Consider the following 127177-nt stretch of genomic DNA (forward strand, 5'->3'; position numbering starts at 1 on the left):
ATTTAAAAGCATCTCTATTTTGTTCTGGTGTCAGAAAATGGTCAAGGCAATGACAAAGATTCATGTTATTGGGATTAATTCACGTTCGGGACGATTTTAATCCTTGTGAAAAAGTAGCCTATAAAAACGTGAATTAATCCCAATAACATTGTCATTGCCTTGACCATTTTCTGACACCAGAACAAAATAGAGATGCTTTTAAATAATTTGATAAAAGAAAGCTTTTTAATAATTCAATAAAAGAATGCCAACTTTAACGGTAAAATCACTTAGCACAGACTGTATCACTATTTTCAAATTTACAAAGACTATTTAAAAATAAAACCCAAGAAAAAAACTATTTACAAATAAAAACAAAGAAAAAAATATATTTACAAATAAAAAACAAGAATCTATATAGGCCATTGCTTGTCGCACTTAAACTATTATTCAACACACAAACAGTGTGCAGTTGCAAAGAAGAATAGATGCGTGAGATTATATTCATAATAAGAAAACAATTTATTTCCTTGCAGCAAGAGTATCAGGCAACGCGTTATACTCGCACTATGAGCCGCGACTGACTGGATGAGCGTCGACCAAGCGTCTGTAAGCTGCCAGTCGGATCACGGCCATTTGACTGGTTATATTGGAATAACAGTCCCCAAAACATCAATCATACACAAGAATAGATGCGTAACATTATATTCATAATAAGAAAACAATTTATTTCCATGCAGCGAGATTGTCAGGCAACGCGTTATACTCGCACTATCAGCCGCGACTGACTGGATGAGCGTCGAGCAAGCGTCTGTAAGCTGCCAGTCGGATCACGGCCATTTGACTGGTTATATTGGGATAACAGTCCCCAAAACATCAATCATACAAAAGAATAAAGGCATGACATTATATTCATAATAAGAAAACAATTTATTTCCTTGTAGCGAGAGTGTCAGGCAACGCGTTACTCGCACTATGAGCCGCGACTGACTGGATGAGCGTCGAGCAAGCGTCTGTAAGCTGCCAGTCGGATCACGCCCATTTGACTGGTTATATTGGGATAACAGTCCCCAAAACATCAATCATACACAAGAATAAAGGCATGACATTATATTCATAATAAGAAAACAATTTACTTCCATGCAGCGAGAGTGTCAGGCAACGCATTATACTCGCACTATCAGCCGCGACTGACTGGATGAGCGTCGAGCAAGCGTCTGTAAGCTGCCAGTCGGATCACGGCCATTTGACTGGTTATATTGGGATAACAGTCCTCAAAACAGCAATCATACTAAAGAACATAATCATATCAACAGATTCCTAATAAATGAGCTAGAAAGAGAGGAACACAAAACCTCAAAAATCAATGGTTTCTGAAACTTGCCAAAGGCAGACTGCCAGACAACTAGCCAGCCACTGGCAGGTCACGTGACATGCCAGTCTCAGACTGGCAGCTGCCAGCCAGCCACTGACAGGTCACGTAAACTTGACGTATAATTCGTCTTGTGTATAAGTCGATCTTTGGTCTCATTAATCTATTGTTTGTTCCTTGGCAAAAAATCGTTTTGGCTGAGGGCAAAGTGAAGTTTCATAACTTTATATATTTAGGCTATTTAACTTTAACTTTGTAGCCTATTAGAGAGCTTATTTATGTTTGAATTGTTTGCCTTATTTATCATTGTAGATATTATTGATCATTAAAACTTAACAAAAAGAGACAGGGTTGTGTAATTTTATTTTATATACTTTAAAATATATATATTTTTATATTTATTTTAACATTCTCTTCACTATGTACAATAAAATAAAATGACACAACCCTGTCTCTGTTAAATGTCAATAAAAATAAATAATGTTTCATATTTTTAAAATGAAAACAAAAAGATCATGTTCATGTTGTTATAAATATATGCAGTGAAGATAATACGCGTTGCCTGAACCACATGGTCATTAGGCTACTATGTTTAAGATTTTTAAATTAAAAGAGGCAGGGTGGTGTTTTATAACATATTTCGTTTTATTGTTGACGAAAAGAGGCAGAGTTGTAGCATATTTCGTTTTATTCTTGCCTAAAATATACATAAAGATAACCGGAGTAGCCAGAGCGTGCTGAGTGACGCGATCAAGAACGCACTGTTCCATTTGCAGAATAACTGGACTCGCGTCCTCTCGTCCTCGGGAGTTCGTTCTCCTGAGTCGAACTTGGCAAGTCCGAACTACCAAGGACGCAAGTCCGAAGTTTGCTTACTTGGTATTGAGAAACGGCCCTCAAGAACTACGTGGGGCGAATTCCAATCGGAATGCCCTAGGGTCATTCCTGGGATTCGGTAATATTTCAGTCCCCAGACTTTTTAAAGTGGTGGTTAACCAAAATTAAATATTAAAAGCTTTTCACAATACTTTGGTATGTCCATTAGGCTATAATGAATAAAAAAATACATTTAGCCTAAATAAATTTGTATCATAAATAATGTCTTATTATTTATATTGTACACTAAGCATTGTGTCATGCCCCTGAGGCACTTCAACTAAATTTGTACTTAGAATATATTTTAAAAAATATTGTAACCACACTGTAAGTATGTATTTGTGTTACTTTCTTGTGAAAAATATTTTTCTAAAAAAAATGCAAGATATTTTATTTAAAGGGTAACTAAACCCTAAAACTTTACATCTGAGGTGTTTAAAGACTCCATTTGTTCATTGTTTATTTTTACACGACAATGTATAAAAGGCTCAATTACCTTGTATCTTACGTTATGGCCCGGTAGAAACAGTTTTTGTAAAAATAGGCTAACGATTGCGTCATAACCACGTGACTCTGTCGCACAGTAGAGAAATTACCGTATCGACAGGAGGAGAAGCTTGCGGGCAATCGGGGGGACGTGGAGGCACAAAGTCAAGGGAGAAGCCCATAGAGAGTCATAAAGTTGATCCTGCTGCTAGCTCATGGTCATGGACAGCTCCTACTCACGCTCTCCATCTCTGCAAGATTTGGAAGGGAATGATTCAGATTCCTCTTGGCACAGCTACTAGAAGACGTACAACTGTCAGACAGGTTGCTCACGTCACATCTACGTCGTCAAGCTCAATTTGTGCCTGCGCAGTACGCTCAGCCATCAGGAAGTGAGTGCTTCTAATTGACTTCACTTTTCTCCGTTGAAGTCGGGTACTCTGTTAAAGTTTAAAACTATTGGATCTGCCCAGAGTCACTCTGGATCTGCCATAACCAATCGCTGACGTTTGGTCGTGACGTATGATGACTCAAACTAGCGCACGACATCAACGTCATCGTTCTCAGCCACTCCCTCTGTTCGCTGATTGGACCGGTAAAAAATTGACCGTAAAACCAAAGAATACACCACAATCCCAGACGTAGTACTGAAGGGAAATGAAAATTGAGCGGAAGTACGTAGGAGAGTGGATCCAGGCTACTGTAAGACTGGGGCTTTATTAGTGCTGTTCATTGATTTGAGTAAATTGTTTGACATTTGAGTATAAAGTGTTTCAATTCTACAATATATAGTGTAAAAACTTCAGAAGTTGTGGTGCCGCGTGATGTAAGCAGGTACCAGCTCACCACGCCCTTGGTAAAGGCTCAGCCCCTGGTATAAAAACATCTTGTTCCGTCAAAACCACTGTAGCGAGTCAGGAGTTGGAATTGACCCTTCACAGGGAGTTTGATTGACAGGCGATCTGACCAATCATAATCCGCCATCAGCCATTTTTGTCTGACAGAAAAGTCAGGAGAGTTAGTAGATTAACGTTGGAAAATTTGAACTTGAAAAGCGGAGTGTAGTGACGCAGTGCCAAACGCTGCTCCTCCTGCATGAACTCCACCACCGGAACAATTTATGTTCCTTCCTATTAGGCTAAAGGTAGTCCTCTGGGGGCGACAAACCCGCCAGCGCGTTTTGCTGGATTTCTTTTACCATAGCAACAAAACAGACTTAAAATACTCCGTCATTAATGGTCATACAGACTTAAAGGGGTGGTTGATTATGATTTCACTTTTCTAACTTTAGTTAATGTGTAATGTTGCTGTTTGAGCATAAACAACATCTGCAAAGTTACAAAGCTCAAAGTTCAAAGCAAAGGGAGATATTTTCTTTTAAAGAAATCACTTTTTAAGGACTACAACAAACGGCTGGTAGGGACTACTACATGACATTCCTCCCGGGTTAGTGACATCACTAACCCTAAAATTTACATAAACCCCGCCCCTGGGAACTAGATTTATAGATTATCATGACAGAATATGCTAATCAATGACCAAGATAACTACACATAAATTACATAAATTCATCAACTAACCATTCAGAAATGTTGTCTACATGTTGTCACTTCTTCTTTAGTCTCTCCATGCTGATCTGACTCCGGTTTTAACATAAAAGGCTAAAAGTTTTTGAAATATTCAGTGTGTCTTGAGTCTGTGTGAGGTAATTGAAGCTGCAAACACACAAGAAGCTCTGTGCCGGAAGCAGCGGCTCATTTGCATTTAAAGCGACACAAAAACGGTGCGTTTCTGCACCCCCTTAAAAAGTAACAATTTTAACATGCTATATAAAAATATATGTGGGGTATTTTGAGCTAAAACTTCACATACACACTCTGGGGACATCAAATACTTATTTTACATCTTGTGAAAAGGGCATTATACCACCCCTTTAAAAAATGTGAAAAAATAAACTGTAAAATGTCTACTTTTTTATGTGTCCACTTACAATCGAAACAAAACATTGTGCTTTTGTAAAATAAAGAAAATAAACCGGGTATGCTTTCTGCCTCTCCGTCTCCATGAACTTTTTTCCTGGAGCACGTCTCTAAACTTAAACAAAACTCAGCAAATACTAGTCACATAGGTATAAGCAATGTATCTTTATAAACATTTTCGTCTCTGCTATTAAGTTATCTAATTCAAAATTAAAACAAATATTCTCTGTTTTTGTAATCTGTAAAGATAGAGATGTCAGTCGTTCTCATGGCAACTCATTATCTGCTAATGTGAACATGCCTACAGAGAAGAGAGCGTGAGCTATTGAAACGCGGGTTTCAGGTGCATCACATAAAATTAAGATGGAAAAATTTTGTGCAAAAAAACTCAACCCCATCACACTCAACCCTATCACATATCTGTATATTTCTCATTGTTTTGGGGTTGAAAACTTGTGACAGGGTTGTTGAGTTTTTCACTTCGTTTATAAATAATTAATAAAAAAGTAAATAAAATAGTCATGGTTTCAGTGAAGATATACTTACCAAAATCATGACAACTCATATTTTTGTTATGTCACAAATGGCTGCCACAACAGCAGCAGAAAGACAGTGTTGTGCATGCAAATATGTTGACCAGATAGAAGGGCACAGTATGAAAAAGAGAAAAAATGTCAACATATATAATATAGGCAATGCCTCCCTTCAAATCTGTTACAGTCTTCAACCCCATCACACTATTCTCAACCTTGTCACATTCATATTTTTGGAAAAAAATAGGGAAGACAATTAAAAATGAAAGCATTTCTTGCTGATTACCACCTGACATGTTAAGGACTAACAAAATAAAATTGTGGTCACACATTATGGTAAACGTAGAAAAGCTAAGCTAATGTTTTCAGATCATCCGTTTCTGCAGTCAGAATGGACTATTTGCTGAGAAATATAAACTTCGGATTATTCATAGCTATGACACAGCTATTGTTATTTCTTCATGAATATACTGAGATAATTTCTTATGTATTTTTTTGCCACTTTTGGATATTTTTTGAAGTAAATATAATGAATTCATAGAATGAATGTGTGGAAATCATAATTATCAGAGGCAATTAAATGACAAATGCTGCTGTACTACCATTACTAACATTACTAAAATTGCAAGAGATTGTTATTTATTTGTTTGTTGTTGTTGTTGTTTTTTACAATTACTAGATGTCAACAGTTTCTATGGTACAAGAATGCGCACTCTTCAGGCCCTTGTACCAGAAAACCCCCAAGACTCCCATAGTTTGAACCAGGTCAACAAGCCTGCATCCAAAGTTGGTCGACCATCATCCAGCTCTCCACCACCACCAAAGAAACACTACACCCCAAGACCCAAGGTCTCACGTTCAGGAAGCACTCATGCTGTTGCACCATTTCACATGTAAGAGATGTTACTGAAATGTTTTACAATCCCTAGTGTTTTATATTGTTTGAAGGATTGTATTTTTTTTTTTTAACTTTCTTTATGCATTCAAAAACTAAAAAAAATAATGTCTTTGGTTTTGTTACTTTTAGTTTCTTTGTGTTATTTATTTTTGGTTATTGTTAAAAAACAAGAAAACATAATTTCCTGTGTTAAAATGAAAACCTGAAATATTTAATGGCATACTTCAATAAATACAAGATTCAATATACAAAAATATTTTATTTTGATTATGTTTTAAAATAAATTAGTATTATAGTTCATATTTTCTGATTTTCATAGTATGTGTATGAATTCCGGTACCTTTACCATAAAGTGACATATCAACCATTTGGTAGAGGCCGATATTTAAAAAATGATGGGACGTGTTGAAAAAAAAATACATCGTGTTGAAAAATTGTTTTATTATGGTAACTAGTGACATAAGGAAATCAGAAGTGCAAACAAATTTTTTCAAATGCATTTTTATTGGTGGGGCAGTTAAAGGGTTAAACCAATTCCATTTTGTATATTATGGGGTTGAGGGAAAAAAGTGCTTTACAAATGACAATATTGTCACCACAAGTAGGCTACCTGACTGAAAATGATTTTGGATGCTCGAAAATTTTAAATTAACCTAACTGACAGTACCTAACAGTAATGCACTTTGCCACAACTCAAACTTCGCACTCCAACACCAAATTAAAAAAAATACTGCATCGTACTGTAATTTAATACAGCCCACAATGCATAGCAAACAGTCAAAAAAAAACTATTACTTAAATACAGTAGAGTAGGCTACTGTTAAAATTGGCTGTGAATTAACAGCAATTTCTTAAATGGCAAAATATTGCCCAGAATGCAATTTTAATGGAAAACAGTATTTTACTGTCAGATTTTGACGTTTTTTAACAGCAATTTTTTTACAGTTCAGACATACGAGAGAAACAGGCATAGAAGAATAAGGCTACATGGGTATATGAAGGTGGTCTTCATCCCAAATTTCTCTGTTCCCTCACCCCATCATGCCTATATGTTTCTGCTTCCTCTCACCCCCTCATGCCTTTATGTTTCTCTGGGGTGGTACAGTAAGATTGAGTTTATAAACACCAAGCGACTTTCAACTTCCTTGTAGGGTAGAAAAACCTATCATATGCTCAGTGAACATTGCATTGCACACATACCTCTAAGCAAAATATATAACTCTCCCAGCTCCCCTCCCTGTGTCTAAAATATGATCCTTAAACACACGTGCCCATGCAATCTATAGTCTAACTAATGCATTTTAAACTTCATAAGATAATACAACTGATCATGAATACTAATAAAAGAATAATAATACAGATACATAAAATGAAATAATGAAATTATATTAAATGATGAAATTTTAGTCTTCAGTATGTACTCTTTTTTTTGTGAAGGAAAAGTAGGTACTTTTGAGTGTGTAGCAGGCAAGCTTTGGGACGTACTACCATGTCATAAATGTGCATAGTTGGATAGTTATGTGCATTCTGTCACCGTAACCCGACCTGTCAATCATCCTCAGTACATATGAAATTGCATAGAGAGTACATTTGAATTTGAACTTACTTCGCAAGTCGCAACCATTAAAAAGTATGTTTTATATACAGTAGTATGCATATGGGTAGTATGAATGAAATTCAGACATACTATATCCGCCATGTTGTTACGGTCACATGACCTACCAGTGTCAATTGCATCACTTCACTAACATTCCCAAATCCTCTCCAGTGGCCTCATGGAATAGTAAAGTGTCCATCGAATGTGTACTCAGCCAGAATCTTGAAAGGGGGTAGTAGGTCATCTAGATAATTTACGCCTATTGTTTTTTTAATTCTATGTATTCGAACATATTACTCATTTGGCATACTGTTTTTTGCATACTAGTAGGGAAGTGTGGCAAGGTGGTGTGGTTCAGCGAAGTCTGCGGCGGAAAAACGAGCCAGGAGACAAGTGGTGAGTAAAGTACTGTAGGTTAAGTTCATGATAATACCTTTCTCTGATTCTAGGAATTGGTGTGGTGAGATGGGATATAAGCCGCTGGCCAACTGGGGATAGACCCACTTTCCTGTGTGCGTGTCAGAGCTCTTAACGGCAGCTGCAGTGACGTGATGAATTTACCAGTCAGCGATTGGCTCTTTTATTTAGAAAGTGGGACTTATTCTGCCATATTGCAGTGTATTCCTGCAATACCGGAGGCTTCAGTTTCAGGACCTCAGTCCTATGACCACATTTCTAGGACCTTTTTTTTTTTTTGTATGTACCAGCAGATTTTACTATTTTTAGAGCTTGTCTGCTGTGTGACTGACGTGTGCAGTATATGGTAAAATTGTTTGCACTACAAACTAGTGTGTTTAGTAGTACATTGATGAATTAAAACAACATGAAAACAAATACCAGTTTACAACATCAATAACCAAAATGGACTGTATTTTGCACAGCTAAAATGGTATTTGCATCTGTTTGTTTGAGGCTTAATTCAGGTCTCCTCTGTTGGAGTAGAATTGGCTAGGTGGCGCTGTCACAAAAAAAATCCTAATAAACTGGTCCTGAAACTGCAGCCTCCGGTAATTAACGTGGCTCTCTCCTTCATCCACATGATCCAAATATTTATCGGTTCACTCTCACTTGATCCTTTAATTGTTGGTGCATGCTATAATACATATTGCAATTTGTAAACATCTCTCTGGTGTAGTTCATTCTGATTCATTCAAATGTTTATATAGTTAATATTATATATTATAATATTGTATAAAATATTACATGCAATTAGTGCATTAGTTAACATGAAATAATGAACAATATAACAGCATGTATATTGTTTAATGTTAATTTCTACATACATTCTTAACATGAGCCGCGTTTCCCCAGGAACTAGGGACTTTGGGGTGGTACTCGGTGTGTTTCCACCTCAGGAACCAGGGTCAAAAGGAAGTTGCAGGTATTTCCCCCTCCGAAAGTCCCTGGTTGCGAGGTAGTACTTTTTCAAAGTTCAGGAACTTTCAGTGGTTGGGTAAAGGGAAGTACCTTGGAAAAAAGTTCCCGGGACAAATTGTTCCGGATGCACTACCAGCCAATAAATACACATCAGATGACTACACAGATGACTAAAAGTGTGTTTAGTACTTGAATCAATATGCTACAAAAGGCTGTACTACACTGTGAATACAGTCACCCTTAATGTGTACTGTTAGGACTAATGCTCAGCATCAGACAGGGTTTGAAGGTAGTGACTTGGGGCCTCATTTCTAAAATGTTGCGTAGAAACCGTCCTACATTTGATCTAAGATCCTTTCTCAAATGTGCGAGTATGTAATTTATACCAAATACTTTAACTTTAATGCTATGTAATAATGCTAACAGGGCTTTATTATTATCATTATTGCTGTTTAGATTTCCAAAAACCTGCAGTAATCCAACTCTGCCACAAGGAAAAGTGTGTACGCCTGCTTAGAACCCAATGTGGTGCTAAACACTTTGGTGCAAAAAGTCGAAGCCCATTTTAATAAATCTGAACATTGTGGATTTTAGTGTACAGCTCTGTGCGCACTGTGCACGTTTTATAAATAACGCCCTTGATGTCCACATGACACTAATGCAGTGCAGATAAAACAAAAACAGTGTGAAGATGAAAACAAGGCTTTATTTCCTGGTAAGAAACTGTCCTTTAGCACAGGGCATTGAACCTGGTGGAACTTTTAGGTAAAATCTCCCATGTACACTTGCCCTATACAAACAAAGACTGACTGTTTATTGTGAGAAAGAAATTGTAATACAGCCCCTCCTCTCTTATTAAAACATTCTCATTTCCTCTCAGTGGATATGATGGTCATATGAGAAGTTTTCATGTTACATTTTGGTAGTATACTGTAGTATACAGTAGATGTGTAGCCAGGAATGCACAACATAATTATTCTTACTACTTTCAGGCTTTGCAAGCCATTGGGTGCTGCTTTCAACATACTTTGCAACCAGAAATTTGAGTGTTATTAATTATCTAGGTCAACTTTTCATATTCTGGAATAAAAGTATTTTGTGTAATGACCTATATAGTCCAAAACAATCAATCTGTGTAGCAAAACTCTGATCTGCAGTTTGCTCTTAATAATCATCTATCTTGTAATCGTAGTTGTAGTCCAGTGCATCTGTCAACTCAATCTCTTCTGGTGGGGTTGTGTTCTCTTCAAAGGTTTCCCCAAGGGACCAGGAGTCATACCATGGGGTTGTACTCTCTGTGGTAGATGGAAGTGAAGTTGTGGTGGTCATGGTTGTGGTAGGGGGTGTCGTTTTGCTGTCCAGAAGTCTTTGCTGCCGTAGGCGGCGGATTCTCATTAGTCGTAATCGACGGAGACGAGCCCTGTTCATGTCCCCACCGTTACTGACAGGAATTTGGTTACTGAATTTAGAATTTGGGATTTGGTTACTGCCGTGTGAAAAGTGCTGCCCACCGCCCCTGTTGCCACTGCTCAGCAACCGGATGGGCCTATTGCCGTGGAGAGCCATGATCTGTTTGATGCGGTCCCAGTTAGACTTGTTGAGGTCAAAGTTGCACAGGGTAGCACCTGGGTCAAACCCCACCACACATAGACGGGTGAAGGAAGAGTAGCCTTCTGCTCTGGCAGTTACACGGTACTCACCAGGGTTTAGAAGTCGCCAGTAATCTCCAGATTCACCTAAGAGTAGAAGTCTTTTTCATTGATACCCTTTAGTACAAGAAACAGTACAATTTCCAGAACTACAGAAAATATCTCACCTGTCCTGACATCATGGTTGACTCCCTCCACAGAGACAGTGGCGTTGGGAATAGGGTTTCCCTCTTTATCCCTCACAACTCCCTTAATGCCACGATGCACCTGGGAAAGAGACCATGGTTAATGTAAGGTTGCGCAGGGCAGTGTTGTAGTACTCGAGTTTGGAAAAGACAGCACTCAGACTAAAGTCTCAAGTCAGAGTCCAAGACCACATTTTAAGCATTTGGACTCGACCTGGATTCAAATGAGATTGTCTTGACTAGTAATAGAAAATATGGTCCTGGACTCGGTCTTAAGACTGACTCAAGTACTACAACACTGGTGCAGAGTTCTCGAAGTCCTACCTACAAGGTTCCCTTTCGAGGGAACTTGACGCTGCATCATGGCATTGACACTATGGGATCGCCTTCAGCATGTGCTGGTGTCTGAATCATGTGTGAAATCACTGCAATCCTATTGGCCGACGGAGGTCAGGTGAGGAAGTATAGCGTGTCATCAAGACCATAAAAGGACACCTATGTCACGAAATCCCCAGCTCTTTATCTTTAGAAGCAGCATGTCTGTTTCAGTACGTTTGTCAAAATTGTAAGTCCTGTTCGACTGATTTTGTTTAGATACTAATAGTACTAAAACAATACAAGCAAGCAATTTAGGAGATGTGTGTCAATGTGCCCACTTTCTTATGGGTGATGACTCACAGGATCTCTGTTTGTTTAGGAGTGGAGCACGCACAGTCAGTTCTCGAGGGGGCACAATTATAAAGCTCTACTCCTGACTGGCTCTATTATCGAGGGATGAGGGTCAGACATCTGCTCGCCACTGATTCAAGACCTGCAGCGAGGCAGCCTTTGAACATGAGGATTGCAGGTTGAGTTGGTATTTGACACAGATGTTTCCCTTTCTCTTTCTCCCGCCCCTGTGTCCCATTTTGGATCTAGAAGCTTGCTCTGCTCCTGATGCTCTCAGGAGATTTTTTGCCAACCCTGACACTGGTATTTCTGGGGGTAGCAGTATCCAGCTGGCTTTTTCAACATATCTTTGTGGAGCGATGTGGTGTGGTGTCCGCTTCCTCTTACAGAGAGTATTAGGACATTATAGGTTGTCGGCAAAGCAGCTGGTCTTCTCTGCACACATTCATAGGGTCAACAGTTTGGATATGGATTCAACACAAGGATCTCAGGTCCTTCTGGGTTAATTGTTCTTCAGTGGCCATAAGGTGTGTATCTATGCATACTCTCACAACCTTGCTGGCATTTTTCACTTAGCCTCTGAGGCGCATGGTCTTCTAAGATACTCATATAAGAGGTTTGTGTTGCGGCAGGCTGTTCCTTTCCGCACACATTCATAAGGATTACAGTTTGGACATGGATTCGTCAACAGGATCTCAAGTCCTTCTGGGTCAATTCATTCAGTCGGCCACAGGGTTTGTGCATCTGCATACATCACAACCTTGTTGGTCAGTCATTTGTTCAGTATGGCAGCATGGGTATTAACATTCCCATAGCTTCAACACCACAACGCAGCTTTGAGTTCCCTCAAAAGAGAACACCTCTGGGTTACATATGTAACCGGTTCCTCACAAGATGCTGCGTCGCTTTGCCATACTTCCCACATGCCTTTGCAGCTTCTACAGACAATTAGAATCTGGTGATTTTGTGAATTAGGTGCCCTTTTATAGACTTGATAAAGCGCTACGCTTTGTCACCTGACCTTCATCGGCCAATAGGATTGATGTGATTCAGAAACCGGTGCATGCTGAATAGCATATAGGGCATGACGCAACATCTCGTACATACGTAAAAGAGATGGGCTTCTCTGTTTTTAAACAATTGTTATGGTCCATTCTCATGATGTGAATGTGAACAGCTCACCTGAGCCATGAAGGTCAGCAGGGCCTCTCTGTTATGCTCCCATTCTCTTAAAAGTTCACTCTGATGAGGGAACTTATCACATCCCAAGAAAATTGACAGTTCAAAACAGTTAGTGTGAAGGTAGCTGAAGTCATTCATACCTACAAGAGAAGAAGGGACAGGAATAGGTATCAAAAATAAATTAGTCACTAAAAGCCCTGATATACTCACAGCAAAGCTATTTTTTGTTCTTCGCTTATGTTTGCACATGCTCTTCAGTTCGGCTCTCCATTCAGTTCACATTACGTTTATTTATATACCACTTTATACAACAGATTGCTTTAAATCAAGCAGCTTTACAATATTAAAGATGTGACAGAGTGACAGTGACAAAGTCGATTAGAATTACAAATACATTTTCTACTATAAAGCCGCTCTCCAGTGTGTTCATGTTTTTACTTGTGGATGTCGAACTTGACGTACTAAACAGAAGAAATGAACCAGAGAAGATTTATACGCCAAAGGTAGAGCTCAACGCACACTAGGGCTGCACAGTTAATCGCAATGAAACCGCACGCGATTTGGCTAAGGCTTCGATTATTTTATGCGCAGCTTGTCAGTGCAGTGCGGCTGATCGGTAGTAAATTCTGCTCCATCTGAATGCCAGAGAGTGCTCTCACACAGACACGCCAAATATGCCCCGCCGCAGAAGTACAATAACACACGTCATTCCAGGATATCCCTATTGGGCATCATACTATCTGTAGCTGAATATACAGAAGATTGAAACGCTTTGATTAAAACGAATAAACACACAACTACCTTATTCTGTGTAAGAAGACACATCATCTCACAGAACTGAGATTGGTGAGTTTCTGGAGAAAGAAAGTGAGTTTGAAGTAAAAGCATGTTATTAAATGTCTTTTGTTGGACAAGAATGTTCATAAATGCTTCTCATGTTTGGAAAGATGTTTGACCCTTGTTTCTTATTCAAAAGTGACTCAAACTCACAGTGCTTTCAGATCACAGCGTTTACAGAGCCATACATCAATGACAAGCTGCGCATAAAACAATAATCACAGCCTTTGCGATTTCAAAATCGTGAAAAGCCAAATCGGTTTGAGTGCGATTACATGTAAATTGCGATTAATCGTGCAGCCCTAACGCACACCTACATATTATGTAATTGCCACGGACCAATGGCAGTAGGAAGGTGTTTACCAGTCGGAGTGAACTTTAATTTAGCTTTGCCCTGATTTTGTTCAAAATGGCGTCACACTAGTTCGTTCTTATATATAAGTTTATCAGTGCCTTAACGTGTCAAAGCGATTTGATCTGAAAGATCCTTCTAAATCAGGGGTGTCTGGCACCTTCCTGGAGAATTTAGCTTCAACACTAATTAAAGCTCCAGTCGGCAAGTCTGGCAGATTGAGTGGATTTAGGAAAATTTTGAATGTTTACAACTCTCATGCCCCTCCCCCACTATCAACGGATACCCTCCCACCGCCGTGACCGAGTTCATGCTCGTCAGTGCGTGTGCACCAGATTTTCAGTGAACTCAGAAGCTTACTTGATTTTCCGCCATCACTCTTCGTTACTGCGCGAACTTCCGCAAACTGCATGTGATTGTAACCAGAGCTCTGATTGTAACGTGCGCGAGGGGTGGCGTGTGCCCGATCTGTGATTGACAGTCAGATCTCACACCCCCCTGCGCTGATTGGACATGATGAACCGGGAGCTGTGGATTTTTGCAAAACAAATAACACGCTCCAGGTGGAGTTAGAAGCTCGGGTTTTTTTCTAAAACCACTTTATTTATGTTGTTCTGTCAGATTATAGTGTCGATTTCACTGAATATGATCAAAAAAATGTTGCCGACGGCAGCTTTAAACACGCCTGAACCAGCTAATCAAGGTCTTCCGGATTTTTAGAAACTTCCAGGCATGAGCAGGCTGAAGCAAACCTTTGCAGTAATATGGCCCTCCAGGAGCAGGATTGGACAGCCCTGTTCTAAATTATCGTTTCACACAAATTCCTAATGCTTACTTCCAGGGATGGGCTTCCACTTGGCACGGTTGACAATTCCCAGCCCACCTGTTGGGTCATCACTATGGCATCCTCCCTGATAGGTTTGAGTCATGGTCCGGTGAGTAGAGGCATAAGAAATGGCCAACCAGCGAAACAAAGACTGGTCCTCAACCACTCTGATCTCTTCCCCTGGTTCACCCTCTCCATATCCCTCTGGGTATCCTTCTTGATAGCCCTCATGATACCCTTCAGAGTGACCCTCATGATGATACCTTTGATTCTCATCATGGTATCCTTGGGTCTCATCGTGATACCCTTGGTTCTCCTCATGGTATCCTTGGTTCTGATGGTGGTACCCATAACTTTCTTGATGGTATCCATAGTTTTCTTGATGATATGCATGGTTTTCTTGGGGGCCACTGTAGGTCTCCTGATGGTATCCAATGTGAAGGTAAGGGTTGGGCTCTTCTTCCTCTTCCTCGTACTGTCGCTTCCGTCTGTTTGCTCTGGAGTTGAGTTTTTTCTCCATATCCTCAGACTCCTTGGTGAGGCGGTGCATGTCGAAGGGGTATGTCACCAGTCTCTCGCCACCCTGCAGGTTGGCACCAAGCACAAATGGATGACTCTCCATCCAGGAGATAAGGGCAAGAGTCTCCACTGCAACCTGAAAGGAAGAACATAAAGGAAAAAAAAGGTTAGTACGGGTCCTCTAGTCTAATCTAATTTGTCAAGCTCAAGACTAGAGTATGTGAGTGGTGCTTTGATTCATTAAATGAACACATTTAACATAGCATTATTTCCTTACTGAATCATTGCTTGACAGAATACCCTCAGGTATGGGTACATGGTGATTTGGTGTCAATTTGGGCACCATGCCCTTATCCTCTGCATCCCAAAGAATGTTATTTATGTCTGGAAAGTTCTGGAAGATGTCACGGCCATCTTCAGTCCAGTGTCCTAATGTCCAGCTGCCCAACTCTGAGCCCTGTGAAACAAAAATATGTTACTTACATACTTTAGTGAGATTAAAATGTCACAACACCATTTATATTTGTACATTTGGCAGATTGTTTATCCACATTGATTTGTCTTATTAGTCAGTTTGTATGTTCCCAGGGAATTTAACCTGTCTGGTTGATAAAGTTGATGTTTCCAAGTCCAAACTCTAAGATCAGATCATATCCCAAAAACAAACAAAAAATGCTGCTAATATGCACGCACATGCTGTAGTGCTACTAAAAAATCTTAATCCTATGGATTATCTCCATTACAAAATCTCAGATGGCTAGACTGTAGCTATTCATTTTTTACCTGAATCTGTTTAAAAGCAGTAATTCTTTTTTTAATTCCTGCCAAGTGATGCAGAAATTACATCTTTTAACTTTTTATACATTTTTAAACGCACCTTCTCAAAAGCTCTCACGTGGCCATCAGGATTAATTGATGGCACCAGATGAATTCGTGTCTCATCCACAAGGTGGCGCACTCGAGGGTTGCCATCTTTATACTCTCTACACAGGTACTGCATGAGCATCAGAAGGAGCTCTCGTCCCAAAGCTTCATTACCATGATAACCTGCTGTGTACCTGAACTCTGGCTCTCCTGAGGAAAGATAAATGGATAATGAACACACTCACATTGTTTGTTTCTCCTCCTCGTTTATGTTAAAATTTATTTAATGACCAGTACCTGTAATATAACCAAAATGGAATAATAATACTGTTTCTTCCATACCTACTCTGATATCCCTCACCTGTTTCGTGCATCCCAGGGTTATCAGTAATTTCCATGGCATAAATTTCCAGCCCTTTAAAGCTCTTGCCCAAACTGTAGAATCTGGTGATGTTGGGACACTCCTCAGAAACGGATTTCATGAGCTGTGACAATAGGAAAAGTAACATTTTTAAGCAATTACCGCACATTTAGTCATTTGTTGAAATCCATAAGCCTACTAAACTTCTGTGTGTAATTCATCCCACATGGTTTGTGCTACAAATATGTGCTACACCTTGAATCTTAGCTTAGAAAGCCACCCACAACATCCTATCATAAAGACGAGTTTTACATTTTCGTAAATTGTAGTTTATTCTTATATCTTTTTTGCCATTCATGAACTTTTAAGACTCCAAGCATTTGGCGCTCTCCCATCACCTTCTCCATGTCTAGGTAGTTGTGATGGGTGTAGTCCAGGTCATCTCGATGCATCACTTCATTCTGACTCTGGTGCTGGCTGAGAGGATCTGAGTAAAGAACAAATGCACAATGTTGACTAATATAGTTAAACTGTTGATGCTAAAAATGTGCCCGAAGCCGAATACCTTATTCGGAAAGGCACGGATGATGGCTTCAAAGGGAATAATGATTAATTTTGCCTAATAATAGAAAAAATATTTGGCTGACACAGTCACTCCTTGCTGAATAACATGTGTGCCAGGGGATAGCACGAAATTATACTTAAACAAATCACAAATCAAATAGCCATGTTGCTGTCTCTATGCATCTCCCAGAAATCAGAGCTTGGCAAGAGAAATATCAACTAAAATACTACATCATACACATGTTCTACTATTTGATATGTACATTTAAATGATTTAAACCTTGTATGATATGATACACGAATGAATGAAATAAGCATAGCTTGATCGCAATCGCAATTTTCAACACTGAACATTTTCTTTCAACTTCTATGTTCACTAATCAGCTAGAGTCCGACTCCTCTTATTTGAGGTGATTGTCAAGTGGCAACTTTCCGGTCTCTCTCTTGAATCCAACACGGAAGTGACTTAAACTGCAATTTATCAACTGGCCGCTAGAGACAGGCTCCAAAAGAGAGTCAATCCCACCCCCCATGTTAATATGCCCAACTTTACAGCAGAATTTTTTTTACAGCCTGGTACAAAAAGTGGTTTTGGTCTATAGCTAATTTTGCCCTTCATGACAACTGTGAGAATTTTTATAGAACGCATCTGTTATGTATCTGTTTAATGATATTAAACCTTAAAGCTCTGCATAATTGGGGGCGTGGCCACTTGAGTGACAGGTGGATTGCCACTGCTGTCACTACTAGCCGTTTGTCTGCTGTCTGTTAGCCGTCACATCACCTCAGCTAATCCCGCCTCTTTGCCCATTTTCGGTTATTCCGGAGTGACGCGCGGTGACGTGCTGCCAAGATGGCAACGGCCGGCTCTGCCCACTTTGGGCTTCAAAAATGGTCTTCAGAAACCTACGGGTGATGTCACGGACACAGCGTCCATATTTTTTTATAGTCTTTGTTTATACACAAAGTTCCTATGGAAAATAAAAAATAATTTTTTTATCAGCTCTAACAATTAGAAGATATTAACATAAATGTTATAATCATAATAAAAACATATTATTTTGAGTTATACAAGGCATATTTGTTCAATAATAACTACGAAGGAAACAGATATACATTTAAAACCATAGACAGTCTTCTCAAGTAATTGTATAAATTGTATATCCAACTCACGTCCGGTTTTATCCGAATAGAGATATGGATAATTGTGAGACTGTTACAGATGCAAACACTGGCTCTGCTGAACACATTCCTAGTCAGCACGCAATGCACAAAAAAAGCAACATCTTTGTTTGAATTTGATGCTTCCCATCAATGCCTGTGTTGAGTCTAATCAAAGGTCCTGACTCTCTCACCTGGTACTGGGCAGCCCAAAACCTCCATTCTCATACACATCGTACCATTCCAGCTCTGTGGCAAGATGCGGATGTAACGTGCCACTACCGGCTCCATAAACTGAGACAAAACTGGGGTACTTTTATCTGAGTTGCCAAAGAATAACTGAGAGAAGGGAGAAAAAAAAGTGACTCAATGACTAAATACTTTTAGTTGAATAGGTTTTTTAATTACATATTGTATAATATCAAGTGCTGCACTTTAAGCCTGGCCTATAATAGCATGGGTATAGAACCATATTAGTGTATTTGCAGACTTTGGTATGATGCTTTACTGTAAAACCATTCATAATCATAATTGATGTACAAAGTCATATACTTGTACATTAATTCAACTTAGTATATTTTAATTTTAAAGCAACTATGAAATATTTAGCTGACCTTCAGCTTTGGTTGAATTTAAATTAATATGTATTGTTTAAAAAGTAGTTTGAGATCAAATAATAACTGGGTCTTCTTGAAATATCAGGGTCACGGACCCCCAGTTGAAAAACCCTGTCTAGTTAACGAGTTATGACCTCTAAGCAACACAGAAAGATTTGGATACCAAAAGAAGAAGAGAAAATTACGGCAGTCTGGCAACTTACCCATTCAGCATATCCGTCATGAAGGACAGTCCATTCTCTGCTGTCGTTACTAAATGCCACATAATAGGAAGAAACATAGTCGCTCCTGAAACAATAAAACAAAAACAAGGACTGTAGATGTATACTGTTTAGATAGTTTGGTAGTTCCTAAACACAATTAACCACATGGCTCCTAAGTTTTTAATATCTGTCTTACTCTAGGGGGTCATCTCGTCCTTGGGTGATAACACCAGTGAACTCTGTTAGTGTACGTGCGTCCAGTTCAATCCAGTGGATCTTCTCTTCAGGGTTAGAACACCATGCCCCACCATTCATATCATCTTCATCACCAGACGCCTGTTACATGAACCAATATGCTCACATTGACAACACATCTATTTCTATATACATATATTTCTTATACATTTCAGTGTTCCGTATATACATTAGAGTATCTGTGCATATGTTTATACCTGAATATTAAGACGAGCTCTGTGTGAGCCATAGCGATGTTGAAAAACAGAGGAAGTCAGCAGCTGGTCATTGTCTATGCGATGAGACTCCATACCCAGAGGAGGACAAACTGATACAGCAAGACAGCATACCAGAGAAAAATAAATAAATATGGATGAATGTGTTCTTGTCCTAACACATGATTTGAATAAAAGCATCTGCTAAATGAATAAATGTAAATGTGATTGACACAATATGTTCTAGTCCAGATTGAAATCAGTTTATCTTAAGCACTGTGCTAAACTTTCCTGATGGCACCTCATTATTTTATTTCAATTTATGTCCTTTAATTTATACTTGTTCTTTTCTTTGTGTTCTAAAATGTGTTCTAAGTAAATTTCAATTCATTTATATATATATCATTATTATTTTATGTATTACTTTATTCATTTAAAATGTTTTATAATTGTAAAATTGACCTTTTGATGTCAATATTAATATGTACATATATTATACTCAATATTAGTTTGAACTATCAAGGTAAATGGAAACTATATAGACAAAACTATGCAGATAGACAATAAACTCAAAGATATAACTCAAAGATATAATGAAACAACAATACTTATTTATCTTTTTTTTTATTCAAAACTATACGTTTTTAATATAATAAGTGCTCTGCCACTTATTGTCTTCCTTTAGAGTAATGTGCATTAAGATGAAGGACTACATCTATGCATCTGCGCAGGGAGGACTTTTGGAATTTTCTTTGAAAAGAACCAGCTGTTGAAATAAGGCAGGATCTGGCTGGATTCAGCATCTGTAATGACTTAAAAACAGCTGAAGAATTCCAAAAGTGTTTTAAGGTATACACTTGAACTTAATGAATGTTTCATCAAGATCTCACTATTTCAATTATATTTATGTTGACATTATGTCTAAGTCACTGAACTGAATGCCAAAATGCTGCTTTTGTTTGGTAAGATCTGCGGCCAGAACTGAGAGCTGGGAATGCTCTTACATAAGTTTGTTGCATGTCAGTATTTTATTATTTATTCACAGTCATTTTGTCCTAAGTGTATTTTTTGTCTTATGTTATCTATTAAGTGATGAAGTTAATGGCGAGCATCCCATATGGCTATATGCCCAAACCGAGTCCTACCACCCACTTTTAGGCTCTCTGTACACGCGTGGTGGAGGTTTCTGAATCCTGCGTTCTCTCTCCTCCTCTTCTTCATGCCTCTTCTCTTCTCTTTCTGAGACGACAAATTATTGGGAAAAAAACAAAGTTCATTATTAATGCTATGGATTTATGAGCAAAACATGAAGATAAAGCTGGTAGTTAACTGCTGGTAGTCAGTGTTGTTACTGTTATCTAAATAAAACTATTAAAAATCTTTTTTGGTTTAATTAATGAGAAATTAGCATTTTGCTAAATATGTACACTGTGTTACATATTCACTATATTTTTACTTAACCTGTTAGTGAGGTCTTCATTATTTAATGTATGTTTGAATAAATCTGTTTTGAAAACAGAATACCACAGATTGTAAGTTAAAGGTTTATATTTGACCAACAAACTAGAGTAGAAACAATTCTGCTATTAAAATGTTTAAATAAAAACTGCCTCATGTGCAATTTAAATGTTTGTAAAGTTAGTTTTAGCTTCTTTTTGAGTGTTGATTATTAAATAAGTTTGATTATTTAATTGTTTATTTATTTATTTTCGGGTTCAGTTTTCAGCCATGTGCATTCTGAATTTTCAATAGTCTCTATACATTGGAATGGGATAGGAGAAAATATATTTTTTTTTAACAAGAAAATAAAACCCTTTAGCTTTTACAAAAAAAAACTGAATGAACCTGAGTGAACATGGCACAAAATATCTTGATAAAGTTTTGATTAACAGTTCACAATCCTCTGGAATGGTCTGGATCTCCATTTCCAAGAAACATTCATCTTTACAATCAAGAGATGGGAGGATGTAGAGTAATACAGATCTGTGCCCCGTTAATCTGAAGATTATAGTTCTTAACAAGCTCAAAGACCTGCCATAGTAACATAATCTGAAGCAAAACCAGTTAAGCCCTGATCTAGAACATCGGTACACACTCACACTCCGAACGTTCTTATCTAGTTACTTATTAGAAACATACATTTTTTTAAATAAAAAATCAAGTATGGTCAAGTATAAATTGAAAACCCTGATATAATACCGCATTGGAAAATCTCAAGGGAACCAGTGCCAAATTAGTCTTCCATGTTTTGAAATCATCATTGCACCCCTTTATAACTATACTGTGGCATAGACAGTGTGTAGTATCATTATTTTACATCAGGTTTAAATATATTGCAGATGATTTCTGATTTCAGATAATGTTAGAAGAGCTTAACTTTTGTTGAACCTGGAACGTTTCTCTCAAGATCTCCCAAACTCTCTGTCTCAGCTCGCTTACTTATTTTGGTTAATATTCAACAATATTCTGCATATAAAAATCATTTTAATTCCTGGTCCAGTCAGTGCGAAGGATTTTGTTCAGTCTGCTGGGAACTAGAACTGAACATCAGAGTTCATTGGAACAGGGTCAGAGTTCACAGGTGTTAATGAATGCTTGTCATTCGGTAATTTCCCACAATTGTCAAAGTCAATAATCATGTGTAAGCAGAATGTATACGGTAGCTGGAAAACAAAACAGAGGTGATTGTCATGCTAACTGTGTTATTTAAATAACTAGAAACAGAATTTGGAAACGGATAGTTAGGAAGGCCTGTTGAAGACTGAGACAGTGTTGGCCAAACACGTTGATGTTTTTGATCAATAAAACATTTTTTCCAGCTCAAGACAAACCAAACAAATGGAATGAACAAAGATTTAAAAAAAAAAAAAATTAAATATGTGATCTTACTCATGTATTGTATGTCCAAATATCTGATTGAAACCAACCAATAGACCAATACTACACTGAAATAAACAACACTAACTACACTATTGTTGTGTTAAACTGAATAGCACACACTAAGTAGTTATGGTTTTCTAAATTGTATTTTTGTTCAGAATATCAGGCTACTGTGTTCTAGAGCCTACATCCGAATCATGTTCAGTACAACTGCACTCTTAAATATAAAGGTTTAGTTGAGAGCACAGCAAAAAGATATAAACTCTCTTTATATGAGGATAAAACACTGTACCTCTTTCCTCTTGTTCTTTTCTCTCTCTTTCCCTCTCCTCTTCCAGTTTCGTTTCTGATGACAAATCAGAAAGCAAGGGTGTAAGTGAGAGCACAACATAACAGAGTCAGTGTCACACATTAAAACAAAAGAGGACAAACCAAATACTAAATTCAAAACATGTAAGAAAATATTGTCTGAAAGTCAGATTTCCAACTTAAGTGAATTAGATATAAACTGAATCAGATAATCAAATCAAAATAGTTCCTGCCACATTTTCCTTAAGGCTACAATCTTTTGCACGAAATTCTGTTTTTATACCCTAATAATAACAGACACTGTCTGTTTTTTTTTAACTCCTGGACAGAGTTTTGTTTCCTAATAAAAATTCCCCTTATCTAAAATAAGGGCTCCATGCACGCACATCCTGATTTCACTGAGTTAGACGCGTTCCTGGGTCAACATATTTTGTTGATCCTGGAAAAACATTCCTGCCCAAAAATGTAATCCTAACCATATCCCTACCCCTAAACCTAACCCTTTCCTATAAGTTATCCCTAAAATCTGAGGGAAATGATAGGTGAATAACACTGATGTAGAAGCACCTAAACCTGGTTGTAAGCCTAAACTTGACATAAACTGTGTCCCTCAAATCTGATTGGTTGATTGGAAATGTTGTTACAGGATCAATAAAGGTGTTGATCCAGGAACATGCTGCACTTGGTAAAATCCGGCTCTGCCTCCATGCATGCACCCCATATCATATTGCCTCTTAAAACCTGCTAACAAGGTAAACTGTACCGTACATAAGGGTTTTTATGCATATACGTTTTTTTTGTTTCTTTGTTTCTTGAGTAAGATTTAGTTGGGGAGGAGACGCAGGACATTATAGTATTCTGGTTGGAAAAAACATTTCCACTGACATTTTCATTTAGCGGCAACATGATTTAAAATGATCAGCTTCATCTTAAGCGGCACCTCTGTGTCTCTGCAAGTGTTTATTTAAGGTCAGAAATGACAGGTCACACTTTCTGTACTCTCATTAAGACAAGAGGGAGGCCAACACCTCTCATGCATGTCTCACTGTATGTTTGTTTTCCTTTCAAAATGGAGTATCAAAGTAGTAGGTACTGTACCATGTCCATATTCATATTCTTCATACCAGTTGTTTTCAAATGGAGGGACGGTGGGCTCTTCTGTGACAAAAGAAAAGAAATGTAGGTTAAGTTTGCAAGATTTACTGAGAGTACAGTAGAGAAACTTTAATGACTCTTTAAACTAAATAAAGAGTACAGTAGAGAAACTTTAGCAATGTTTGCTAATTGCCTGTCGCTTTTGGTTTGCTGTCTTTTGTAAGACATTGCGGATTTTTAATAGTGTAAAAACAAGATCTTTCATGAGATGGGTGTATATTGTGGTAAGAGTTTTATTTGATTCACACATAAATTTATAGGGTGCTTAAATTCACTCCTTTGTAATAACAACTGCCAATTAAACCTACTTTTTTTGTCTGTTTTTATTATGTTTTGGAGCTATAGTTACAATTACAAAATGTGAACTTAATGTCATTTTAAGACATAGTAAGAAGTACCATTCTGCAAATAATAGTTAAACAGAGAAGTGGCCATGAACATTGCATAAATCATAGTTTATAATGTCATGTTATTTTGAGGAGGGCACAGCATTTAGAAGGAATGATCGGTTTACCTGTGGTAGTGTACTGCCAGTCACTGTCGGTAGAGCTGATCTCTTTGCCATCAGGGAAAGGCAGGTTTTCTGCCACCTCATCTGTTGCCAAAGAAAATACATTTTTATAACTTTATTAAAGTGTGTCCTAACTGAACAATTGGTCATTTGTGACTCTTGCTAACTAGCTTCAGGTCTTAATTCATGTGAAAACATTCATTTTTGGAAGACTCACATCTGGCATCCCAATAATCATCCTCATTAGTTGGACGGCCAGCAATCACAGAAGTTGTGGGTGTGGGCTCATCCACCTTCCAAAAGTCATCGTCTTCAAATAAGTTAAAGGAAATGTTGATCATAATAATGTACAAAGTGGTGTTTATTTACACAGACATGAGTGATATTATGCTCACATGAGTCAGGATAAGGTTGGGAATACTCATCCGTGTCAGGAGGAAAATCTGTTGGGAAATCTGTGGTTTTCTCTGTCGGAGGGTATGTAGGTTTTGCCGCTGTTGTTGTCTCCGCAGGAAATTCTATGTATACAAACAGTCTTTGTGAGTGCAAGTCAATTCCAGCCATATTCCAGATCATGGAATAAAATCATTCTACATGATCTTATTCCAGACACAGCATGTTCTCCAAAGTTGTTTGACAATGATATATGTTTCTGTAGAAGCCACAAGTCACTTTATTTAATTAATTTTTTTGTAAATCATGTTTCATAGGTGATTTCTAGGTGAAGTACTACACTACCCATAATTCCTAAAGAGAGATCCACCAAACAGAGAAGTTGCTGTTACCATGCAACCATAAATTGTGACAAAAGAGTTCATCAGGAACTACTCCTGTGAATCATTGCGAATGAGTCTCACAATATAAATAACAGTATATAACAATATAACAGTTTTATATAGCATAGCTAATTTGTTTATTTGATTATGTCATTCATAATGTTTCATGGTATCAGCAGTTAATTCATTTGTAAAAGAATTTAAGTACTCAGTCTTGTACTTTTGTCTTTGACTCTGATTTTCTTATACCATTTTGCTTCAGATCAAATGTGTAATGTTGTTATTCATCTCTGAACTGGTTGGTTTGGTTGAGGAATCTTTATGAAGAATGTTTTAAAATCCCCAAGGAGTGGAGTGGAAAATGAGTGGAGGCAATACTTCTACAGAACCAAGGCAGTCAATGTCCTGCTCCAATTACACCAAAATGCACTGATCTTATAGAGTGAGTAATTTAATAAGAAGGGCTTTACTAACCTTCATCCCAGTATTGGTCAGGTTCAGGGTCATAAAAATCCTCATCGTACTCAATGGGCACAGTGGTTGTGGGTGCCACAGTGGTGGTGGTGGTGGTGGTGATGGTGGTGGTCTCCTCCCTATTCTTCTTGCCTTTCTTCTTCCCACCCTTCTCTCCTTTGGCTTTCTTCTCGCCCTTGGGTTTCTTGGTGGGTTTGGGCTCTTTCTGTCGTTTTCCTCTTCCCTCCCTCTCAGTTTCTCTACGCATTCTCTTTACTTAAAGGACACAGAGAGAAGGAAAGAGAAGGAAAGAAACCAACTTGGCAAAAGTAACCATCTTAAATTTTGGAGTTTAGAAAACTGTAGTTTATAGCTCAATCATATACTATAGCCACACATGTTGAAGTTGAAGGTTACTTTGTGGTTAGTCTCAGACTGTCTGATGCATGTCGAACACAGAACTGTAATTTTCTGAAAACAGCAAGCTAATCTGATTGGCTGCACTTATGCAATTTCCATTCCAGGATGTGCAGGTCGTGTTTACAAAGTACTGCTCTGATACAATAGGCTCTTTTGGTTGTCACATGCCGGTCAATGGTCTGTCTATGTAGCCAGTTCTTGTCTAAAATAAGTTGCAAAGTGGATCATACTTATGCCGATTCAAAAGTTTCTGCAAGAAAACAAAAAGTTAATTTACATTGTTTAATTCACTTGTATTATTTCATCATAAATTGCTTAAAAGTAAAAACATTTCACAAGTTTATCATAGTCTTATTTTGAAGCAATAATTTACAACAGAAAATTCAATAACAATCATGTCTTTAAGACCATGGTATGAGGTTTTATCTGAGGTGTTGTACCTTCATGGCGTGTTCACAGCAAAACCAGAGAAAAAACATTTTAGGATAACCAAAGAACATTTCAGTGAACACTTCTTAAAAGTAAATTTTTTCTTAATGTGAAGACATATTAATAATATGAAAAACCACTGTAAGGAGCCTTTTGTGCAATTGAAATGTTCCATGCAAGTAATGGTTCTTCATGGATGAAGAACCTTTATTTTTTATGAATGTAGAGATATTTCACAGCTGAGACAAAAAAAAAGTAACATCATCATCCACGAAAACAGTCTGTCATAACCAATATCCTGTTAAGCTTAACTTATTTGAGCTGCTTGATCAAATGGAAAAGCACACTTTTTGCACACAAGTTTGGGGAAACCAATAAGCCAATTCTTGCTTTTCTAAAAGTCTAGTTTTCTGCACTGCAACACTGACTCCCTCAGTCAACCCACGCTTCTTGGACACATGTAACAGGAACGTACAAAGAAAAAGGAATGCATCTGTCTACCAGGATGTCTGGCTACACTTTGATATTTCTCTCCAAATTTCCAACACATTGTTCTGGATGACTGACTAATTCAAGTATGATTCAAACAGCGCTTCTAGTTACTTCTGCCCCAGATCTTGAAAGAGGAAAATAAGTTCTCTAAAAATACAATAAATATTAAAGTGACTTAATAACATACACAATAAAAAAATCTTTGAGCAAAAATAAATGTGTGTTTAATATAGTAAAATGGTGGAAGTTAGCTAAATGCTAATCCCTTACAAAACATTTAAGAAAAAAAACATATTCAAAGTGGTATACGGTATACTGACAAAACACTGAACCCAGAATGTTAAATGAATCAGAAATGCGCAGGATGGACTGTCATAATAATTGTGATAATGTTGACTGATAATATTAAGGTAAATACTTACAAAGGATGTCCAGCTTGACCATGGCTTGTGATTCCTTGTCTCTGTTTCTGGCCACACATTTGTACATCCCAGCATTGTTCAAATTGGCATTGAGAACAATGAGAGAGGATAAGGAATTGCCATGACTGCGCACCTCGAGGTTGTCATCATGTTTTGTAAGAATCTTCTCACCATTAGGAGAAAACCAGTAAATCTCCTCTGCATCCCCAACAACTAGGAAATAACATAGAGAAATGACTGAATTAATACTATAGCTTTAGCATATGAGTTAGTTCAACAACAAATGCATACCCAGCCACTGCCTTATGTTTTTATTATTTATTAAATACTCTTGCAATATATTCTAAGCCATATGATAGCTCTGTGTGAAGAACAGACCGAAATTGATATAATTCAATAAAAAAACTCTTCGCACTCTCAAATCAAATATGGTGCCATTAATGTCAATGAAATTTAACCTCAAATGCAGCATTTCTGTAACAAATTAGATTTTTGCTGTCCAGTTGAGAAATGTATTTGGCTAGTTTATTTAGTGAATGACGATTTGCATTTGACATCTGTCCCTCACACAAAGCTATATGACTTCAAAAGACTTGTTGCTCTTAGACCACTTTCATATATATATATATTTGTCAGTTTGTAATTTGACAGATCCAATCCGCTTTTAATTTCATTGTAATGAAAAGAGTAGCAATAATGTTCTTCAAAAATTCATCTTTTGTTATCCACAAAAGAAAACCATACGAGTTTGGAATGACACGAGGGTGGATAAATTATGACAAAATTATTATTTTATGTTTAAACTGGCCTCTCACCTTTGCACAGCAATCGTTTGTACTGTCCAACTTCAATCTTTGCATAGGGTGGGATTATCTTCACTTGTGGAACATCTAGAAAAACAAAAATTATTCTTGGCTCTTCATTTCCATATTGTCAACTCATCTTTAATTGAAGCTACACTCTAACACACACACACACACACACACACACACCCAGACAGCCCAATTTTAGAGTTCATAGCCTCATATGTTGACACAGACGTTTTGGCCCTTGAAATTCATCCTGTCCTGTGTCCCAAGGGCAGTTTCATCCCTGCTGGGAAAGTTTTAAGCAACATTCTTGCCTGTTGCTGTGAAGTCATTACCCACAGAGCTAGTCCACAACGCCAGTTCTTGGGAGTCTCTGAGTAATCTGGCAAAAGTTTACTTAGCTGTTGATCAACACTAGCTTGCAATGAAGGGGGTTTCAGCACAGGCCCTTTTTGCCATTTTTACTGCCAGAGAGAACACAAAATTATTATTATTAATTATTATGAGAAAAGCAGGAACAGGATTGTTCAGTTGGAGTCAAACTCTTATTGTCAACGTGAACACTGTGGCAACAGAGCATTTGCACTACGTACTACTACGCCAGTTTAGAGACAAATGACCGCTTTTGATGGGTTTCACCATTTCTTCCCATATGCGTAATTGTAAAACTCTTTTTATACTGTTCATAAATTTCCAAAAACATTACTAGTAGTATTTTTCCAAGTGTTTCATGAAGAACAGTTTGCTCATTCAACTTCAGATGGGTTCCTAAATATCTGATTTTACAGATTGTATCAAGTATCATTTGATCCTTTTCAGTCTGACAGTCTAAGAGTACTAAATCATCTAACAGACAGGAGCACCAGGGTAAAGCCTGGGCTGGTGTGTTTGAAGTCAGTTCTACCAGAGCATCTTCAGAATGAACAACCACAGCTAGGCCAAAACTGAGCCAAGAAGCCAAAGGTCTTGAAGTCGATGTGAAACCCTCATTTTGCTTGGTTAATGTGACATATTTCCAAATAAAACAAGATTCAACAAGTAAAAATGTAGGGCAGCACTTAATTTTGTTCACTCGTTTGTGAAAAGTTGGCATTAAATACCAAGCCTGCTAAAATAATGCCTAAAATAGCAATTGGTTGACAACATCAAATAGCCTGTAAGCCTATAGTGACATCAGCGGAAAAGGAAAGTCGTTTCAGAGAAAAGATAAGTTATTACATTTTGATTAAACTCTTCATCTTTGAAATTACATGCATCAATGAATCATTCACAACAAGGCAAGGAACTTTCATGTTGACTTTAAGCCCTAAAAAGTAACCAAAAGGCTCCTACTCTCCCACCATGGCAGCAACCTTTATAAAAATCTTGTGAGAGGCTACTCTAGGGAGTGACCAATAACACTACAGACATTCCCACCTAAGACATGTAAATACATAGATTCCTATTGGGTTCTTCTCATTACTCTTTGTAATTTCACCGATCTTTCCAGTTTGTAAAAGTGAGTCTGCGTTCCTGCATTTAATGGAAATGCTGTGTTATTGAATACCAGAAGCCTGCCAGTAACCATATTTTCCAAACCTCAGCAACAGTGCTGCTATTAACTCTTAAATTAACTCTTTAATCCGAGTTGCAAGAATAATGAAGCCTTCACATTCTTTTGAAACACAAGGATGAAAGTCTTTCTTCAACGTATAGAGCGCTAGTTGATCTTCTCCATTTGTCACATCACGTCAGGTAAATATTCAGCTCAGCATTTTCCTTCCTCGGTGAGTTCTCTTCTTAGACGTGGCTTCTTCAAGCGCAGGTGCAAGTATTGCTGTTGTCACCAAGAGCTTTGGTCACCTAACTGCAAAAACTCTGGCATCCTTCAAAAAGAATCCCTGTCTTTCGTAAAGTACCACTCAAAATGTGCTGTAAACTATGTGCAAAATATAACCTGTCAAAGTAAATGCAGTGTGCTGTTGGAAAACTGAATACTAATTAGCAAGTGCTTTCTTTCCAAATCACCCAAAATTTGTACTTGGTTAAAGGTTATTTTCGTTTCTTATACATTTGGGATCCTAGAGACCCCCAATGGCCCCACTAACAGATATTATTGAAGCTTTCAGGGATTATTACCAAAAGTCAAGATCAACCTGATACTTTTTATAGAACATAAGGATTAAACAGAACTTTAGACAAAAGTCTTGTGTCATTTGTACCTGCTCCAGATGTTGCCTTTCTGCCCTCCACATGTTGCTCTGTGTGGCTGATCTCTGACTCGCTTTGTTCTGTCAGTCCATTTACAGTCCAGAAGTAAACCAGCAGGGACAGATAGAGAACTGATAGTGGCGCCTGGTCCCTTAGTCCCGGCATGGTGCCTTATTCACGGCTGCAAACAGAAGAAGAGATCCTCGGACAGTTTTTAGGAAGAGATAAGTGAGTGCTGGAGAGGGAGAAAGAGAATGTGAGAGAGCGAGACAGAGAGGGGTGTGAGGCGAAGGGGAGGGGGGAGAGACACATGAGGAGCTACAGAGGAGTGTAAAAACAGACTTAAAGAGAGGGGGTAGGAAGGAAAGAAAGAAAGTAACAAAGAAAGAAAGAGAAACAAAAGAAACAAAACTGTTTAAGATCCCTTTTTCTGAGGGTGTATTTCTGTAGTTCTAGGTAAAGAGAAATGTATGCAGTCAGCTGTATAGAGTCGTTCAATGAAGACGAATTAAGAGATCCAATAGGTGTGGCAAGATCCAAATGCCATATATAGACATTTAAAGACAAGTTGTAGCCAGAGTCTGGAATTACATTATGGCATGTAATATTAAGTGATGGGTTTTCAATGTTATGTTAAAGAAATAGTGTTCAAGCCATTAGACATTTAGATTGATTGCTTCGTCAGAGCTGTAGTTTTGTGGGCAATGCTATGACATATGGAACAGCTGCGCTTTGGTTGACCTAAGTTCAAGTCCCATCAAGGTCCTCTCTTGTTCACCTCAATTCTTCCCAATGCTTCTGGTCTCTTTATGTATTGTATTGTGAAAATCACTATACAAATAAACTGAACACAGTCTGCCAAACATGCAATTGGCCTAGCCAATTTTGGTACGTTAGGGCAATCAATCCATCAGAGAAATGTTGAAAATGCGAAAAGAGTCACAGTGCTAGCTTATACTTTTACACTTACCTTACTGATAGTTTACTTCTAGTTGTCTCTGCATTCTAAGTAGGGACAGAAGAAAGTATGTTAACATAAATAAAAATACACCCACAGCAGCTTTTAAAACACAGTTTTGAGTAGGTGCCATTCAACACTCTCTCAAAATCATAGTAAAGGGGTAAATTGTTTCAGATTTCAGACTTACACTTGGCGCCAAATAAAAGAGGAATGAGATTTTTTTGTTTTTAAATAATATTTAAAATTTGTTGACCCAGTTTTTCCAGTTTGGTTGTTGTTACTGCACCAAATGTTCCAACAAAACAAACAAATGTCATAAAAATGCTCTAGATACAGTAGAATGAATCCTTTACCTACAGCTTTTACTTATCATTTATGAGAAGACTTGCTTTTACAGTGTTGGGGCTATAGTAATGCATTACAAGTAACATGAATTACATAATTAGATTACTTTAAAGTAAGGAAACGCATTACTTTTAAATTTACAAGAAAATATCTTTCTTTTTCAAATAAGTAACGCAAGTTACTTTATTTTCCCATTTATTGAGTGGCCCCCCCCTGTCCCGATGTTAAGAGAAATCGGGAGTAAGTGCAGAGGCGTTGTGTGCACTGTGTGAACATGATGGTTGTTGTAGTTCTAGACTAAATGTGAACATGCATTTACTCATCTCACTTGCACATAATAGATTCAGTATTCCTCAAAATGAATAAAAACTGTAAAATGCAAACTCAGAATATTATGCAAACCTGCAATAATTAAATATAATAAATTCACAAATATACTTAATGTATTTAATCTCACTTTATTAACCAATGTATTTGGTCAAATTCAGACATACTAATAAGCAAAAATGTAATTTAACACAAAAATGAAATTACAAAAATAGTACAAAGAAATTGTACAAAATTTCAGAAAAAGATTTTGGAGCTGCTTCTACTGTACAGGCATGGGTTTGCACTTCCTTCAGCCTGTGGCATATTCATTTAACTTTTGGTGTAAAATGGCCTTTACATTTGCCACTCAAAAAAAAAAAAGTTACGCAAAAGTAACAACGCATTACTTTCCATTACAAGTAACACAATAAGTTACTTTTTTAAGGAGTAAAACAATATTGTAAAAAAACTAATGTTTTTAAAGTAAATAAATAAAAGTAAAAAAAAAGTTGTTTTATTCTTAGAATAAAAGCTTTTTTTTAATGAAGTTGACCTCAATGTGATGTGATTTGTCTCCTAGCTGGTAGGTTGGAATATGCATAGACAAATGAGATTTGAGCAGTATGGGTTCAAAAAACTTTGGAGAATTAATTTTCATCATAATGTGGAAAATATGCTTCCATAGAAAACCTTGTTTGCGTTCCATAAAATAAAGAAAGTCATTCCATTTTGAAATGACGCGTGCATGAGTAAATTATTCTTTTTTCTTTTTTTTGGTTGAACTAACCCTGTCAGCAATGACACCAGCTCCACCATATATTATTGTTAGGTTATTTCTCATCGCCCCAAATATTCTCAGCCCCTTCAGTCAGGAATGCACAGTCACAGGAAGAAACTCAGAAGCTTCTTCAGACGTTTATTGTTCAGCTAGGGCGGGGGTAGGCAAGTTCGGTCCTAGAGAGCCGCTGTCCTGCAAAATTTAGTTCCAACCCTAATCAAACACACCTGAACAAGCTAATCAATGTCTTCAGGATTACTAAGGCTATAGGCAGCAGGAGAGGTTTTTTTTCAGTGTTGGAGCTAAACTCTGCAGGACAGCAGCTCTCTAGGGCCGAACTTGCCTACCCCTGAGCTAGGGTATATAAACTCAATGCCAAGGATATTGCCATATAAAATGAGCTAGGATGAAAGGAATGTTCAAGTATATAAGGATCCAAGGTACCAAGAACAGGGACAGATAACAAGGGACGTCACCAGGCAGTGATGTCTTCAGCAAAGATAAGGAGCAAGGAGGTATGTGCAATGGCATGCACAATACACACAGCCAATACTTCTCCTCATAACTGAGAACTGAGAGCAGGCTTATATTCTCACAATTATGCTAAAGTTGGGTGATTTATGCACTAGTCTAATTTTTAAACTAAAGAACTTATACTAAATTAGTTAGAAAACATGACATTGAAAATAAAGTGTTGCAAATCCCACTGTACAAGAATTACGAACACAGAATAGAATAATAAGCAAAACATGTAAAACTAGTCAATAAAGTAATTTTAGAAAGATTCTTAAATCACTATCACACTGATAGAGTGACTTCAGTTGGAAAATTCCTTCCTAGTCCTCGAATGGAATTACTGATGGCCTTTAGTGTCACAGACTAATGTAATATCCCCATGGTGGCAAGAAAATCTGAGCAATATGGAAAAGACACCTCATATCATCCCCCAACACACCCACACCCAGACTTTCTGGACCTGATCTCTTGACCCATAAAGTAAATCTTCATTACGTCCCTTGTTTTAAACTTCCACAATACACCAGTTTGTTTTCTAACTTAAAAAGAGGTTTGCTCAGATAGGCAGACAAAATTACAGCATTATTTAAGGGGACCGTTCATCCAATAATTGTATTCTGTACACGTACAACTTTGTTTCTTCAACGGAGCACAAAAGGAGATGTTTAGCAGATGTTTAGCTCTTTTCAATATAGCAAAGTTGAATTACTAAATGACAAAAAAAACATAAAAGTATGTTTATGGTAAAATGTTTTTTGATTGATAGACAGATACTAAATGACAGAGACGATGGCAGGATTTCAAGTGAAACGCACCTCTTGTGTATTTTGTGAGCAGTCCAGACCACAAACAGCCCATACTCAAAGGAGAGCTATATATTTGTGCTTGTATGTGCACATATGCCTTTGAATTGTGCTGAAGGAAACACACATGAACTGAACTGTCCAACCAACCACAAAATGACCTTGCAGACCCTAGCCAGGACTGTCAAGAGCAAAGAGGAAAAAAGGCTTTGTAAGGCAAGGAGGGAGAGGCTGGTATAAAAGTAATGAAAGTAGGAAAATTGTGCATTAAGGAGAAGGAGGGGGAGGGAAAGAACCAGAACATACAGCTGAGAGAGAGAGAGAGAGAGAGAGAGAGAGAGAGAGAGAGAGAGAGAGAGAGAGAGAGAGAGAGAGAGAGAGAGAGAGAGAGAGAGAGAGAGAGAGAGAGAGAGACGGAGGAGGGGGATATCAGCCAGAAGGCTACCAAGATTCAGATGGGGAGCAGGTTGAAAGAATGTCTCATCACACACAGTCTACAGTATTCAACTAGCACAAAGCTTTTGTTAAATATCCACTCTAAAACGTTTTTCTGGAAGAAACACTTTCATCTCAGTCATGGAAAGAGCAGTGTGCTTCTCTGACTCACAACACTAAAATGTTGACAGAGGTTTAGCACAAACCACTGAGCCTGTGATGAAGGGGAAAGAGGGTCTGCAGCTTGCGACAACATTTGAAGGAGTAGGAAGGGGTGAGGGAAACTGTGGCCAGCATGCTTATGTGTGAAAGACGTAGCCATCTGTCGTAAAACAGTCTGATTCCATTCAGATGAGCATTTGCGAGACAAACATATCTCTCCCTTCTGTTGCTTTTTTGTATCGTAACCCTTCTCACAGTCAATATTGAGTTGAACAACTTAAGAACAGAACTATCACACAAAACGATAGCATTATTTAAAGGGACAGTTCACCCAAAAATGGAACTTCTGTCATTTACTCACCCTCATTGCAAACCTGTACAGCTTTGTTTCTTCAGCAGAGCATGAAGGAGATGTTTAGCAGAATGCCTACATTTGTGTGAAAAACAAAACAAAAACAACATTCACTGAAATTATTTTCCTTCACCGTATACCTCAAATCTCACAGGTTCAATGCATGTGAAACGGTGTCAGATCTGGCATCATGCAGTGACGTGCATTATTTGAATGTACACCATCCCCAATCACCTTTATTGTCAAGTCAGGTTAAGTCACCTTTATTTATATAGCGCTTTTTACAATACCGATTGTTTTAAAGCAGCTTTACGGAGATAACAGGAAAATAATGCAACGAAGTTTGTTTCTGCTGTACAGCAGATCTAGAGAAAATAACATCATAGTCCAGCTCAAGTAAGTTCAGTGATGGTTCATTTTGTTGTAAAAAAGTTATACATTTAGTTTATATAGCCGCTCTGGAGAAAACAGTAATGTCATCGTCCAGCTTAGTTCAGTTCTCATATAATGTCAATGCAGGCAGATCAATAATATTGTTGAATATTAAATGATTGTATGAAAAAGAGCAGCCAGGACATTCTGCAAAATAACACCTAATTAAATCGGTCCTGTTCTATTATCGATTTTAGTGTCTGTGTTTAGATTTTAGTGATTTTAGTGTTAGTGTCTGTGTGCATACTGTATTATTATTATATTAATATTTGAGAAACAAAAGATTAAGAACACAAAGTTGTCTCCTCCATTAATTTGTTTTGTTTCATTGTTTACAGGTTAATGTGGTGCAGACTCCCAACATAACCTGCAGACTTTTCCTTTTTAATCTCCCCCTTTACTAGTTAAAATGGTGAATTATGCTTTTAAAAGTGAAAGCTTTCCTTCTAAGTACTAGAACGGAGACACATACAACAGTGCTGTTCTCTGTTCCAAGCATGTGTCTATAAACACAAACTCCTTGGCCATCATTTGTGTCCTTCATCCAGACAGGATGTCATCTGGCATAAGCATTTCCAGTAGAGAGCGGCTCCTCAGCCTAGCCAGATTCAGATATCAGCCAGGACTATTCTGGAACTAAAGGAGATGTAAAAGCCAATAATTATAATAAATGTCGAGGATACATTTGAAACAACGATTTATTGGATAATTTGTTTTTGTCCTTTCCTCTTAGGATGTGCCTTTTTCTTTATTCTTTGGCTCTCAACAAACCAGGCCAGATGTTTGTCCTCCTTGATTGAGAAATTCCTGGAAGAATCACCGGTCTCTCTAAATTGAGCCCTGAGAGAGCAGTCTGGATCTGTTACCCTGACTAAGGGAAAGAGGGACAGCATCAGATCCACAGCAGGTTTGGATTTGATGTTCTGATGTGTCAGCCAGGGAAATGTAGGCCAAAATCCTCAAAGGAGCTGTGTGTAGTTCTTTGTATGCAGGAAAAACAGTCCCATAACGAATATTTCTGGATTACCATATTAAGGAGAAAAGCACTTCAAAATAGTGTATTTAAAAAATAAAAAAAATACTATGCTAACAAACTATTAAAGGCATAAGCACCAAATTATAACACTTTGCAAGGTTCACTTTGTTAATATTAATGAATTAGATATGATCAATTCTTTTTAGAAAACTTAATATACGGCAATTGTCATTTTTCAATATACTTTTGTTCAGTGTTCATTATAATTAATTAAAAAAAGAACAATTCATGTTCATTTAACATGTTAACTTGCAATGCAATCTATTAGTATATGAAGAAATTATATATAGAGATAAATAAAAAGCTGTGTTGATTGTTATTCAATGGAAATAATAGCATTTCCATCAAATCTGTGGAGCTTCCTGTAGAGTAAGAGTTCTGCAGCACAGATTTCATGTGGGTCTCCTAGATAGAAACAAGATGACATTCTCTGAGTCTACAACATGTTCATCATTTACACTATATATAACTCGATGTAATTCCTGTGTATTGTGGATAACCAGACATTTGAAACTTTATAAAGCAACAAAGATAAAAGTAATTCCTGATGGAAACCACAGTTGCTATTCATAAAGAGATGAGAAAACATTCAGTGCAGGAAAGCATATGCTAGTATTCAGACTGCATCAGCCATTACAGTAGACTGACCCCTAATGGTCAATAGACACTATTACAATGCAAGAACGATAACTATGATGATAGAGACATTTATTTTCCATTTGGTTTAAACAAAAGCACATGTAAGGAATTACGATGTAACACAATTTAACATTGTTTTTAAAGTTGCATTTATTTATTACTCTTCATAAGATACATCACTGTACCACCGCATATATTCTGAAATATATTTTCATTATAAAATAGGGATTCTACAATCAAGGTTCAGATATAATAAAATGCTCTGAAGGATCATAACAGACAATAATGATGCATCTTTAAATTAAGTGCAGGATATTTTGGACTTACTTTAATTTGATTCAGGGCAACTAAATGAATCAAATTGGACATTTGGGTTTGTATCTTCTCAACAAATAAATGTCATCTCAGTGGACCAGATAGATGAAGTATTGTGGAATGCTTTCATCTAAAACACACTGGGAAGAAATCTAACATTTAGGAGAGATTCTAACATTTAGGACGGCAAGATTTCTCATTAAAAGAGCTTGACCTCCAAACCAGCTTCAAACCCACAAATGTTCCTTTTGGTCCAAACAAATATTGTTACATTGTGCCATAGTAGAGTGAATCGTTTTTGACATATTGTAACGCTGCAAAAAACCATTCACAAAAGCACAGTAAATACCAAAGGCCACAAAATCGTCTGATTTGTTTCGACGTCAAACCATTAAGATTGTTAAAAACATCCTCCAGCAAAGGTTCAGTTGCGTTTCAGCGTGTAAGACTACCGTTTTCACAAACATGGGCTATAGAAATATATACTGTAGAAGTCAATATTTTGCAGTGCTGCATTAGTGTACATACATATACATACAGTACATTCTCAAGCTAGGTAGATTACTGCAAGAGACACCACACCATTTTGTGCTACGACATGGGATCATGGCTGTCCTCAATAAAATGTCTGCCCAGAAGAGATTTGTCTGAAGCCTGAGGTATGCATAATATGCCCCGGTAACAATCATAATGTTACAATCATATAATTTTGTTATATATTATATATATATATATTTATATATGTATATCTTCTTTTCTTCTATGCAGGATAAACGCTAAAGAAGAAGAAAAGAAGACATATACATTATAGTCATCTCACATACAGACCACCCTCTCCTTTTAAAAAAAATAAATTACAGCAAAACAACGACTAAACAACTAATTGTGCGGACATATACAAGAAAAGGTGCCAAACCAGGCTCATAGCATGATCATCTGCAGGTTTGATTGTTCATAAGGAGTTTTGAGCAATGTAGTATGCAAGATAGAAGCACACTTTTGAGGAGTAGTAACCGGCTAGTAACTGCACATGACAGCTTGAAATATCCTAAAACAGAAGGAAATGTACATGGGCTTTCCATCGTTTTTTGGCCAATACTCTCACTTGACAATATTTGTGTCTCCTCTTAACCGCTTGAAACTGAAATTAGCTGACATACTATTACGCAACATCATAAAATTCACTCTTGCTTTCAGCAGGTCAGTGTGGAAAACAAATCATTGGGATTGAAATACAATGCTTGCCGTGGAGTTAACAACAGCACTGAATTCACTCGGATATATAGGATTATGAAAGTGTTGAACCTGCTTATATAAACTAATACAAACCAGCCAGACTATATTAAATAACCCAGGAAAGGGTGATTTGCCTTTGTATATAAACAATCTTTTCCCATCATGCTTTTGCTCTTATTCAAGTTTATAAAATACTACTCTGCTTTATATAAAATTAAACTGGCTAAAGTGACAGGACTTCTAATATACATCCACTGAGTATTTATATTCATGTGTCGTTTAAGGGAAAAAAAAAACTACACAATAATAAACTAAGAGCGTAACAAATAAACCTGAAACATACAGAACGCACTGTACTCATATCGTATAACAACACTTTGGACTAGGTAACTTAGACAAACATATGCAACCATACCAAGTTAGATTAACAAGCTTTTTTAACAAGGAATTTAAAACAACTATTCCTGGATGCTACATCTCTAGCGCTACCTGACATGCTTACAAGACGAGAGTGCAGGATAGGGTTGCAAAGGGAGGAAAGACTTTCCCCATCAAGTTTTTTTTCCAAAATGTACAGTACATCACTGTTAATTTACATGACTGTTGTAACCCTCACATCTTTAATGGACCTGGACTAAGGAGAACAAGACGCAAATTACAAAAATACATCAAATTCTCAACTATGTTCTGCACTAACTTGAAGTGGCTCAACAACAGTAAATAAAGTATTCTACTTTTTTCGTGTTTAAATCAACAATTCTCACGGTGTCCTTTACTATACTATAGACAGGTCTCACATGTCTACTTGAATGCTGTTTGTTAGATGCAAGAAGTTCAATAGAGTGATTCACTTTTAGATATTGAAGTTTTCGACACGTCTCATGCAACTCTGAAGGAAATAATCGTTAGCTTACGTATAACATACAGCTTAAATGACCTGCAGCTTCCTGGCTAATGTTTTTTTTTAAAGCCATGTTTTATAGACACGAGTAGCCCTATTAAGCCTTGTTTATGCACTTTCATTGCTAAAAGTGCTGTAACAATTTAATAACTGTCAAACAGTTTAAAAACACACCATCTATTCTCTCAGGACAAGCTAGTAGACAGATTGAGAAAGCTGTACCGCATGAGAAATGTCATAAGTAACCGATAACAACTTTTTTAGGATTATTTCTGGCATAACAGGGATTGACAACATAAATTGGGGGCTCGTCCGGGATCCTAGAAATGACCCAGCACAAGTTATTTGCCATGGGATCATCCTCACTCTCGTCCACATGTTCACAGACACGTTATGACTACTTAAAACAGGAATGTACCTGGCCTGCTAGAAGCATGTAGGCTTTTGCTTCATGCAGACAAGCATAACACCTCCAAATATCACATTCAACTTTGAATACTGTCCTAATTGTAGCTCAAAGCGCAAAGAGAATTTAGCTGATAAGGACAATTCTGTTAATAGTGATCAGTCTGCAAGGGTTTTTGTTAGCTCTGTAACGGAACTGCAAAATAGATACTCACACATTCATACATTTTGGTCTACAGGTCACTAAAATGCACTTTCCCATCAAAAAGATGTCCTGACTTTACCATTTCAGGCTCTTGTTGAAGAGTTCCTGCCAACAGAAACATGCCAGAAAATCTCTGAATCATATTGTGACATTTATCTCTCTAAAGGGATTTAAATGGAAAACAAAAAATTCAACAGTGAGGAGTAAAGAGCCAACATTTGATTATATTCGCTATTTAAATAAAACAACTTCTTCTTCAACATCAATATAAACTCTGCCAACTTTCTTGAACATTGACTCGGTCACAGTGAACATGTTCAAATGACCATGAGGACAAGGCTTTCACTCAATCAAACACATGCCTAATAGTCAGGCCTTCACACAGGAAGTCTTTCTCACTCAATACCACAGTCGTGGGTAAGGTGCTTGCTTCTGCAGGCCACTCTGCAACTGCACACCAATGAGGCCTGTAAGTTCCTGACAGGTTCAAGACAACCTGCTGCCACTGAGGCAGGTCATTCTAAGATTCTCCTTTTAAACTGATAGTTGGCAACTAAATCTACTGGTATTTTTCATAGAAAGCATTAAAGAGCCAATATGTACTATAAGAGAACAGAAGACAGTAAAGAGTTTTATAGCAACTACAGTTACAACATAGACTTGTTTCTGAGTGTACTTAAGCAAGAAAGGACAGAAAGGAAACAAAGAAACAGAGAAAGACCAAGATAGAGCATGAGAGATAGTCGAGACTGTACAAATCAAATGCCTCTATGTCTCTCAGATTAGTCTCGCCTCTCCCTCCATTTCAGGTGGCAGCTCACACACTCCGATGAAATTGATCTCTTTCCCCTCCTTCCCGCCTTGACTCCCTGCTTGAGACCCAGTGTCACAAGGCGAAGGGTTGCTATGTGATAGTGTGTCTGGTGATGTCCGGTGTCCTGTCCCAGCACGTCGCTCCTTCAGGTAGCCCTCGAGACGTCTGAGAATCTGCTTGGGGTTCTTCTTAGCAAAAAGCTCCACTTCTGTGCATCACAGAACAGACAGAGACATGGTCAGACTTTTTCTTTTCTTTTTTTTTTTTAAAGTAGATAAACTTAAATGTTCAGCATCCAGGCTACCTTGACCAAAGGTGTTCAATCCTGCTCCTGGAGGGCCACCTTTCATCAGAATTTAGTCCTAGTCCTAATTAAACACACCTAAACCAGCTAATTATGGTCTTCAGGATCACTGAAAACATCCAGGCAGGTGTTGGAGCAAAACTCAGCAGGAAAGTGGCTCTCCAGACTACTCTCTAAACTACAAAGGGCAATATACACGTAAAACTCTTAAAGTCACAGTAACAAGGGTCAGTGAGAGTTAAACATGTTTTTGGAGCAAACCTTTACTATCATAAATGGACTATATGGGGAAAAATATAAGTAAATTATGGCCCCTTCAAATGATATAAAGCAAATGACACCGTGTTAATTAAAATCTCTGCTGAATGTCAGTAAACAATACCAAGAACAAATACTACGCTGTTAATTTGTAACTGAAAGGTCACCTTTGAGTACATGGCCAGAATCCGAGATAGTTTTCTGCTGGTTCTTCCACAGCTGGTAGAGGTGCAGGAATGTTGCAACATAAAAATCATTCAGCACAGCTACAACCTGTTGCCTTCGGTTACACTCCCTAGGTGACATGACAAAGCAACAAAATGTTTTATTGCCACGAAAACAACTGAAGAGGTTATGTTAAGCTACAGCACAAACACACCCTGATGATTTCAAAGCTTTAAAAAACACGTAATTAATATTACTCAAAATAACCATCAGTTAATGTTCATGTAATCTTGTGACAAATGACGACTTACTTGGACAGCACTTCCTCTCTAAGAGCATGGAGAGCGATTCGGGTCATGTTGATTGACATCACACTGAACGGAAAATTCTGCAGGTGTTAAAAATTATAGTATTTTTATAATAATTGAATGATAACGATACGTTTGTAGTTTTTAAGGCATGATACGTGAAGAAGAGTATGTTTCTTTGTGTTTTGCATCACCTGGACTGGATGCTGAGAGAGTTTGTAGATGTCTCTAGCAAGTGGTAGTATCTCTGGGTCCATGACGAAGTAGAGAATGTGCATCAGACCCAGAAAACCAGTTCCCCTTAGATCTGTAGCAGGGTCTGAACCTATGAGTATGAAAGTGTCACACAAATACAAAGTTTACAAACAGGTGACTTCTATTGTACGGGATCATGAATAATTAAATAGTCGATGATTGTGGTTAAACAGTTTATCTTGATTTTTTTAACACAGGTGCCTTAAATTTTTGACGTACCTTGAAAGCCCACATTCTCCCAGTGTGGTCCATAGCGAGGGCAGTCTCCTCGAGTGCAAGTCAATTTCCTGTAGACGGTCTGGAGTACACGCATGTGCACTGACTGTCCATTATCCAGAGAACCTACAGAATCACAAACATTTCTCTCTGCATTTCTCCTCTTCACTAGCCTGCTTCCTAATCTAGTTGTCTAATAAACCTGGCATTGTATACTACAAATATTTTTGGCTTTTTGACAAATTGCTTTAATTCCTCTTTTGCAAATCTCTTGGAATAAAAGCGTCTGCTAAAACATCACACTTGTAAGACATTTAAGCTAGAGTTGCATCAATGTATAGGCTACAAATATTTATCTGCCCATTTTTGATCAATTTTATATTGCCAACAGCATGAAAAAGGCATGACAAAAATAAACTGACAGTTTATAAATTAACTGCATGAAAGCACAGAGTTGTTTAATGTTTGTTGCATAATCCAATGTTCTTCTCTGGGTAAAAAATGTAATGCTCGCCCAAACAAAATCGGTACAAAATATAGCAGGGCTCGACGATAAGAACTGCCCAGGGCCAGCATGAACAAAGATAGGGCCAGCGCTGCATCGTCACAAAAGTTGATCATTTGCACATGTTTTTAAGCTTTGCCAATTTAAATATTCAAGCGTAAGAAGACACGAAAGAGAACTCAATTTGGTACTTGAATGCTGTGTGAGAAGGTTTGCACCCAGAAAGCCACTGAATTTAGTTATCTTTCATGTCTTCTTGCACTTGAATGTACCAGTTCACAAAATTATCTCAAAATGACTGTCTTGGCAAGTATCCTAGTAAATAGTCAGTTATGCCTTAAGTGAACATGTGTTTACAGTATCCATGCATTGGGTCTTAAAGTGAAAGCAACTTATAATATATCACTGCTGTAATGCTGTCTGTTTTTAATGTTAATCAAACAACAAAAGACAAAGGAAATTGATCACTGGCTCTTGTTTAAATAACTTTTGCAACTTTAATATATATTTAATATACATTTAATTTACAAAGTGAATATGCTGTGTTGTTTTACATTTATTTACTTTATTCAATTTCTGTACCTGAAAACTACTGTTAGACCAACATGAAAGCACTGTTATTTCATCTTTGTACTATTGTATTTGTGTAGGCCTGTTGAATGTTAAATGGATCTAATCCATATTCAATGAAATTAATTAATACATACTTTAATGCATGTGTTTTTGAAGTTTGCTAATTTAAAACATGATCAAAACCGTGATATATTTTAATGACAAAAGTTCAAATAAGTAAGGAAGTGATAAATGTCGGTATCGGCCAATAGTTTTTTGTTAAAATGGATATTGGTATCGCCCAAAAAATCCAATTCTACGCATCCCTGATTTAATCAGTAACTCAGGTAGCCATCTAAACAACTTAAAATAGGTTGTAAAATAGAAAATAAAAAATGTCCTTTATATTTACATTTATAAAAGGGTACTCTAAAAAAAAAAAAAAAAAAAAAAAAACACTCAAGAGTTTTATAACTCAAAGCAAACTCCCCATTTTCAAATATGAATTTTTGTTTTCCACCTTTCTGAAATGACAGGATTTGAAATCGCCTCGGTCATAATGTCACGATTTTCCTCTACATGCCCCTCAACATTTGTAATTAAATCAAGGAAGTGTGCTCTCTGCAAAATTCTTCAGAAAAGATCTGAAAATGCCTTTCACCACCTCTTTAACTGATTCTTTAGCTGATTTAACTAATTTTAGTTTGATTAACTTTAATGACAGACATTACAGCAGCAGGTGTATTAGGCTGGGAGATTCAAATATACTGCCAGTACTGCACTGCATTCTTTTTTGTGTCTTATCACGCTTGAATGGTTTAAAAGTATTTACATGAACAAGAGCGTGATCATATACTGTAAAGGTGATGATTCACAGGGCAACTTTTTGAGCAATGTTGCTGGGCAATGTTGCCATCAACGGGCAACCAGATGAGACACACGACCGATCTAAATTATCCAGATAGGAATGTATTGCCCATTTTCAATGGGAAAGTACCCAAGCAACAATCGCTCGGCAAGATTGCCCAGCAACATTGCTCAAAAAGCTGCCCTGTGTTTCATCACCTTAACGCTAGCCAATGATTGATGGAAAAATTGCTGTGTTAATTACGTTAAATATTTTTAACGCGTTAAACTAAATACAATTAAATTGCATGCATTAACACAATAATTTTGACAGTCCTACAAATTATCCATTGTCAAGTCATATGTTCTACTCACATTGTGCGATGGCAAACACTAAGTCTCTCTCTTCTAAAAGGTCTTTGTGTAGCCGTGGAGGTCCGAACAGGAAATGGGTGATGGCAGCCAATCCAGTCCTGTGAATGGTGGGCTGAATATTCTTCTGATAGAGGAGAAGAGCAAGTATAAAATAAAATAAAAAGAAAGAGAATGGTCTCAATAGTCAGGGCTCCAGACTAACTTTTCCACTGGTTGCACTGGTGCTACCAACTTTCTCAGTTGGTCGCACCAGCATATGATTTGGTCGCACCTTTTTTTTTAAACATTTTTTTTTTACATGCCATGGGATTAATCAATGCATGCTGATGAATAGTGGTCTTAATCTCCATACCATAGTTTTGCACTGATGTAAAAAGACTGACAGTGACACAAGATCTCATGTTAGCAAAATGTTTTAATCTTTTAACTATCAAATCAAAATATTCTCAAAAAGACTATTAAAAAGTTAAAAGTAAAAAGATGACTGTGAAAAATAGTAGTATTTAATTAAATGCATTTATGGTGAGATTACTACATTTTATTTAATTAAATGCATTTATGATGAAATTCATTGTCATGTCAATTTGTGCTCCTTTTGACCACGAACTATGCGCTGTCACTTTTCATAACACAGCACGTGCAGCACAGCAAAAATAGACTCGGTGTGTAAACGATCTCTGCACTGATACGCACCGCTCCTGGAACGGATGCAGTGTGAAAACACCGTGTCAGGCTACACAAATATTGATCTTGACATTGTTAGCCTCTTGTCTTTTTTACATGTCGTACACTGTACATTTAACTTACAATTATTATGACTTAATTGGCGCGTTTCACCATCAGTGTGCACGTTCGTTAATAAATAAACTGCAAGTGTCTTGCGGAAGAACATTGTAGCCGGAGCTACTTCTCTCCGTTAATGTCTATGGCGAGTCACGCAGGCACTGGGCAACTCCGCAGCCGAGCCGACCCCGGGATAAAATAGTCAGAATATAAACACTTATTATAGGCGTACCGTAGTGATTCAGGATAAGTCAAAAACACGGTTTGGAAAATGGATTCATGATGTACTCGTTCATGTTGAACATACGGACTGCAGCAGCTGCTGATACAACGGCGTTCTGTTGCGCATGGTGAATTTAACTGAGTACATGACCATGCGCTCGCACAAATGCGACCACATAAAATTTTAACTCGCACATTCTCAAAAAATGGTCGCATATGAACCCTGATAGTCATGACAATCATAGTGTCATAATGCATATTCACTTAAAACAAACTCACAAGCAAGTCTCCAAGATCAGTGGTCTGAAAATGCTGCAGAGCCTCATTGAAGGAGATCAGTGGTGATGGAGTGAGATCCTCAGCAAGAACTATAAAAGACACATTGTTTTTTTTCTGACAGATGACCACACAATGCATCCCTCCATCATAAACATGGTTCAGTCTAGAAAATCAGAATGCATAAAGCAAAATCACAAAAAAAGAATTCCAAGATGGAGGGTGAACAAAGAGAAATGTGGATTATAAAAAATATCGCATTTATCGCATACATTTAAAATATTTTGAATTTATATTATAAGTTTTGAATACATTTTAAACTTAAAAGTTTTAAAACATAAAATTAATTTTATTGTCACTGAATACATTTATTTAGAAAATATCCTATCCAGTATAATATAAATTTGTTATATTATAAAATTGATGAGAAAAACCTAAAACGGTTTGATAGTATCGGTGTGATACTATAAACATATTGCACGATCAACAAACAGCAAAGTACATTTTTATATAAATAATAGCACGCTCCCTTTATCTGTTGCTGGTTTGAGAGATGGGGAGTCACACGCTCATTCATTTAGCGAAGATGAAAAGATACTTATGATAAAGATGAACAGTTTTGAGCAATGAAAACATGCACCTTAAATTCATTGTCATGTTAAAAAAAAATCTCAAAACTTTTGGCTGCACTGACTGCCTGCTTCAAACATCATGAAAACACACTGCATATATGACAATAATTTAAGAAATTCCTATAATTTTATAATTCTTCTACTTTATATTTTAGAAAGTAGAATAGGGGCAATAGTCTGGAAACACAAATATTTTTACGGTTTTCTTTTTTCCATTTTATCCAGACTTTCGGCCTGTTGTATAAACAGCCTCTATGTACAGACTGTGTCTTAAGGATATTCAAATTAAATGACCCATCATACCACTGATCAGCTCTACCAAACTTGGATGTCTTTTTCCAGTAATAAACAAACACTGTTAAGTTGTTTTGATTGATACTGTGAAGCAGCTTTGATACAATCTGTATTGTGAAAAGCGCTATATAAATATATTTGACTTGACTTGACTTGACTTAAGCTGGGCATACCCTGTGCGATTTTTGTCTGATTTTAAGCCAAATTCTGACTTGTGCAACTCTTTTTTGAGTCGGGCTGAAAGCTCTGTCATGCGTCATTTGTCGTGCAGTGTACAGGGGGAAACGAGAGGCGAAGTCATTCAACCCCTAGTCTTCAGTGTCACATGATCCTTCAGAAATCATTCTAATATGCTGATTTGATGCTTTAAAAAAATATTTCTTATTATTATCAATGTTGAAAACAGTTGTGCTACTTAATATTTTTTTGGACACCATAAAACATCTCTTAAAAAAAAAGCTGATCCCATAATTTTGAACAGTAGTTTGAACAGTCACTTATGAGGTTCCATATGTCGGGATTAGACAGCAAGTCGGATCACTGGATCTGGGAACAGTAAATGGTCCTTCAATAGCTTGTTTTCATATGACGTCACGCCACTGCGTTGCCATGGCGCGAAATGCAAATGGAGGGCAGGAAGTGATTTGCTGTATTTAGAAAGCACTATAACAAACTCAAAATGCCTATGTTTTGCGTTGTTTATGGTTACTTAAATCGATCAAACCACGAGGAGTTTTTATCGTGTACCAAAAGTTGTTGTTCATAAAGGGGGGAAATGCAAGAAATTGACCGAAAAACGGCTTGCAAACCTACGTCTGCGGTCGGGAGGAGCCGAATGGGAAAATGCCCGTTTGTGCAGTGATCACTTCGTCAATGGTGAGTTAATACAACTTAAGTGGCTATGTTTGTGTAACGTGTAACATTTACGAACTTTGTAAAGTCAAAGTATGTCTGTAAGACGAGGTAGTTGCTGATATCTACCACCTCGATGGCAGGAAAATCTTTCAATTCAGTTGAAAATCGCTTCTCTTCATAACGTAAGGATCACGTCCAACATATGTTTGATTTTTTGTTTATATCTTTCTCTTGTAATAGCGTGTAAAGTAGTACAGTACGGACTTTCCTCCATCTCGTCCATTGCGCTCTTCACTCCCCTGCCCTCCATCTGAATTTCGCGCGTCATCATAATCACGTGACTGAAACCCAGCTATTACAGTGTTTGAAAGGCACCCCCGTATTGGTTTCTTCTAAACCTTTAACTCCAAGTATCAAACTTTTTAATTATTAATTCATTCTAAATCACCTAACATACAAACTCCACTTAAACTTAGCTAAAGGTCTTTAGATTGGCTTAAAGAGTCTCGGTCACATTTTGAGAGTTTCTTTAATGGTTCAGTTTACAGAGCCTAAACAAGTCTGATATTTCATGACACCTTATTTACTGAGATCTGTCAGGGGACAGATATTTTGCTAAAATTATATTAAAATTTCTCATGTCATGAAAAGATTTTGGTCATATCACCCACTCCTATGTCTAAATATAGTTATTGTGCTGTAAAATCATTGCCCATTTGTTGTCCACACATATCTCACCAAGAGATGCTAATGCTCCAGATTGTATCTGACAGTGATCAGGTTTCGTAATGTATCTATTTTAGCCAAGGAAGTGATGCCATCTCTCCAGGATAGGGGCGTATGCTTAGTCATGGTGACGTAATGTGCTCAGTATCCAGGCTGACAGGACGTTGTTTCCATGGTGACAAGGTAATTGGTCTCACCTGGTTGGATGCTCTCCAGGGCATCCCACTCCTCTTGTGCTCGCTCCACCTCCAAGCTCACCTCTAGAAAGACAAAAATCACACACACATATAGAGTAAAGGATGTTGTTGAACTACTGACATCATTCTGTGTGTAAAATGTTTCTGAGTGATGAAGTCTTTACCTTCTGTTTTAGTCTGATTGCCTCCTGCTGCCAGAGACTGTAAGAGTCCATTCTGTTTTAGTGCTGAGATCTACACAACCACAAGTTCACACCGTTACCATTGCTATTTAAACCAGTAACATCATGTGACTATGTTTAAGTGAAATACTCACAGGGACAGTTTTGAGATAAGGGTTGCCATTCAAGTTGCCATTCTCTTTGATGCAATTACCTGGAGACAATCCATTTAGGATCTAAAAAAAAATACAAAGCACAGCAACAGAAAGCAACCGTGATCCATGCAGATAGTGACAAGACCTGGTTTCACTGAACAAATTTTAGCAGTGTGTTCTCACAGTTGTGCATTTGGAGTGCCCATTGGTTAGGTCCTCTGTCTGTTTACATTCTTGTGGAAAACCATTCAAGCCCTAAAAGGATTTAAAAAAAATTAAAATCAGTAACGCTTTACAATAAGGTTCATTAGTTAACTTTAGTTAACTACCTTAGTTAACATGAACTAAGAATGAACAATACTTCTAAAGCATTTATTAGGAAATGTATTAGTTAATATTAATTTCAACCTTTACTAATACATTATTAAAATCAAAGGTTATATTTGTTAACATTAGTTAATGCACTGTGAAATTTGTATTTGTATAATAAATATTGTAACAAATGTATTGCTCATAGTTAGTTCATGTTAGTTAATACATTAACTAATGTTAACTAATGAACCTTATTGTAAAGTGTTAACAAAAAATATGTATTGATAATATTATTCCTTTCCCCAAATTATTCTGAAAAGCTGCCACAAATGTTTGAAATTCAACTACATTTAAAATGTAAGTATGTCTGAAATGAATTCTATTAAAGTATTTCCAATTGAACATTTTAAAAGGAATCGCAATGTCCATTTGAAGCTGCACTGATAAAGTCTAAATTATGAGCACTTTACAAATGCAATTACGATTACATTTGAACAATTTACAATATATAATCTCCCTAGTCAGTGTAGTTTCCATGTTGTGAAATTCCCTCTGTATTGTCTGCTCCCAGAGTAAAATAGAGAGGAGGTGTAAATGATGGTATGCATCACCTGTTAAGAAATTTTAAATGCAGCATCAACTGGACATCTGTGTATATGCATGCCCCAATATTACAAAATCAGTCCTGAGCTGGTATAGTACAGTATAGTTCGGCTTTTTCATAGATTAGCAGACTAAATGGACTTATGTTTTATTTCAGTTCTCAGTTTCCTTTAATGATCTTTGACTCAGATGTTTCTCCGAAAATTCATTAGTAAACCAAATAAACTGTATAAAAATAAAAAATAAATTAATAAAATTAAAAAATTCCTTATTCCCAAATAAACTGTATAAAATTAGCAGTCCAGATAAGAGATGTCAAAATATACTGGTATTAAAAATATAACCATATTATTTAAAGGAATAAATATTGATTTCATGTTAACACAACAGATCCGATAATATTGTAAACAATACAGAGCCAGTATCTATCTGTTTGTTCTCTCGCAAATATTTTGTGTTCGCTCGTAAAATGTTTTACATTCCCTCAAGAAACCAGAACAAAAAGTTTCTCGGTGGAACGTTTATGTTTTTATCTCTTGATTTGTGCTTATAGGTGAAAGTGCAATAATTCTGATGAAATGTAAAAATAAATTTCTCAAATGACATTGTGATTATAATTTTGAGCAAAATAATTGTTATTATCGATGTTATTTAACCATTATGCAGCATGACGAAAATGTGAAAAGTTTTCACTGACTAAAACTAGACTAAAAATCCCAGACATTTAGGCCTGGTGTCACAGACAGGGCTTAGATTAAGCCAGATTTAGGCCTTAGTTCAATTAGGACATAAAGGTAGCTTTTATAAACATGCCTTAGAAAAAAACATAACTGGTGTGCAGCTTAAAACAAAACAATGGCACTGACATATTTTAAGATATGCCAGTGCAAATTGCTTTCATTTAAAACAGCTCAAACATGCGTTTAGTCTGGGACTAGGTTTAAGCCTTGTCTGTGAAACCAGGGGTTAGTCGGCTAAAACATCACCAAACAAAAACAGGACAAGGTTGACTAAATATGATAAAAACTAAAAAGTAAATTTAAGGACTAAGAATAGCTGACAAAACTAACACTAGTTAATACTAGAGACACTGCACAGACACAGGTAATTCACACACATCTCTCTTTCTCTCTCTTGATAGGCTAATTAATTCAAATAAATGTTATAATTCAATCAAACAAATGTAACCTTACCGCACTACTTTATTTGTCTGATTTAAAGCCGGCAGAATGCTAGATCTAACAAGTCGTAGCTGATGAAAATAACTGTCATTTTAACCCTTGCCATCAAATTTAACACATCTTTAACTTGTCAATGCTCGTAAATGACGTAAATGATAAGCGGGATAATTTATGGCTAGCTGAGCACGATTTTAATGCATGATGTGGATGCAAAGAACCAGCTAAACAATTTTTAAAATAAAATTAAAATAAAATATTTAAAATAAAAAACAATCAAAATAAAACACTTACTAAAAAATATATTTTATGTTTAAATGTCATGTGACCATTAACCATGAACATGCATTTGTGTTGTAAAATTGTTGAAATATTAAATTAAAATCTATATTAAGTAAACATTTTACATCTAAGAAGTCCTGCTGACAAAACCTTTGGGAACCCAACTCTAGAGGAGACAAATGGGCCTTTTTCTAATGAGAAATATATATTTTGCTGTCTAATACTAACAGCTGAAATATTAAACAGATCTGAATTGATATTTATTTTTTTACCTGTGGAAGTATAGTGTAGTGTAGTGGCTTGTAGTACTCTAGGTAAGGATGTCATACATACCTCTGTATGTACTGCGATTGCAAGAACCCCTTCCATGACATGAGTCCACTGTCTCGCTGTCCCCCTACTGTCCACCCATCCTGTGGACTAGGCCAATTGTAAACACTGCCCACTGGACACACATGGTTCTAGAGCACTTTTAACGCTTTCAGAAGCACCTGCTCCTTGTCCTACAAGCGTAGATTAAGACTGAAACAGCAGAAGAGCTTTCAGTAGTGCATTGTTTAACCGTGCCACTTCTTGAGATTCAAAGAGGGGCTGGTAGAAACAGAGTTGGGCCAAGGAGCAGAAGCATAATTTCAGTAGTAACAGGACTAAGGTTTCGTTCTAGTGGGACTGTGCAGCGAGTTGTGAATCGTGATGGCCTTGTTGGAGATGGATTTCTCAAGTCTGTCAAGTGCTAATTGTACCGGGTCTGTGGAACGTTAATAGGTGAACGTTAGGCTTGTTATAGGTCCACTTATGTGAAACTGGAGTGTTGCAAAAGGAGCAGAAATCAGACATTGATTGGGTACAGCAGTGATGAAGCTGTTTTTGACAGTGCCTGTGTTGATGAATTCTACTTGGAGGATTGAAGGCTTATTATGGGGATGTGTCGCTAAAAAGGGAGTTTAACGATGGATTGGAGGGTTACTAAGGGTCTCTTCAGAATCCTCCCTGTGGCCTTCTGATGTCAGCAACAGTCTCTGTAGGATACAATAATAAATATTAGAATGTGCAAATTGTATAATATATAACATATTTCAAAAGGTACATGCAAGGCAAATATCACCGTGTGCAAAATATAAAGGCATGATACACTCTCCAGTTTTCATTATAGAACAATGTAAAGGAGCGCTGCACAGAAAATAGGCATCCAAACGGGATGACGTCATCGTATCAAACCTGCATCCCTATGAAATCGAATAAGTAATACGATCAACAATTACCACAGGTGAAATTTCAAACGGTTCTTTTCGTTTTGCAATGACTTTAATGTGCAGACAGGCTTTATATGGCGGATAACTGAATATATTGCATTCATAAAATTAAACTGATGAGGGGTGACGTCATCTATATCCTGACTCACAAAACCTGAACTAACTAAACATTATAATAAACATGAACGACAGACAACTCAAAAGCCAAAGTATTAATCGATCATTAACGCTAATTTGGATATCAGCGACATCAGATATGATGCATCAGTTCCAAATGCGGCACAGCATGAATGTATGACAGCATCCAGTGAACTGTCAAACACCTTTACAAAAGATACCATAACCATTATAAAGATACATGACGGTATTACTTTACACGTATTTTTACTTCAGCAATCACTAATCTAGCAACATACATTGAACATGAAAGATTTATCAGACGGCTAATAATGATAAAGACCAACAAAAAAATTGACCAACTTACTCGCATAACAGTTAACGTTAGGCTATTTCAGCCACAAATAACGGTAATTTCAGCCCCCTCCTCATTCTCTTCAAGTTAAATGAGCAACACGAAACACTCACATTTACCTCAGCACTCAAAACCTACCGTTACTTATTTCAGTTTAAAAAATTGTTATTTACTGTCACATTTCAGTGAGTGACTGGTAAAGCGTCTGTCTCGCGAACCTGCTCGAGCTAACGTTAAACTGCCTCAATCTTTTTGTACTCTCGCTTCTAGCTTAGCTAACTTGCCTAAAATTAGTCTTTTACGAGACAATGTACACCAAAACGTGGAAACAATGTAGCGTTGTCTTTCTTAGCTGCTAATTACGCAATTATACCCTTGCTAGAATGATAGGTATTAAATATTCGTTTTATTTTTACCTCAGTTTCTCTCCCTCCAATCTCTGCTTCCCTTCCCCCTTTCCACAGTAACTGAAAACCCCGACGCTTTGTGGGAATTGTGGTTCTTCTACTGTAAATAGACTTCCGGTGCTGTAGGAGTAAAGTTCGTTTTCTTTTTTTTACAGTATTTCAGCAAAAACAGTGACTACAGTGCTTAATCTAAAAATATATAAAATAATATTTTTAATTTATGTATATGCCATTTTATGATATTTTTTTAAAAATTATATATGGAATATATGTGTATTTTCACAATAACAACAATAGTAAATAATGGCATAGTTTATGCTTAAATGCTTTCGGCTCAACAGTCCTTCAAGTAACAGAGAAGTTCCTAAAGCTATTCGAATAGCAAAACATCAAGAATCCACGCTTTTGTTTCTTTTTTGTTTCTTTGTTTGTTTCGTTTTGTTTCAAAGAGACAGCAGTCAGCTACTTAATCTGAAAGGATTCTAGTATAATTAAGTATAGGCTAATAAATAACTAAGATTCAATCAGATACAAAAGTGCAGCTAACATCCAGTGAGTAGATGCAAACCAGATGGAATGAAGGCAGAAAAAAAGATCCAAAACTGTAGGCAAAAGCTATACATTTAATTCCATCAAGGTCACCAAAAAAGTTTTACAAAAAAATGTACCATACAATTCCAATACACCATGTCATTTAATTTCTATGACATTACCATAATACAACAAATAAGGACGTTTATATATTTGTCATATAGGTTCAAGTGCATATTTACAATCCATTTTCTACATTCTTATCACAAGTAAACCTTTATACCTCACATAACCTTTTAAGTTAATTAACAACCTTTGGCAAACATGTATATCATGCCACAAAAAATATTTTACAGAAAACAAATCATGGACAATTCCTCATTCATTGCCATTGACTAGTCTACTGTCTAGCCAATAAACACACCATGAAACGGCGTATTGATCAACGCGACATGGCGCTAAAACTTAAAACTACTTACCTCAAGCTCCATTAGCAAAATTGGCATGCCAAGTTGGCCTCTTTTCTCTAGCTATGACCTTGTCCACATTCTCCTCTTTCGCTTCCTCCTGTTTTTTTCAGCGCACTTAAAACACTTGCCACAAGTTAACACTTGCTCTATTTAACACTATAGCGCAGGCTGATAACATTTTATTCCAACTTGTGTCGTAGCCTACGATTCAATAGGTGTCAAGTCTACAGTCTACCTACATGTCGTACCCAAGTTTATGTCTAGCTCTGTAACAGGGCCCACTTTGGCCCTCAAGATCCACTTTCCTGCAGAGCTTAGCTTCAACACTAATCAAACACACCTAAACAAGCTTATCAAGGTCTTCAGGATTACCAGAAAGCAGGCATGTGAGTTTGGTCAGGGTTGGAAGAAATCTCTGCAGGAAAGTGCAGAAATATATCTTCCATTGTGTTCAGCAGAAGAAAGAAATTCATACAGGTTTGAAAACAACTGATAACAGAATGATGACAGAATTTTCATTTTGAAGTGAACAATTCTTTTCAAAATTAGTAATAAAGAAGGAAGTAATAAATAAAATTTTCATACAACTACCCATTTATTGGGGCGGCAGTGGCTCAGTGGTTCATGTAGGTTGTCTACAAACCGGAAGGTTGGTGGTTCAATGCCCACCTGACCAAGTGTCGAGGTGTCCATGAGCAAGACACCTAACCCCAGCTGCTCCCGACGAGCTGAATGGCGCCTTGCATGGCTGACACTGCCGTCGGTGTATGAATGAGTGAGTGAATGGGTGATTGTGAGGCAAAATGTAAAGCGCTTTGGTGGCCATTGGGTCTGTGAAAGCGCTATATAAATGCAGTCCATTTACCATTTATTAGTACCAGCATAGTGTAATGCAGCCAGACTTATAAATTACTTTTAAGTTGAAATAAAATTTGCATAAATCATTTTGGGTTTAACTGAGCTTGTATGTACAAGGTCTAAGATCATAAGGGTGTTAGTGGAACCAAAAGTGTTCTGATCACGCCTGGATAACAAATACTAATAATAACTTACTAATTTAAAGTCCCCCTGTCAATAATTGTATCCCTTAAAACTCATCTTTGATCACCAAAATGACATATTTAAGCGTTTTTTACTTTGAACATTTTTCTTCATGCCTTAAAATAGCTTGAATATGCACCCATTGCCTCATTTAGCGTACATGGTTCTATGGATATGCAAATTAGCCCCGCCTCCACTCACTCCACTCGTTGATGATCACACGGTGATGTGATTGGTTACATGGTTTGTGAACACCAGCGATTTCAAACCCCGTTTTTGAGATTGTCTTTGTTTGGTTCACTGCAGTTTTAAGGAGAAAATACTTAGCAATGGTGTTGACTTATGAATTTGCACATGGTTTGTCTCAAAGCATATTATAAACACCACATAGGCATATAAACAACATATTCAACATGTGTCTTTCAGAAATCTCCCAACACCGTGAATGCAGAGGGGTCATTTACACAACTTTTGCTTTGAAATTGATTTAATATAATCAGAAATGGCCAACTGCATCGGAAAAAAATGAAAAACATTAGAAAGGCAAATGTGGCCTGCCTTTGGCCAGGACATCAGTGTTGACCTCATTTCCTGCTATGTGCAATGTTGGCTCAAACAGACCTTCAAGGAGCCGAGAAGTTCCTAAAACACATGTGAATGACCAAACACCTCCTTGCTTTGGCAAGCTCATGCTAATTCAGTCCAGACGACAAGACATTTTTATGGACTGAATATTCTGGCTGTAATACGAGTCACATACCCTTTCCGGGGGCAATTTGCTTGAACATCGCTGAGACGCTAATGGGCATTTTGCTTATGTAACTGGCTGAGTGGCTTGCCAAAGTATGTTGATGAAGCTACTTCCTGTATTTTCTTACTCAGTCTGCAAAATGAGGCTTCAGTCATAATTTTTACTCCTCTTCTGATACAACCATGAACAAAAAAGACTGATATTGTAGTTTGTCATTTTAATAGGTTTATTAAATATTCATTTAGCAGACATCCTTTTCCAGGGTTATGCAATAATATTAACTTAAAATAAATACTTCTTTTACACAAACAATGATAAAACATGAACTAATAAACCCATAAATTGATAGTCAGTGGTGTTCTGCAGAAGTATGTGAGTGAATAAAAGGAAGTTAAAGCCACAAAATGGAGGTGATGGAGGAAGTCAACTGAGTTTACCAGGTTGAAATCGAAACTTACTAAACCTCCATTACAATGACCCAGCAACCTACAGCATAAATGTTTTGGGTCAGTTCTGTGCATGCAATGTGAATACATTTTAAATTGTGTGGCTTGAACAAAGAGCAGCATATTGCTTCGATGGACAATTTAACTTCTGTATCTGTGTGAAATGTTTAGGCCCACAAGTGTAGGCTTGAATGGGGGTGACAACTTTGGGTGGGAGGAGCTTGACTCTGAAAAGAATCTGCCTTTGTTGTGACATCTATGTTTTTAGGGTATAAATGTGGACATCAGCAGGCAATGGCTGCTTCCACACTACCATTGGATGCCATTCTGTGCCTGAGGTGATTTGCGAAATCCACCTGGGTTTGCGAAAGTACCCGGTTGATGACAGTTTTCGGGATCCATCCCTGCAGAGCAGGGACAAACCATACATTAGAACACTTAAGCTTATTTGGAAGCATAGTTTGATACTACATTGAGAGTGACTTTACTTTTGTAGATCTTCCTTATTAAAAACCATTTAAAGCATTAACTATCAATTATCATTTAAATTCACAGCTGCTTCAAAGGTAAACTGTGTCATTTTTAAAGCCACTAGAAACACCAAATAAAACTGAAAAAGTAACTTTAAATAATTTTCTAACAAGTTTCCTGAAGACTCCCCCTATTGGTTGCCGCCTCAAACGCATGCTATTGGTCGAATCAAAAACAGAGCAATGTTTTGATTGCACCAACAGTGCAACTTTTTAGGGGAATCAGCCTAGCAATGGCTTGCTTATACATATTAATCTGGAATAAGAGAAAGTAGGCTATTTAACATCCAAGAAATTGCATACTTCACTTCCCCTTTTAACCGAGAGGGCAATTGGCTTACCTTAAGGTCTAAACTGAGCAACCAGGTAAACTTTGTCTTATTGGGATCATCTGCACTTGGTCGCATCACAATACATGTAGGTCCATTCTCAGCCCTTAGAAAATAAGAATTAATTTAATACATTGCAAGAGGTTTGAATTTTTAGTTTTTGATGGGGAAAATTTGGTTAAAATTTTCACTTACCTTACAAACCCTTTCTTCTCAGGCATTCCAGGGTGCTGAGTGGACATTCCGGCCAGGAAGCATGTAGATCCCCTGCGCTTGGCACAGCGGACACTTACAAAATCTCGTGGGCCGACCACATTTCCAGGTGTTTCACCTGAAACCTCATGTGTGATCATAGTATCCTGACCGATCTTCTGAAGAATCTGAGAGGGACCAAAACTGTATTAAATACCAAATATCTCCAAGCAACCGTAGCTGTATGTTTTGTTACATTGTGATGGAGGTCTGTGAGTAAGATCTGAGAAGATAGGCAGTCCTTCAAAAGTGCAGTGACTGAAAATGCACACAGGCCTGCAGCATAGGAATCTGGCAGTCAGTAGATCTATTTCTACCCACCTTGACTTGTTTGACATTGGGGTTCCACTCCCCCATTTGTTCCATGTTATCCACCAGCTCCTCATAAAGGTCATCTGTTTGCTGTTCAAGCATCACTTCCAACTTAAAAATCTTCCCAATGTCTGGTAATACTTTACTCATCACCTTATCTCCATTGACCTGAGAGAGAAAAACCCACATAAAAAAACAGTTTTAATTATTATAATTATAGTATATATGAGCAAAAAAAAAAAAAGGTTTGCAGCTCTAAAGGCCTTGGACACCAAAGTGCTGTATAAAACTGTATAATAAAATATGCATGCATATAAGGCATCTATACGTGGCCTCATCGGAATGAATGATTATGATTATTATTATTATTACAGTCTCAATCTCAGTTTGCCAGCCGTCCTGGTCACTGAGGATGCTGATAGACTTCTGCAGAGCTTCCTGTCCCTGCTGCACATAGCACTGCTCAGCTTCACTGAACGTCTCTTCTGCAATCCGACTACCTGTGCAAAGAAACACACACATATACATGATCATCTCCATAAAGAAACAACAAATACATACTAGATTTATGAAGAAAATGTGCATTTCGGTGAAAATGGTGGAGAATTTTGTTTCACCCCTTCTGCAAATTACATTGTTATGCCAGTAGGTGGCAAGAAGTGTCTTTATACGTTACTGAATCATTCGTTCAAAAACACTGAATTATTTAGGAATCAAATAAGTGACTAACTGATAGTAAGAGTCCATCACTTGTGCATTTCGGAATCCTGTTGGCAGTAGGTCTAATTCAAACACATGACTCATACTGTCAAATACTGTTTTTAGCCTACTATATGGGAAGTCGTAATATTGTGATGCAGAGACTCATTATCGCGTCATTATGAGTGAGTCATTTAATCATTCACTCAACCAATTCGTTAATAACACTGAATCATTCAAGAACAAAACAAGTGAGTAACTGTGTCCAAAATCGCATAGGGGTGAATTTAGGTAAATTGGGACATTTTTCCCAGTCATCTCAAAAGCAAAAAGTGTCCCAATTTACTTGAATTCACCTGAGTAGGTTCTACATTTTATAAAGAACCTACTTCACCGTTAAAAAAGTACATTCTTAATGGTTGTAGTATGAATGAAATCCAGACATATTGTACATCCGCCATGTTGTCATTGTCATGTGACCTCTGACATCCATTGAGTTGCTTTGCAATTCACATCTACTCTGGCGTGGCCTCATGGGATAGTAAAGTGTCCATCAGATAAACACTTCATAATCTTGCCAGAAGTATTAGGTCATCCGGGTACAGCTTTTTTCACCTACTGTACTATTTAGGGAAGTATGCAATTTCAGATGCAGGGACTGTCTTTATATTCACTAAACCAATTCATTAAAACACACTCATTTGTTCAAGAACAAAACAAGTGATTGTCTTTATGAGTAAGTAATTAAATCATTCACACAATCAAAATGCTGATTCATTTAAAACGATACCGTTACTGTGTTGCGCACAGATGCACAATTCTACTGTGGCTTTGTTCATAACTATTTAAGATATGAACAAAATTATGAACATAAAGACAGTCCCTGGCATTCACATTACACATTTCTATTATTCAAATCAGTTAAATGATTATTAGGCTGCATAGATTAGGTCAGCTGGAACCGGGGACACTTCCTAAAACACCCGATGTACTCGTTACGTCATAAGAAGAATGGCATCTACGCTAATGTTAGTCTTTCCATTTATTCCGAGGTTTACTGAAGTCAGCCGGATCCGGGCCGTATCCAGATCAGATGGTAAACCTGCGCCTGGACACGACCACAACGCAACAATATTATTGATCTGCCGTACGTCAGGAGGACGATGATGCAATTTTCTTCTAGAAACAAACTTGTATTAATTTTATGTTATCACTGTGCAGCTGCTTTGATACAATCTGTATTGTAAAAAGCGCTATATAAATAAAGGTGATTGAAGCAAGTGATTGAAGCAAAAATAGATAAATAGTTGGAAATGCTGTCTAAATTGAATTTTGAAATTTTGTTTATATATCTTTTGTACAAAAGCAATATCACACTCACTAATATTCAAAACAACAGGACACTGCTCCTGTAATATTGGTTAAATTATTTTGAACAGACAATTAAACAGGACAATAACTGAGTAAATCATTTTAAGAATTTAATTGGCTAATATTATTAGCTATTGGAGTCTACAGCATCCATATTTCTGTAATATAAATGTTCAAGTTGTGAGGAAGTTATCTTACTGAGAAGTGAGCTCCTTCTTCGGACGTGGTTAATCCAAGCACTAGGTCCAGGTCCAGAAAGCTTTTTCAGCTCATGATGAATTGCAATCAATGCATTCCTCCTCAAACCTGATTGTGAAAGAAAAAGACAATATATAAAAACTCGAATAAATACATATTATAAAAATATTTTTAAAAAAACATGAAACAACTTCTTACCTGTCATGTTTCTCACGTGCCTGTAGGAAATGCCAGCACACAGTTTGACCGTTGCAGGCAACATTATAAAATTTTCTTAACCGATGAATGAATGACTACACTTGAAATGTGGGCACGGTGAGTTAGAAGTGGAATCTGAGGAACAGCTGCCTGCTTCGCTCCCTTTATAGCCCCGTCAGACAAGGCTGCGTTCTCGTCACCTCGCAGATAAAACAGCACCATCACTCAAAGCACGGGGGTGACCCTGTGTGTCAAGGATGTGCAGTGAACACGACGGCCTATCTGTTACCACTATAAACACGTTGTTACAGATAACGGCCAGTGCCTGAAGACTACCCACACAGAACACTGGTTTGTACACTTATGTTGTCCGTCTTTTTCAAGTCACAACAAACAGTGTTACTTATCTACAGATATATTTTAGCATGATAAGCCGGAAACACTCAGGAGGACAAGTTTATAATGACAAATCATCAGCCAAAAATGTTCAAAATCATCATCATCCTAACTCCTAGGGGTCAAATAAAATGACATCATCACTTGGTGCCATCCCCCCCCCCCCAAAAAAGAAGGTAGGCCTAATTAGTGGCTTTTCCCAAAATAAACCTGGGTAACAACTTGTGTGTACTTTTAAAGTGACTAGCTTTCAATAATACCAGAGATGTAAGCAGTGGTGTATTCTGCAAATCCTGGTTACATCTTATTACACGCTGTGCTACACAAACCCATATCAAAGCTGCAACGAATCAATTCTCCATCACTGACAACAATAAAAGGCCGATCCAGCCTTGGACTCAACGGCAATGGAAACTTTCCTAGTTCTATGAAAATATTTGTTTAATGACTTGTGGGTTTCAGTTTGACGTAAAATCAACTTGTTCAAGAACATTGAAGAAATATCTTGTGGGGGAAAAGTGTCTTTATGAGTGAAAGCACCTTAACCCACAACCTTGTGTCCCTCAGAGTAATTTATACTTTAAGCCTTAACCTTTATCAGACAAACTTCTAATCAGGAGGTATGGAACAGCCACGGACTGTGTCAATGACGCTGGAACAGGTGCAAACCATAGCGGTCAATGGATTACAAACTTTAATTACATTTATTCATTTAGCTGACGCTTTTATCCAAAGCGACTTACAATATGTCAGAGGTCGCACGCCTCTGGAGCAACTAGGGGTTAAGTGTCTTGCTCAGGGACACATTGGTGTCTCACAGTGGATTCGAACCCGGGTCTCTCACACCAAAGGCATGTGTCTTATCCACTGCGCCATCACCACCCTTCTGAATTAATTACATATTACTTTTTTTGGTAACACTTTATTTTACAGTGTCCATGTTACATGAACTTACCATAGTAATAACAGTAAATTATGCATAATAACATGCAACTACCTCTCAACCAAATCCTAATCCTACCCTAACCCTATTGTAATGTAGTTAATTATTATTACTTAGTACTTAAATGTATAATTACATTGTAACAATGACACCTTAAAATAAACTGTAACCCTTTTTTCCCCCAAATTACTTATTAATTTATATAATTAATAGAAATATTAATTAGTCATTAAATGTAATTAGTCTATAATCGCATCAATCTAAAAGGTTAAATTGACAGTCTTTTAAAAAAAGTAAAACCATTTAAACCAAAATAATTCAGTTTTCCTTCCCATTTATTACTCAAAGTTTTTTACGTTTATTTATCGCTCATGATAATCACGTACGTTATCATAATACAAACACATTCACATTTCTAAAAGAACTACACAGTTATGTTCAGGCCAGCACAGGTTTTATTCAGAAGGACTGTCAGGTTTGGCTTCACATGCAGTCAGCGTAGTACAACACCTCTCTTTAAAACGTGTGTGTGTATGTATGTTTGTGCGTGTGCATGTTTACATTGTGTGAATGACTGAAGTGACACACAAAGTGCAAACCGTATCATGAGCACTAACCTGGACTAGACTACTAAAAAGGAGGCACTTCATTGGGGTTTTCTATCTAATGACCTATACAAAAAATGAATCCAAAAGGAGCCATGTTCTCAAACCCTCATAGTCTCTAATTTCAGTTTTTACTTGCCAAATGAATATCACTTCAGTTCCCTTTTAGTTTGGTCATTGTTTTAAAGGCAAAGTTCCCTTTTATGCAGCAATTACACACGTCACCACCAGTTCATTCATCACATTGTTGTACGTATGGAGGACATACAGTAAGTATACATAAGCAAAGCATTAACTCTTAGTCTGGGAAAGGTTCATTTTTCTAAACTTCACAGCTGTTAAATTAGTTCAGAGGATACTGTAGAAATACAAACCAATAAGTTTGAAGTTTAAACCACCAGGCCTTCAATTTACAACCCTTTTGTTTAAGTGAAAAAAGGAAAAAAAAGTGACAAACCTTTCCTTTGTTTCCATAGACCAAATCAACATTTACTTGCCGATATAGCATTTCATATCAGTTTAGATCACTCCCTATTCATGATATAGAGTGCTAGAAACACTTAATGAACTATTACACAAATAATATGCAGTTTATCAATGCATACTTGGGGGAAATTCTGCTTCAAATTAACTGTAAAATCAGTAACACGACTCTCAGATTCCAGAGCATCAAGTTAATACGTTTTATAGCAATTAACCAACTGTGGTTAGAAGATTCCCCAATTTAGATACGCAACAATGTGGCAAAAGTGAAGAATATTCCCTGTAATGGTAAATAAAGTACTTCCAAACAAACTGTCAACATTGGCCACAAATTTTTAAAATAGGAGAAATTAATTAACATGATTCTTTTCTAAATTTCACCTGAAAGTGACCATGAATCATCACAAGTATGTGGCGTATAAAGTCTCACCACAGTGAACAACAGCATGGCACTAGTATACACAGAGATCAGACCCCTAAACCATTAACCTTCTAACAGACACATTGGTCCCGCTCGATGAATAGTTGATTGACCATGCAGTGTGCAGTGCAATTTATGTAACATGTCATAATACAGTGCAATAACCAGTTATTACACACACATCAGATGAGAAGTTTGAAATGTTAGAACCTACACTAAGTATACACTTTTTCACTTTAAACCCTTCAGAGGGAATTTCTAGCACTGTAAATTAATGGCATAATTGATGCATAATTTGGTAAACACACATCAGTTTAATGATTGGAAATTACATGGCACTTAGCATACGTACTCGTGAAATAGCTTCAAGTCATCATTTTAATACACTTGATTTGTCTTGAGATTCTCTATTGAACTCTGAGGCTTAAAAAAAACCTTGGAATGGTATTGTAAATGCAAGATTATGAGGTTGAGATACATATTCTATTCCTTCTTGAGTCGCTCCGTTTTGTTACTTATAAATTATCAATTTTTCTTAAAGAAACATTTGAACACTCCAAAACTATCATGTATTCTCTATGCACGGGATATGAATGTATTTTTAGGGCTGTGTGTTCTGGATTCCCATGATGTCTATACAACTGAAATCCTGGACACTTTAAATGCGTACATTTACAGTTGGGGAAGATAAATGAAATGTCTTTCTACCAGTTGGCATCTGATTGGAAAAAAAACAGCTGCTGAGGTATGAAACTTCATGAGTCTGCTGTATTGTGTGTGTGTGTGTGTGTGTGTATAAAGGCTGAAGTGAAGTGGTGCCAGTTTCAGTCTATTAGTGGTTGAAATGTGATTAAATGAAGGCATGTTTACACACCGAATCTGGAAAAAAGCTGCTTTGTTGTCCTAGAAAGTGAAAATGCTTGACTGTGTAGATGTATTATTAGATGGTCAATTCTATCTCCTCTTGGAGCTGCCATGATACAAATTCAGCTCAAAATCTCACAGTAGCTCAGATTGAAGAGTCCAGCAATATCCTCTGATTCAATGCCAAATTGCCTCTGAAAAGCTGAAGTATAATTTATTTTCTGTAAATCGGGTAAATAAGCCACTTATGAATAATGCGATGAAATGAGAAGAACTCCCTGACTGATTTGTTGTGCTGTGATTGGCTACCTACCCAAAGACCACGCCCACTGAGATGGCTCCACCTTTCACTACGGTCAACAGTCTTTATGCACAAAGGAACTGATACTTTTAGCTTATGTTTGCAGACCACGTAGTGTCCGGCGACTGGAGAAGATGAGATTTTAGAGTGGACTGGAATAGGCGGAAGCTGCCAAATTGAGTTTGCTTTTCAGTGATATCACAAAATTTGCAGATGACACGGGAAGGAAAGAATATACAGCTCCAATGAGCTCCTTATTTCCTTGTGCTTTTAGGCCTTTCATCACTCTCTGCAGCGAAACATGGCAACGTTACTCAAATACGTGTCTTCCTGTAATAAGCTCTATCTTTGGCCTGAGAGTATGCAAGGCAATGCACATTTTGGGTTGAGGTTGGAGGTGTTACATGTAGATGGAAAGATAAAAGGGGTGGGTAGGTAGAACGAGAGGGATGGAGGAAGAAACGAGAGTGTGCGTGTGTTTGTGAGTGTGTGCATAAGTCTCTTAAGTTCACTATATTAGCTTTCCTTTGCAAAAGAAAAATTAAAAAGCCCCCTTCCCATTCCCTGTGGAGGCCTCTCTTTGTCAATAAAATCCCCTGAATAATATGAGTTAATATTCTGTCATTGTCAGTGGCTCTTTAATGTTCCAGCAATCCTGAGGGAGCGTGAGGTGAAGGAATAAATGTTCTCCTTTCTGTCACAAAACGGATAAATAAAGGTCTTTAAACAGGACTTTTGTTTTGTCTCCTGTCCTCTCGGCGGGGCCATTGATGGATAGTGTGGGCCAAGGCAAGGAAAACGGACTCTTCCACGCTCTGTCGACTGGTCTTTAAAGGGCAGGAGGAGTTCCTCACTCTTATTCTTTCCTCTCTTTATCACTCACTCGCTTTTGTCCCCGGTAGTCCCGCAGCGATTTGTCCACTAGGGGGCAGAGTGTGACATGGAGTCAACAGAGTTGACACTGGAAGACGAGACCCGGCTTTGAGCGATGGTCACCTCTGGATGCTGAAGGATGAGAGAAAATGACAGATAAAAATAATTAATGTTAGTTAGGATTCATAAATTCTCTCTCACATATAGACATGTACAATCAGGGTCCAAAATTAACACTCACCAGCAGTGTTGGGGGGTAATGCACATTACTACACTGCAAAAAAATTATTTTCATGATTTATCACAACTTTTAATCTCTTCTCAAATCAACTTAGATAATTATTGTGGTTCAGATAACAAAATAGTTTGAGTTTCTATTTATTCAACCAATCTCTGTTGTATTAACTCAATTTTTTTTATTTCAATGAACTCAAAAAAGTAAGTTACCTGGGTGCCTTACAATTTAAAGTTAAACCAACAATCATTTTTTAGTGTAGTTATTTTTCCCTAAATCAATTGAAAAACTCTTTCTTCTCCATTTTTTCTCCAGAAATGGGTGCTGAATGAAAATATATGAGTGTGCTTTAGTTCAGTTCAGTTGTGCAAAATATCAGAATGTGGGTATTGCCTCACAACATAGATCTCTGCATGTGTAGCTATCGTTTTGAGAATCACTTGCATCTTGGGCAAGAAAATAAAATACAAAAGTAACTTAAGGCATTGAATTACATAAAAGGTGATTACTTTTCTAGGACGCCTAGTTATTTTGTGGTTTATTTACAAAACACTTACACTACCATTCAAAAGTTTGGGGTCAGCAATTCTTTAAAGAGATGAATACTTTCATTCAGAAAAAACAAATTAAATTGATCAAAAGTGACAGTAAAGACATTTATAATGTAACAAAAGAAGTCTGGAGTAATTCAGCTTTGCCATTACAGGAATAAATGACAAATATACGCAGAATGCAAAAAGAGACTTATTTCAAAAACAATCAAACACTTTATGATCCCAAACTTTTTGCGTAGTGCTTGTAGTGTATTTCTCCCAGTAAAACAACAAAATAAAAATATGAAGAACAAAATCATGAGGTGCTGATGTTAGAGTGACGCTAAATATTGTGAAGATCTGCTGTGTGCCGCTTGTCCATGATTATGTGCATGCATTTGACTGCATCTATAGTATTTGTGTCCCTGTAAATCATTTCTTTTAAGTGGACTTAAAGGGTTAGTTCACCCAAAAATGAAAATTCTGTCAGTATTTACTCACCCTCATGTTGTTCCAACCCCGTAAGACCTTCGTTCATCTTCGGAACACGAATTAAGATATTTTTGATGAAATCTGAGAGCTGGATCACTCCTCCATACTAGTCCATAGGCTTCTTCAGGGATTGAACTTGCCGGCCTCGAAAAGTTATTAAAGACATCGTTAAAATAGTCCAAGTGACTACAGTGGCTCAATCTTAAGTTTATCAAGCGACGAGAATACTTTTTGTGCGCAAAAACAAACAAAAATAACGACTTTATTTCAACTATTCATTTCCTTCTCTTTAGGCCTCTAGTCAGTTAACGTAGTGTGATTCTGTAGAGCTACGTCACAAGTAGGCTCACTATTCGCCGACGCTGGTCATGTGCGTGATGCGTGTAACGTACAACAACAGAAGCTTACGCTATTACACTAGTGAACTGACTCGAGGCCCACAGAGAAGAAAATTAATAGTTGAAATAAAGTTGTTATTTTTGTTTGTTTTTGCGCACAAAAAGTATTCTCGTCGCTTGATAAACTTAAGATTGAGCCACTGTAGTCACTTGGACTATTTTAACGATGTCTTTAATAACTTTTCGAGGCCAGCAAGTTCAATCCCTGAAGAAGCCTATGGAGGAGTGATCCAGCTCTCAGATTTCATAAAAAATATCTTAATTCGTGTTCCGAAGATGAACAAAGGTCTTACGGGGTTGGAACAACATGAGGGTGAGTAATTACTGACAGAATTTTCATTTTTGGGTGAACTAACCCTTTAAATAAATAGTTAAAATGTGTGTGTGTGAGAGAGAGTGAGTGAGAGAAATACAGCTTTATGGCCAGTATGAAATAAAGTGAAATTTGAAAATTAACTGACAATTTAAGAATCAAAAATCTAATTTAAAACCGGAAATAAAAATAAACTTTTAGGGATTTTGAAAGAAATACCACAAAGAAACATTTTATAATGAAGAAGAAACATAAAAAAAACTTCACTCTTTCTAGCTCATTAATCAAATAAGTAAATTTGTGAAACTGATCATGTGAATTCCTGTGTAGAGACTGAACCCCCCCCCCCCCCATTACATTTTCTAAATGAATGTGGCAAAGTTATTTTTGGCCCCTGGGTACAATGCGTCAGTCTGATCGTTGCTGTTCTGCTCTACGTGTGTGAGCGTGTGGTGTCCTGATGGGGTGTTTGACCTGGTCTGTAGTTAACTATTGTGTTCTCTGGGGTGTTCCTCTGTGGTGGAGGTGGAGGGGATCCTCACATGTCTCCTAAAGATCCTGTCCAGCAGGCTACGCCGAGGAGGCTCAGGAGGCTGGTTCCAATCCAGGTCAGGGGGCCGTGTCCCCTGAGGCCCGAATACATTAAGGTCGCTGAAGCACTCTGTCTCGATCATCTGCAGGACAGAAAGCAGACAAAATAGCAAGAGACAGACAGACGGATACAGATAAACAAAATGAGAGAAATGATGATAAGAAGGTCAAACCATCCTTATTTTCTAACATCTTTACAGAAAGGATAATTATAGTTCTGGATGCTGATTGGTCAATACAGCCTTCCAGTCATGCTAATATACATTATTAACAGCTATACACCCAGGGGACAGCAACCTTTTAAATTTTTTCTTGTTCATTACTGTGCCAGATGATGCCAGGTTGAATGATTCATTATCGTGTTATCTGATTTTTTTTTTTTTGCCATATGGCATTATGTTGGCAGAAGATTTTATACCTCATTTTGCCATGGGATGGAGACGCTGCCAGTGGCAAACTTGGAGTAGAAATCATTGTCTGTTTGGTCCAGGTTGACACCCTTAACGGTGGAGAACTGCTCAATGTCCAGAACATCTTTACAGTAGACCGCCCTGGGCTATGAAATAAGCAAAGAAGGGAAACAAAAGTGAAAAACTGAGCAATAAGAGAATTCAACCCTATGCAAATTTCTAAAACCTTCAAATGTTCAACATTAACATTCCTTAAAAACCTGTTATCTGATTGATACTTTTTTTGTAAGTAAAAGGCCTTGTAGAATAATTGTAAAAACACCTCCCCCTTCAAGTTGTGGTTCACGGGCCTTTCTGCTGTAAAATATTTACTGATTTTTAAATGTAAATGTAAGAATAACTTTAAAAGTGTTGGCAATGTTTCAAGGTGAACATTTGATTGGTTTACTTTATTATCCATGCATCATTTTTTTTTGTTGAAAAATCATGTTAAAATGTGAGTATCAAATATGATGCATCAGGATTTTGAGGAAGGTTTATTTGAACATCTGTCAATCGTCATTATATTGCATTGCATCATATCTTTTACCCTCAACAACTACAGAGATTTAATCGTAAAACAAGGCATTTTAATACCACCTTACTAAGACATATTATTGAGCGATACAGAGTAAAAACTGTTATTTATATGCATGTTATACAAGTAGTCTGCAATAATCTCACTGGTTTACATCACAAGCTATCAGAATTTGATTTGACATTTTGGCCATATAAATATGAGCAACTGCACTAAATTGCATTTTTGGTCAGTCTGAGCCTCTAAATATAACTTCATTTGTCAGGCTTCACAGTGTTAACATCAACTACATGAGAACAGGAACTCACATCGGGCACAAAGGAAGGATCCAGAATGCCGGCCTCCAGCCTCTTGAAGTTGATGTTCTTAAAGAACGGGTGGGCTTTGACTCCAGTACCTTCATCCGCCTGGCAGCCGAGCCTCTGCTTGGGATCTTTGGCTAACAGCTGTGGGACAAGGAGCGGAGAGCAGCCAGACAGACATTAGGAACACAGGTTTGTACATTCTTCAAGAGTGGAATGTAAGAGGCCAAGCTGGTCAATGGCTTCGAAACACTAGGAAAAAGAGCTTGTGTGCCAAATGAAGACATTTAAATGGGGCAAACATCCTAAAACTAGGGTCAGCAATCACAAACCAGACATCACAAAACCCACACACAGGAACGAGTTAGGCTGGGAACTTTTGTGAGCAAAGATGTGGAGGCCATTTGCACGCAACATAGAATTTCAAATTAAAATTTCAAATTGTAATCATTCACTTATCTTCATGTCATTCTCCAACAAAACAAGTACTCCATTCGATTCACTAAAAATTATTAAGTAATTTAAGTACGTTTTGCATGAAGAGCAAAAGTCTCAAATCAGATGAGGGCCTTAGCTTCTTTTAGTTGTGACCCAACTTTAGTTGGCTCACATTCAGTTAACAGAAGACCTCAAGCTTCTTTTTTTGCCAAGGACTCCCAAATATAATGATCCATTTTTGAGGGATCTGCTTTTAAAGGGATACTCCACTTTTTTTGGAAATAGGCTCATTTTACAACTCCCCCAGAGTTAAACTGTTGAGTTTTACCGTTTTTGAATCCATTCAGCCGATCTCCGGTTCTGGCGGTACCACTTTTAGCATAGCTTAGCATACATCATTGGAGTGGACAAGACAATTAGGATTTCTAAAAAAAGAATGACCAAAGAGTTTCGATATTTTTCCTATTTAAAACTTGACTCTTCTGTAGTTACATCGTGCACTAAGACCGACGGAAAATGTAAAGTTGCGATTTTCTAGGCTGATATGGCTAGGAACTATACTCTCATTCCTGCGTAATAATCAAGAAACTTCACTGCCGTACCATGAGAGCAGCAGGCGTAATGATATGACGCAGCGCCTGAAAATAGGCCACCTTCCGTCAACACAACGGAACTTTTTTCAGGCGCTGCGTCATATCATTACGCCTGCTGCACTCATGGTACGGCAGTGAAGTTTCTTGATTATTACGCAGGAATGAGAGTATAGTTCCTAGCCATATCAGCCTAGAAAATCGCAACTTTACATTTTCCGTCGGTCTTAGTGCACGATGTAACTACAGAAGAGTCAAGTTTTAAATAGGAAAAATATCGAAACTCTTTGGTCTTTTTTTTTTTATAAATGCTAATGGTCTTGTCCACTTCAATGATGTATGCTAAGCTATGCTAAAAGTGGTACCGCCAGAACCGGAGATCGGCTGAATGGATTCAAAAACGGTAAAACTCAACAGTTTAACTCTGGGGGAGTTGTAAAATGAGCCTATTTCCAAAAAAAGTGGAGTATCCCTTTAACAGCAGCTACACTACCGTTCAAAATGTTAGGGTCTGTAAGATTTTTGTACGTGTTTTTGAAAGAAGATTCTTTTGCCCACCAAGGCTGCATTTATTTGATAGTAAAAACAGCAATATTGTGAAATAATATTGCAATATATATTTTCTATTTTCATATACTTTAAAATGTAATTTATTCCTGTGATTTTCGCCATCATTACTCCAGTCTTTAGTGTCACATGATCCTTCAGAAATTATTTTAATATGGTGATATGATGCTTAAGAAACATTTCTTATTATTATTATTAATGTTGAAAACAGTTGTGCTGCTTAATGTCTTTGTGGAAACTGTGATTCTTTTTTCCAGGATCCTTTGATGAATAGAAAGTTCAGAAGAACAGCATTTATTTGAAATAGAAATCATTTTAACATTATAAATGTCTTTACTGTCGATCAAATTAATGCATCCTTGCTGAATAAAAGTATACAGTATGAATTGTAGTGTATACTTTCTTTCATGTAAAAAAACAACAACCAAAAACATTTAAATTATACAAGTATAATATCAAGTGTGATATTGTAAAAATATTGTACGAAAAATTTGGCTTTTAAATTATAATTGTACAAAAGCAAATTGTTAAAATATTCTCTGGACATAAGTCTTATAGAGCAAAATAAAAGTAATTTCATCAAATTTGATGAATGTTTATAATATATATAAACATCTTAAGGGTACTTGCTAACTTTCAAATCCCTACAAATATATTTTGTAAAATCTGGTTTAAAGCAACATAAGGGTGAGTAAATTACATATTTTTCTTTTTTGGGTGAACCGTCCCTTTAAGATTAACAGAAAGCCAGTCGCATGACACGGCTCTAATAAAAGACAGCTGAGGTTCTTTACAATACATTTAGAGAATTAAACAATACTGAACTGAGCTGTTCTCAGAGAGCTCATTATCAGCTTCTTCCCCAGCCGAAAACATGCAATAGCAGCCAGAAAAATGAGCCAAACGTACAGAATGAACTCGATTTGACCAGTTTTGTGCACTCAATCAATGGACTCTTAATCAGCTTCTATGGCGTGTTTGACTGAGGAGATAATGTAGCTTTGGATACAAGCTCTTAGTTGTACTCGACTGTGTCATCTTGGATTTTGACCATCATAGAAACTTCATTCTGTGTGTGTGTGTGTATGTGTGGCCTCACCATCCTGCAGATGGCTTTGGTGTCTTCTGAAAACATGTCGCTGTACTCCTCTTCCTCCTCCTGCACCCTCTTCTCCACTTCTTCCCTCTTCACTCGCTCTTTGCGCGCGCGGAAAGGCGATCGTCCAGCGGTCATCTCGTAGATCAGGCAACCCAACCCCCACCAGTCCGGACTCATGCTATAGCGCTCATTATTGATCACCTCTGGAGCTGTCCATCAACACAGATTCAATTCATCAATCAATGAATAACATTTCAATGCTTCATATTGCCATGAAGAGATATCTAGTAGGACTGAGTTGTGCAGCTAAAAACAAAACCTGATATTTTTTAGCCTTTTGATTATATTTGGTATTTACACTAGCGTTCAAACTTTTGGGGTCTTTTTTGGGAACAGCAGTATCTTGTGTTCACAGAGGCTGCATTTATTTGATCAAAAACTGTAAAAACAGTAATATTGTGAAATTGTATTACAATATAAAATAATTCGCATGAATTATCAATATTTTTAAGAAATCATTCGAATATGCTGTTTGGTGCTTTTTTCCAGGATTCTTTGATGAATAGAAAGTTCAAAAGCATTTATTTGAAATAGAAATATTTTGAACTGAATATAATTAAATAATTTAATTATAATTAAAGTAATAAATTATAAATTACTTTACAGTCACTTTTGACCAATTTAATGCATCCTTGCCATAAAAATTTATGAATTTCTTAAAAAAAACAAAAAACATTTGAATGGTACTGTAAATCAATACATATAATACTCGTTAATTTGATTGAAAAAAAAAAACAATATAAAAGAGTTATGATTTATTTATAAATGAAAGATGCTATTAAGATTAAATCGATACAGCTAAAGATCATTACCCATGTAGCCCACAGTCCCCACTCGACCACGGATCTGTTCTCCATCAGGCACTTTAATGGCCAGTCCCAGGTCTGAGATCCGGATATGACCTGTAGGGATAGATAGAGAGAGAGGGAGTAGTAGCAAACAAACCAGAACAAAACAAGTTAAATGTAAAATTAATTTATTGTTGCATTTCACAATTTATTACACTGTCACTGACTGAATATTAAATGTATTTATATATACATATAATGTAATTTATTTATATATTTTGACATTGGGGCTTTTAAATGAAATATTTATTAATATGGCAAACTTAGTCCTTGAAATCAATCAAATAAATGATGGAATTTATCCATAAATAAAAAATATTTTAATAAATGTATGCATTTTTGTATGCATAATCTTTTTCATTTGGTCTTTTATAATGAAGTCATGTTTAGTTTGAGATTTTGTGTGAACTGATAAAAAAAAAAAAAAAAAAAAAAACTTTGTTATTCAGATGGAAGCCAGTTTCAGCCAGTATCGGTACATCCCTAGACCAAATCCCAGTACATCCCTAGACCAAATCCAATTTAATATAATGTCATATTTAGCTTATTTGAATGAAAAACTGATCTTCTTGACTTACCATTATCATCTAAAAGTATATTCTCTGGTTTTAAATCCCTAGAATGAAAGAAAGCAAGATAGAAATGTCTCAACCATAGAATTTCATTATCATTTTATGAGGATTGGGTGCTTTTGAGGATGGTGTAGAGTCACACGTTGGTTCCTGCCCACCTGTAGACGATAGACTCTCTGTGCAGGTGTTCTAGACCACAGCAGATACTGGCCCCATAGAACTGCACACGCTCCTTCTCGAAGCCCGGGGTTCCCATGTTATAGATGTGAAACTTCAGATCACCACCGTTCATAATGGTCAGCACCAGACACAGGGCATCTTTGGTCTCATACGCGTACGCTAAACTAACCTGAGAGTCAGAGAGAAGAGGATGCCAATTCTCAAAAATACATTCTTTCCCCCTTTTATAAGTATACAAGCTGTCAGCAAGCCTTTATTGGATCAAAAAATTGAACGGAGACAGATATGTACGGAGGAATAGAGATTTGAGGCTTTACTGCCTGGCCACTTGTGACAGGATCACCCAAGATGGATGTTTAAACCAGGTAAAGAGTAAAGAGAGGAAAAGAGATGAAAGAACAGAATAAATGAATGAATCCGCTTACCACAAACCTGCTGTTGACCTTCTCCAGAATCTGTTTCTCATTTAGAGCCATGGCCTCTCCCTTTCTCTTCTTTATCCTTTTCTTCTCAAGCTTTTTACAAGCATACATTTTACCTGTGGCTCTCACCTGGCACGCACACACCTGAGCAGGGATGTACATATATTAATCACCACATATATATACACACACGAGAAGTTACATGCTGCCTTAAGATTGGGTCACAAGGTTTGGCGGGCAAGAAAATTGTGAGTTGTCCATTGTCAATAGTGTGCACAGTTCACACAATTCACTTTAAAATCAAGAAGTTTTGTTGGTCAAAGCGGTGAATTCGCATGACCAACTTGAACACGAGCGATATCTGCTTATATCTAACTTAATCGTAAGCAACATTAAACGTCACCGCACCTTTAAAGACAGCATCTTAACTTGAAAGTGACTTTATACATTGTTACACTATTGACAATATAACTTTTTTGGGGCGAAATGTCACTAATTTGACTGCATCTCTGCACAACACACAAATAATGCTCTTTATGTGAGATAGACAGTAGACTTGACTTGATGTTTGCATGTGGCTAAGGTGATTTTGGTTATTGAGTGGATTACAATGATGTAATTATCAACTATTCTGGGACTACCTATGACGAGGATACATGCACTGCTTCGCTGTTTGGCCAAAATAAGGCATCTCAAAAGGCAGTATGATGATTTATTTCGATATTTCGAAACAGCCTTTGGTGAGCACACTTGTAATGTCCAAAATTACTGTCTAGGTCAGTATTTCCCAGCAGGTTGTTAGGTGTACCATGGAAAATGATCAAATTCCAAAAAATACATCAAAATGAATGCTACAAATAAGAATATACCGTTGCTGTCGGGTGGAAACCTTGCATCTCTAAATTTTGTCATTTTTGTTTTATCTTTTAAAAAAACGTATGTCATTGGTCATCCTTTGCGTGGGTTTTACAAATAGTTAACCAATGAAAAGCATTTAAAAGAGGTTGTGATTAAGCCTTGTAACTGATGCGATGTCTTACATTAAACCAGTTGTCACCATAATTCCTCAGAAATGACACACCGATTGTGTGATGCAATTCTTTGTAATGATTTGCATTTTTTTTACTTTTTGTTTAGTTTTTGGTGATAACTCTCACACTCACTCTGATGTTTGCTTGTGGCATTTTTTGTCAAAGCTAACATGCACTATTATAGACACAGACACGGTAAGCTAGGCTGAGTTGACTTTTTCCCGTCACAGTTCGCTACTGATATAAATACATTTAGACCACTTAACTTAGTGATTGCTATCAGGATGTGTAGAGACTTTCAACCAGAATAACAAAAGTTGTTTCTGGAACAAATCACCTACCTCGCCTTTAAAGAGTAGAGAATAGTCTAGTCTGGTATTTCCTGTCTAGTTGAAGCAAATAAACTGTTTTAAATATCCTGTGCATAGTGCTTCATCTTTTATATCATTAGATTGTATTCAAATGTATTCAACAACAAGAAAAACTGAGCGCCCATATAGCTACAATAAACCTTAAACCTTATAACCCGTAAGTTGATGAAAACAGATACAGCGATGCACTTACTGCGTCAGATGCGGCTGTCCAGTAACTGACAAAATATCTCGGTCATTCGCTGGTCAAAAACCTTGTAACTCCATTTGAGTGATCTTCATAAAATGTTAAAATTATAATGACACATGCAAGTGTCTGACCATATACAAAGCCACAATACCAACTTTGACAACAGCGTATAAAAAATATGAGGTTTCCACCTGACAGTGACAATATGTTAATTTGTTGTATTATCATCCTACAACAACAATCGCAGCTACCTATTGTGTCCCTACTTGACTTAAACTCAATTTTCACTCTAATTGTGAGTACTAGTTTTAATATTATATTCAGTTTAATACGGCATTTAAAGTAATGCATTTTTACGCAATTTTGTTATATTTTAGTGCTTAGTGGTGTGTCGTGGGATTTTTTACTCATCAAAACTGCCGTGGCAAAAAAAAAAAAAAAAAAAAAAAAGGTTGCGAAACACTGATCTAATGTAGGCAGCTCACTAGTTTTTATTATACAGAGCAACTGAGGAAATATTCAGTACACACACACAGTGCAGGTCATCACTTTTTACAGCACCCTTACCTCTCCAAAGCCTCCTTTCCCCAGAACTCTATACTGCCGAAATGTGTCTTTTGTGATGGACTGTCTGGAAACGAAACCACAAAATCTGATATCAAATCAGCGCAGACAGGAACCTGACATTTAAACATTCAGATCCATTAACAAAGCTAGGTGGAGCACAAGCTACACAAGTTATACACAACATTAGCATAGGCTTGGACACTGCAAAGTAACTTGAACGTTTCATGACCCAAAACATGACTGTTTGCTTTCTGCTTTCGTGTGTTGAGCGGTTAACAATTACACTAACAAATAATTTAAACGGATTAGTGTCTGTACTGCCATAACAGCTGAATATGATTTAGCCAAATGAAACAAAAGCAGGATGTCTGGTTTAAGCAGAGCAAAGAACTTCCTCCAGCAAACTAAAAGAATGAAATACACAACTTTTAAGTAGATTAAAAAAGGTAAAAGAAGAGGAAAGGGAGATAAAGCGTGTAACCAACCTTTCCAGCATTTTCCATTGGAGGAAGCGGTCGAAGTACATGCTGTTCTGATAGTCAGAGAACGGAGCACCACTTAAGTAGTCATGAAGAGTTCTGTGAGATTTAAAACAGCATGGAGACTGTTAGACCATAAGCAGCACTGTTAGTGCAGTTGACTTACTTTAGCTGAACAGTGACACTATTTTCTTTTACAGCTGCTGTACAGCAGAAATTACCTCTGTTTGCATCATTGAATCATTTTCACTGTAAAACTGCTTTGAAACTATCTGTATTGTATAAAGTGCTATATAAATAAAAGGTGACTTGACTTGTACACAAGACAAAATATGCAACGGTTCCAGAAATATTATAGTAGTTTGCTTCTTTAGGGACAAAAATGCGTTGAATGATCAATATCCCAGAAAAACTACATAACCCTTAATTCTGCATACTGTCTTTTCTATATAGTATCCAATATTAGGTTTACGTTTAAAATAGTACAGTATGTGAAAGGTGCCCAGATTGCATACAATTTTCGGAGGATTTTTTTAAAAGTATTTTGGGCTAATTTTGCAGCCTGTCCCAATTATGGCAATGCTTACTACATACTATTAATTTTTTCCTAAAAATCATACTGACCCCAAACTTTTTAACTGTAGGTTACTAGTTAAAAAGTTTTGGGTCAGTACGATTTTGAGCAAGAAATTAATAGTTTTACTTAGCAAGAACATATGTAAATTGATCAAAAGTTCCAGTAAAGACTTTTACAATGCTACAAAAGATTTCCATACCAACTAAATGCTGTTCTTTTGAACTTCTATTCATCAAAGAATCCTGAAGAAATGTCTGAAAGGTAGTGTACTTCCCATCACTGGTGGAGAACATATCTTTAGCACATAGTGCAAGTATACAAACTAATATTAAACCATAGTAAAATCTTTAGTTTAAAAAAAAGTTAAAAAAAGTATTTATTTATATAATATTTAATCAATATAAATAAAATACAAATTTAAAACCACCACCATATATGTGTAACAAGAACGGTTGGGGCCGAAGTTAAAGTATTTGAATTTGCTTAGTTTAAGAGCAACAGAAATCCAGGTGTTCACAAGCGTATTTGCATTTGTCTTACTGGCGACAGTCACTGAAGATCTCCTTGCAGGGGCTCAGTTCTAGATTTTCTCTGCAACTTTCAGCAAGACCTTCAGCAACATCCACACACTCAGAGGACTGTCAGAGAAACAACATGCTCTGATTACTGATGCCCACTGGGACATTCAAGATCCAAAATTAACACACACAGACACACACACACACACACACACACACACACAGTAAAGTTAAACCAAATCACACCTGCTTGGTGAGAAACTTCTTGATGATCTCATCTCCTCGACTCTTCCTCTTTTCATCTGGTGCCACCTCGTATTCCTCCTAAATCACCAGATACAAACAAGTTTTAACTGAACATTGAGACAAACAAGGTATAACATAATCCAAAATATAAATGACACCAAATGTATGAAATCGTAACCAGCCTCAGAAGCCAGTCTGATTTATATTGCACATAAAAATGTCAAATTGCAGTTCCTGGGAGTTAGGGATAACAGGTTTTTAATCAGTCGTCCACTGAGAAACAATATTTGATTTACAAGTTCCCAGCCCTTCCTGAGTTCCCAAGGTTCATACCATGCAAGGGATAGGTCACCCAAAAAAGAAAATTCTGTCATCATTTACTTACCCTCAAGTTGTTCCAAACCTTTGTGAATTTATTTAGTCTGCTGAACACAAAAGAAGATGTTTTGAAGAATGTCAGTAACCAAACAGTTAATGGGCCCCATTGACTTCCATAGTGTGGAAATAAAAATACTAGGGAAGTCAATGGAGCCCATCAACTGTTTGGTTACTGACATTCTTCAAAACATCTTCTTTTGTGCTTCACAGAATAAAGAAAGTCAAACAGGTTTGGAATGGTTAGTAAATGATGAGAATAAATGTAATTAGCAATCAGGTTGTTCTTGTTAACTAAAGCTAAAAAAAAAAAAGAACTATTACAATTTGTTTCAAATGAAGCAACAGTAAAATACATTTTAGATGAAATACTTCAACTTCAACTTATTTTCATTTTGGTTAGTTGCCACCAAGACAACATTTCTAATCTCTGTTAAAGTTTAAGTACTACAATTCCTAAAGCTAAAACTGAAATAATTAAAGTTGATGCTTACTAGGGGTGCAGCAACCCAATTTTTCAGGGGTATCCAATACAAAATGCTGTGCCATTATTTAATTTCTTTTCACACCACTATCATTATTGTATAATCTATTTCAGAACTCAAAGCATGCAAAAACAACTGTGGTAAGTCAAATTATAATGCCGGCAAAACAATCTCTTCCTGTCTAAGGAGGTTTTTATGGTCATTATTAGTTGTAACATGGACCAGACTTTATGTATTAATTAAAGATCTAGTCACATGAGACTAATGTGGATCAGACTTTGTGCCGATACTCAAAAATCTTGAGTCTAATGATACAGAGACAGACAGAGGGTATTAAGTGAACTCATATCACTTGTTCAACACTGGGAAAAAAGAAACTACATCCAGTGACTTCACCATTACTGATGGTATCCATTTCTATATGCTGAATGAGGAAGAGGCATCATGTAATTGAGTCTGTGAGTGATTACACAATGAATGAGCTCCACAGTCTGGCACGTCCTTTCCCTAAGGGCTGTAGATGTGCCTGTGTGTGTGTGTGTGTGTGTGTTAGGGGGGTAATACTTGATGACACCCTAATCAACACTCTCTCCAGCCCTCGTGCTCTGTGGATCCCATTACGCAAGACTCTCCATGACCACCTGCCCCCCTTTCAGTTCAATCCCGAATGATGTAAACACATACACACAAGACCTCGCGCCCACAACGAAGCATATGTACCCACAAATAGGTTTTTGCACAAATCACGTGTCTGCACCCACGTCACACGGCCCGGCTGTAGAGTACGAAAAGCACATACACATATGCTTCGCGACCGCACACACATGCTTCATGAAGCCCACCGTGTGTGACTTCAGGTTGCTTGGTAACCAGCCAGTCAACACGGCAGGATTCCATAAGGTCCTGGAGCGCCACAGCACGGCCCAGCAGCGTCACTAAATACATTGAACGTCATTACATAGTGGGGGATGTGTGCGTGTGTGTGTGTGTGTGCGTGTGTGTGTGTGTGTGTGTGTGTGTGTATATACTGCATCTCGACACTAACAGAATGATTTCCATTCCCCTTAACACATTTAGCAACTCATCCACTGGAAGATTGCCGTGAGTAGTGGAGGAAAAGAATGTTACATGGAATGTTCAGAGTTCAATAGAAGTCAAGTTCTTTTGAAATAATTTCAACTAGTCCCTAAGTTAAAGGGATAGTTCACCCATAAATTAAAGATCTGTCATACTCATTGTGGAAGCTCAAACATGCTTGTGTGGCATGCGAGAACAAACCTCATTGGTTCTCGTGCATCAACCAAGCAAGTTTGAGCTTCCATTTCGTTTCTATGAATATGCAAATTAAACCCGCCTCCACTCACTCACGCCAGCTCAGAAATCCACTCGTTGACGATCACACGTTGACCTGATTGGTTACATGGTAGTTTGTGACGTCAGAAACACTAGCGATTTCAAACTGCGTTTTAAGGAGAAAATACTCAGCAATGCTGTTGACTTATGAATTTACACATGGTTTGTCTTGGCTTGAATTCCGCCGTGGGATTGTGCGTATTGCGCATCATTTTACTCATTCCTGCAGAATTTGTGCTCACACCCAAAGTGGTCGCCACCTCTTAGTATGAAATTGAGTTATTTTTCGCTGCTTATTGCACTTAAACAGTCAAATACACACAAAATAATGTCAAAATGCAAGTCTTGGTAAGTATTCATGTAAACACAGTAAGTTGAGAAAGAAAACGCAAGTGTAACAGTATAATGGATCCGTGCGTCAGGTTTTAAAGTTACATCAGCCTAATATACGTGCTGCCAAATTATGATATAATATTAAAAATATCTATATGGCAGTTTTCCCCCATGGTGTCGATGTCAAAATTGTGGCCAGTGAAAATGCTGAGTGGCTAGTAACTTTGGAAAACCACTAGTCACAGCGGTTGGTGAGCAAAAAAGCTAATGTCAAGCCCTGCTTGTGGCTATACTTGTAAAACAATGTTTATTGTCATGTTTATTCCCTGGCTCCACATACTTCCATTGTAAGCACTTTACTGGAACAGTAATTTTTGCTGGGTACGTGCCAATGTTATTTTTTGCAGTTATCCTACCACAAGTGCTGTTGATTGAAGTTAATCTGTACTGAACCCAGAAAACATTTTTATACTGACATGTTTTTATATTTTATACTGCTGTAGGTGATAGTGATATTAGGGAAGTGGACACTGCTTTATTTCAACTTTCTCTGCCATCTTTTAAACGGGAAATGATGGAATTTGAAGGGGAATTTGCAATGCCTGCATGTTAAAGGTCACCGCATGGAAAAAAACAGCAAATACAAACATTCGAGATCTCACACAGATGTTGGGTCTCCATGTTTTATGGGGACTTTCCATAGACAATGATTTTTATACTGTACAAACTGTATATTCTATCCCCTAACACAGACAGAGAGAGAGAGACAGAGAGAGACAGAGAGAGAGAGAGAGAGAGAGAGAGAGAGAGAGAGAGAGAGAGAGAGAGAGAGAGAGAGAGAGAGAGAGAGAGAGAGAGAGAGAGAGAGAGAGAGAGAGAGAGAGAGAGAGAGAGAGAGAGAGAGAGAGAGAGAGAGAGAGAGAGATCCAATCATAATAGTGGTTTGAGAACAGACCTACGTCAGCGGCTCTGAATGGTACAGTAGAGCTACCAGGCTAAAACAAATGGCGGGCTGCCTCTGAGTGACACAGGGGAACTGGGCCAATCTGATGTGTGAGATAACATCGGACTATTCCGCCTCCACCGAGATGGAAAAACAAAACCCGGACCAAGAAGGTCAGCTGCATACACATTTCATTTGTCTTTGTGTACACTGAAACCTAAATAATGTGCGAGGAGGTTTCTCACAATAAAGTTCTTGCGCTTCTTTCCTTCTGTCACACACACAGAGATCTCACACAGAGCAGACACAGACAGTGCCGTCTAACTCGTCACAACAATTGAGATCCCGCTACTTTCTGACGTCAGAGCAGGCCTCAAACCCCCACCACCCCCGGCCTCTTTCCTTATGGTGGCTTACACAAATACGCACATGCACACTTGCTGCCGGCAGAACATATGCGGACATACATCAAACACATTCAAGTATTTTCAGTTCAATGAATCTCTGTGTTTACATTCAATTCGTTATTCAAAGCTGAATCCAGAACTCATTTTGATGCATGTCAGGTCATAAAGGGCACTTTTTCTTCTTCTTGACTTTAGAATACAGTTTAATTGGGTGAATCTCGCAAAGCCAAGAGTATGCAGAGTATTTCACCCTATAAATCAAAACACATATTGAAAAAAAAAAAAAAAAAACAACAACAACACATATTTTGAATAAAGACAATGAAATTTTTAGGAGCATTGGGTTTTCTTTTTATATGCCTTATTTTCAAGAGAATTAGTTGAATTTGACCCTGATTCTCCTTACCATGTGTCTGGGTGCTTTATTTTTTAGTTTGTTTATAGTTCTTTTCATTACTTCCCATGATCTCAGTTTAATGCAGTAATGCAAGTTATTCTGTTCTCATACAGTGATTTAAAAAAATAAAATCAGCATACTACAATACATACATGTACTATCATGAAAAAATTTAGATGATATGCAGTACAGTTAAAAAGTTTGGGGTCAGTAAAATTTTTGTGAGAGTAAAGACATTTATTACATTAAAAAAATGTTCTATTACAAACATATGCTATTATTTAAACTTACAATTCATCAAAGACTCCGGAAAAACATTAAGCAGCACAACCATTTTCAACATAAGAGACTTTTTTCAAAACATAAAAAAAAAAAAAATGTTACAGACCCCAAACTTTTGAATGATAGTGTTTATTTAATTTTTTGGCATTACAGTAATAAGAATTGTGGGGTTCCATGTTATTTCTAATAAATGTATTTACTTCCACATTAAGATGGTTTAAAATTAGTTAAATGGTATCTCTGGCATTACTATGAATGAAGGGCAGTATCACTGATATTAATATACTGATGTCTTTAACAAGCTCATTGCTTCTGCCTAAATGAATACATGATTCATGCTAATTGTATGATTGTATTATCTTAGAACTGTGAATTTCTGACATATGGACATTACTTTGATACACTTCTGATTACGGACTACTCTACAGGAAATGCAAGTTTCTACATTACATTTTAAAGCAGTTTTGAAACGACGCATTGTGAAAAGGGCTATACAAATAAAAGTGGAATGAAAATTAAATGAAAAGCAGGGAAGGAGAGCAGAGCCATTTTTGTAATGGATACTTTTGTGGGAAAACAGCTTATCATTTAATGAATCAACAGCCTATTGGCTAAAGTTAGCTATTAAACATTTTGGATTGATCTATTTCTAAAGTTTACACAGGAAAAATGCTGTTTTATAAGAGAAGTCACAGACAATTTTGCAACATGTAGGATTCAGTTTACCGCACTTCTCATTCATTTCTATGGTATCCGCAAATAGTGATTGAACGTCGCACAACTTGAAAGATATTCAATGACGTCAAGGCTGTAATGTGATTGGTTATCAAAGCACACGTGATCCTAGTTGGCCATTACACTTTCTCTAATGGTAGAGCCACTATTTTAAGTACTTATAGGTACTTATTTTGAACAAGTCATTACCTCAAGACCCCTAAAAAAAGAAATTTCATTCTAGTATGAATGTAATCCGGATGTACTACATTTGCCATGTTGTCATTGTCATGTGACCTACTATCACTTCACTCCCATGAGGCCAAAGGACAGGATTTATGAATGGCAAAGTGTCCATCGTATGCACACTTCAGAATCTCGCCTGGACGTACTAGGTCATCCGGGTGCTTTGGACATACTTTTTTTTGTGACATACTGTTTTTCGCCTACTATATAGTAGGGAAGTACGTTATTTCGGATGCAGCCCATCTCTGGTAACCCAGATTGTATGATGCTTTTATGTTTAGGACAATTTTGTTTTTTTCATTTGACTTTCAGACATTTGCACGAGTCTCTATAACACATCAGTAAAGCTTCCGCTATTCAGCTATACGGCGACACGGCACAAAGGGTTTTTGTTCAAAAAGAGGCGGCGAAAGTTCCAAGATGAACACCTTTTCCATGTCCTAAAAAACACAAATATGCTGCCCCATGTTTTATGATGGTGACTTCCTGTCATGGGTTCAGGTTCCTGGGGTTCAGACTGTTTGGGGTCTATAGTGGTGTTAGAGACCAGACAATGGCCTCATTCAGTGACCAGATGCTGGTACTGATATTTTGGGCTTTATTCCATGCTAGCCAAGCTAGTCTTGTTGGAAGCATGTTGTCCAGGCCAGTGGAACATTGGTGGAGGGGTTAACAAGAATCCTGAGAGAGATTTTGAGAGAAGATGAACTGCTTAAAAGATCCAGCAATTAGTGACTAAAAGCTGTTTTGATGATCTTAAACTAATTCTGTTTTCATTAGAACATAAAGCAGGTGCATTGAGCGTTGGAGACGTGTGTATGTGTGCATTGACATACCATGGAGTCCAGGAGTTGGATGCATCGCTGCATCTCCGGTCGGGTCTCACAGTAAAGACGGAACAGAAGTCTCCCGATGGGCTGCTTCTCACACAGGCTGAAGTAGTCCCGCTCTGAGACACCAAACAAAAGGGAAACTTTACAAAAATGTGCTTTGGTGGCATCATGGTACAGTGATTGATGGTGACTCTCAAACCTGTATTACCATCTCGTGTGCAAGATGAAAGATGACATTTTGTCCATACAATGAAAGCTAGCAGGGTCCAGTGTTGTTTTGAACACCATTGACTTTCATTGCATGGACAAAACAGTTAATATGCAGAAAAAAAAAAAAGTCATACAGGTTTGGAACAATCTGAGGGTGAGTAAATTACATTATTTCATTTTCATTATTGGGTGAAACTGTTAAGACAGTAAGTATTGAAAAACATTACACAATGGACACCACAGACACTTTTTCTGCCCGCATTTGCATGTTAGTGTTAGCATCTAGCTAAATTAATTACTTAAAAATGTCTCAATACTTAACTTTATACATTTATAATTCTGATTTATAATATACACAACCGTTTTAAAGTTTGGGGTCAGTTAGATTTTTGTTTTTTAAAAAGAAATTAAAACCTTTATTCAGCAAGGATGTATTAAATTGATCAAAAGTGACAGTAAAAAGGCATTTATAATGTTACAAAAGATTTCCATTTCAAATAAATGCTGTTCTTTTGAACTTTCTATTTATCAAAGAATCCTGAAAAAATGCATCATGGTTTACACAAAAATATTATGCAGCACAACTGTTTTCAACATTGATTATAATCAGAAATGTTTTTTTTGAACAGCAAATCATCATATTAGAATGATTTCTGAAGGATCATGTGACACTGAAGACTGGAGTAATAATGCTGAAAATTCTGCTTTGGCATCACAGTAATAAATTACAATTAAACATTTTCAAACAGAAAACAGTTCTCTGAAATTGTAATAATATTTCACAATTTTGAAAAATGTGAAAACTAAAAGTCTTGAATTGGTTGTCACTGTTAAACAATTGAAAAAGTTGATGGATGGCAGTCACTCCTCCTCATCTGTAGCTCAAGAAATTAAGCACAATATTAGATCAAAAACATGCAAGGTTGGATATTTTGTAAATCTACTGGGAGAAGTATGACATCCAGGCATACTGGAATTTGAGACGCACAAATGCTTATCTCACATTCTATTTCTCAGATAGTAAGCAAACTGGGATTCAGACAATGACAATGTAAATGACTAAACAATGCTGAACTGCAAAAATGACATCACCGTAAGGGAAATTTGGCCAGGAGAACACCACAGCTGACAAGGAGCATGACAATAACAGGAAGTTCATGAACAAGACAAGTTGAGTGTTGATACTTTACCGATGGTTTTGCTCAATTCTGTGCACTGACTGATATGAGGAAAACGAAGAATCTCCCTCCATTTTTTACTTCTTCCTTTCCGTTTTCCTCCTCCACCTAGATAGGGGAAAAAAGAAAAAAAATCAAAATCAACATCAATGTAAACAAAGAAAAACAACCTTTGAATAATTAACCCTAAAAAGCCTGCTGTGCCATATTTGACATGCAAGTTGTTTCTAAGGCCTCTAAATTATCAACATGATCTTACACAATCTTCTTTATGCCTTCTGCCCTCTGATTGACAGTTCATACTTTTTTAGCAGGTAAAAGACCTTTTAGTATAATTGTGAAAATGTCCCCCTTCAAGTCGTGGTTCACGTGTCTTTGCAGAGAAATCTTTACTGAATTTAAGAACAACTAATTTTGTTATTAATATACTGTATATATATATATACACTTTTTTTAAATTAATATTTCAGGATGAACATTTACTAGACAGACGCAACTTACTGTTTTACTCGATTATTCATATATTTTAACATGACTTTAAAAAAAAAAAAAGAGTAAATCGAAAATGTTCAGGATTTTTAGGGAGGTTTATTTGAACATCTCTCAGTCATCATTGTATTGCACTGCATTATATGTTTTGCACCCACTATAAAACTACTGAGCTTTGATCACAAAACTAAACATTTAAATATAATTTTAGACATAAGACACACATATCAGTCACTCTATCTCCTAATTATACGTATAAATATATGATATATTTCAATATATATAATAGTCTGCTATAAACAGCTATCAGACAGCTATTACAAGCTTTCAGAAGTTTATCATAATTTTTGACCATATATAAATAACATCTGCACCAAATTGCATATCGCCTATTTCATACTGTCATGAGCCATAAAAGCCTGATGTGTCAAATATAATACTTAACATAAAACACAGGTTTAATAAACCGTTCCATTTTTTAGAAAAAAAAATCTGACTATTATTTAAATTGCCAGGCTTTACAGGGTTAATAACTGTGCATGAGAAAGGAAAATAATATGAACCAATAATAAAATATCACAAATCCCAATCAAATCCCAATGAATAAGATACAGTTTTACAGGACAATGCGTTGCGAATGCCGGTTCATGCTGACTTTAAATGCCAGGATACTTTATGTGAGCGCTAATTAGCTTTGAACCTCATGAAATCTCCTTGTGACTTTGAACATGTGCAGTGTAATAAAACATGTCAGCATCTGGTCTCTCAGCCTGAGAGTAAGTAAGCTCTAGTTAAAACGAGTATGTCATTTCTGACGTCAACACAGGTCAAAAATATGCATTCCCTCCCAAGAGAAAAGAGGAGCTTTTACAACAAACTATGTCACGCTCTGCAATAACGGTTTCCTTTTGAAACATTCAGAGGCCAATAAAACAGAGCAGTTTCTGCTACAGATACAGTTAGTTACAAAAGTGCTCTTTATCACTTCTTTCACTCTGGATTTGAATTTAAGGAGAATTTGCTGTATGGTGCTCCCACTCTGAAATCGAAACATGAAGCATTTGACAATTCCAGCATTGTGAATAGTGCTGACTGTTTTTCCAAACACAAACAACCAGGGTAGGTAGCCCAAGACCGGTCCTTAAAGACATTCATCTCACGTACATGACAGGCTTTGCTAATTAGCCACAAATCAATTTTTGAAGGTACTAGCCAGATTCAGCCACCTTAAATAAATATGAGAGGAATGTTACAGTAAGTTGTTCATACTTGGCAGGGTGATTTCGGTGTGTGTGTGTTTATTAACAATTCTTTTAACATGACAACAACCAATTTAAGACATTACAAGGAATCTGCAAATATTATAATGCATTTTAACGTTGGTTACAATTATTTATGAAAATACATAATGCATTTTAATGTTCATTATGCATACATGTTTTACATTCCCTTCAAATCTGGTTTATTTGCAGGAAATTCAGTTTAGTATATGCTCCTGCAAGTCACTGGCTGTAAATACACATCAAGTGCGGCGTTTGGGACAGGACACTTCAACTATGGGCACTTTTGGCCACACTGTATCACAGGGCAATTCTGTCATTTTTCTGTATGGTCATATTTTGGAACCCACAAATTTGGCGATCTTTTTTTTCGTTATTTAAAGAGCGCGTTAGTAATATGCGCCTATAGACAGGTCCACAACGGGCGTACACTTTGTCCCGTAGATGGTTTGCTTGCGCTCTTTAACCTCGCGCACGAGCAAATCCGTTTTCTCGTAGGGAAGCGTTCGTTTTTTTCCGCTTGCAAATTCCGCCATGTAAATAGCGAATCCGCTATGGCACGAGCACAACTGGCTTTTAAAGGGAATGGGAGACTCCAATTGGTCTATTGCACGTTATGCCCAAAACATAAAAACAAAAACTCATTAAGAGAATAGGGACAACCCTTTTAGACCATGTGCACCGGGCGCGCCGACCATTTTTCCCGTTGTTAAACAAGCAAAAGTGGATTCGGACACGCCCTGAGTGCGCTTACGACGTGCGCTTTAGACCCTGCACTTAGATTGTTAAAATAGGGCCCAAAAGGTACGGTCAAACTGATGAAATTTTGCAAACAAAGAAGCTTTCTTTACGCAGTGAATTTGTGTGACTATCCCAATTCTACCTCAAGCGAAATTCCCAAACACGTGGATTCCTATTGAAATGCCGGGCTTTTGGACAAAGTTACAGTTAAAAGTAATACGTTACAATATTGCATTACTCCCATAAAACTAATTATGCAATTAGTTACTTTTTAAGGAAGTAATGTGTTGCGTTACTTTTGCAATACCATTTCTCATGTGGACTGGGCTTGCTTGATTGTTTTTTAATTAAAAAAATGTTATATGATGGCAAATGTAAAGACTTTTCACAGCAAAAGTGAAATGAATAAGCCTCAGGCTGAAGGAAATGCAAACTACTAACTTTTGTTGTAAATTTAAAAGTAATGCGTTACTTTACTAGTTACTTGAAAAAGGTAATCTGATTTTGTAACTCGCAATACTTTTAATGCGTTACCCTCAACACTGCTTAAAGCTGCTGTAGGTAACTTTTGCAAAAAATATTTTTTACATATTTGTTAAAACTGTTAAAACTGTCATTATGTCCTGACAGTAGAATATGAGACAGATAATCTGTGAAAAAATCAAGCTCTTCTGGCTCCTCCCAGTGGTCCTATTGCCATTTGCAAAAATACACGCTCCCGGTCAGAAACAACCAATCAGAGCCAGGAGGAATGTCTTAGCAGTGTCAATCATGCTCGTGTATGCGCTGATCACACCCCTCTCTTGCACAGTGCGTTGCGCGAGCCGTCGTTCAAACTCAAGATTGCCGGCGTGCCGCAGCTGTGCTTATGACGGAGAAACAACCTAAACTGCCAATTCTCGAGTGACACCTGCTCATAAAACAAAGAGGTAAAAGGAAAAAGAACGATGACGATAAACAAGCGAAAAAGAAAGAATTACACAGAGCCCATTGATTCGGTGTCAAAACTCTAGCCGCATAACATGTAGATAAAATGTCACGAACTCTGCTAAGCAACAATTGAAACCTGCTAATTCACTGGCTTGTCATGTTGCTGAAATAATGTACTAGCACACCTTATCTGGCATTATATATCGCTAGAATAATTACTTACATACTGTAACGTTAGTTACCGTTATATTAACGTTATCTTACTAGCTATTTATAACTTATAGAAAGAGTGCAACGTTATAAAGTTACATGTATTGCAAAATACATAATGATTTGAGGTTTGTAGTCAAAGTATGGGCAGGCCATAGTCAATGTAAAGCATACTGTTGACGTTTAGTCCCTATTAGTGAATGTGCCATATAACTTTTTATCCGCCGTTATGGGTGGCCCTGTTTACTAGCCTGCGCGTTCACGACAGGCTCCACTGTGGAGGACGAGCTGTGGAGGGAGGGCTGTAGCGCAGCAGAGAGCAAGGGGGTGGGACCTGTAAGTTGTGCTTGTTCAAATTTTCAGGCTAAGTCAACGTTTTCTCAAAACTCCCTACTGCAGCTTTAACACACACACACACACACACACACGCGCACGCACACACACAAACGTTTAAATTTGTTAGTTTTAATAGAAACCAACCCATGGGTCATATAAGTTTAAATAATGTTTTTTAATTTTACAAACCTTTAGATAATAACTGAACCCCAAAACACTGAGCTGAGGTCGAAAATAGAAAAAGACGAAAAATACTGTAGACCATCCGCATTCCGCAACAAACATAATGATATGATCATGAGAATTTGCCAAAGACTTGCAGCTTACATAATCCTTAATGCCTGTGTGTTTGTAACAGATTAAGTGAAAGTGACGGCAGGAGTAATGGTGACCATACTGCCACACAAAAAAAACAGATGCCAATCACACCAGAGAAGAATGTTTGCTTTATCTTCCTGCCAGAGGTCTGTTCAAGTCAGAGCACGCATTACGGGCCAGCTGAAGTCAATGCATCAAACAATCTAAAACACCTGGAAGAAAGTGGGTAAAAAAAACGGAGATGTAATTAACCTCCCTTTCAGTCTATCTCAGAGCCAACTAGAAGAGTCAGATTGACAGCGAAGGTCAGAAGGCTTGAATGCTCACTCATCCGAGTAATATAAACAAGAATCGAATTTGCTGAGAATGACATTTAGAGAGCTTGATGGAGCTCTTGCTGATTATTACAGCTGGAAAAGCGAAGTCAAAGCACCACCCTTATGACTGAAGCGGGATAGGGATCCGGTCTCAATATTTGAAGAGGTTTAAGTGGACGCAAGGCGTACACAGCTTTATGTAAATGTATTGTACATATGTGCTCAGATCAGCTCGACATGCATCAGATCAGAGGAACTGCAGTAACCATTTACTTTGTCTTTATTTTTAAATTATTGGGTCTCTGATGTGCTTGACATGAAATGATGAAAGAGAGCATTGGTGAAATCTGCAATGCTTCATCCACTTGCATTCCACAGCAACAACTACTCTCATATGTCTCCCTATGGCAAAACTATTAAAAACACTGTCTGAACAAACGGATTTAATCATTTACGAAATGACAGTGCAGATATTCATTCTTAACAAATCAGACAGTTAGTCAAATCTTTCAGCTTTATTATTCATTAGTGATGACTACAGAATTACTCCTCAAAAGTCAACAACAGGTCACATACACACACGGCTAAGCTGAAAATATTATGAAGGAACGCAGATCCCAGCGTTTAGCAATTACAAGTGCCTGGCAAACTCACTGTGTTGTTTTCATATTCAAAATGAGTGAGGATTCAGTCCAGGAATTCCAGTCATGGCACTGTGTGTGGGCCACAGCACGGTCAGGTGCTTGTGTGTATCTTTATTTAGGAATGGTATAAGCACCGTATTGTGCATTTTTTAGTTTCTCAAAAAAAAAAAAAAACAGCTTCAGTAATACTTTACAATATTTCCTCTGAATGAGTGGGAAAAAAAGTCCTGTAGGGCTCAAAAATGACCCTATTGTATACAACAGAATTTATATTTTAAAATGTGTCCCATGATGGCTGACCAGCTGGATTTTGGTGTTTTGAGAAGGTCCTGCAAATGTCCAAAAATGTTACTAGGATGTGCTTGATGTCATACACATTCACAATTTAAATAAAATCTAAAATCAAAGAAGCAGTCTCAACATAGAAGGTCTGGACACAGAGATGTCAAAACATTATTTCAATCTGTCTGGATCAGTCAAATGCACTACCATTCAATAAATTTACTTGGGTCGCCTTATTTCATGGTTTTTGTGACTTAATTACTTTTTTTTTTTTGACGATAATTGGTAACCTGTTCGTTTATTTTGACAATAGATATATCACAATTTGGGCAGCATTTATAAAGTACCCTCGATGTACATAGAGTGATCAATACAGTAAAACAAACACACTCCATAGACAGAGAATGACAGGAAATCAATTATTTGTCTCTCCGTGTCCTTACAATTAACTGAATACACATTATTGTATTTCATGTCAGAGACCAAAGAAAAGGAGGCCATATTATGTTGAAGAATTAGTGAGCCTGTTTTAATTAGTTCCACAAGACTCAGACTACACCCTTTTGTTTCATGTTCGTTTTTATAGATATGACCTAATGTGCACAATATAAAAATATGCTTCACAAGAGTATGCCATGCATCTGTCAGTAACATGCAGAGCAACGGCAGACACACACCCTGCATGACGGTAACATGTCGTCATTTACTGCATTGCAACTTTAGGCCATTTTACCGTTGATTGTTTTTCTTGGTGATTCAGAGGTATAAGTCTTTAGAGAGCACATTAACTACAGTTAAATGCAGCCAGATTATATAACAATTCAAATAATGGGAAACAGTTGTTATAGGAACGACAACTGTAAAATAAAACACTACAATAAATTGTAGAACCTGTTCAAGTGTGAATGTTCACTCGTCTGTGAGCGTCACATTAAGGATTTGTTTATTGGCAACCCACAAACTGAAGTACAACCCATTTACAACAATTTTACACCACCTCAGTATGTACAATCCAGGCTGCTGAAAAGTCAGTGTAGTTTCAACTTAAAAATATTTACCGTGTATAATACAGAATCTACGATACTCTGCATTTCATATAACGCCTCACATTACATTCTCATTGATTCTCAAATGAATTCTATGGAGATCGGTACTTGGTGCACTTCAACTTCACATTACGACATCCATTCTCCTGATCCTGTGGATTCGGTGTCTATTTTCTTTTTCTGCAACCAGAGTGCTGGTGTTTTAGATGGTGGTCTGGTGAGACTATAACAGGTATTGACTCGACAGACGTGGTGTCATGGAAAAACGAGTAGCCTAAGCGATTGCATGCAACACCTAGTCGACTTGATAAACAATCCATGTTGAACATCGCTTGAGGGTCTAAAATTAGCAATGAATTGATAATGGATTATGATAAATGATTAACCTTAAGTCTTCATGGCTTGAAAAATCATACCAAAATCCATTCTGCTAGCCCCGTTTCTAAGGGAAAAGATCTTTACTCACTATCATGTTGTTCCAAACCCAAGGAAAACAAAAGCAGTAATGTTAAAAATTCAAACACAGCAAATCTTATGCTCTGTATGTAGCTGAAAGAATAGTTAATATTAGTCTAAGTATTAAATAAATGAACACATGACGAGAATCTAATATTTTTTTGTATTATTTTGCATAACTGATATTTTGCATATATAAGATATATATGCAAGATATTCTGATATACAGTAAGTTACTTATGACGTTCACTTATACTTTGTTTTAAATGATTTAATTTAGTCAAAAATGATGACAAGACCAAAAACTAAAACATTACAATTATAGATAATAAACAAAATTGAAATATTATGGTTTCAATTAACATTGTAATTAAAATGCAGAGTTGAGAAAAATATTAACATAAACATTAACAAATGCACTAGCAACGTTTTTAGAACTTATTCAAATAAAGCCAATGCAAACATTGTGCATATTATTTTATAATAAAATGTTCTTTTTGTTAGTAAAATTTACTAAAACAAAAATATGCAAAAGTGAACATGGCACAGCACATGTCCATCACAAACATTTGGCTACACCTGTGCAAAACTAAACTAAAAGACTTGTGACTGCTTGAAAAATTCACGCAGTGAATTAAACGCCTGCTGTCAGCCATCATAGTTTTTTCAAAACCCCATAAAGCATTTAAAAAACGTTTGATTAACCACACTTTTATCATGACAGCCTCGGTTAGAAGTGTTGCTTAAAAAAATATTAAGGTGTGATAACACAAGAGGAAAAGAAACAACCGACCGGCCATAACCTAGTTTCACTTTCTGAGAACAAAACGGCGCTTTTTTTACTTACTCTGTGTATGTGTGTACTAACTATACCTCTGGCTAAATATACATGTGACTGTGTGAACCGAAGAGGAACCTGACCGCACTTTGATTGACGAGAAATCTGCAACAGAGCAGCACTACTGTTTCCTTGTATGGTTATAGAGTCGATCTTTTGGGGAGAGGTTTTTCAATGATGTCTTGTATGCCAGCTCACATATACAGCTACATCGGATATGGTGGAGGTTACCAAGCATGACAGATAAATGAAGAAGGCCTAAATATTGACCTAAAAGGACAGTTGACCCCAAAAATAAAAATGTAGTTATTGTGTTATTCGTTATGTCATTTACTCATCATTTATTCAATGTCATTCTGAATAATATTTTTAAAGGCTTTTTTTGGTCGATGAGAAAAGAAATAGCATACAAGTTTGGAATGAAAAGAGGGCAAGTAAAAAAAAAAAAAAATTAATAATAATCAATAATTTGTTAATATATTTATGAAATAATTGATATAAAATAACATTTAAATTGTTATATTTTAATTCCCTACTATTATAATACATCATTTATATAGTAATTTATGCAGCATTTACTTGAACTAAATTAGATGCATAATAACTCTGTTTATTGGCGCGAGGTGATCTCACTGTCACACACATTGGATAACATTAATATCAAACGACAATGATCCAACAAATCAACCATTTCCGATGGACAAAACCAAGTCCCGCCCTACATTTTTTCTTGTTCAAGAAGTCGTTTCACTTGGATATGTCTCGAGTAACGAAAAGACTACCACAACACCCGTTTCATGCCGACTTTGTATGTGCAGGAATACTGTAGATCTTTATCTCTGACAGATCACTCATGTTGAGTGTTTTTTTTTCCTCATACGAGCTGCAGCACTCAGATACACAAGTGCATGCTTTTGCTGACTGCATTCAGCAAAGATCTTGCTTAAATCGTTCATCCACACAGACTGTTCACCAGTAAACCACATCCTGAGGAAGGGAACAAATCAGATGAAAAATAGCAGGCCCATATCAACCAGACAGAAAAACCCAACTGTAAGTGCACTGTATTGTTGCAAACATGAGGTAGCAGGTATATTTTTACAGCAAGGGCGTTTTCTCTGAGGAGGCAAGAGACATAGCCTACGTGAAAAAGAAAAAAACGTAGATGCAAAAAAAAAATGTAGATGAGGAAATAAAATGATTTATAAGTAATAAGAGATTAAAAAGGGGTAAAAAAAAATAATTCTCACACTTTTTTTTGATGGTCCACTTTAGACTTTAAACTTTGCAACTACATGTCAACTAACTCTCATCAGAGTATTAGTAGACTTAAGTAAATTTTTAGGTTAAAGGGTTAGTTCACCCAACAATTTAAACAATCCCATTATTTACTCCATCAGATAAGCCATCCTAGGTGTATATGACTATAGCCAGTGATTATATTATAGTCTATAGATATAAATATGGATATTATTTTTTATTAACCCACTGGAGCTGTATGGATTACGTTTATGATGGATGAATGTGCTTTTTTGAGGTTAGGTGTTAGGGTTCAGACGAGTAGAATAAGTTGACATGCAGTTGCAAAGCAGTAGAATGTCTGTTGGGGGATCATTAAAATAAAGTGTTAACAACAGATATTAAGCAGACAGTCAACTAATACTCTAATGGAAGTTAGTTCTTAGTTGGGGACACTTAATATTTAACAATATTATTGATCTAACTTCACTGACACAATTGTATGAGAACTGAACTGAGCTGGACGATGACATCACTGTTTTCTGCAGAGCTGCTTTATAGCCAAACTGAACTAATTTAATAATTGATTACTTTTTACAAAGGAACTGAATAAACATTGAACTTTTTTCTGAGTAACCAGCAGCTCTTTCAGCAGCCTCACTTTGAACTGAGAATGTAAGAGGAGAAATACAGGTGAAAAGTCTCACATGAGAAGGCCATGGCACTGATTGGCTAATAATTTCTTCAAAAATATGATATTGCATATCAATCATGGTTGCAAATGGTCTACAAATCGGCCCGAAAGGGTCACACTGCTGCTATGGGGATAGAAAGTCTGATTCTTTTCTGCTAACTGGTTCTTTAGGACAGTTCAATTTCAATGAACCGGTAAAAAAAAACAAAAAAAAAACATAATACTATTATCCTGACGGATGAAAATACATGCTCAAACACATTCAAATAATGGCATGTCAAAGTGAACTTGAAATGATTTTAAAAATGAAATGATCAGTGAGTGGGGTAGTTTGGGGAACATGGGGACTTTCATGACACCTGCAAGTGTTACAAGTGTACAGAGCATCTGAAGACTAATGATCATTTATCATGTCATCAAATTTTTATTTTTATTTATTTATGTATTAATAAAAGCTAAAGAACAGTTAATAATAGGCTAACTAAATAGCTACACAAAGTATGCTTTTTATTTTGAAGCAATTTAAACTTGTAAAAGGCTTTTACTATCTTTATAAACCATTACTAAATATAACAGTATCAGTTGCTTGTTGACAGTGTATCAAACATCACAGTCTTATCAAGCATCTCTTGTGCTCTGATGGCTGACAGCAGATGTCAAACAGGAAACACTGGCAACATTCAAACACACTATACCACAATAATAAACTCCATGTCAGAGATTAACATCAAAAGCACGCATAAACAAAATGGTGCCCGTTTGGTTTGTATGCACAAAATGACAGAAAGACTACCACATAAATCAATGAATTGAAAGGTGACGTTGATCACCAATAAGCTGCATGCAAACGCAGAGGTGAATGAAGAGAAAACAGACTGCTCTTGTGACGGCACCATGTCTGTTTCTGGAAAGCGATTTGCATTACAGTCAAATAGTGCAAAATGCAAACCTCAGTGGCATGTAATCATGCAAAAGCCTAGGGTTTTAATATGTAGTGCTTGTTTGAATGGTATTCTTTTATTTACCTCAATGTCAACCCACCTTCTTAAAAAACTCATTGAAAGCACCCAAATGCAGACAAAACCTGATAATGTAGCACAACAGACTAAGCAACTACATTTTCAAGACTAATTCATGTTCACATGGTGATTGGACGTGACAATGTGTAAGACTTCTGTTTTGGACTGGTATTCTCTTATACAGTAACAGTTTCTTCAATTGTAAGCACTTTTGGCCCAAATATATTTAATTATTTGTTCATTAAAATTATAAATATTATAATACATCTATTTGTTTTAAATTGTTCAGTGGAAATGGACTCCCTTGGTCTGGGGTTAGGGTAAATAAAATCTATACATAAAAAGTAGCATAACTAAATTAAGGCATTAAAAAAAACAAATAGTATGACAAAAATGTGCTAATGGTTGAAGACAAAACCATAAATGTGTCAAAATTACAACAACACTCTGTTCTGATGCTATGTTTTGCCATTCACTTTCATGTTTTAAGAATTAAACTACAGTCACTGAATTTGCAGAGTTAGCAGAATGGTTTGCAAAGCATTCATAGACTTGAACAAGACACACACAAAAAGGCCAATCCTGCCTTATATCAAGTAAAGAGGATCTTCCTGGAAGACAAGAAAGAATGCTGTTTATACTTATAATTATAGCATGCCCATTAAAAAGAGATTGGTTTTTTTACAACGCCATGTGTGTTTAATTGTCTGAGTAGCACTTTTACAATAATGTCAAACAACTCAAATAGCCATTATTTATAAAACATAGAGGTAAAACATAGCATCACTATATATATACCAATATTCCCTCAATTGGTATTTTAGAAAAAACAAAACAAAAATCTAGTTTGTAGACCCTTTTTGGGTAAGAAGGGGTGGGCTGTGACCCGTGTAAGAAATTAACCAGGCCTTGGGGCAAAAATGCCCAAGATATGTAAAATGTGGGGATGAAAATGCCCTCTCAGTGAACTTCTGTTTTTCATCCGTTATCAATGTTTCCTAATAATGTATTCCAGGTGTATCTACCTAACTGCTGCTGGTGCTCACGCTGGAGCCATTTGGGGGATCTGCGAACCATCAAAAACTTGACTTCCCATAAATACAAACACTGCTTTAGTCTTTTTTTCATAAACATTTGAATACCCAAAGTAATTATTTAACCAGCAAGGGCATTTAGTGTGTTGATGTTGATCCAATAAATGCAACCTTGGTGTGCGTAAGAGATCTCTTTCGAAAACATAAAAAAAATCTTGCCTTTCGAGCAGTCTAAATTGACTGTGTGTTTTTACATATCTAGGAAAAAATGCCCTTGGAAATCAATTTCGGGGGAAATATTGTGTATCAATAAATAAAAAATAAAAATAAAAAATTGAACATGGTTGTTACCAGCATATATAGTGATATTAAGGCACCAAATTTTTAAATATGTGATAAACAGCGTGAAATTATGTTAAAGTCATGGCTTTATCAGGTTTTACGTCAGTCCATGTCATCATAAGTGAGAACACACAACTGGTTTCCAAAAGACGCCCAACATGTTAGAAACTATCAAACAAAACCTCAGCATAGCTGGTGTTTATTTAACTCTGCTTTGCCACGGCGCGGGCTACTAACGGTAGCCAACACAGTCTGGGTACAGAAAATAAAAGTGACATGACTACCTGTGTTAAGTGAAAACAAACCTGCTCTATACATAGTTGATCTTCAAGTCCATGTGCTTATGTGTTTAAGGACTTCTCCAAGGTGTGGCCCCTCAAACTACAACAGAAGCCTTTGTGCCACAGGATGTAAAAAAGTGCCGCCTTTTCCAAAGGTGAAGGCCAGGACTATTGGAGGAAGAGGCCTTTTGTTGAAATGTTCCAGTGCGATGCGGTCATGTGTCTTTTTATTATCGCTTTAAAGGCACTGGCTTCAAACAGCTTTTCAAAGAACTCAAGGAGTCATGACCAAGAGAAACTTAGCAATCAGGCCATGCTCACTTTGGCTCAACTTAACAGTGCTTGCTTTGTAAAAGACTCAACATAAAGTCTGCGCCATTTAAAGGGACAGTTCACCCAAAAATAGAAATGTTGTCATCATTTTACTTACTCACCCAAATCTGTAGGAATTTCTTCACAAAAGGTCATTTTTGGAAGAATGTAGGATGAGGACAGTCAAGCTTCAAACATGACAAAAAGCACCAGAAAAGTATTATAAAAGCAGTCCATACAATTTCTTTGCTTCCATGACTTCTGAAGTCATATGATAGCTGTATGTAAGGAACAGTTTAAAATTTGAAACATTTTCACAAAGAATCTTGACATAGGTAAAAGCTCTTTTTGGCACATTCATGATGTACAATTAGATGCAGAAACAGATTGTATGGTACTGTTGAGTACTTTTTGAAGGCTAGTCTTCAAAAGTGGCCAGAATATTCTTTCAAAAATATATTTTGTGTTCCACAGATTAAATAAAATCGGTAACACTTTACAATAAGGTTCATTTTTTAACATTAGTTAACTACATTAGTTAGCATGAACTAATAATAAACTGCACTCATACAGCATTTATTAATGTTAATATCAACATTTACCAATACTTTATTAAAATCTTGCTAACATTAGTTAATGCACTGTGAACTAACATGAACAAACAATGAACAGCTGTATTTTTATTAACTAACGTTAATAAAAATGAACAAATACAGTAACAAATGAATTGCTCATGATTAGTTACCTTATTGTAAAGTGTTACCATAAAATCATATGGGTTTGAAACAATGTGAAGACAAGTAAATAATGACAGAATTTTCCTTTTTGAGTCAATGACAGTCAAACATGAAAGGGGATTCTTGTTGTACTCTGATAAATACAAATGGTGTCTTCCCTTTTCTACAGCTCTACAAAGATTTTAAATATTTGTAATATTGATCTTTGATATCTAGAGCATCCTCAATGTGTTTATATCAGATTACAGAACAGAAAGGCAGTTATCTATTTTACAGGCTGGCTGTGCGTCATCGAAAATGTTTTTTATTGAAAGTTCAAAAATATTCAACATAAATAACTAGCTTGGTTATAGTATTGAGGGTTATGAGGTCACTATTCTTTTGTTGTCTGCCAGTATCTCAACACATGCTCAAGACTTTAACTTTTAACTACAACTAAGTTAAGCATCACTATTACGAATAATTGTATTAAGGGTAAGAGGTTTAGAACAAATTGCTGAGGATAGGTAGGCTAAAAAATTTCTAAGGGATCAGGTTTTTGCATTGAAACCCAAGCCATATAGGGACCAGAATATTATGGAGACCATCGCTGCTTCTGAATATGCCTACTTCCCTTCTGTTTAGTATGTCAAAAGCAGTAAGTCAAATGAATAGTATGTCAAATGGGCAGAATTCATTAAACAGCTGGTGAAAAATATCCATCCCAGAATCTAATATGTACATCTGAATCTGACAGACAGCTTCACTATCCTATGAGTAAAAGCAGCACACATGTAAGCCATTATGTTAACGCCTTAGCAGTGCCATTAAAAAAACAACACCCAGACTATCTTAGCAACTGCATAGCAATGCACTGCCAACCACCCCTAACAATCTAGCATCATTCTGGCCTTAGAAAATTGCCGAGCTGCTGTTTTGTTGCTGCAAACCTGAATGCAAACATTATGAATGCAAACATAATGCAAATTTTGAATTGTCTTGGTTTACATAATGCACGACTTTAACAAATGATCTTTCTTGCATTCTCATAACACATGTTTAAAAGGCAGATTTCTCCAGCACGAGCTAATTTCTAGATTATAGGTCTAATTTATAAGTAAAAACAAGTGTCAGAATAATTCACTTGATTGGGCATTAAATAATTACACAACATAGATGACACTACATTAGTGGGTTTTTTTTTAAAACAATAATCAGATTTTTTAACAAACACCAAAGAAGAACAGCTTGTGTCAAACAGCAGATATACATTCAATTGGTCCTCCTGAAGCCATGCATACTTATTGTGACATTTGATAATTACCAGAATTAAAAATAGCTTTTGTGCTCGGGGGCAAAATCTGTTGGTACACACACACACACACACACACACACACACACACACACACAAGTCAGATGGGGTGCAAGTATGTCGAGTGGGAACACAGTCGGTCTAGTGTGTGACCTTAGAGCAGCAGTGATTGTGAATCAGGTGAATTCTAATTGTGAATTAGGAGTTTTGTACTCCTATTGTACAAAAGCCAAACAAAACGTTCTGCTGGCCCAATGACACCAGTGGTTCAGACAGTACTTCCCCCATCATAAATAAATATAATAAATACTAATATTCAAATACATAAATTAAAAAAATCTTAATTATTCCAAATCAGCATATTACAATGATTTCTGAAGGATCATGTGACACTAAAGACTGGAGTAATTATGCTGAAAATTCCGCTGAATATTTTTTTAAAATATAGAAAACAGTTATTTTTTCACAATATTACTGTTTTTACTATATTTTTATTCAAATAAATGGCGAGCATAAGAGACTTCTTTCAAAAACATTTTTAAAAATCTTAATTCTTCCAAACTTTTTTACTAGTGGTGTATACTAATATTTTTCATTCAATTTTCATTTTCTTAATAAAAACTCTAATCTACATAAAATATTGTAAAAAATCGGATATAGAACCATCTATAATCGCTTTAGTTGAGTTGTCTGACATTTTTTCTTTTTAAATCTTTAATTTTAAATGTACAATAAATAATTTAAATACATTTTTGCTGGAGAATTATGTCATATGGTGCAAATAATGAGGCCATTTATCAATTTAGCATAGAAACGAGTGCAGATCCGAGCGCAGAAATCATTTTACGACAGGGTTCACATATGATAGATGAAACTTTCGTAAGCTGCCAATCCCATCGTACGTTGATAAATGTGGTGGCTGAAAACAATCGTCATTTGACCATCACTCCTCTAAAAATCGCGGTTTAGAAGCCTTGTCCCTAGAGTTTACAGCTTGAAGAAACGTAACCCCGCCAAGAAGATGCAGTAATCTCATGAAAGAGAATACTCATATCGACAAGTAGTATGTGACGATACATTGTCGTATCAATGTATTGAACACAGCCCTAGGTCATGATAGTCGACTAGTCAAAAAGTTGACCCTTCATTCAACTCTATTTTGTAGTGCTCGCATAGCTGAACGCACCAAGAACTATGTACACTAGGGCTGCGCGATTATTCGCAATGAAACCACGCGCGGTTTGGCAAAGGCTGCGATCATTTAATGCACAGCTTGTCAGTGCAGTGCAGCTGATTGGTAGTAAATGCTGCTTCATCTGAACGCCAGAGGGCGCTCTCACGCAGACACGCCAAATATGCCGCGCCGCATAACGCACATCATTCCAGGAAATCCCTATTGGGCATCATACTATCTGTAGCTGAATAAACAGAAGATTGAAACGCTTTGATTGATTAAACATGACTAATAAACACACGACTGCCTTATTCTGTGTAAGAAGCCACATCATCTTACAGAAGGTTGCTCAACTGTCGTTATGAAGTGAGTTTGGAGTAAAAGCATGGAGTAAAGCGTTTTGCTTTTTCAAATGCACGTTATAAGTGAATCAAACTCACAGTGCTTTCAGATGGAGCAGCGTTTACAGAGCCGTACAATCAATGACAAGCGGCGCATAAAAAAAATTAGCGCAGGCTTTGCGATTTCAAAATTAAATTGCGATTAATCGTAAAGCCCACGATTAGTACACCAATACACCACTAAGAAACACATCTGATTGGCCAGGTGAACTTAAAACCAGCATCATTGTTCAGGAATTCTTGAATTAAAAAATTCTAGTTAAGGTTTCTGTTTTGGAGGTCTCCAACAATAGGTTAACATGCATCCAATGACATGTCTGAACTTTGTATTTTGAGCACTTCTTGCGTTGTTTTTGCCTCTTCACGATGACTCGCTTGGTTTAGTCCTCAGTTGTAAGTCGCTTTGGATAAAAGCGTCTGCTAAATGACTAAATGTAAATGTAAAAAAAAAACACTTACATTTTCTCAATATCCATTGCAGCATCACTTGTTTTCTCACAGAGTCTGAAACGGTTCAATAAAGAATTCAGCCTCTCTAAACCCCTCCTTCCGAAAGCCAACTCTGCTCTGATTGGTCACATGTCCAAGTCTGTTGTGATCGGTCTACCGCTTACAGCGTGCATCGGAAACGAAATGTCCATTACCATATCTGAATTTCAGCTCTGTAGGATTTCTCAGCTTTTCTATACACAGTGATAGGTTGGTTTACCATATCAATTCGAGCCAGAGACCTCATCTTTTGGAAGTGCACGCAAAAAAAAGAAAAAAAAGAAAACGTCTTCTCGATAAAACGTCAAACTCTTCCAGGCCTCAGCTACAACTACATGTTTCAAAGTAGATGCTGTTCACAGACAGCCAGTGAACAAGAAATTTGTTACAAACCAACGTAGGAAAGAGTGGAATTACTGAAAATTAGTTTCAGGCAGTTCAGAATTAGTTCTTTCTTTTGGGGGACAATAACAACATTTATCATGCAATTTGACCTTTTACAATCCCAAACAGCTATATTACATGCTACATGAAATTAATATCCGAAAACGCATAATGCTGCGTTCACACCGGACACGAATAGTGCGTCAGCCACGAGTGATTTCAATGTTAAGTCAATGCAAATTCCTGCGGCGCGGAAGACGAGAATACGCCTCGTTCGCGCGAATGGCACGAATTGAGCGTCTGGCGCGTTACGCGCATTTTGTGCATTCACGCGTTTGACACGAATTCGCGTCTGCCGCCAGAGTTGAAAAATCTGAACTTTGGCGTCAATTCGCGCCGCATTAACCAATCAGGAGCCTAGCTGCTTGCTGCTGTCACATGGTGAAGTATCTGGATGCTTCAATAAATTATGTTGTAATATGACTAAATATGCCTGGTGTGGTTCTAATGCACAACAAATCAAATATTTTATCACATAAAACTTGATTTCAATATATGAGACATTCATTTTGTATTGAATGCTATTTATTCCATATCTAGATTATATGAAATATCATTATAATGTAAAGACAACCGACATACTATAGTGCATAAATTCGTGTCTGGACAGTGTTGTGTGAGAGAGAGAAAAAATCACAGGACAGATTAATCACTTTTGGAGGCTGGCTCCATTTATCATCAACACAAAAATAAATGACATATTAGGTGGGTGAGGGCGAGGGTGATCCTCGCTCCGATGCGGGACAACAGGTCATCAAACTGGGCGCGGGACAGGCGGAAGTACCGCTGAAAGCGGCCGTCATTCAGGCGCAGCTCCTGGAGCGAGCAAATGGTGAAACTCGCCAAACTGGGTTCACCTCCGAAGGGTCTGGTGGACACAAATACGGCGACGATGATCCCTACGCCGCTGTTCTGCTCTCCAGAGCAAATACAGAGCGGTGACTCTCCCGATGAATGCTCGATCAAAATAAAAAAGATGGCCGCCAACAGGTTTCGAATCCGACGAGCATAAATTTCGCTTCAAACTTTTGTTTTTACGCGCGTCAGTTTCACTCTTGACGCGCGAATTAACACAAAGTGGTGAAGCGTCAAACTAGACGCGGTAGACGCGAATTTGATGCGCTATTCGCATCCGGTGTGAACGCAGCATAATCTGTTTAATCAACTATTTATTCAGGCAACCCACCAATAAGTCGATTTTGATAACATAGTTTTGCTAATTCTTAAATAAAGCACATTTGCAAGATAACCAAATGGTGACAAGGGGCCATTTACACAGAATGTGTTTCTGTGTTTAAAAATGCAGGGTAGAGACCCCTCACAGTTTTTTTGTACTATATCTGTGTGTATGAAAGATATGCATTTCAAATTAGCGTGTGTGTGTGTTTGTGTGTGTGGGTGTGTGAGCATGTAAATCTGTCTGTGTTTAATCCGTGTAGGACCTGTACCACAAAGGAATCATTAAGCTCTTCCTGAGACTTAAGCCAGGTGTCGTATCTCTCCTTGCCACTATATATAGCGACAGTGTGGAATGTGAGAAAGCATGCCGGTCTGACTGCCATCATGGATGCTTTGTGCTACAATTACATAACACACAAGCACCACATAGCATTTGCGCTCAAAGTGTGCCGCACAATGCTGTCACCGAGGCATCTCAAAGTCCACAGGAAAAGAATAGATAGCAATGGAGAAAAAAAAAAAGTGGAGGAGAGGCCAGTTACAGTACCTCTCGATACCTGCCTCAACACGAAAGATCAGGGAGAGGCATATGGCATTTGATTATCTCTTATTCTTTCTTTTAGTTGCATGGAATGCCATCAAGAAATCTGACAATGGTTTCGTTATAGAACTTCAAAGCGGCGAAGCGGAAATACATTCGCAGTAGTTGTTTTGGACAAGGGGTCAAAGTGGTTTCGCTATTCCTCGTAGAGCCCCTAGCTTCCTAGCCAGCTGTTCTTGATTTCCTCTACACCACTGCCGCTCCCTCTCTTCCCCCTCAAGCTCCTCTTATTCCACCCATAGACTCTTCTTACGAGTTCAGGGGTTTCTTGGCACATCATCACTGTCAAATAAGAACATTCTGAGCAAAAGCATAGCCAAGTTTAGTGCTGCATTCATTATGATTGGAGCAAAAATCCAATTAGTTTCATGCTATTGATCTTTTTCCTAACGGAAACCAAACAAAAGAAAAAAGAAGAAAGTGTTCTTCTGAATTGGAACAGCTGTTATTCAGCTCTAACCAAGCCTAATATGATCGGCTATTAAATATTTGCTTGTGCTTTCAACTACCAAAAGGAGTGTAGTCCTTCTGCTCAATGCAACATTTTGCAATCCATTCCACAACATATTAGGATGACATCAGGTGACATTTATCAACAGAGAGCTTTAGAATTTGCATTTCTCTGTAATGAACACCAATCATGTTCCTTCCATTTATGAGGGATGTTGCTGTTTGAAGAATTTTAAAGGGGAAAGTGGTGTAAGTTGAGCCACTTTTAGTTAAGTTGTCCTCTATGCGAGCAGAAATGAGATAAGAGGTAATAATAATACTCCTTATATGACGATTGTTAGCAGTTGAAATTACACAAAAAAAACATCTACAATATATGGCCAAAGAAATAATTTCTCCTCCGAAAAAAGTCCCCCACATTAGGGGTGAGCGTCATACTTTGGGTTTTCACAGTGATGCCATAGAAAAACCATTTTTGGATTCCCAAAGGATCTTTCAGTGATATTTTCCTAAAAGGACCATTATTTTCTTAGTGTGAATAATATTTTAATAATCTAATCTTTAAAAAAAAAACTTTTTCCACTATAAAGAACCTTTTGTGCAATGGAATGATTCTATGGATGTTAAAGGTCATTCATTTAACCATTAAAAATATTCCAATGTCTTATTTTGCTGCACATTATTTACCCTGTAAAACCTGACATATGAAATAAATCAGAAAATTCAAATTTCTTGAAATGCATGTTTATTGAACCATTTTTACAATTATACTAAAGGGTAAACTAAACTATCAATCCAAAGACAGAAGACAAGTAGACGATTGTGTACAACAGGTTTTTCAGCGAAGTTGGTCATGTTGATAATTTAGAGGCCTTAGAAATTTGCGTATCATATATGATATGGTACTGGGTCAGACTAAGAGCGGTTCAAAAACCCTTTATGATGGATGGAAAAACGAGGGCCGTGAAGTCGCCCGAATGTCTATCAGTGCACGTGGCACCAGGAGGTCTCCGGTGCCTGTCGAGGCGGCAATCCCCGAACCCGGTGGTGGACACCGGAAGTAAGGGTTGCCGTAAAGCTGAAGGAGGAGTCCTATCGGGCCTGGCTGGCTTGCGGGACTCCTGAGGCAGCTGACGGTTACTGGCAGGTCAAGCGGACTGCAGCCCGGGTGGTTGTGGAGGCAAAAAAAATCGGGCTTGGGAGAGTTTGGTGAGGCCATGGAGAAGGACTACCGGCTGACCTCGAAGAGATTCTGGCAAACCGTCCGGCGCCTCAGGAGGGGGAAGCAGTGCCCTACCAACAGTGTTTACAGTGGAGATGGGCGGCTGTTGACCTCAACTGGGGACGCCGTCGGACGGTGGAAGGAATACTTCGAGGATCTCCTCAATCCCACCGACACGTCTTCCATTGAGGAAGCAGAGGCTGAGGTCTCGGAGTTGGACTCGTCCAACACCCAAGCTGAAGTCACAGAGGTAGTCAAGAAAATCCTCGGTGGAAAGGCACCGGGGGTGGATGAGATCTGCCCTGAGTTCCTCAAGTCTCTGGATGTTGTGGGGCTGTCTTGGCTGACACACCTCTGCAACATCCAGTGGCAGTCGGGGACAGTACCTTTGGGCTGGCAGACCGGGGTGGTGGTCCCTCTCTTTAAGAAGGGGGACCGGAGGGTGTGTTACAACTACAGGGGGATGACACTTCTCAGCCTCCACAGTAAAGTCTATGCAAGGGTACTGGAGAGGAGAATATGGTCGATAGTAGAACCTCGGATTGAGGAGGAACAGTGCGGTTTTCGTCCCGGTCGTGGAACACTGGACCAGCTCTATACCCTCTCCAGAGTGCTGGAGGGTTCATGGGAGTTTGCCCAACCAATCCACATGTGCTTTGTGGATTTGGAGAAGACATTCGACTGTGTCCCTCGCGGCGTCCTGTGGAGGGTGCTCTGGGAGTATGGGGTCCGGGGCCCTTTGCTAAGAGCTGTCCGGTCCCTGTACGACTGGAGCAGGAGCTTGGTTCGCATTGCCAGCAGTAAGTCAGACTTGTTCCCGGTGCATGTTGGACTCCAGCAGGGCTGCCCTTTGTCGCCAGTTCTGTTCATAACTTTTATGGACAGAATTTCTAGGCACAGCCAGGGGTGTCAGGTTTGGGGACCACACGATTTCGTTTCTGATCTTTGCGTATGATGTTGTTGTGCTGGCCCCATCAGACCATGTCATTCAGCATACACTGGGACTGTTTGCAGCCGAGTGTGAAGCGGCTGGGATGAGAATCAGCGCCTCCAAATCCGAGGCCATGGTTCTCAGTCTGAAAAGGGTGGCTTGCCCACTTCAGGTTGGTGGAGAGTTCCTGCCTCAAGTGGAGGAGTTCAAGTATCTTGGGGTCTTGTTCACGAGTGAGGGAAGGATGGAACGGGAGATTGACAGACGGATCGGTGCAGCTTCTGCAGTAATGCGGTCGATGTACCGGTCTGTCATGGTGAAAAAAAGCCTTGCGGCTCAACTCTCGATTTACCGGTCAATCTACATTCCTACTCTCACCTATGGTCATGAGCTGTGGGTCATGACCGAAAGAACAAGATCCCGGATACAGGCGGTCGAAATGAGCTTTCTCCGCAGGGTGACTGGGCGATCCCTAAGAGATAGGGTGAGAAGCTCGGTCACTCGGGAGGAGCTCAGAGTAGAGCCGCTGCTCCTCCACATCGAGAGGGGCCAGCTGAGTTGGCTCGGGCATCTGTTCCGGATGCCTCCTGGACACCTTCCTGGAAAGGTGTTCCGGGCGCGTCCCACCGGAAGGAGACCCCGGGGAAGACCTAGGACATGCTGGAGGGACTATGTCTCCCGGCTGGCCTGGGAACACCTCGGGGTCCCCCCGGAAGAGCTGGAGGAAGTGTCTAGGGAGAGGGAAGTCTGGGCATCTCTGCTTAGAATGCTGCCCCCGCGACCCGGCCCCGGATAAGCGGAAGAAGATGGATGGATGGATATATGATACAGTGGGCTTATAGGCTTATTATCTGCACAAACCAGCCAAGAAAAGATTCATTGTCCGACATATTTTAGTGTAGTAAAAATGTTTCAACATTTTGGTAAATTATGTCATACATTTAAAGGCAAAGCTCACAATTACTATTAGTAGAACCACTGGCACAGCTTACCCCAAGGCATCTGACACACTTTACCCCCACAGCTACCAAAAATGCTTAATTAAATTATAACGTATTTTTATCAATGGATTTATACAGTCAATTCATAAAAATTATTTTACCTGCCATGTAAAAAATTTACTTTGACAGGAGAAGAAAAAATTAGCCTTAATGCTTTTCATTTTTCTCATGAGCATCTTTCAGTCACGTACTGCTCAGTATGATGAACCCATTCTAAAGAAATACAGCAGGAAATACACAGTGTGCAAGATTAAGGATGCCACATCTTATCCTACTTTCCTCTATGCTGTAATATTAGAGGTTATTCAAATTTTGCATCAATAGGACACATTGTATTCATTCGGACAATGCAATATGCAAAGCATGGCATGTACTCATGGTTTGTAATATGCAAAGCAGAATTTCAGACATGTAATGAGATATTCTACCAGTCACCTGTCCTAAATGTCATTCAAGGTTGACGCCATGGTACAGGCCGGGGTAATGGGGTAAATCATATCGTTCTCACTTTTACCTCCAAAAGTAAAAGGCAAAAAAGCTCTAAAAGATTTTTTTAAGCTGTGGATGAACACAGGGTGATGCATGGTATTTTTTTTTTACAGCCAGTCCAAATTAAGACTAAATATTTGACAGTTGGCTCTGTTCTCACTCTCACATAAACACAAGCAGGCTCTCATGGAGAGTGAGTGGGCTAAAGGCGAGGTTAAGACTTCATGATGATGGACCTTCCCTTCCATTAGAGTCTCTCCACTCAGAAGAGCTTTTAAAACTTTACTGCATTACGTCACACACAAAAATGAGAGCAAGAGACTGCATTTAAGGACAGGCAATAAAGCCTGTAAAAACCTTTAGAGGAAAATGTGGCAGATGAAAATGAAAGAAAACTCCCCTGCACTTCAGCAGGACAGAATGTGGTTAAAAGTTCAGCTGTTCTGACTCGAACATTCTTAGCTTCATGTCAATGCCCTCACTGATGATGCAACCGCTGAGCTGCTCTTCATGGTGGAACATCAACTACAAGCACCCAAAACTTGTTGCGACATGCTTTAGTTTTATTAAAAGTTGTTAATTCTGTATTTTGATGTGAAAATGCAATGGAACTATTTTACACCTTTACAAGCCACCATCTAATTAGTCTCAAGTCCCAAGTCCAAATTCTCTCCACTGTAACACTAACCTTTACAGGAAACATTTAGCTTTACTCTACAATGACAGGCAAGTAAACAGCAGGTGAACTTCAAATATTCACTATATTAATTTCTTAGGATAAAAAATAAATGAGCAAATGATTGAGCAAATCAATGTCTAAACTTCACCATTATTTGTCTTATTTATTTAAATAATTTCAAAGAACCATTCAGTGAACGGTTTGTAAGAGAACCTTTTTTCTTAGTGTGAAGAACAATTTTAAATGTAACGAATCTTTTTCCACTATAATAACCTTTTGTGCAATGGAAAGGTTCCATGGACGTTAAAGGTTCTTCATAGAACCATAGATGCCAGTAAATAGACATTATTTTTAAGTACATTCATTTATATAGACCTTAAATTGAGATCAGATGGATTATTTTCCACCTATTTTCCCCGATTGCACATTGGCCCAGTACTTCTAGGGCTGTCAAAACCCAGTTCATGCCAACAATTATCGAATCATTCAGCAATGTATTCTATGAGTACCAAGACAGCTCAAGGTCACACTATCTTGACATTTCCTTATGTTGGAACTCTGTTCTAGCACATCTTCATCACTTCAGTGAGCAGTTCTTAAAGTTCTTATTTACTTACATTGACATGGCTTATTTCTATACAATAACTGTTTGTAGTAACCATGTCAATCAACATCCAAAAAAGACCACAAAGCACTATGTTCCGACTCTTTTGAAGCCATATAGCTTCTTGAAAGGCCAGAAGCCAGAACTATGTCTTAAATACTGGTTTGGGGGATGGGTGTAATAATGACATTTACAGGAATTAAATAATTAAAGGATTAAAGGGATTTAAGGGAAGAAAAAGAAAGAAAAATATATATTTTACTATATACTATATATGTATACTATGGAAGACAATGGGGCCCATCAACTTTTTGGATGAACTATCCCTTTAAACAAATTCCTAATATGTTGAAAACAGCTGTTAATGTTTCTTGCCTTGTCACAGAACATTCAATTATGAATAAATTGAAATCACTTAAATTCAAAATGGCAAAATTACACAAAAAAGTCAAGTAGTTTGCCTGACTGGATATTACTTTTGTTGGTCATTTAACATTTCTATCATAAAAGAGTTGTCAAATATTAAATGTTTAGCTAAATGTCTACAGTAGCTGATCTTCACATTCTTTCACCGCTAAAACTGAAGCGTTATTCATGTTTGCCTTCTGTGAACAATAAAGCCTGCCTAAACATTTTAACATTGAGCATGTTTACATACCCACCGATATGGTGAAAAACTCCTAAAAATCATCTTATTGAATTAACCCGTTGTCACAAGCAAACAAATAATCCATCAACGCAAGTAAACTGTGTTTCCAACACATTTTTATAATATCTTGGGTCAAGAATTTCTTGGGTCGGAGCTTGCCATATATTTCCTCCTCCCCTACCGTGACCCGCTCGCACAGTGTGGATGTTACATATCACACATGCGCACTTCAATAAGCCGATAGATGGCAGATTAATGTGTTTACAAGCCGGGCAAAATCGGGGTAAGAGGCAAAAATGTCGATTGGTTTATGCTTAAGCCATTTATGACCTTGAGGGTTGATGTTTTTATATAACCACATGCATTATTAGATTAGTCAGATTATTAAGCATAATCGGGTTAAGAACGTGCATGTACAGTAAATGCTCATTGACGAACGCTGTTAGACCACTGAAGTAGACCATCCTAAAAATGAACTTTTAAAACTTTGTCATTCTAACAATATACAGAGTGCTGCATAATAGATTGCACAAGAGCAGCATCAAGAATATCAAATATTGTGGAGGGACAATTTGGCCCATATCTAATAACTAGGAAAGGGACACGACCTTGACAGTGGAGGTCATAATCTTTCTAGATTTTAACATGTGCATACATTTCCCAAACACCCTGCTCTCTTCTCTTGATACATCCACATCTGAATAAAAAAAACCCCATTAAAGTCTGACTTCAAACATAACCCAGCCATTTCAGTAGCACACGTGACTTTCCCTCGACCACTTCTAAATGTAACCAATGCCACAAGTCAGTCAACAAGTTAGTATGGATATTGACCGTGTGGAATTAGATCAGACAGAAATGACATCAGCTAAGGCAACAGACGTCTGCTCGCAAACCAACTGGCCATTTACAGCAAGTCAAATTCAATTTTCACGCCTATCAGTCTCGGCCCAACACAAGCTTCAGCACTTCTGCTACATATTTGTGCTGCTTGTACCACAACACATCCATCTAATGCAGCAGTCATTGCTAGACTGGGTGTGGAATAAACAATGGTTCAGCAAAATGTTATGTGAGAATTATGTATGCCTGGCCTACTCAAAGTAGCAATAATAAATAATTACAAGTTTTAGCCTTTAGAAGACAGTTAATAAAATATATCCCATTGTTAGTTATATTCATAGAACATTGCTATGAACCAACATAAAACGATTGTTTTTTTATAGAAAGAAATGAAAGATTTGTTTGATCAAGCAGTACAGTAAATACAGTATCTATTTTTATCAAATCTAATTTAGTCTAAAATAGTCATGGTATATTTACAGTTTTTCACTGAATTATGTTTAATAATTTCAGTTATGCTATATGCACCAATATATCAATAGGGCCTACATAGTACTTACTAGTAGTACTAACTAAAAATAATGAAATATTTTCATTAACTACAAATAATGGCACACTGACACTTCTATGATTCATTTCTGCGAATTACTTTGAATTAATGAAAAGAATAATGGATTCACACAAAAACTTCAGCTTACTGCAGCTAATGAAGATTAAATCATAAATTTACAATCATTTACGCATTTGACAGACATTTTTATCCAAAGCAACTAACACAGTATTCAAGTACACGTTTTTATGCATTCTTTGAGAATCAGACCAATGCCTGTGTGTTGCAACATGGTCTATCATTTCATCAACAAGAATTTCTTTAAATATCTTTTTAATATATATATATATATATATATATATATATATATATATATATATATATATATATATGTGTGTGTGTGTGTGTGTGTGTGTGTGTGTGTGTATTATAGATAATATTAAATTATCTGTTTTATCTTAAAAAAATAACTGCAATATTCAGTAGCTTAACTGTATACTGCTAGCAAAATCATTGCCCATGCCTAGTAGAATCACCTATGATAGTGTTACTACATAAGAAGACGCTTCTATGACAGAGTGCATTTTAACACTGGAAGCTGTGTATTAACAACACAAGAATGTAATTTCTCAACGCAGTGGCGCAACTTTTTAGCATCTGGCCAAAGCAGCAGCAGCAGATTTCCCCCCTTGTTATGTGTGTGACACAATATTTCTTTTTCTCTCTTAGCTCTTTCTCCTTTCGTCCACTGCCTTGCATTCTCTATCAGTCTTTTTTTGCTCTCTGTACTTTAGTCTCCTCATTTGCCTCTGACTACCTCTTTACATGGGTCTGGATGATGTTTATTCTTCAGGATTTCACACGGCAGTTTCCAGTAAAGAGGAGCAGTCTGCCAGATCCAGAGTTCTTGAATGGTGAGGAGAGCCCCTCGTCCGCCGTCGTCATGGGTTACGACGTGCACTCCACATCGCCTATGCTGTCTGAGGAGGCCAGGGTCAGATTACAGCCTTTATTAGGAATTCACCCCCCACCATTTCTCAGACACAGTCATTCACTCACTCACTCATTCTTTGAAAAGAAACCAATACAATGGTACTTCCATGAGAGAATGCCAAAGGGAAAAAAAAATTACCTAAGGTCCTGGTTAACAGGGCTGCTCTTAGTTATTGTTCCATGGTACATTTGCTGTAATTCTGTCAGCTTAATAATGAAACAATCTACAAATTGGGATGGGTCAGGACCAAGTCGGTACTGAAATTTTAAAATTATGCCGATACCAGCATTTTCCTCGATGCTGAACGGATTCTTTAACACCTCTGGTTGGCCATTGCGTTCACGTGCTCAACATATATGTCTCTGATTAGCTATTGTGTTCACACACTCAAAATATATGTCTCTGAATGGCCATTGTGTTTACGCACTCAACATATATGTTGCAAACTTTTATACTGCAAAAAAAGGCTTCACAAAAAATAAAGAAAAGATGACTAACGAACTACAAGGAAAAAATTTAAATTAACATAAAGTACACAAGTACTCAAGCAAGACGAGAGTTCGCTGTTAGTCGCCAGCAGCACAGCAGCTCCAGACAAACAATGACACTCAAAACTGTCCTGTTACTATAACTAACATTCCAAATTTCAGCATATGTGAAACATAGCAAAACCAATGTTTCTGTGTATGGAGCTGGAAATCTTTTCTAATATTAACTTGGCTTTTAAAGCTCATAAGCCTTCTTTTTCCAGTGATATTTCTCTGACCATTTCTCTTTTGTAATGTTTCTCAGCCATCTATCTTTCTGTAGTCTTTTCTTCAAATCTCCCTTGTTCACTCCCTTTCCTCCCTAGACATGTGCCAACAATGTATCACAATAATGAATATGCACAATATTGTTATCGTGGGCAATTCAAAATACTGTGAACAATTATTTATTATGAATTATTCCGATTTTTAGATTGAGAATACTTTTTCAATACTGCTGTATTCTGCGTCAAAGAAGCATGCACTTGTCTAAAGAAGCCAAACACGCATGAGCAGCATGACGGAACGAGTGGCTGAATGAAAAAGCACGTTCACTGACATCAGATGGAGCTGATGGAACAGCATAAATGTATTACACTGATAACCCCGTAAACAAAGCAGTCACACTACTTTCTGTTTCTCAACAGTATTTGAATGTTGTAAACAGCCATTCAGATTTTTCTATATTCACAATGGTGTTCATAGCAACATCAAATAAATAAATACTTAAGCTATTTATTTTCAAATTTAAACATTTTTATATTTTAATCTGGACTAATGTTATGATTCTTTATTATTGTTTGGTAACACTTTACAATAAGGCTCCATTAGTAGTTAATTAGTTAACATAAATGCCTTAGAAGTATTTTCTCATTGTCAGTTTATTAACCTTAGTTCATGTTAATTAAGACCTGTCTTAATCATTAAGACCTGAACAATGATCAGTTGTATTTAACTAACATAAAGCTGCAGTCCGTAGTTTTTCCTCTGTCGCCATCTCTGTTCGAAATCTGCAATTGCAGTTATTCGCCGAATTATCAACTTTACGTGGTTATGGCACGGCACAGCGCGGATGAATCCAATGTTTTGAGGAGAATGTGAGGCTGTCAGTAACCGCGCCGGTGTGGATACTAGCGTTCAGAATCACAGATTATTATTTTTGAAAGTATGACCAACATAAGAATTTTCACCGAAAAATGTCATCTGAACAAGTAAGAAACATCCACTTTTGTTCTGACCAACTAAGGGAACAAAAGCATTGCAGTAAATCACGCTGATTAAATCTACCGATCGCTTATATCACGTCAAACCGTGCACATTATACTTTGTTCTCAAATTGTTAATGTTAATAACATCAGCATTGTGTGACTACATTTAATGCCCTTCGCATGGTGCGGTTGCAATCTCTTTTTTTTTGTAGCCACTCCGAAGTCCAAAGTCTTTTGCATTTTACAACGGGTGAATCTCCAGTTGTCACTGGTGATTGTTGTTTGAACCTTTCTGGATCCGCCATCAAATTGATAAGTTTAATTATATCAAGTGCTGTGAGAAAAGGCTATAAATCTCCACCTCCAACATCCTCACACGCAATATAGCCTACTAGCCGAGACTCCTTCTTTATGTGTACAGATGTGACGTAATGACGCAAAGACATGCTCGAATTTCCCGTGGAAATCCACCAGCACCACTGGAATTAAAAACATTATTACAAGCTTACCGTTTTGAATCGAGCTAGGGCAAGCAGATAGTTTTGAACACTGGCTGGTTATGTACTTGCTCAAATTTATTTTGGATAATTTTTAACCCAAAAAAGTTACGGACTGGAGCTTTAACAAAGAATAACTTTATAATTCTTTTGCACTTTAATCTGTTTAAAACATTTGTTTACTTTATACATTTTTGTGTATTGCTTTATTTATATGTTGAGTTATTTTTGTTATAATAAAAAAAGTTATTAAACCGGTTATAGTATGACAACACTTTTTATCGTTATAATAACGTATACCTTGATAAAAGCTTAAGCAATTATCGCAACATGAAAATTTGATACCCTGACATGCCTACTCTGCCCCCATCATGAGTGTACATGCCTCCTACTGCTGATTGGCTACAAGTGTGTTGTGCTTGGTCCGATTCACTTTCAACAGAGTTTCTTACTGCACCTTTAAGACTGACCAGGGCTGCGTTCAGCGCCTGCAAAACGTTGCAGAACGTTTTTTAAACAGAAACGGTGATGCGTTGAACGCACTGTTGTGATGACGCAAGAGTTGCAACTACGGCAGCTGAGAAGGCTTTTTGTGTTCTTTGTGAAGAATTTTCGGAGCCTGATGAAGTATAAATAAATATAAGTATACGGTATAAATAGGTTTAATAGCCTACTACAAAATATGCCCGATGTTACAGTTAGCTGCTACTGCACTTGCCGCCCAGAACACAAGAGAACATCCCAATCGAGTGAAGGGATTTGTGGAAACTGAAATGGAAGCACATCTTACCTAATAAAGACTAAAACACATCTATTTAGCCTCACATAGCCTACTGACTTTATTTGTTGTTCATACTGTTTTATTAATACCCTGTATTTTCTTTCTCATTTTTAGGAAAAGCACTTTACATGCATTGTTTATTTCTATACCAAATGTCACACACTTGCAATGAAGCTAAACATATAAACAACTACATCATTATGTTGATATCCTATATTTTTACAATAATACTTACGACAAACATGTCTTCTAATATCCTCAGTTGTTGCGTATCGAACACATTTGTAAATTACTTCCATTGTGCGAGTTCTCTTTAATACCGTGTGCTTTATGTTGCTGCTGATTGGACTGCAGTTCTGACACACCCACCAAACAAGAGAAAACGCATCTCAAACCCCGTTGCACACCGTTTCCAGGAAACATGACGTTCAACCCGGAAACCGTAGCAAAACGTTGCGCACCGTTGTGATCTTGAACGTGCCCCTGTTGTCCAAAAAAATGCACTGACAACAATCAATTGTCAAAGTTATGAAAACATGGGAATATAATAGTTTTTACACTGCATCACAATGCGGATGTGAACAATTCTGCATAAAAACGAAACAATCGATTATTTTGAAAATAAAATAGGCCTATCATACATATTAATGTAATGTTTTATAGTGAAATAAAGTACTCTTAACATACATTAATAAAAAAAAAATGCATATGTCCTTCGCCTATGCACTATGCACTTGCATCTGATGTTCGCAGATAATAACTAACTTCTTGAAAGCAGATTTTTGGGCACATTTAGTTTTTTACGATAAACGTGTTTCACACGTTAAATCACACGTTTCTTTCTTGTATTTGTTCTACTGGTTGTTATTTGCAGCTTTGTTCTTATTTTTAATAGCAAAGATAAAAAAACCCTAAAATAACTATATCGTGATTATCAATGTAGTAATTATTCTTAAAATGAAGCTCCATCGTGATATTGAGCATCATTTTATAATCAAATCATTACCCTCTGAATTGTAATAAAATAGAATCATGAGGCAGGATAAGATTCACACCTATAATGAGATTTGATACTACAAAAGATAGTAATTATTTTCCTCATAGATCTTTTACTGTTATTTGATATACTGTTTAATCCAACTCCAAACCATAATTAATCAAACTGTTCACCAGGAAAAAGTAGGGGTTGGATGGTAAAAAGTGGGTGATGATCCATAATAGAATAAAGCCAAATCAACAGAAAGTTTTCTAAAACAATGCCTAAATAATAAATGTCATCAGTGACATCAGCTGAAAAGGAAAGTTGTTTCAGAGGAAGAGTACGTTAATACATTTAAGGATTATGAAGAAAAACATATTTCTTTGGAATAACATCCACCGCTGAACCATTCACATTGCATAAAAAAACTAAACAGGGTCAGATTTGATTTCATGTTGACTTTACATCCTACTCTGAGCTGACCCTGGACTGAAAACAATGAGGCTATTTTTTATGACCTATCTGCCTGTATTGTCTGTCTATAATAATCACACCCGATATCTGAGGTCATGAACTTGACTGATATGTTTGCCTAATGTCATCTTGATATTTCTCCATTTGCGAATGAACTTCCCTCATAAATCTAATCAATTCTTTCAGCTCATGTGTCTGGAAATTGACTAGGCTTAAAGAACTGCATAATGTAGACATATGTGCATTGGGACTTACTATAACATTGGATTGCTTTTTTTGTCAAGTCACGCCGCTTGCGTCCGGTGTAGACACGGTGTTACCGTAGGAAATTATGTCACTAGTGGTGCCAGGAAAGGGTGATCATGCCCAAAACATACTCTAAAGCAAATGCGCATGCAAATACTGCAATGCTAGCTCAATTTAATGAGCCTGCATTCCAAAATGTTAGAGCGCAATTCATGGTGTGACACAAGAAGTCTCTATAATATAGAACCCCATTTCTCTTTTTGTAAACTCTTACAACTACCACTTTTTATCTTTCACTGGGCTTCAATATTATAATGTGCATTAGTGCAACATGTTTTCTGAGCTCTGACTACGTCAAAGTGACTGACAGTTCAAAGAGAAAGTTAGTCAAACTGTCATAGGCTTATGGCAGGCTACATGAATAATTAAGAATACTCAATGAAATTAAACATTCAAATTAAGTACAAATTAAGACTACACACAAGGGGCCTACCTTCTTCAATGTCTGTTCCTGAATATCTCCAAGCAGAATATCATAGGAGACGTAGATGGGATTTCTGTTTAGTTTGGGGCTGCCTTGCTCTGGCCGGACTCTCTAATGATTTCGGAAGCGTGGCTTCAGCCATGTAAACAGACTGTGTGGCCTGTAAACTCTGCTTTTCCTGTTATCTGCTGCTAGTCGAACATTTGGACGAGAGTCTGCGTGCCTTGCGCTTCATTTTCTGCTCCAAACACAGCGTGATAAACAAATGGGGGGGGGGGGGGGGGGGGGGGGTGCCCTCTCACACACATGCACACACACAGACAACTGCACACATCAATAAACATAAGACCACTTTAAAAAGACTGTTTCCTGATGTTCACTGTATGTTCAGAAGGGTTGCAACTTGAATAAGCGCAGTAGCATGACGAGAAACATGTTTGTAAAAAGGCTTTTTTCAATATTTGTACAAAGTGTTGTGAAATCTTCCTTTAACTATTAAACTATGTACACTCACCCACATTACCGTCCACACAAACACTCTGCAAACCCTGCTGTCCATTGAGAGGAACTCTTTTGTCTACTATCTGAAGTGTGGAAAAGCAAAATAAAGCAAGCTTCATCATTTAAAAAAATTCTCTACATTATTTGTCTATAGATCAGCTAACATTACTGGCCTAGGCTAGTGCCCTCTGTTCAACAACATAGTGAGGGTACACTGTAAATCTTACACTTGTCAAAACCTGGTCATTTATGGTAAACTCTGGGCTAAGGGCAACAATGAACACAGGAACTGAATGTTTGGGCTTGTGCCTTCAGTCCAACAAGAGAATTTGGGTAATTAATGGAGCCAATGGTGCAAGACGTTTGAGGAAGCTATGGCTAACAAGGTTCACCAGCTCCATATTTTGCCATTTTTGCTGAACGTTGTCACAACTTAGCTCTGAAGTATCACGGCGGATGGCAAGAACCACAAGATGAATGAAAGCACTGAGATGTAACCGGAGATCACAACAAACTGCAAAAAGCATTTTGAATGACTGATTGAATTGTATATTGGGATACAACAAGAGTTAGCAATTCACTTCAGATTCACTTTCTAAGCAAAAAAGAGAAGTGTGAAATGTAAATGGAATGGAATCTTGTTTAAAATGTTCATTTTGACATGGACAGCCAGTTCCATATCTAAAACAGGTTCTCAAGACCCATCAGGACTCCATTATAATTTTCCATGATGCACACAGGTTCAAGAGAGCAGCTTAGCTAAAATGATTTCTCACACTGATTGTCAAAATGGGGAATATGTCAAATTAAAAACGTTGCTTTATTTTATGCTAGCCTTTATCATCTGTCCTATGGTAGGCTAATTCAATTCTCTTTCTACCCTAGGATTGTGGACCAGCTTTACATTTGGTTCACTTTGAATCTAAATCAATTCAAGCTTCAGTGTAATAATGGTCGTCTGACGAGGACATCAAAACACGAGCAAGGGAAGTAGCGGTTATTGTGGTATTCGCGGTAACGAAGACAAGCGTAGGCTACTTTCACATCGCCTTATCGACTGCTGCTGACCTGGTTTGGCGGATACCGAGATAACATCAGTAGTGCGTGTTTTTGTGGAAAAACGTTAAAAAGGTGGCAGCTGTAGCATACCATTTCCTTACACAGCTCACGTTATAGCCTACCTCACTGGAAATGAATGGTAGCCTATAGAAAATACCACCAAAACGGGCTATTTATTCAGCGCGAGAAGTTTGTAGTATCTCCACATTTAACTTGCATTTTTAAAAAATCACGACTCGCTTTTCAGCTCGTTATACGGATGTGGGAAGCTGATGTTTTCGGCCGTTCAACCCGTAACACGTACCAACTGTCAAAAGATACAATGTTATAGCATTATGACGCTGGCGTTATGACGTCGATTACAGATGAAAGAACCACTGGAGGTGTTCGAAACAATGTTGCATGTCGTACTGGATAAATTCACACAGCATCTGTTTAAGATTACATCATCACAAAAGCTGCACGAGCAGCGGTTTCAGGGCTTTTCCTGGCTGTAAAAACTAGCAAACTACATACGATTAAAATAATTATAATAAATCACATTTTCATTTTCCGTACTCACCCTCTCTTGCCTTTAAGAGTACCGTGTTTGCAACAATATTCTCCAGCTCCATCAAAAAAACACCGTGATATTGCCGTGGAAGCCGAAGAGTAGATAGAGCTCCTTATTGCTCCTCCCAGCAGAATACGCTATTTTCCGTCCTTATAAAAGTATTTAAATCAAAACCTAGGCATTTTAAATTATCAACACACGTATACACACGTAAAACAACGAATCGCTGACACACGCGCGTGGTTGTTGTTGTAGTTTGCGCCACAAAAGGCGTAAGGAAGGCATTGCCTGTTGAAACACAGCGTTGTCGAGCCACTGGCGACAAGTCACGTTAAAACGTACATGCCAAAGACAGCAGGCCGAGGTCTACATCCTTTGAGGGTACACGGCAGAAAACGGATCAAGTAGAGTACGGTCGATCATACAGGAGTTGTTGAAGTGCCGCTGTCACTATCAGCGTGCTCCCTCTCTCGGTGCGTAATCGAAGCAGGGTTGGGTTTCTGCTTTCAGTTGTAATTTTTGGCTGGGTCCCAAGCGGCTTTCCCCGTGGCTCCGTTCAGATTTACAGCGGTAGAGCTGTGTTCAAATGGCGTAGCGATGCAAAAGGTTGAGGATGCGTGCAGTTATAACGGTGTACGAGATTCATCTTTAGCGCTTGTCATGTTTCCTTGTCATTCCTATTCAACAAGCGCTTGAAAGGGGCGTGTTTAAATGCAGCTGTGACGCACGAGCCTTGAAGAACAAGCATGCATGGCTGTCAAAGGATATTTGATAGCAGGACATTCAAGCCGCTCCCGCTCTTTCAGTCGGCACTGGGCGCAATAATAGAAAGTGGGATAGCCCGGGATTGAAAGTCAAGGCCAATAAATAGCAAAGACGAATTACACTTTTTTGTTTGTTTAATTTAAGAGGGGCCATTTCTAGTCCATTTCATAAGAACACAAGTTTTGTGTTCAGGCTATGGACCATTTGATGATGACTTATCAGAGATATCAATTTGATTCAATATGACATGAACAATAATTCTTTTGAACACATGTTATTCAGCTGCTAAGTTAATCACAGCCATGCTGATAATTAGACCGACCAACACAATTTTCATTGTGGTATTGCTTTTATAAAACAATTCAAGATATTAAAGGGATAGTTCACCCAAAAATGAAAATTAGCCCATATTTACACACCCTCAAGTTATCCTAGGTGTATATGACATTATTTTTTTAGACGAGTACAATCGGAGTTATATGTCCCGGCTGTTCCAATGGCAGTGAATGTTTCTGTTTTGAAGTCTACCCACTACCCATCATAAAAGTGTTCCACACGGCTCCGGGGGGTTAATAAAGGCCTTCTGAAGCGAAGCGATGAGTTCGTGTAAGAAAAATATTCATATTCCACACGTTACAAAGTAAAATTCTACTTGCGCAACTTACACAACTTGTGACGGAAGTAGCGTAAATATCAGGCTACGTTGCATTACTCGCATAGGTTGGAATCTGTATTCATTTGGCCGGAAGCTAGTTATTTTACTTTATAAAGTTTTAAATATGGATATTTTTCTTACACAAAAGCATCGCTTCTCTTCAGAAGGCCTTTATTAACCCAAGGAGACGTGTGGAGCACTTTAATCATGAATAGATGCGCTTTGATGGACTTCAAAACAGAAACAGCCATTCACTGCCATTATAAAGCTGGGAAGAGCCAGGACATTTTTTAACTCCGATTGTATTCGTCTGAAAGAAGAATGCCATATACACTTAGGATGACTTGAGGGTGAGTATCATTTTTGGGTGAACTATCCCTTTAATAGCCTACTCAATAAATAGCGTTTCAGACAAAATCTGACAAGCTAGTTTGTATATTTTTGTTTCTGTTTCTCATTTACACTACTGTAGTGAAACTTGCTGAGAGAGTGAAACTCGAAGAACATTAGCTGTTGTACAGTCCCCATGTATCATTGTGCTTTGTTATAGTTATTTTAAGTAAAATATTAATAATAAACACTTTTAAATCCAATAAAGTGAAATTTAGGGCATTTCTTCCCTTTTGTACATTTGATGTATTCTCAAATAGCCTACTCTATATGAAACAATTATTAAGAGCATATAAACTTCAACACCAAGATTTGGCATCAAGATAAATTATACTCACTGTAATAAATTTAGTCTCACTGTAGCCATGACATGTCCTCTTCTCACTATGTGAAAACAGTATTGTTGTCTAACATAAACTTTGATGTCTTTCTCTTCATGAACTATTGCCTCAAAACAGAACAAATGCAAAACCACCCCCTAGCTACCGATTAATGAAAGGACATGTTTCACCTGAAAATCCCCTTATATCCCTATTGAGAAATAAAGAATATAATAAAGAAGCATATAATAAACCTATGTATATGTGGAAATTTTCAAATTAATTATAAAATCAATTTAAATAATTATATTATTCACATATAAAAATAGTTTTTTTATATAATAATTTTACTCAGTGTTCTAATCTCACCCTAATGTTTTAAAACACAAGCCCTCTGTGTTGATTGGCTACTAAGAACATTTCTGGAGATTAGTAATCAAAAAACATAATACATCAAAATGATATTTGGTTTCTCAGAATCAAGTAGTGACAATTAATTAAAAGCCTGTCATCAGTATAAAACAGGTTTAATAGAACAAAAATATTTTCAGTGTTGTTGCGTTTTACATTATACAGTACACCAACTTAACCATAGCGTCATATCCATAACATAGTGAACACTGAAATAAACTTTTCTTGTATACATTTACAGTTGTTTAATTTTAAACTAAACGTCAACAAGTGCTTCAGTTTGGTCCATCCTTCATTTCACTATGGCATCTGCCATTAAAAAACAAAGATGGTGGGCAATTCTCAAAATGTGCCTTCACAAGCAACTAGTGAAACAAAATCTTGAAGTCATAATCTTGTCAGACTCACTCTATCAATGGACAGAATGATTTCAAAGTCAAGACAGACTGTCGTCTCATACCAAACAAAACCCATCCAATAAAACAGAAATAAAATCATCCAAAAAATAACTAAATGTTGTTTCAGAAATCATCTAACGTGTCAGCTTTAGGGATCGATAAACCTCGCTCTTTCACTGCCTGTAGCTTCAATCTCTCTGACTCCTGCTTGGCTTGCTGTTCTGTCCGCTGTTCCTCCAGAATTTCCTCAATGGAAACTCGCTGGAGGATTTGATCACATTCTTTATCCAGATCCTGGAAGGGGAAAATAGCATATTATTCAACTTTTTGGAAAATCCAAAAAAATAAATAAAAGTGGGTTGTGGCAAAATTTCTGATTTGTTACCCTCATGAAATGTCTCATCATACGCCACATGCCTTGCAAATATTACACAAAGTCATAAAATCATACCGAGGGTAGCAGGGCGATGAACACATGTACTTACTACTTCCCCAAGCAAGACGACATTTTCTCCTCTCACGACAAATATTCCACGAGGTATGTCACCAAATTTTTTACCTACGTGGATTCGTTCCACTGTTTGATGCAAAACTAAATTGGCTGTGGAAGAAAAAAGAAATCACATAGGTTCAAATATAATGGTACATTTTACAATAAAAATAAACATTCATACTGAGCAATGCCTGTTTTTTTGTACTACTAGTCTTAAACACATAATTCAACCAAAAATGGATATTCTGTCACCTTCATATCATTCCAAACCTGCATGACTTTCTTTTGTGGAACACAAAAGATATTTTAAAAAAACGTGGTGGTCCAAATATCATTGACTTTACGGTGTGGACAAAATAAAGAGACTTTTTCTACGTTTTTAGTGTGTTCATTGAATTGCATAGTATAGACCTTCATGAGAGGGCGTAAATGATGAAAAATCTAAATATATTTTTAATGATTGAGACCTCCACCTAAACACCAAACAGCAGAATATATATTAAAATTTAAAAGAAAAAATAGATGCTTGCAAAATAATGCCAGGCCACTATACATACCAAACTGATCTATGCTTCTAAGGATCCCAATCAATGTTCTTCCATCGCGAAGGAGAACAAGGTGTTTTTCTTAAAAAAAAAAAAAAAAGGAGGCGAAATTAAAGCATCGTGAGTCACATGTATACTGTTGACCTTTGAGATTTCTGTCATTAATTCATGTAACGTTAATCACACGAACACCTGTATGGAGGCAATTATTATTCACGTGGACTCTGGATTATTTGATTCACCAGACTAGCTCAGCTTGCGGAACAATAGCAAAGAGCAATAGAGTTATATTTTTAGCTAAAACATGTAACACCAACGTGACTTTTATAAATGCTTTTTATAAAAGCGTCTAAGCGAACATCATTACACAACGCCAACTGTGTGAGTGTGTGTCTCGCCGGGGTGAATCCAATATATTGAATCATTTCGCAATTAACTTACTATCAATGTCCTCGATGAGGCTCGCAGTCCCTGGCATGTAATTCATTTTGCTGACATTTGGGAGTTTTTAAACGTAAAGTATCAAGCCATGGACATTTCAAAAGTGTATCCTTATTCCACAGGATGTACCATAGAAACGAGTGCTTCCGGTTCAATTTAACCCTTTAAACCCCAACTCCTTACCGCTCGTTCCAAAGGTACCAATCGTTGCTTTAAATTATTTATTTACCTAAAATGACAACCAAATGGCCTTAAAGTTATTTTTCTGTGTTTTTTGTTAGATTCACTGATGATCATTACAAAATCTAACAGTTGCGATATCCGATTCATGGAAAAAAAGCTTTCGTTCGAGTCGAATCTTGTTAATGAATGATTTTGACTGAAACCTAAAACATTTTCAGTCAAGAGATGTAAATGGATTTAAGTATTATTTAATGTAACTGAAACGTATATTTAGGTTCTAAATGATTGATGTGTTCATGAGTTCAACCAATTGAACCGTGACATGTGAAATTACAATAAAAACACTTTATAAAATGAATGAATCAAGTACATGTTGACGTTATTACGTTGTGAAGTACAATAATCACTGAAACGGTCGTTTAACATTTTAAAGAACCGATAAGCAATGGACTTCCCATAGAAACTTTTAACTCTGTCACATGGGTGTGGCGTCACCATTGTACTCGTCTCCTATTGGCCAGTTGAGTTGTCACTCAAGGCGCGTCTGCTGGCGAGTTGAACTGAATGACAGCGCCGTGCCTCAGCAGTGAATGTACCAAACAAAATGGGAAATATATCCAATTGACGCACTCTCTAGCTACAGCATTTTGTGAAACGTAGTGGCAGATAATTAAAGGCCAGCTTTGAGAAGACCTGTTTCATTCTAAACCAAGCTGTGATAGACAGAAGTGAACTTAAGACTAAAAGAGTTCGTGGTTTAGTCACGAATGGCTTTCGATTCAGTTGGCAGCGACAGAGTCGGAGGTGAGGCTGCGTGGATCATGCATCAGCAGATGCAGTCTGATCCCAAGACATCTTGGCCTTCCAGCTACAACTCAGAGAACAATAACTGGAACAACGGAATGGTGAGTCTTTTGTCATCTGATACTGGTAGAGGTCGGTAGGAGAAATAACATTGAAGCCGTTCTAGCATTTCTAACGATTTCTCTATCGCTCACACTGCAAAGCAACGAGCTGTACGCCGCTGATCAACAGTACGGCCCGCTGGGTTTGTTAGTAACGTTAAATCATCAGGCAAAACCACATGCTTTCTGTCTTGCATGCTCTGGTTTGAATGGACACTGGATATTATTGTTTACCAGCGCAAATAAGTATGACGGCTATAGAAACGCTCATTTAACGTGAAACTGTTGCAACATGGATTTCATTCACAGCTTGTGTAATCCCTCTTTAAGTAACTGGGGTTTAAATACCTTAAAAAGGCAGTGTTGATAAAGCTGGACTGTGTTCTCAGTAACTCTTGTTTATTCCCTTGATAACTTCTAACTTACTTGAGCCTGAGCATAAACAGTTACCACTCACTGGTTCGGACAAAATGTGTGTTTCTATATCACTCACTCAGTATGGATCATTTTCATCAGCTGGTGATAAAATGACGTGTCAAAAATATTGACTCCGTCATCTACTTCGAATGAATGAATTTAGGCTACAGCGTGTTTTCAAAATGATTTAAAATGTATTTTCCATCAGAAAATCTCACTGTGCTGACTGCATGATTCTGCACATCACACGTGTTAAATGTAGCTATTTGTTGTCTGTTTTTTTTTCTGGTGTTGCTATAGTTACTCAGGGGTGGAAAGAGTACTGAAAAAATATTTTCAAGTAAAAGTAACATTACTTTCCAAAAAATGTAGTCTGAGTAAAGTTAAAAGTACTTGAATAAGCGTAAAAAGAGTAG

General features: G+C 37.3%; 6 protein-coding genes across 10 annotated transcripts in view; 1 reads left to right on the plus strand and 5 right to left on the minus strand.

Moving 5' to 3' along the window:
• Positions 1-9783: 9783 nt before the first annotated feature.
• aebp1b (AE binding protein 1b) lies at positions 9784-30674 on the minus strand. The gene is made up of 22 exons (XM_056246704.1): positions 30393-30674; positions 28198-28272; positions 27383-27595; positions 25641-25895; positions 24786-24908; positions 24608-24700; positions 24394-24474; positions 23823-23882; positions 22708-22761; positions 20688-20774; positions 19539-19648; positions 19283-19422; positions 19087-19171; positions 18461-18605; positions 16940-17028; positions 16542-16665; positions 16194-16390; positions 15594-15773; positions 14807-15452; positions 12783-12922; positions 10914-11013; positions 9784-10833 (listed from the first exon to the last, which is right to left on the minus strand). Exons 1-22 carry the CDS (start codon positions 30544-30546, stop codon positions 10262-10264), a joined length of 3723 nt encoding a protein of 1240 aa, XP_056102679.1. The 5' UTR covers positions 30547-30674; the 3' UTR covers positions 9784-10261.
• A 10148-nt stretch (positions 30675-40822) lies between these two features.
• Positions 40823-53713, minus strand: elmod3 (ELMO/CED-12 domain containing 3). Of its 3 annotated transcripts, none has more exons than XM_056246712.1 (13): positions 53627-53713; positions 51819-52504; positions 49294-49365; positions 49111-49191; positions 48959-49028; positions 48795-48857; positions 46094-46182; positions 44810-44933; positions 42535-42657; positions 42255-42385; positions 42064-42140; positions 41755-41882; positions 40823-41233 (listed from the first exon to the last, which is right to left on the minus strand). In XM_056246712.1, the coding sequence occupies exons 2-13, from the start codon at positions 51852-51854 to the stop codon at positions 40989-40991; spliced, it is 1239 nt and encodes a 412-aa protein (XP_056102687.1). In that variant the 5' UTR covers positions 51855-52504; positions 53627-53713; the 3' UTR covers positions 40823-40988. The 3 variants fall into 3 exon arrangements, with proteins under 3 accessions (XP_056102687.1, XP_056102688.1, XP_056102686.1); XM_056246713.1 differs by lacking the exon at positions 53627-53713 and adding an exon at positions 53384-53598 and having other exon boundaries at positions 48959-48995; XM_056246711.1 differs by lacking the exon at positions 53627-53713 and adding an exon at positions 53384-53596.
• Positions 53714-56618: 2905 nt separating this feature from the next.
• Positions 56619-60887, minus strand: star (steroidogenic acute regulatory protein). Its single transcript, XM_056246716.1, has 7 exons — positions 60746-60887; positions 60548-60655; positions 58652-58779; positions 58289-58447; positions 57911-58095; positions 57728-57821; positions 56619-57260 (listed from the first exon to the last, which is right to left on the minus strand). The coding sequence occupies exons 1-7, from the start codon at positions 60807-60809 to the stop codon at positions 57141-57143; spliced, it is 858 nt and encodes a 285-aa protein (XP_056102691.1). The 5' UTR covers positions 60810-60887; the 3' UTR covers positions 56619-57140.
• A 3704-nt stretch (positions 60888-64591) lies between these two features.
• grk5l (G protein-coupled receptor kinase 5 like) lies at positions 64592-121539 on the minus strand. 3 transcript variants are annotated; one of them, XM_056246708.1, is made up of 16 exons: positions 120848-121539; positions 86006-86101; positions 84609-84721; positions 78238-78315; positions 78014-78111; positions 76903-76995; positions 76418-76481; positions 74262-74402; positions 73815-74005; positions 73663-73700; positions 73049-73138; positions 72177-72385; positions 69489-69626; positions 68612-68749; positions 68145-68276; positions 64592-65763 (listed from the first exon to the last, which is right to left on the minus strand). In XM_056246708.1, exons 1-16 carry the CDS (start codon positions 120897-120899, stop codon positions 65680-65682), a joined length of 1755 nt encoding a protein of 584 aa, XP_056102683.1. In that variant the 5' UTR covers positions 120900-121539; the 3' UTR covers positions 64592-65679. The 3 variants fall into 3 exon arrangements, with proteins under 3 accessions (XP_056102683.1, XP_056102684.1, XP_056102685.1); XM_056246709.1 differs by having other exon boundaries at positions 68077-68276; positions 120848-121538; XM_056246710.1 differs by lacking the exon at positions 120848-121539 and adding an exon at positions 118735-118913.
• Positions 121540-123479: 1940 nt separating this feature from the next.
• Positions 123480-125413, minus strand: lsm1 (LSM1, U6 small nuclear RNA associated). Its single transcript, XM_056246717.1, has 4 exons — positions 125257-125413; positions 124828-124896; positions 124263-124378; positions 123480-124071 (listed from the first exon to the last, which is right to left on the minus strand). The coding sequence occupies exons 1-4, from the start codon at positions 125300-125302 to the stop codon at positions 123901-123903; spliced, it is 402 nt and encodes a 133-aa protein (XP_056102692.1). The 5' UTR covers positions 125303-125413; the 3' UTR covers positions 123480-123900.
• A 559-nt stretch (positions 125414-125972) lies between these two features.
• bag4 (BCL2 associated athanogene 4) overlaps positions 125973-127177 on the plus strand; it is a 13232-nt gene continuing 12027 nt past the window's right edge. Inside the window, exon 1 of the mRNA XM_056246714.1 lies at positions 125973-126344. Coding sequence (XP_056102689.1) covers positions 126207-126344 — 138 coding nt within the window. The 5' untranslated portion in view covers positions 125973-126206. The remainder of the gene's footprint in view (positions 126345-127177) is intronic.

This window comes from Rhinichthys klamathensis, unplaced genomic scaffold (assembly GCF_029890125.1).
Source record: "Rhinichthys klamathensis goyatoka isolate OS25496 unplaced genomic scaffold, OSU_Roscu_1.1 h1tg000040l_1, whole genome shotgun sequence".
Taxonomy (NCBI): domain Eukaryota; kingdom Metazoa; phylum Chordata; class Actinopteri; order Cypriniformes; family Leuciscidae; genus Rhinichthys; species Rhinichthys klamathensis.

Bases quoted from the DNA above. Each gene is read 5' to 3' on its own strand.
- star (XM_056246716.1), bottom strand. From the start codon at position 60,809: ATGTTGCCTGCAACGGTCAAACTGTGTGCTGGCATTTCCTACAGGCAC. The intron at 58,780-60,547 runs GTAAGATAACTT...TTCTTTGCACAG, and splicing joins AAGAAGGAGCTCACTTCTCA to GTAGTCGGATTGCAGAAGAG. The intron at 58,448-58,651 runs GTAATAATAATA...TTTCTCTCTCAG, and splicing joins GGCAAACTGAGATTGAGACT to GTCAATGGAGATAAGGTGAT.
- aebp1b (XM_056246704.1), bottom strand. From the start codon at position 30,546: ATGCCGGGACTAAGGGACCAGGCGCCACTATCAGTTCTCTATCTGTCC. The intron at 15,774-16,193 runs GTGCGTTTAAAA...TTTGTTTCACAG, and splicing joins ACGTGAGAGCTTTTGAGAAG to GGCTCAGAGTTGGGCAGCTG. The intron at 15,453-15,593 runs GTAAGGAAATAA...TCTTCCTTTCAG, and splicing joins TTCTGTCAAGCAATGATTCA to GTTGCAGTGGAGACTCTTGC.
- elmod3 (XM_056246712.1), bottom strand. From the start codon at position 51,854: ATGGAAGGGGTTCTTGCAATCGCAGTACATACAGAG. The intron at 49,192-49,293 runs GTGAGAACACAC...ATTTTTTTTTAG, and splicing joins GGCACTCCAAATGCACAACT to ATCCTAAATGGATTGTCTCC. The intron at 42,141-42,254 runs GTGATGCAAAAC...TAACACCTGCAG, and splicing joins TCTCTCAGCATCCAGTCCAG to AATTTTCCGTTCAGTGTGAT.
- grk5l (XM_056246708.1), bottom strand. From the start codon at position 120,899: ATGGAGCTGGAGAATATTGTTGCAAACACGGTACTCTTAAAGGCAAGA. The intron at 76,482-76,902 runs GTTGGTTACACG...TTTCGTTTCCAG, and splicing joins CAATGGAAAATGCTGGAAAG to ACAGTCCATCACAAAAGACA. The intron at 74,403-76,417 runs GTAAGGGTGCTG...ATCCCTGCTCAG, and splicing joins GGAAAGGAGGCTTTGGAGAG to GTGTGTGCGTGCCAGGTGAG.
- lsm1 (XM_056246717.1), bottom strand. From the start codon at position 125,302: ATGAATTACATGCCAGGGACTGCGAGCCTCATCGAGGACATTGATA. The intron at 124,379-124,827 runs GTATGTATAGTG...TTTCTTCCACAG, and splicing joins TAGAAGCATAGATCAGTTTG to CCAATTTAGTTTTGCATCAA. The intron at 124,072-124,262 runs GTAAGTACATGT...TTCCCCTTCCAG, and splicing joins TCGTCTTGCTTGGGGAAGTA to GATCTGGATAAAGAATGTGA.